Source organism: Nelumbo nucifera, chromosome 2, assembly GCF_055504915.1.
Source record: "Nelumbo nucifera cultivar China Antique chromosome 2, China Antique-T2T, whole genome shotgun sequence".
In the NCBI taxonomy this organism is placed as follows: Eukaryota; Viridiplantae; Streptophyta; class Magnoliopsida; order Proteales; family Nelumbonaceae; genus Nelumbo; species Nelumbo nucifera.
This window is the reverse complement of record NC_142650.1, coordinates 374757-497500: the sequence shown is the minus strand read 5'-3', so window position 1 is coordinate 497500 and position 122744 is coordinate 374757. Positions and strand designations below refer to the sequence as shown.

Below are 122744 nucleotides of genomic sequence, written 5' to 3'. Positions count from 1 at the left end.
CCAATTTCTGGCATGAAACAAGTATAATTGAAAACTGATTTGGGTTTACGCTAGAGAGTTCATTCATGGGTTTTTTTTTTTTTTCTCAGGACAATAGATAGAAAAGTTTAGAGAGAGGAAGAGAGATCTTCATATGGTGTTCATTGATCTAGAGAAAGCATATGATAGTCTCTAGAGAGATAGTGTGGTGGGTTTTGGAAAAGAATGGAGTTCCAAATAGCACTTGGACCTACTTAAGAATATGTATGCTTAGAACACTTGTCGGAGAGGATGATGGGTTTCAGCACTCGATCTTTATTTATTTGTAATAATTATAGATGATTTGACTAAACATATTTAGGAGGTCCCATGGTACTTATTATTTGCTAATGACATTGTATTAATTGATGAAACTAATGAAGGATTAAATGCAAAACCAAGTTTATGGAAAAATGTCATAGAAACAAGAGTTTTTTAAAACGAGTAGGACTGAAATAGATATATGCTATGTAATTTTAATAATAATAGGAGAGCAAATCAGAGTATGCTTGGGATTGGAGAACAAGAGATAAGCCAATGTGACCTCTTTTGTTTCCTTAGTTTGATAATTCATAACAAAGGAGAGATTGAGGAGGATATTGCCTATAGAATTGGAGCATGATGGGCAAAATGAAGGGGCACATCCAGAGTTTTATGTGATGGTGAATACCACTTAGGTTAAAAGGAAAATTCTATAAAACAGTTGTAAGGCCAGCAATACTTTAAAGAGTATTGGGCAGTCAACAAAACATGTCCAAATAATGTGTGGCAGAAATGCATATGCTGGGATGGATGAGTTTAAAAACTAGAAAGGATAGGGCCAAAAATGAAGCCATCCAAAGGAGAACCTAGGAGCAAGGTCCAAGGTATCAATACAATACGCCCCGTATCAGGAGTATCATATTGTATCGGCAGGGTTTTGATACACATGTATAAAGGTGTTTTCAGGAACCCATTTATTTTATTTATTAATAATATAAAAATATTTATAAAATGAAAATTTGAAAAAAAAACTAATAAAATAAAAGGTGCATGGTTTAAAGCACCCATATACCCCTGCCTATACATTTGGGTGCATCAATACTTTAAACCATGTCTAGGAGTAGCTCCAATGGGTGATAAAATGAGAGAAAGTAGACTAAGATTGTTAGATCACATGCATAGATTACCCTCTACAGCACCTATAAGAAGTGATCTTTTGCAAGTTGAAGGGGCTAGGGGCAGACCAAAAGGAATGGCAAAGCAGGATTCATGTGGCTGACCCCATATAGTTGGGGAGAAGGCTTAGATGATAATGTAACATCTGACACTGGAACCCCATTCAGAATTAGCATTTTTAGGTGACTAAATCCTGGATATTCAATCTATTTACATTCCTCAATTATAATAAAAGACAGTGATTGGCAATGCTTTTGAACCGTCATTGACCCAGATGGTTGGACCGTTCGGCCCGGGAACCGTCCAAGTAACAGGTTCTGTTTTACCCCAAACCCAGTCCCTGGCCAAAAACCATTGAATTGGTCAGCGACCTGGCCAAACCCGTTCAATGGGTTTTGGTCATTTTTTATTTTCATTATTTTTTATTTTTTTATTTTTCATTGGAACGGTTTGTCCATTTGAACTGGATGGTCAAACCATCGATCCGGAAACTGGTGACCAGAACAGTTCTGGTTCCGGGTCGGTTTTTTAAACCTTGGTGATTGGTCTGCTTAAGATAATGTGCCATACTGCCATATACAAAGAGACAGTGGAAGGGGATATTTTGGTAGTTAGAGTGTTAGACAATCATTTGATCAGCTTGTCTTCTTTCAATATTTGTGAACTCATTCATTTTGGTCTGATTGCTAGTTGACTAAGTTCAAGTTCAAGGAAATTATTTATTCTTCTGGCCTGAGAAAGTCTTTTTCCTGATTTAGTTTTAGTTCAGGATTTTCTTTTTAAACTTGGTCCAAGTTTAAAAATACATTCAGAGGCACTTGTGAAATCCACAGAACCCCTTGGGCAGTTCCAGAAGAAGGGTTCATAAAACTAAACTTTGATGGAAGCAGCCTTGGAAACCCAGGGCTTTCAGGAATAGGGGATGTTTATAGAAATACAGGACATATTATTGCTTTATTTCAGGCCCAGCTAGTATGGGGGATTCTATCAATGCTGAACTTAAAGTTTTTTTTTTTGATAATATGTATATCCTAAGCTTTTAATACCTGCACTCACTGAACCAATAACCATTCAATTTTGCTCATTACTGCTTCAATAGGTGCAGCCTCGTCTTCAAAAAATCTACTGTTTCTCTCCTTCCACACCTCCCAGCAAAGGGCCAAAGGGAGCAATTTCCAAAGGATTTTCGCTTTGGTAGAAATACCTGGCTTGGTCCAAGGATCAAGTAAAGAGGCCAGATCAGGGGGTGTCACCCAGCTTGTGTTGAAGAGTTTAAGGACATGAGCCCAGATTGTGTGAGTGAAAAGTGCAATGGATAAAAAGGTGGGGACCAGATTCTGTGCTTGAATTGCACAGTCTGCAAACATGCTCAATGGGCAATCCTCTGTTCTTTTTTTTTTGGTAGAAATCCTCTGTTCAGTAGGTAGTCCATGGTGAGAGCCTTGTCTCTAGCAGCTATCCATAGAAAGAATGCCACTTTAGGTGGTGCCTGGGCTTTCCAAATCTAAGCCCAATGAATACCCTCATTAGCAATTCTGGGGGCATCCTATAACATGAGCTTGGAAGGGAAGCAACCCAAATTATCAGCTAACCATACTCTTTTATCACTATCCACAGGGACCAAATGAAACTCATTCAACCTCAAGAACAGAGAACCAAGCTCCTCCACCTCCCACAAATTTTTATTTCTCTGAATTGCAGGATTGCACACCACCTGAGTGATGAACACCCCTTGCTAAATTCTAATCCTTGACCAGCAAAACAAAGTGAAGAAGAAGATCTGAGACACGGGCCCTTGGAACAAGACACAACAAGGGACTAGCTAATCCAAATTGGGCTTAGACTTGGAGGCTTTTGCAGTTCCTTATGACAGCTCTTTTCTTGTGCTTAGAAAACAAGCTAAGTATCTATTTATAACATATTCAGCCTCTAAAGTTGTCTTATGCATTTAATGCTAACATGAACATTGCAAGAGAACCATTTGGTTGGCTGAGTCAAGCCCCTCTGGATCGAGACAAGTGTCTCATTGATGAAGGATCTTATCACTTGATCATCCAGACTACACTAAGGCCAAATGGTCTACCATTGACCCGGTAAGAGCTAGAAATGGCTCTAGTGAGTTTCAACAGTGGTCTCTCTATGCCAAAAAAGATTTTATAAGAATAAGAATGATATGGTTGTGTGCAAGGGTGTAGCATAGAGATGACCTGTCTTCCATCACCATGTGGTTTATCACATGGCCACTGGATTTTCCAACATGTGAGGATCCACAAATGAGGGCCTATGGCCACTATTCCAACATCTCGCACATGGCCAGTTAGATCTGAGATGAATATTTGCCAACCAAACCCATTGATTCTATGTGCTTCACATAATCTGAAAACACAATGGGTTTTGTTAATGAGTCTGCAATTATATCTTTTATGGGCAAGGTTTAAAATGTCGATGTCGGTGGAAATATCGGTCATCCAAATATAAGAAACATGTCGGAAATATCGTATGGAAATATTGTAAAAATTATAGACATGGTGGAAACATTTTAAAATATGCAACATATAGAAAGATATTTTATGAAATGATAAAAGAAGCATAGGAACACCTTTTTAAATTATTATCTTGTTGCAAATCATTAAACAAAGCTAAGTAACTAAGGTTTTAGACAAAAGAATACGTTTTGAAGTTGCCCTGTAAACTTTAAGATTCAGAGCTTCATGATAAAATGAGTTAAAGCAAAATTTTAACTCATAGAAAATGTAAATGATTGTAATAGATCAACCAAATAATCTATTACACAAACAAAAAACTAATATTTAACTTCATGTTTGAAATGAATATTGAGCTAGCTCAATGTGGTAATCATGTAAGTTAGGTGGACAATAAAATTGTTACTTAACATATTTACAATATTGTACCAACTTATGTTATAATACTATCTCTTGGACTCCACATAGTATTGGTAGTGTTCACTGGGAAATATGTTGATTCCAGTAAAGTTTCATGTCACTACCCATGGAAGTGGAAATGGAAATATGTTGTGGAAACTATTTGTTGTACTCCACATTGTGTTGGTAGTGTTCATTGGGGAAATGTCGATTTTGGTAAAATTTCGTGTCGCCACCCATGGAAATGGAAATATGTCGTGGAAATATTAGGGAAATTAGGGACATTTTAAACCATGTTTATGGGCACGTGCAGTGTTTTAAAAGCGCAAGGCGCAAAAAAGGTGCAGGGGTCAATTTGCACCCGAGGCACAAGGCATAAGGCGAGGTGCACACCTTTTTGAAGCAAGGTGCAAAAATACAAAAAAAATGCTAAAAAATAAAAAAAAATGTTAGAAAATTCAAAAAAATGCCAAAAAATAAAAAAATAAAATATTAATAAAAATATAAACTTAAATTTTAAAATAATGTTTTAAAAAAGCCTATTATCTAAAATTAAAAAACATAAACATAAGATGTAAAGCATATTCAAATGAGAATTTAAAAATCAAATCAAACATATAAAGCATTTTCAAGCATGTAAAACCTAATCTCTTTCTTCACTCAATTGCATTACTTCAAATAGCTAATGTAATGTAAAACATATTACATTCCTGATTCTACGAGCCACCTTTGTGCCACACCCCTCGAGGCAAGCCCAAACAAGTCCACGTTAGGTCTTAAATTCTTAGTTTTCACACAAAATTTAATGATTTTATAGTTTGAATTGCTTTTTAAGAAGACATTTTATTAAGATGAATGAATGAACAACATTAGCAAATTGGGGGTTCTCGGATTTTCAAAAGGCGTTATGTTCAAAAAAAGCAAAAAAGCGTCGAATTTTCAAAAGGTGCACACCTGGGCTGAGGCGCACCAGGCGTGCACCTTTTGAAAGGGCTGCACCTAGGACCTAGGCGAGGCGCATACCCTGAAATGTGCCTCTGCGCACCTTTGTGGATGGTTGTGATTTCAACTAGCTGGGCTTTCTGCTGGGTCTGCAGTCACTCGTTGCAACCAAGTTGACTTGACGAGGACTTTGGCGAACTCACCACCATCACTTCCTTCCCTGGCCACCTTCTGAAACCATCTCTGCCACCATCTTCCACCTCCCATTCTAACAATCTTCCCAGTTCTGACACCCTGGAAGGACCATGCGTGACCCCTGCCTCCATATTTGAACTAAAACTCACCTCCTGGCTTCCCCTTGATTCCCTACTTGTCTTCCCTTTCTGAATCCCGATTCTCTTAATCTGGACTATCACCCCTGCTGGTCTTAGTAACATTGCCACTCCCTCCTTGCAGCTTTTGAAAGCTAATTTACTTGTTTCTGCCTCGGAAACATGAAAAAATTCCTTTAAGTTCTCAGGAACAGTTTCCACACTTGGCAAATACTTCGGTCAAATCGCCACCATGTAGAGAGATGAAAGTGGACAGATTGATAGTAGGAGACTCCAAGGTGGTAGTTGGCAGGATGACAAATTGAGACGCTATTATTTGGACCTACAGGGAAGCTGTTAAAAGATTCAATTGGCCAACTGCCAATATGACTATAAGGATTCAGTGGCAAAGGAGGCCAGCTAATGGGATAGCTGACTATTTAGCTAAGCAAGGGGGTGCATAAGCAAGGCTGCATCTCACACCTTTTCTAGGGATGACTCTTTGGATTATATTATGATAAGCAGTATTTGTTCTGACTTCTGAGATCAATTGGAATCTGCTTGAATCTGAGGCTGCATCTCACGCCTTTTCTAGGGTTGTCTCTTTGTATTATATTATGATATGATATTAATAAATTATTCCTCATCTATCAAAAAAAAAAAAATCCACAGAACCCTCCAAAAAGAATTACTACTCGAAGGAATGCTAGTCTTACTTGCATGAGTAGGAATGACACCCCTCTTCATGCCTCTTCATACCATATTCACATGCTTGTCCGGCTCTTGTAATGCAACACACCTGACCCCTGGTAGATGAGATGTGTAATGTCAAGACTGCTGGAACAGACCAACAGAAGGCAGTTAATCAGTTTTACAAGAGGAACAGAAGGCAGTTAATCAGTTTTACAAGAGGAGGCCACATCAGCACAACTAACCATCCACTTGTAACAACTGTAACAATCAAGATTGTAAAACTATTAGTAGAGCAGAAAAGGTATAAGGGAATGACTCTTTCAGCATTAAACACACACTCTATCTCTCTCCTTCCAAGAATTCAGGAGGTTGGCCCCTCGAAGAGCCCTAAGTTAGGTAGGTTCCTAACAATTTGGTATCAGAGCCAGCATGACCAATACAAGAAACACGTCAGTAGACACCCGAATGGATCAGATGGAGGTAGAGATCCATCGAATGTCTTCAAATCTCAAAGAAATGAAGGAAGGCTTCACTGCACTCCTCCTTCGACTGGGGCAGGGGGCAACGAACACTGATAGAGGAAGGCAAGAAGAGCGCAACAATGAAAACAACTGCAGAACAGGGGCGGCAACAAGAATAGCCAAAATCGACTTCCCCATCTTCTCAGGCGGCGACCCAACTCCTTGGATTCTCAGAGCCGAAAGGTATTTCGGTTACCATGAAACACCGGGGCAAGATAGGGTAGCTCTGGCTTCTACACATCTTGAAGGGGAATCTATCCTCTGTTTTCAATGGTACAGAAGGGGGCACCCTTGTCAAACCTGGGCAGACTTCACGGATGCCATGATTGTCCGTTTTGGATCATCTGGGTTCGAAGATCTTAATGAAAATTTGGCAAAGCTGCGGCAAGTGGGATCAGTAAAAGAATACCAGATGGAGTTCGAAAGGCTAGCCGTGAGAGTCCAAGGGTGGACGGAGAAGGCATTGGTGGGAAGTTTCGTCGGCGGCCTAAAAGAAGAACTGCGACTGGAAGTGAAAGCGATGCAGCCCACTTCGGTCATCAATGGAGCAACACTAGCAAGATTGTATGAGGACAAGTTCAGTCGCGCCAAGAAAGGTGCAGCGACCATGGGGTCCAGAAGCAAGAAGGGAGCAAGGAATATTGGGCCCAGGCCCACTAGTTCCTTTCAAACAGCTGACGTGGGTAGAGATGCAAGCCCACAAATACAAAGGTCTTTGTTACAACTGCGAAGAGGAATTTGAGTCGGGCCATCGCTGCAAGAAACAACAAGCGCTTCTCCTCCAAACAGATGCCAAAGAGGAAGACGATATCACGGGTTGCGGAGAATCTAACACAGGGTGGGAAATACAATCCAATGGCACGCCTGAAATATCCTTACAAGCCCTTATGGGACTTGCGTCCCCTCAAACAATGAGAGTTGCAGGGCTGATTCTAGGACGCCAAGTGTCGATCCTCATAGACAGTGGCAGCTCCTTTAACTTCACAACTCAAGTCTTAGTGGATAAAATGGGACTTACGGTTCAACCAACAACGACCTTTACGGTTCATGTGGCCAACGGTAACAACCTCTCTTGTAATAGCATTTGCATGGGCCTACCACTAATGACTAGACCTGTTCATGGGCCGGGTGGCCCGATGGCCCGGCCCGACCCCCAGACGGGCTTGAACACGCATATGGGCCCATGGGCTTAACCTCGGGCCAAAAAGCCTGGCCTGCAATAAATTCAGGCCGGGCTCGGGATTTGCCAAAACAGCCCGGCTCGACCTATAACTAAACCTAAAAACCCTAGTCAAAGACCCCCTCTTTTTTTAACCTCTTTGCCTCTTTCCTTTCTTTTTCCAGTCGAACCATTCTTCTCCAATCTCCACATCCTCCACAGTTCTCATCCTCACACTCTCAGGCAGCCACACAACCGGCAAGGTGGCGAACGTTCACCGGCGCAACAACTCCGGCGGTGAGTCCTCACTCCTCTCCTCTCTCTCTCTCTCTCTCTGACTCTCTCGTTCCTCTTCTCAATCTCACTTCTCTTTCAAATCTCAGACACCGGCGACGGCAAGGCGACGAATATAGGCACCGGATACGGCGGTGAGTTCTCTCCCTCCCTCCCTCTTTCTCTCTCTCTTTCTCAGACGCTAACTGATCACTTTTAAACTTAAAATCGCAGGTCACAGCTCAACCACAATCACCACGAACTCAGTTCTGACGAACACAATCGGGCTTTGGGCTTTTTATCAGGGTTGGGCTCGGGCCCAAGGTGTAGGCCTGTTGGTCGGGCTCAGGCTCGGGCCTAACAAATTTTCATTAATGAAGAGTAAAAGCCGGGCCCGAGCTCGACCCGGCCCATGAACAAGTCTATAATGATTCAGGGTCATCAGTTTGCGGTGGACCTATATCCTCTCCATCTTAGTGGAGCTGACGTGGTCCTAGTGTTAGATAGTGTATGCCCTTAGCTCTAATTAGAATGTACCTTATGACATTTAATGTAAATGAATAAAGTACATATTTGATTCATGTTATTGTGGTGTGTTTCTGTGTAGTACCCTTAAACTGGACACATATGAGACTCGTGTTAGTTTAGAATGTTCACAGCCGTTGGGTAAGTTTGGGGAGATTTATCTTGCCAAGGCTGATACTGATGTGCTGCCAAGTTGATTGGGGTGGCTTGTCTCAGCTGCCAGGGTGGGACCTGAGGTACATGCAGTGTGGGTTATCTTAAAACCCTGAATCGGACCTGAATTCCAGTATTGCCTTGGACCTTGGAGATTGATGGGCAAAACTGGAAAGTTACACCTGACCCCTAGACTCGATTAATGTACTGCACTAGGTGTCGGATTGGGTTGTCTTTGATATGCCAATCAGTGAGATCATTAGAGGGGGTCAAAACCTGGGTATGTTGGGACGGTCTGAGAATTCATCTGAGTGGGTGATCATAGTGACAGGATCAGCCCCTTTGTCGGACAAAGGTAATGATCGGGGATGCACTCTCTTTGATGGAAACCAAGACTGCCGACAACCAATTTCAATCGTTGAAATTTGTTTTGCAAAATATATTTATATACGGATATGTATATATGTATTATGGTTTCAAAATGTTTGCAAAAGGTTTTAATTCCCAGGATCCATGTGAGTAGAGAGTGCAACAGTGTTCTTTGCAGCCAATGGAGAGGTCCTCTTGTTGGGCAGTGTTTGATCATTATGGGCTGAGAGGTTAAGTGTAAGACCATTGAGGGTAATACCTGATGGGCTAATCTTGCATCTGCCCATAGTCCCTGGGTTTTTATAAGGAGGCTTGGCCCAGGGACCACTTAGTGTAAGTGTTGGGCCCATTAAGAGCCCATGGTGATGGACTCAGGGGTTCACAGCCCATAACATTGATTTCGGCCAGGCCTTATAACAGAGGCTAGGCTGAACCCATGTGGCTGATGTGTAGATTAATGTTTGGGTCCCACGCCATACAAGGAAGCCCAACTGGGCAACAGTTTGGAAGGTTAATGAGCACATAGACTTATTGGGCCTAATGCCCATTTCGAACTGGTCTAATTTGATTAGTTAAAGAAGGGGGCGGATCTGGGATTTGAATCAGTAGATAGAATAGGGAGTTGTCCTTATCCACTCAGAGAGTCTAGATCCAAATAGAGATTTGGATTTGGAAAGCTCCTAATGAGATTAAGAGGGCTGATCTAATCTGCAGATAAGATAAGGGTTTATCCTTATCTCTTAAAGAGAACTTCTTATCCAAATACAGATTTTGGATTAGGAAACTCCTAATGAGATTAAGAGCTCTCTTTAAGGCTATAAAAAGGAGGAGGGGGCGAACCATTCAAAACAACATCAGATCAGATTTCAGATCACAGAAAGAGAGAAGACAACTACAGTAAGACTGCGACATCTTCTGCTCTTGCGCCCTCCTCCTACTACCGCCATTGCCAGTTCGATCTCCACCGTAGGAGCGATCAAGAAAGGTTCTTGATATCAGCCTTTGGAGAAAGGCTGATTTGAAGTCGCGCTCACAGACTCCATCAAATTCTTGCTGAAGGATTCGGTTCTCGGGAAGAACATTGTTGATTCTGCTCCACCCTACATTGTCATCTTTAGTGGGAGCAGTCTTTGGAGATTTCTTTGGGCGTGAACACCTTCATTGGGAGTTACTGCTACTCTTTATCAGGTATATCCCTCTCCTACCTTTGGTTTCAGATCTGGTTCGGTTCTTGGTTCAAGATTGATCATTGAAAATGTAGATTTTCTAAAACAGGGAATGTGATTCCCAGATGGGAGAGAGAGAAATTCTTGAAAATGGCCATCCATATGATGGATCTCTCATCCCTTCACCTAGGCATTCAATGGTTAAGACAGCTAGGATCCGTGGTCTATGACTGGGTCCGTCTCACCATGGACTTCACATAAGGAAATTCTACAGTCCATCTACAAGGGCAAACATGCAAGGGCCAAAGGCCCATCAGTCTTGCAACACTAACAAAGCAAAGAGGAGATCCAGATCAGCCCATATTCATGCACATGGACTCAAATTTTCCTACTTAGATCTGCAATCAAATTTTCCTACATTAGACCTTGAGGCCAAGGTTGCTCTAAAGGGGGGATTGTCAAGACTGCTGGAACAGACCAACAGAAGGCAGTTAATCAGTTTTACAAGAGGAACAGAAGGCAGTTAATCAGTTTTACAAGAGGAGGCCACATCAGCACAACTAACCATCCACTTGTAACAACTGTAACAATCAAGATTGTAAAACTATAAGTAGTAGAGCAGAAAAGGAACAAGGGAATGACTCTTTCAGCATTAAACACACACACACTCTCTCTCTCTCTCTCTCCTTCCAAGAATTCAGGAGGTTGGCCCCTCGAAGAGCCCTCAGTTAGGCAGGTTCCTAACATGTAACCTGTTGATTGTATCAATTGTATGGTGTGTATAATTAAAGTTTTGTCTGCCAGAAGGCCAATGTACATACCACCTTACCCAAAGTGCAGGGCCTTAGTCTCATGCTTTTCTAGTGTCCCTTGAAAATGTGGGAATGCGGATGCCATTTTCATATCCATCCTGTTGTTCTATTATTTTTGTGCAGTTTGAGATTTAGGAAAATGGTGAGATGTTTTTTGTCCTTAACCCTTTACCCAATGATGCCCCTTGTAACTACTTACCACGGTTCACAAGATTACATGCCTACATGGTCCATGATGCATTAAATTTGGTTGAAACAGAATAAGTTTTGGACTTATACTAATATTGATTGTTTACAGGGCCAGGGTCTAGGAAGGGCCCTTGTGGAGCAGCTTATTAGGGCTTTGCTGCAGAGAGATATTGGCAATATAACTTTGTTTGCTGATAGTCAAGGTATGCTTTCCAACCCTTTTTGGCAAATTTTATGCAGCAATTGATCAAGTGTATATCAATCAGTACATGATTATTGATATGAAAAAGAAAAAAAATAGAAGAAAGATTTGTGTCCTTCTCGTTTGACAGTTTCTTGCCTAGAAGATGGTGACCTGAAGCACATTTTAGTGCATATGTTCCATGTTTACAATTGTGCTTTGGTAGACCAAGTTTGCACTCTATCATATTGCAACCCTAAATTTCCTCTGAATTGTAGATCTGTCATCAAGGGGTCTATCCTACAGTATAAAGCTGAAGTTTATGGTGTCTACTAACCACCATTGCATGTCTAGGTCCAATATCTTTGGAATGGAAAAGCTTGAGTCTGATCACATCTTGGCCCTTCTCCATTGCAGTTGTGGATTTCTATAGAAATTTAGGGTTCGAACCTGACCCTGAAGGCATTAAAGGCATGTTCTGGTACCCAAGATATTAACTGCCATATTCAACAAATTTTATTGGTGGATTCATGTAGCAGCTATACATGACACATGGAACATGATTGTGGGAGCTCTCCACCTGTATGCAATTCTGTGTTAATTGTGCATACTCTGCAACTTGATGTAATTTATTAACTAGATTGTAATTTTAGTATTTTACTACTCATGCTCGAATATGCGTGTGTTTTCTTTTCTGCTAAATAAAGATCAAATAAGATATGCAGTTTAGTTTAATCGTACATGTACAGCCTTCATTCTTCATACATGCAAATTGGAGCCATAGTGAGTTGACAGATCACTCATGTGAAAATTTGTCACTGTAACATAAAGCAAATTTTAATACAAATTGAATAAAATGACAAAAAGTTAAGTTTTTTGATGCCACACTGTTGAACAGCTTAGGGCATTCTATGCATATTCATTGCTGTTGCATGTATGATGGTAGTGTCATCAATAGGGCAGTATTGGAGTTAACCACTGAAAAGCATGCCATTATCTAGGGTGTAATTTGAACTGATTAGGATGAGGAATAAACCATCTTATCTGTGTGACCGATGGGACTTTTTTTTGGGTAAATTACTTGAGCCTACGCTGAGGTTTTGGTCAATTCTTATACCACCCGTTGGTCAATTCCTGCCCGATAAGTTATACCCCCTTGACCAAATGACTATGGGGGGCTTGTTATTTGTCAATGGTGTATGTGACTGAAACTGCAAACTATAGCGAGCAAGTAAATTAGTAGATAGACCTAAGGGAAGTGTGTCACTGAAACCCATGGTAGGTATAAGTAATTTAGCCTCTTTTTCTCTTAAGCAGTTCAGCATGTGGCTAGTTCGGTAGTTCCTTCATGACAACCCTGCAAAACTACGTCTGTCATGTAGGTCGCGGGATATCTTCTGTCTCAGGAAGGATGCTCTCTTGACATGCGAAATGTTAAGCCCAGAAGAGAAGCCAACCCAGATGGCGCAACTCGGGCCCAGCAGGCCCAAGTCTCAGCCCAGAACACTACACGCATCACGCGTATGGCACCACCCGTTAAATTCGTGTATACCCGACGTCCGCGTAATGGAAAGCAATCATAATCTGTTAAGAATCATGCAAGACGCTCATAGTTGGTTACAAGTTGTTAGCTGGCCATGCATTATATAGGCCTATCAACGAATGCATAAAACAAAATGAATGATTCTCTCTCTCTCTCTCTCTCTTCTATTGTATCTTTAACCTCACGTCCATTTCAGGAGGGTCACCAGAAGCAGAACGGAAGTGGGGACCTATCAACTGGTATTAGAGCCCAGCTGCGATGCCAACCACCAGGTCTTCGTCTGCAGAAGAAAGGACCGATCACATTGAAGTAGAAGTGCGGTAGACCACCAGTGAGTTGAGAGAAATCAAAGAGACCCTCTTCGCTTTGGTAGGTCAGTTCGAACGGATGTCCTCGGCATTGAGACCCACAGATGTTGAAGGATCTAGCAGCAGCGGTGTTAGGAGGGGTGGAGCGTTTCCAGTCAAGGCTGTCAAAATTGATTTTCCTCTTTACTCAGGTGATGATCCTGTTCCTTGGATCTATCGGGCCGAACGCTACTTTGAATCCCACGAGACCCCAGCACACCAGAGAGTCTCAATTGCCGCTATACACATGGATGGTGAGGCTATTATGTGGTACCAATGGTACCGTAAGACCCACGCACAGACCACCTGGTTGGACCTGATCGAAGCCTTACATGTGAGGTTCGGTCCTTCTGGTTATGAAAACTTCAATGAGTCACTCCCGGATGAGACAGACAGGAACAGTGAGGGAGTACCAGAACGAATTTGAACGGTTGGCCACCCGGGTTCATGGCTGGCCGGAGGCTGCTCTGGTGGGATGTTTTATAGGTGGCTTAAGGGAGGACATCAAATCGAAGTGAATACCATGCAGCCGACCACATTGATGGCAGTGGTGGGATTGGCTAAGCTCCAGGAGGAGAGGCTGGACCAACTTAAAAAGCTGGGGAGGCCTATTGGGCCTCAAGCGGGCCCAACCCAGAAGGGACCCTATCCCAAGACTGAGTCGAAACCTGGTCCTCTTCTTCCAACCCCGACCCCAACCACAACTACCCTCAAACCGGTTCCCTTACCTGTTCCACCTAACAAGAGAACTGGAGCACTGACCATCCCTTATCGGAAATTATCCTGGACAGAAATACAGGCCCGTAGGCAAAAAGACTTGTGCTATAATTGCGACAAAAATTCGTTCCTGGTCACAAATGCAAGGCCCAGCATGTGTATCTCCTACAAGTAGAAGGAGAGGATGATTTTGAAACACAAATCGGCGGCCTAGGGGTTCAGCAGAAGGAGGTGGTACCGGAGGTAGAATATTGTGTTATCTCCCTTCAGGCCCTAGCTGGTTACCAGGCCCCAAGAACCATGCGGGTCCAGGGGCAGATATCAGGGAAGAGAGTGGTTATCTTGATTGATAGTGGGAGATCTCTGAATTTCATTACTCCCAGATTAGCCAAACAACTCGGGTTAATGATAAAGCCCGTTTCTCCATTTGTAGTCGACGTGGCTAATGACCACCAAATCACTTGTGAAGGAAGGTGTAAATCGGTTGAATTGAAGATTCAGGGGTACAGCTTTAGAGTGGACCTACATCCGTTAGAATTCATGGGGCAGATGTTGTCTTGGGCATACAATGGTTACAGTTACTGGGCCCCGTGGTTTGTAATTGAGCTTACTTGACAATGCAATTCACCTATGAGGGGAGTTACTACACATTAAAGGGGGTTAAGACCCAACCCATAATCGCTGACAGCTTGGAGGTTATACTTAAGAGCTGCCAACATGACTCTATTCCCTTATTGATGAGCATGGGCTCAATGCCTACTGGGCCCATTGTCTCTCCACTCTCAGGAAACACTAGCCCTTCCCCAAGTCAAACCCAATAGCTCCAGCTACTACTACAAACCTACTTCGACATTTTCCGAGAACCCACTTCATTGCCACCCCCTTGAGCCCATGCCCACCAGATTCCCATCCAACCCGGAGCCCTACCTTCAAAAGTGAGACCCTATCGCTAGCCCCATTATCAGAGAGTAGAAGTGGAGCGTATGGTGACAAAACTGTTAGACAAAGGTTTTATCCCGCGCAACAGCAACCCATTTTCGTCTCCAGTAATTTTGGTAAGAAAGAAAGATGGTAGTTGAAGATTCTGTGCGGACTACAGAGCCTTGAACCACATCACAGTTAAGGACAGATATCCAATACCCCTGATTGAAGAACTATTTGATGAGTTAGGACAAGCTAAATACTTTTCCAAGATGGACCTACGGTCAGGCTACCATCAGATCTGGGTCCACTCGGAGGACATTCACAAAACTGCATTCAGAACTTCGGATGGGCATTTTGAATTTCTAGTGATTCATGAAAGGAATTTTCAAGTTGGGCCTCCTCATTCCAGAGACTCATTAAAGGAATTTTCAAACCTTATCTGTGCCTATTTATGCTTGCTTTCTTTGGTGATATACTTGTGTACAACCCAAGTTGGGCCCCCCATTTGGAACATTTGTAGTGTGTGTTGGGCCTACTACGTCAACACCAATTGTTCGCTAAACCCTCAAAATGTTCATTTGGGCAGACCCAGATCAGTTACTTAGGGCACATCATCTCTAGCAGATAGGTATATATAGACCCAAAGAAGATAGATTGCATGATCACCTAGGCCCGTCCCAGCTCCCCACGGGGCCTCAGGGGGTTCCTTGGGCTAACAGGTTATTGCCGCCGGTTCATAAAGGAGTATGGGTCCTTGCCGCTCCTCTCATGCGGTTGCTGAAGAAGCACTCCTTTGAGTGGGATCAAGAAGCTGAAGAAGCCTTTCAAGCACTCAAGGAAGCCGTAACCACCCCACCTACATTTGCCCTTCCTGATTTCAATCTGGAGTTTATAGTGGAGGCTGACGCCTCAGGTAAAGGTATAGATGCAGTTCTGATGCAGCACGGCCGACCCTTGGCCTACTTCAGCAAGGTTCTCTCTCCTCAGGCTCAAACTAAGTCTACTTACGAGAAGGAGCTTATGGCCATCACTCTGGCGGTTCAGAAATGGAGAGCATATCTCCTGGGCCGAAGGTTTACTGTTAGGACAAACTACCACAACATCAAACACCTACTGGAACAGCGAGTTTTGGGCCCTGACCAGCATAAGTGGGCCTACAAGTTAATGGAGTTTGACTTTACCTCTAATGCGGTGGCGGATGCACTCTCCAGAGCTGATAACTTTCATGTAATGGGCTTGTCACGACTAAGTTACCCTCTGTCTGACCAACTGAAACAAGAAATCCATGATGACCTCATTTAACCCAAATTCGGGTCCAAACCCTTGAGAATTCTGCACAGACTTCTGGGTACACAGTCAAGAATGGCATTCTCTTCTAAAAGGCCGTATGGTGGTGTCGGAAGAGTCCAAGTATCGCCAAGAGTTACTTCCGCTATTCCATAATTTCACCCAAGGAGGTCATTCCACTATTATTGGAAGGGTATGAAACGAATGGTACAAGTGTTTGTTGCCCGATGTACTACTTGCCAGCAACAGAAATATAGCACTCAAACTCCGTCCAGGTTATTGCAACCTCTATCCATCCCAAAGAGTGTGGGAAGAAGTCACCATGGACTTTGTAACTGGATTACCCACATCCCAAGTAAAATCGGTGGTGTTGGTGGTGGTGGACCGACTAAGTAGGCTCACTTTATAGGCCTCTCCCGACCTTACTCAGCAGCCACAGTGGCTCAGGCTTACATTCGGAAAGTGGCCAAACTCTACGGAACACCCCAGTCTATTTTAACAGATCGGGATCCTCTCTTCATGAGTACTTTTTGGAAGGACTATTTCATAGCTCAAGGAGTTCAGATGTTGCATTCCACCAATTACCATCCTCAGACGGATGGATAATCCAAAGTGGTCAACCGCTGCCTGGAAGCATACCTGAGATGTTTTGTGGGTGATAGACCCAAATAATGGGCCAAGTGGCTGCCATGGGTTGAGTATTGGTATAATACCACGTTCCAGATCTTAGCCGGAATGACTCCCTTCAAGGTGCTTTATGGGTGCGAACCTCCTTTTATCTTGCCTTATGAGCCGGGCACTTAGCCGGTAGCTGAGGTCGAGGCACAATTACAGGCAAGTAAGCTCCTCAAATTCCACTTACAACAGGCCCAACAACAAATGAAGTTAGCCTATGATAAGAAACCTCGGGAATTAGAATTCTCTGTTGGGGATTGGGTCTATCTGTGGCTCCAACCTTATAGACAGCATCTCTAGTTCGGAGGTCATCCCAGAAACTATCTCCAAGATACTTCGGCCCATTTCAAGTGGCAGAGCGAATTGGTCTTATCGCCTTCTCCACTTACCTGCAGAATGCAAGTTGCACCCCATATTCCATGTCAGTCTCTTGAAGCGTTGCTTGTCCATTGATGTTATCAGTCCCACCCTCCCTCAATTCACAGAAGCAAGAGAAGTAACGTTCGAACCTCTAGTGGTTAAGGATTTATGTTGGGTTCGAAAGGGCAGCAAGGTCCATAAGTAGGCTCCAATTGTATGGTGTGGTCTGCCTCAAGAAGATGCCACGTGGGAGGATTATGACCAACTTTGGAAGTAATTTCCCACCCTTGACCTTGAGGACAAGGTCATTCTCGAAGAAGGAGGGAATGTTAAGCCCAGAAGAGAAGCCAACCCAGTTGGCGCAAATTGGGCCCAGAAGGCCCAAATTTTAGCCCAGAAAACTACTAGCATCACGCGTATGGCACCACCCATTAAATTAGTGTATACCCGACGTCCACGTGATGGAAAGCAATCATAATCTGTTAAGAATGTTAAGAATCGTGCAGGACAGTCAGTGTTGGTTACAAGTTGTTAACTGGCCATGCACTATATAGCTATATAGGCCTATCAACGAATGCGTAAAATAGAATGAATGATTCTCTCTCTCTCTTTTATTGTCTTCTTCAACCTCACGTCCATTTTAGGAGGGCGAGCTCCCTCGAACCAGCTCACCGGAAGCAGAACGGAAGTGAGGACTTATCAGGAAATATACGAAAAAACAGAAAGCAATTTTATTATTGTATTAATATTGGTTTATTGCTACTTGTGATTGTGAAAACATATTTGGACATAACCTTCTGGCTTGTTTCATTCAACCAACAAAACAATGGGGAATTACGAATGAGAGAGCTCCACCAACAAATTTTCAATACAGCTTGGAGGATGTTCAAACCATCTCATGGTAGAATCTACATTGAAGGACAGCTGAGGAGCTAGAGTATGAGCTGTATGATTGATATGCATGCTGACCCATGCATAATTAGGCATCCATGTTGAATTTTTTGGATGCAAGATCACGCCGTGAGCTTCATAGTTGTCCAGTTTACAGGGGACCACGGTCCGAATGACAATCTGTTTATGTTAAAAATCTTTTCTTTTCCGTGGTTTGCTAAGACATTTATTTTTGGTTATAAAGAGTCAATCAACTGAAACTACAAACTACAAGGAATCTCTCTCGCCTCCCCCAGTCAGTCTACATTGTTTCACCAGCCCTAAGAGTCGGTGGGGGTGCAAATGATTCGATCCTATTTAGTCGAATTTGGATTACTCCTATTCGAATCTTCAAATCGGATAGGATAGGATAATAGGATATGATTAGAAATTGGATTGGATTTGGATCACCCTTATCTGACCCAATATATATATTATTTATTTATTTATAAATATATTTTTTGTATTATACTTTTATAAATATATATATGTATGAAAATAATATAAAATACTTGTATTTTTTGTTTTTATTTTAGGGTAAAATACAAAAAGCTCCCCTGAAGTTTCTGACAATCATAAAAACCTCCTCTATTGTTCCACTTTAGCAAAAACCTCCCTTTGATTTTTAAAGAATATGACAAAAACCTCCCTTCCGTCAATAACCAAGACGGAAAATGTTAAACTGGTAAATCAATTTTTCCCAAATGCCTATTTTACCTTTTTGCGAATGATTTGCATCTGTTTTTACTAAAATACCCCTGTCGACATGTTATCTTCTTCTTCTCCGCTGTCGACCTCTTCACCCTCTTTTCCTATCCCAATTTATCTAGGAGTAACGCAGGATGAAATCTCTCATCCAAACTCCATTCATTCAAAGAGGAACCTCTTTATCCTCTTTTCCTTTCCATTTTTTCATATTATTTCTTTATCGATTTCTTCCTCTTCTTTCAATCTTCCATCCTTGATTGCTGAGTCAATCCATTGAACTATAACAATTTGCCATTCGAGATTTGAGATGTGGGTTGCATACAACTTTGTAATGAACTGTGTGGTTTTCTCATCTATATCTGGTTCACCCAGCCAATGCCCTCTGTCTTCATCACTGCGATGTAGCCACCCCTTGTTTCTTGCTTCGACACCCACATCGTCCCTGTTGTGCGGCTTCTAACACTTGAATATGCTCAAGATGGAGAACAGAGATGACGATTTTCTTACTCTCTTTATCAAATGTGGTTTTGGTACCTATCATAATTAATTACACTTTTTTTTTTTTGAAGAGGAGACTTTTCCTTTAAGCAACCCATCTAGAACACTGAAAAAAACAGAGAAAAGGGGTTAAGGGTCACCAGTGCCATGCCTCGGGAAGAATCGCATTGTAAATACTCGACCACGCAAGTTAACTCATAAAAGCAAGGACACCAAGTAGACAAACTCTAACGTTACATGCCCCTTGGACCGTGTGTTGATGACAAAATGTTTTGGATATTCCTTAGCAATGTAAGCAGTCCTAACCATGGTATTCCCTTAGATTCATTGAAAGGCCAGTCCTTTGATGCCAAATATTTCCATATTGCTCTACAAGCTCAAAATGAAGTTTTGCCATGGGCATCCATTCTCTTGGACCACAAAGATCAGAAAGCACAGTATCTCTTGACCTAGTTTCTGACTTTTTCTCTAATTGTCTAGATGACCTTGTCTTTCCTCTCAATCCACCATATCCAAACATCTCATGCCATTCTCTCTGTAATTTCTTGCTAGCACTAGCAACAACAGTGTTATTGGTGTCTTCGTCATCATCGTCCAAATAATCACTCGATGCCCTACCCCCGCCCCTTCTTGGAAGAGTGATGCAGCGGTGGAGGCAACGCAACCCATGCAAAGGGCAGATGTAGTGGACGACAGAAAGGGTGGAGGAGAGTGAGGGATGTGGCAAGCAGAGAACCTCTAAGGATGTTGTAGACAATAAGGAGGAGGTAGAATTTTTTGTCGCCAATCTGGAGAAGGTCTTGGGAGTCAATCTTGACGGGAGAGTTACTAGGGAGGTGGAGGACACATTCGACGAAGCATCCGTTCTTTCCAACGACTTTGAGGGCGAAGCGGCATCGCTGGAAATCGTAGAAGATGAGGGAGATGTTCATGCCACCGCTAAAGCTAGCGAGGTAGACGTCGACAGTTGATTTCTTGCTGTTCCGGCCAAGGATTATGGAATAGATAGCTTGGCGAGGCTGGCCTCAACATCTCTCTCAAAAAATAGAGAAGGAAGAAGGTTGAAAGAAAGAGGGACACCGCCACACAGGAATGGTCTACATACTTTTCAAATTACCAACATGAGGAACTTGCATTGCACGTGCTTTTGCCTATTGGTGCTATTGCCTAGTCTACATACTCAAAATCTTTAATTTGTGGGAATGACGTTTTCATGTCATGCGAGAAATGCTTTAAAAGGGTAGGATGGTCATTTTGAAAAATTAATGCATCGTTGAACATTTTCTGTCTGGTTCACTAATGGAAGGGAGGTGTGTGTAAAGTTTTTCAAAAGTTTATGGGAGGTTTTTGTTAAAGTAAAACTTGAGGGGAGGTTCCTATAATTGTCAAAAACCACAGGGGAGGTTTTTGTATTTTACCTTTTATTTTATTTAAATTAGTATATTTTAATTTTCTTTTAATAATTTATTAATTTTTAAAGAAAACAAGTTGGATTAGACCAGATTTGAAGATCCGAATTATGGATAGAATTCGAATTCAAATTGAGTCCTATCAGATTCGATCAAATCTTCATATTGAATCAGATTCGACATGAACAATATCGGATTGAATTCGAATATACCCTGATTCAAAATCCGTTTGCAACTTTGCATCCATAAGAATTGGTACAGTCAACTGCTGATTTTCTACCTACAAGATTAAGAGATCTTGATTGTTCTGCATGTCCTTTGTTAAAAAGCTAATGTACCACCGGCGAAGAGATGGGAAAGGATGTCATAGCGGAGAGAATGTAATTGCAGGCACACACTATAGGAGAGAATGAAATATTCACAATAGTTTCCATTGCCTAACAAGAAATTTGCTAAACAATCCACGCTTAGAAAGATTAATTTCAATAATTAACTTTAGTAGGGGGCCTTTTAGGAAGTAATCCTTTGCACCATTTAGGGGTGCTGGAAAGAATAAAAAGGAAGTTTATATGTATATAATAAGGGAGAAAATGATATATACTCAAAAGATATATTTTTTAATTACCAACTGATGATGATAGCTTAGTTGGTAAGGTCTCTGGCTTGTTGGAGTAGGATCAAATCCCGTTGTTGGAGTAGTATCATGTGTAGCCCCATGATATATAAGTATCAAACACTCTTGGCTTTTCCTACTACTTATTCCGAAGTTCTATTTTTGAGCTTCTTTCTAAAGCAAACTTCTTATTTCTGAAGTCCAAAAATCAGAACTTTTAGTGTAAAATACAAAGAACCCTGTAGCTTGGGGTAGTGATACTAATTGCATATTCAAAAATTTAATTTTTGAATTTTCTTTATCAATAAAGAATCGAATGAGTTAAAAGAGTAGAGCATCTCTGTCATTATTGGTTCTAACCAAGGAAAAGGCAAAATAGTCTTATAAAAGTTCAAAACTGAAAAGTGCCATCGGCAGCAATAGTGTTGGAATAAAATTTTGGATGTAATGTATGATAATTTTCTAAGGTGTAACTACCCCCAAAGTATAGGGGAGTTCTCTGTATTATATCTAAACTTCTATGAATCTAAGCAAGTCCTGGATGATTGTTTGATTTTAGGCGTAATTTGGGTAGTTCTCTGTATTATACCCTAACTTTTATCGAATCTAATAATGTCTTTGATGTTTGTTTTATTCAATGCTAAAAGAATGGTTTTACTTGGTACCTATATTTGCAAAAGGACCTATCTTTGGAACTTTGAAACAGCGCCTTATTCATAAATTTCAGTATATCCGTAAGCCGTAACTCTAGTTGGTAACAGAAGTATACCACCAATTTCAAAGTTCACATTTGAAAACTTTCAGTTTAAAAGATGGGACCGTGGCGTTGTGATGTGATAAAAAAAGGAGTCTTTTCACTTGTCATCTGTACAGGATGCCTTTCACATGAGAAAAGTCTAATATGGCTACTGTGGTTGAGAGGGTCCTTTATACATCCTATCTTCCACATTTTATACCAAATTTTCTTCACAATCGACTTCTCTATTTTGTCAAGACTAAAATCCAAACCAATAAGAAGATAGTTCCATCTTCTTCATTTTTAAAGCCATGTATGCATGGATAATGGATTGACTTATCTCGTACCTCAATGCAAGAAAAAAAAAAAAAAACAAAGAATTAAGTCAAACGCGGCGCCTTGTCATGTGGACATGGCACAATTGCCTACCACCATCCTAGTTCTTTTTCTTTTTTTTTATGCTCACTTGCTATGTCAATAGTAAAAAATGAGCATCTAAAGTCTAAAACTCTTCCTCAGTTATATGTAATGGGAACTCACTAAGGCCCCCCTAAATTTTCACTTTTAAAACGGTTAAAAGATTCCAATGCAAAATGGAATGGTCTAATCTCTATTTAGTTCATACATGAATTGAAATAGAAATTAAAATTAGCTAAAATCGGATTTCATTCCCAAAGGAGGGGAAGGAATGGCCATTCTCTCAAATGAAGAACTATTCAGGAATGGGATGAAATTCTAATTCCATTCAATCAAACAGTTGAAAATGGTATGATTCCAGATCCCTATGAACCAAAGGGGCGTCAATTTATATTTCATTAAGGGTGTGATCCATTTAGAGTGATTCCAAGTTAGTTATTAACAGTTTGAAGAATCAAGTGGACCCTCCATGGAGACTGAAAAGGATCATTGAAGGCTGCAAGACTTTGATCGATAGGATGAACGGCGTCGTTAAATACGAGCACACTTATTGGGAAGGGAATTGGGTTGCTGATTGACTTGCAAATTGTGTTCATTCCAATATTTCTTCTCTTGCTTCTTTTCCTTTTTCTTTAAAATGTATTTCTTGTACTGACATTTGGGGATGTGCTACCGCCCGCTATGTTTAGCCTCTTCTTCTTTTTGTTATTGATTTCTTATTTCTTATAAAAAAAAAGGGTGTGATCCATTTATAATTGGATCAATCCGTTCATATTCAATCCCATTCAATTTAATTTAAATATATTCTCTTATTACTTAAAATTTATATTACATTCTCTTAAATGAGGTTGGTTTGATTGTTGTGTGATAGGTTTTTTTTTGTCTTTTTCCTGTTATATAATAGGTTACACTTTAATGTAAATAATTCATGAAATATAATAACATATAATCTTTTGGTCATTTTCATAAATTTCTTAAACTATTCTTATGATTTAGCTAATTTACTAATTCTACTTTTACTATTTACATATTGTCTTAAAGCATCCTTACTATTTCTTACAATTAACATCATCATTAAATGTTAACAAAAAGAAATAAAATGTTAAATTTGCCCTCCACATACCACTGCAACTTCCAAAAATTCAAAAAAAATCACTATTCATCTTTTTCGAGTTAACAATCCCAAGCGGCAACGATACTCTTCTTATCGAGGTCATGCCTGGAAGCGAGTTAACAATCCTGAACGGCAACCATACTCTTCTTATTGAGTTATTGTACACAACCCTCAGAGAGTGATGGATTTATCCTACATACCAAATGATCAAAGGCATCAGAGGTAGTGGAATCGAGCGGTTTCTGATTCCAACTAAGCACCAACAGTAGTGAGAACTCCTAGTCTTCTTGCAAAAGAAGAACAACAGAAGGAGTATATGATGTATGGACTGCCAGTGGTCAGAGGATGAGCGTTGAGTTCTCTAACGTAAAGAAAGCAGCGACAATAGACTATGATACTTTAGACAAAACATGTTCCACTCTAGCAGCCCGCGTTGCCCAGACTCAAGATATCTTGGTAAGATGCAGTGCCAACGAGGGAGGTGGGTTTCTTAGAGGGCCTCCACTCCACGGCTCCACCATCTTATCCTATGCTCTTAACTAGATCATGGGATTTTGTGCCCTCTTGCCTGTTGGGGATATTGATTATATACAAAACCCAAACATATTTTTTTGGGAGAATGACGATTCAGTCCAGCGTCAAAATTTCTAGGGCCAAAATATAGTTGAGGTAGGTGCCAGCTCAAAATTGATCCTAATTCGCGAGCAGGCATTAGTGTATAGAATGAGGGTTTTTGACATTTTAAATGTTTATACCTCTATAGTGGAATTCAAAAATCTGCATTGACCTGTCCATAATTTTCTGTATTTTTTTTGGAATTACTCCCTTCTGGAAATCTTTATTGAAAAGGTCGATTCAGAGGGGGTGTCAATTGTAGAAGGCAGCACCATGGAAGTAAACGAGGGGATCTTCCATTGTGAGTAGTGGGTGGGAGTCCAGATCTGCTCCTCACAACATGGCTCTTCACACTGTCCTCACACAATTTAGGAGTGCCACGCGTCTTTGACTTGGGCCTACAGAATACATGTGTGACCAGCAAGTTCATCCCATTGGCACCTCAAAACCCCCAAATTCAACTTCCCGCCTGAACATAACACGTCTCTCTTCCAGAGCCAAAACTTCCTCGTCAACTGCCTTCCTCTCCTTGGCGGCAATTAAGAAATGATGAATCAACATCCTTTTCACAACCACCATAGCTCATAGTCATAGAGAGAAAAGCAATAGCTTCACCTTTGTTCTCACTCTGTTTCCTTTTTTTTTCTGGTAGAAACTTTCACTTTGTTTTCTGGGTCTTCAAGAAATTCAGAAAAACGATCCCCCATTTTCCTGTTGAAACCAAGGAGGGAAGTAAAACATATCCACCCCGATAAATTGGTTTTATTCAAAACCAAAGACTTGCCCCTTTCTAATTTTATAAGAAACAATAAATTTCTCATAGTAGGCCTAATGAGATGAGCTTAGAGAAAAAGTCGTCTCCTCCTTTTCTCCGGTTCTGATACTGCCACGAGTGAGAACAAAAAACTAGGCCACGGAGAATCATAGATAGAACTCACAGAAGATTGAATGAGTGAGCGATAAAATCAATAGAGGGAAATGAAAGAGTAAATGGATTGGGTGTTCTCAGTGGATGATATTTCCGACCAATTTTGGCCGCCACCTACTAATTCATCAATGGCACAACGAGGGGAGGATTTTAAGATGAACCGGAGCTCGTCCGAGTGGGCTTTTCAGAGGTTTCGTCAGGAGGTTCAGTTGCCGCAACTTCTCCACCTTCTGCTACTGTAGCTTCTTTGGTTTCTCTATCTTTCTTCTCCCAAAACTTCAGAGAGACGAGGAGAGGAAGGCAGTCGATGGGGGATAGGGTTCTCTGGAAGAGAGACAAATTATGTACGGGCAAGAAGGGAGAATGCAACATAAAAGTTGAATTTGGGTGTTTTTAGAGCCAACGGGATGAATTTGTCCTTCGCACATGTGTTCTTTAGGCACGAGTCAAAGGACACGTGGCACTCTTCAATTGTGTGAGAACAGTTTGAGGAGCCATAATGCGAGGAGCAGATCTGGACACAGTGGGTGGTGCTTGAAAGGCACAAGCGTGCAAATACGTTGGTTTTGATGTGAGGGCCAAACAAATTGCATCTAAAACTAAGTGGGATCATTTCCCATGAATAATAACTAATAAGTATGAGAGATGTTTCCAATGCATGGTTAGATGTGTGTGTGAGGTGCTTGTGAAGCAACAGGTATCATCTAAAACTTTACAAAGTTAAAAGAGAGATTTGAAACAAAGTTTTAGGTCTTTTACATATGAAATGTGATCAAAGTTAAAAACAAAAGTGAATGGATTTTGCATTATTTGGTTCCAGTGATTCGGAAGACGATTCTTGAAGAGATGTCTATTTGAATTCTCAAATTAAGGAGTTGATGACTGTCATAAATAGGTGGCATCGTGAGCTTGAAAAAGAAAGAAAATAAGAAAAAAAGGAGAAAAAAAAAAGTTGGAGAAGGGGTGCCGGTCTTCCGCTGCTGAATCAAGATAAAGGAATAAAAAGTAACATTGGGTTTTAAAATGATGGGTAAAATATTCGCCTAATGTTTCTGATAATCATATAAACCTCTTCTACAGTTTCACTTTAATGAAAACCTCCTCTGAACTTTTAAAGAATTCAGCAAAAACCTCTCTTCTGTCACTAGCCCAAACAAAAAACCATTAAAATTACAAGAGTACCCCTAATTAATCATTAGGGCATCATTAAAATATTTCAAAATACTGGAATGAGGGAATGACAAGAGTACCCCTAATTGCCCTTGCTTCCCCTTCCTCTTGTCGCAGAACGAGGGAATGACAAGAAATCCTTCACCCAATCTCCCCTCACTATTTTTTGTCTTTGATTTCTTCTTTCTCCATCTTTCTTCTCCGTCCCCATTGTCCCTCCTCTCTTCCATCAAGCCAGAGCAACCAAAAGGCATTGTTCATCTTCTTTACAGTGGCAGCGGACAAAGTTTCGGCAACTATCAATCTTGACCTCCTAAAACTCTATCTTTCTCTCCTCTCTTCTCTTCCTTATCCTATTTTTTTGTTTTTCTCTCTCCCTCTCTTTCTCTTCTTCCCCATCTTTTGTTTCTTCTTCTTCTTGATGTTTTCCCTTCCTTTGCTTATTTTGACCACCGCTGCAACTCTCTGCAGCGATGCTTTGCTTTCTCCTCACAAGCATTCTTCTTACCACGAGCTATTCCAATCTTCATTAGCTCTACTCCTCAACTGAAGATAAAAAAAAAATGTAACAACTGCTAGAATGTTTTGTAATTCCTCTTAGAACGTCCAAAATCAATCCCAATCAATTGTTCTTGACAATTAACATTCTGCTCTTGGAATGTTTTGAAAGGTTCAACAGGGCTGTCATGGCATTCTCTTGTATTGATGGATTAGTCGTGGATAGAATCTTTAATAAATTGGGGATTGTGTTGCATCTGCCAAGCAAAATTCGTTGAATATGCTTGATTTTACAAGTAACTAGATCTCTTAAGCGAGCTTCTTCCTCTCTTCACCCGTCCCTTTTGCAAGCCATCGACTAAAAACCTGGCAAGCAATTTCATAGCTTCTACACCTGCCAAACTACTCACAAAAATTGCTCTTGTAATGTCACGACTCCTACCACCTGTTTCAGCCACTGGTATTCGATTGTCATAACAAAATGAACTGCGAATAAGCTTCTTTAAAGATAAATTAGGAACCGGTATTTTGAAATATTTTAATGGTTTTTCGTTTGATTTAGTGATGAAAGGGAGGTTTTTGTCGAAATCTTTTAAAATTCAGGGGAGATTTTTATGATTGTCAGAAACTTCAAGGGAGGTTTTTATATTTTACCCTAAAATAATTGCAAGTTATGGTGTTATGTGTATACAAATTATGACAAAATATTAATGAACACTAATGGCAAGAGTAAAGATAGTTAATTGTAAGAAACAATAGGGATGGTTTAAGACAATATAGTTAAATAATAAGGGTATATTCTGTCAGTTAGCTAATTAATAAGGGTAATTTAAGAAATTTGTCGTTTAATTTATGGGAAATTGTTTAAAACTCACCATGAGTTTTCAACATTTCTCTTAAACTCACCACAACTTTTCAAAATGTCTAAAACTCACCATGTTAGTAAGTTTTTAATTTCCAAAACTCACCTTCTGTTAGTGCACCATTAATGCTTCTTAACAGAGGTGTCCATGTTAGCAAAAATAACAATTTTCATGACCAAATAACAATTTCCATGCTTCTTTTCAGTTTTCAATGTTCTTGTTTTGTTTGTATTTTTAGCGTTTTGTTATAATTTCTGTTTTTTTTTACATTTTTCTATTTTCTACAATCTATAAATTTTCATGTATTTTTGTTATTTATTTACAATTTTTGTGCTTTTCTATAGTTTTTGGTGTTTTTTCTACATTTTTTATTTTCTAATTTTGTTTTTCAATTTTTATAGTTTTTATCATTTGAAAATAATTTTTTATTTTGTTTGTAATTTCAATGTTTTTATGTACTTTATAGTTAGAAATATTTTTTTTGTACTTTTCCCTTTTTCATGTCTAAATATTAAAATGGTAATATATTAACACCCATTAATGTATTTGTATATATTTTATATTTTTATATGAAGGTTATAGTGGTAATATATTAACACCCGTTAGTCTATTTAACGTCAAGTTAGTGGCATTGTGAGTTTTAGACATTTTGAAAAGTTGTAATGAGTTTAACAAAATGCTGAAAACTCATGGTAAGTTTTAGATAATTTTCCTTAATTTATTTATTACCATTTAATATCCGATGGAAAAGATCCAACTGGAATTTGAAAATTTTAACATAAAAAGAAATCATATTTGGAGCTATAGGATTCAGTTCAATGATTCCATCCATTTGTTAGAAGCGGAAAAGAAAAAAAAAAGATTTGATTCATTTGTAACCCTATCAGTCAAAGAATGTAGTAATCATGAAGACTATGATTACTCCCTAAATAAATACACTGTGATTAGATGAGTGCACGCTGATAACATGTAAAACATCAGTTTTTATAGGGTAATAGCATATAAAGGCAACTTTTGGGGTTTAATATTAATAAAAGTAATATATTTAAAATATATAAAAAATAGGCTAACTTTTGAAGGCAAAAGCCTATTTTTAAGGCAAAAATAGGTTAACTTTTTTTAAATATATTGCTTCTCTCTCTCTCTATAATTATATATATATATATATTAAAACTAGTACTGCCATGTCACCATAGCTCTCATTTGAGAGAAGCTATTTATCTATTTTCTCCATTTTTTGTATTTTTCTTATTTTCTTTTGTTCTAAAAATATAAAACTGTAATCATTGCTTATCTTGATTAGATTAAACAACCAATAAGATGCACTTTCCCACAACTTAAATAACCTCTTCACCTAAAATTTCTCCTAAACTACCTCCCACACTTTCTCTAAAATTATCTCTAATTCCTATTTATCTTCTAAATTATCTCTAATTCCTATTTATCTCCAAAATTATCTCTAAATTTAGTAGAGAGTTTCTCTCATGAATTATCTCTAATTCCTATTTATCCTCTCCCCTATTTTTTATCAATATCTATCTAAAGAAAAGTTTGGATTAAAAAATTTAAGAATTATTTAAATATTCTAACAAAACTATATAATAACTTTAAAATATTTATTGAAAACACAAAAAATAATTTTATATTTTTACAAAATATATCACGCAATTATGTACTAACAATTTAAATTATGTTTTTTTGGATTATCAATTTAAATGTTTTTCAAATAGTTAATAACATGTAATAGCTTTAAATAAATAAAATTCAAATAACAAAAAAATTTAAATATTTTTTAGATTATTTAAATATTTATCATAACTAGATTTTAAATAGTTAAATAACAAAATTAAGTAATAAATTTAAAAAAAAATCTTCAAAGTAGAAAAATAATTATAACATAATATTGAAATTAATAATAATTTAATATATTACAAAATTAATATGAAATTATGTAATAATAGTATAAATTATGATTTTATGGATAATTAAATTCAATAAATAATCAATATTTTAGATTTAAATATTTTACATATTATTTAATTATTTAAATGACTAAATATTTTAAATAATAAATTATTTAACATAACTAGATTTTGAATAGTTAAAATAAAGAATTATGTAATAACTTTAAAAACATTCTGAAAAATAGAAAAATAATTATAACATAATATTGAAACTAACAATAATTTAATATTTACTTAATATTTTAAATAACTAATTTCACTTATATCAAGTAATAATTCGATAAAATAACTTCCAAAACCATTAATATTTATTAATAATAATTTTAACTCTTAATCTGTATTTATTATATAATTATATATACCAAAATCAATATCTATTGTATTTAAGTAATTATTTTTTTTTGTGATAAATGTATTTTCAATGATCATGTATAAATTTATTTTGTTTTGATTTAACAAAAAACTTTCAATAATTATTGGAGATTAAATTACTATGATTGATTTTTTTAATTTAATTATTATACATGTTGTATTTATTGTATTTTTGTTATAACTTATTGATTAATTAATATTTATTAGAGATTAAACTATTATTCGAGATTATACTATCTATTGACTAAGTTAATATATTTTTAGTACTTAATGTATTTTTGCATTATCAATATATTTTCAATAATTGTGTGTTTTTTGTATAAATTTTTAATAATTATTGGAGATTAAACTATTGTTATTTATCGGAGATATGACTATTAATTTAAATAAAATTATGAGTGTTCATAAGTTGGCTTAGACATGTCGTAGGCTATTTGGCCAACAAAATTGACCTGGTCAGGTTAGAGAGTTGGTCAGTTGAAGCAAATTGACCTTTTGTGAAAATCGACCCACTCGTGTTGTATCGGTTTGGGTCGATTTTCATAGAGGATCAGTTGGTGCAAAAGATATAAACTTAAAAATTAAATTAAATTTTCAAAATTACAGTACAATTGTAGGTAAATGGTGGTCACTTAGACAATCATAACAGATGAGGTGTCAAACTAATACTATGCGAATGCCTGTAATGAGTCCATAACTCATCGCGCATTTACAATGAGTTTATAACTCATCACACATCTGTGATAAACTCATGGATGAAACAGGTTGTGATCAACTTTGGACCCGTACGGATTTGCGATGAGTTTAAATCCATCGCAGAACCGCGATGAGCTCCGGACCCGTGCGGACTTGCGATGAGTTTAAAGTTATCACATAATCACGATGAGTGTGAACTCATTGACCAACTCGGGTTGAGTTTGATCAGATTGTTTATTAAAAAGTTCATATATAAAACAATTATATACTCCTTATGTATTTATATTGTTTAACTTTCGCTTAAAAAAACACAGGTCCCCGTCACCATGCCTCTCCTTGCTCCATTCTCTCCACCCTACATTCTCTTTGACTTTCTCTCTTCTCCCCTTTCCACCACTACTATTAAACCATGTCACCCAACTACCTAAAAATATTCATATAAACTCTCTCCTAATGTTTTCATTTAAACAAATAGGAAAGTATCATGTTGCCCCACTCCCTAATGAATTCCTAAAATGCATCCCCCTAATCTATATCCACTCTCCCTCATTTAAAATATTCATATTAATTAATAAATAGTTAAATACAGTTAATATATAATCCCACCCATATTCAACGAGTATTAAATAGTGTTAAATACCAAAAATTAATAAATATTATTAATTAACTCATCAAAAACATTTTATAGAAATTAAAAACTCTTTAACTAATTTCTATAAAATTGAGAATTATATTTAACAATTATCAAAAAGTATAAAATTTTAGTTATTGTTATTATTATAATTAATAACCAAATACAAATGGGGGAACAAAATATTATAATATTAGAAAATGAAATTATTAATTAATTTATATTGAAAAATAAAATATAAATTTGTGTAATTTTGTTAGTAAACTTCCAAATAAAAAATATTAAAAAATTTTCAATAAATCCCCATAGTTACACAAATGTAATAAAATTTTCAAAAATGTTCATAAAACTACATTTTCGTAAAATAACATTTTTGAAATTAAAAGATATAAAGTATTTGAAAGTTTATTTAAAATGCATTAAATAATTATTGAAAATTATTAGAATATTCTGGAAAATTTAGGAAAATTTATTACATTTGATAGATTTTGGAAAACCATTGAAAATTTATGTAATTTTCATTGCAAATTATTAAAGATAAATGACTATGGGAAATGGAAAACTATAATTTAAACAAATAATCACACAAATTATTAAGATAAATTAGTATAATATTGGAAAAAGGAAATTATTGGTTAGTTTATATTAGAAATTATAAGATAAATTAGTATAATTCTGTAAGTAAACCATTAAAAAAGAAAATAAATTATTTAATGAAAATTTAAATAAATTTTATTACATTTTCAAATTTACACAACTACAATAAATTTTCCAAAATTTTCATAAATTACATTTTTCAATATTAAAAACAATAGTGTACTTTTAGAAATTCACCATGTGGTTGATACTCAATGTATCATTTTGATCATTTCTATCTTCAAATTGAATATTGGGTTGACGGGGACAGTGTTTTTAAAACTTGATCAAACTAGATGGTTAGACCAAAAAATTGGGAACCAGACATCGTTTCACCTCAAAACCACTTTTTGTCTAAAAACTGTTTATTTGGTTAGCGAACTGCTGACATGGGCGGTTGAACCGTCAACTCAGACAACAATTTTTGGCCTTTTTTTGTTTTTCTAATTTTTTGTTTTTGTCAAAGCGGGTCATCCATTCGACAGACAGATCGTTTGACCCTAGAACGGTTCTCTATCTGGTCCAATTTTAAAAAACCTTGGACAAGGAGTGGGTGCCTTGCCTTTGAGCTTGGCTAGGTGTACAGCATGGCCTCGCCCGTGGACCAGCCTGACCTACGGCATGGCATGGGCTCGTGCGGACTCAAGCCGTGGGTTGTGCTGAACTGACCCCCTAAATTATCCTAGAGGAGTGAGGCATGGCCCAGGACACCTCATGGGCCAGCACGACACGACTCGCACTTTGTGTGGGTCACATGCAGGTTGTGTCATGCCGACCCAGCACGACCCAATTTACACATCTATTTGAACTCGCTCAATACTGGGGGCGATGTAGGGAAATTCGAGGATTCTCCATCCTTGATGAGGAGTGGGATGCCTTGCCCCTGAACTCACTCGACATTGAGGAGTGGTCACCTTGCTTTGAATTCACATGTTACTGGGGACGGGGCAGACGGGGTATGGATGGGGTTGAGTGTCTTAACAATGGGGCAAGGGAAGGGATGGAGTGTCATGCCTGAACCCACCCCATTATCATTCCCATATAATTGTTAATTATTAGTGGAGTTAATAAAAATGTTAGCTTTTATAATTATTTTTATTTATTTTAAAATTAATCAAAATTTTATTTAAAAATAATAAAAAGAACAAAAATTATTAAATTTACTATAAATTATTAATAAAACTAAAGTTATTAAAAAATATTTATTCATATTCAATTAAGAACAATTATTTTTTCTAAATTAATATTAAATGAAAAATAAAATTATTAAATCTTCCAAATTAACCACAAAAGTTGCCCTTATATCCTATCAACCCTATAATAAGTACACTCTTTTCCCGCGGAGTTGTTGAGTTAGTTGGTGAGTTGACAACCTAATCTAATCCATTGATGGAGACGAAGCAACTATTTGCAACTAAAAAAACTTTTTCTTTTCTTCTTAAAAAAGGAAGCAATACCGTGTGACCTGTCACTTATTTGGTTGGGTTTTATTCGTTAGTCACTTCGAATGGAACAAACAATCTCGACAACGCTACAGCTGAAGCGGATTTTCCGTAGAAAAGTCCACTATCGTCCTTGCACGAATGGACTTCTAGATCATTTTCCCGGAGTTTACTGGAGCCTTCTCTTTCAATTTTGTAAGTTTCGAGCGGTGGATGAAAGTTCGATCAAGATGCTGAAATCTCGCACACTGACGGAGATCCATCCGCAGGAATTCAATTGGATCCTAGGGCTTTGAGTTGTCTCTAGTATGGGTTTCTCTATTTTCCAAGAGGCTTTTCGAGTATTTCATTGCGTTTAAAGTTCAAGCTAAAGATGATTGCAATCTTTTAACTGATTCATTTTCTGGGCTTGTAGTGCGTCTAATCTTTAGAAGACCAATTTTTTTTAACTTGCTAAAGGATTTCAATTTATCCGGATTTAGTTAAAACATTTTTTTTTTAAATGTTTGAGACTCATATGTTCTTTGGTGGTTCTGAGCTGTGGGAGTAAGAAAGTTGATATTATTCCCAGGTGATTAAATTCATTACTTCAAACTCAAACCAATTTGGATATTTTTTTTTCTTGGGATGTTTATAAAATTTGTATCCTTGGAAGTATTTATTCATATTTTGCTTTGGAGTATGTGAAATATTTGTTTCTTTGTCAAATTTGTAGGTTTTCAAGATGGTGGGAGTGAAAGTTTGTCTTTTGGGATTTGCTCTAGTTGTCTCGTTTGGTTGTTTTACATTTCCTGCCACAGCGCAGACTACTGATCCATCAGAAGGTGAATTGGCTTCAAAATTGATGTCCGCACACTTGGGATATTGCCTGCTGTTTGATTTTAGCAATACAAAATATATAATTGTTTTCTTATAATGTATTGATTAATATATAATGCTCTGAGCTTATCCATATTGTCTTTCATACAGTTGGTTTTGAAAGGAATGAGCTTTAAATTCAGTGTACATATAACTGTATTTTTTCCGTATGAGATAAGTAGAATTAACATTACTGCCTGCGCCTTCAGTCAACTTGTTTGAGTAATTATAAGTTCAGGCTCAGTATACCTAGATCTCATCTTCTGTGTTGCAATGGTTCAATCCTCTTGTAGTTGCTGTGCTAGGGTAAGAATAATAGAAAAAGAAGAAAGAAATAGAAGGGATAAGAGAGAAGAGAGAAGAGAGAAGAGAGGAGGAAAAAGAATGGTTGAATTGGAGAGAATGATTCATCACTCAGCCCAGCTGAACTGTTTATTATATAGGTTTTGCAGGCAATGTACAAAGACCATTTTTCTTACTTATCTAAGGGATATGCGATTTAAAGCATGACTAAAAGGCCTAATTTTAACTTAATAAATGAAGAACAAAATGACCAAAAGAACCCTGACTAATCATCTCTAACTCTTCCCCTCAAGCTGAAGAGTGTATGTCATATACAACTAGCTTGTTACACATATAATCCACTCTTCCTTGATTCAACTCCGTAGTAAACAGATCTTCCTATTGACTTCCCAAGCTCATGTGTGTAGTACTGATCACTCCACCAAGAACCTTTTTCTCTTATAAAGTGATAGTCAACCTATACGTGCTTTGTCCTCTCATGGAAGACTGGATTAGATGAAATATGAAAAACAGCTTGGTTGTCACAATGTAGTCTCATAGGGCTATTCACTAAATACCTAATCTCCTTTAGGAGGCTCTTCAACCAAACTAGTTCACAGGTAGTGTGGGCAATGGCTCTATACTTAGCTTCAACATTGCTCCTTGCCACAACTCTCTGTTTCTTACTCTTCCATGTTACTAAATTTTTTCCTAGAAAAATGCAATATCCTCTGGTGAATCTTCTATTACTGAGCCAGCTAATCTATGCCGGTATAGCCTTTTATTTTAAGCCTTCCACTAGGCTTATATAGCAATCCCCAGCCTGGTGTTCTCTTCAAGTACTGCACAATCCCGATAACTACATTTTAGTGGGGAACCTGGGGGTTCTGCATAAATTGGCTAACCACATTGACTACAAAAGAGATATATGGTTAGATGATAGTTAGATAGTTTAGCTTGCCCACTAATATTCTGTACTTTCTGGAATCATCAAATTGTTCACTTGCTTTAGTGCTTAGTGTAGAGATAATGGGCCTAATGGGCCTTAGTTTCTTTGTTTTTCTTTAAATTATGTTTATGACTTGTATTAGCAGGTAATAGGCCTTAGTTATTGCTGCCTTTAGTGATGGACGCCCTACTAAGGGCACTCATGTAATTGTCCTTGTTTTTTATAACAAAAGAATAAAAGAGATCATTGGGGGCTGAAGAGTGGTTTTGAATTACTCTCTCTTTGTTGAGAATGTGCATTTGGCTTAGGGGTATTGTTGTCTTTTCCTGTTAGTTGTATTTTGGGCGGCCTTATAGGGACATAATTGTAATTTTTGATTTAGTATATAATGAAATATTCTGGGTGTGAATAGTAACACCCCAATTCTCTCTTGTAAATTTTCTTCTTCTTCTTTTCCTTCTTCCTCCTCTTCTTTCTTCTTCTTTCTTCTTCTTCTTCCTCTTCCTCCACTTGACAACTTGGTATTAGAGTGGGAAGAAGTCTTGGACTAGGTTCCTCTACCAACTTCTGAATTCAAGAAGACCTGTTGACGTTAGAGTCAGAGTCTCAGACTGCTGCCAAATGATGTCAATAGTCTGTACAAGTACCGATGGAAACCCTTGAATCTGATCTACTTTGGTGCGTCTTGATTTTAGGGTTATTTTGGTGTGGTTCTTATCTTCATTTGATGTGTCTATGGTTTTTCCCGGATTTTACAATAAAAAATTATAGAAAAATACTAGTTCGATGTTTGGATTTTTTCTTCCTTGTCTGAGTTCGATGCATGATTTAAACTTGTTGGTTTTGGTTTATTTCGCATTGCTAAAGGCATGAGAAGTGGTTCCGCATTTTTATGATCTCTAATATTTCTTCGGGAGGTCTTTTTTCCCTTATATATTGCTACCAGTTCAGTTTTGGGCCTCCCATTGGATTCCAATCAAGTGTTTCCCATCTTTTATGGGCCTTGTGTGTGTCAGTTGGTTGTTGGAGTGCTGTAGAACTGTTAAAAGGCCTACCCAACTCAAAAGGATGTGCCTAAGGAGTTACAAACTATTTTTGGAGTGCTTCCGGGTAATGTTGATGTCTCCAGTGGTATGATAACCACTGTAAAACTTGATGGAGCCAATTTCCAAGAGTGGTCTCAATCAGCCAAGCTTACTATCGGAGGTAGGGGTAAGTTGGGATTTACTATTGGTAGAGAGGAGAAGCCAAAAGCTGATGACCCCAAACTTGTTAGATGGGAACAGGATAATTCCTTGGTTATGTCCTGGATGGTGTGTTCAATGCAACCACATATTGCCCACAATTATATGTTTCTCTCCACTGCCAAGGATATTTGGGATCGTGTTATAGCCACATACTCTCAAGCAAAAAATACAACTCGAGTCTACCAACTCCAAAGAGAAGCTTGTAATATGTGTCAAGGGGAGAGGACTGTAGCCATGTACTTCTCTTCTCTGCAGTCTCTATAGGAAGAAATTGACCATTTGGAGAACTTGGTATAGAAGAACCCTGAGGACGGTGAACAATATCGGAAGTATGTTGAGAAGAACCGAGTGTTTGACTTCTTGGATGGATTGAATGGTGAGTATGATTTTTCTTGACAACATATTTTGAGTGCAGATATTGTTTCCCTTGCTACTACATACTCCTTAGTGCAGGGAGAGGAGAGTAGAAGGGTTGCTATGATGCAGACCCTAGTGATGGATCATTCTGCCTACATGTCTTCAAGGTCCAAGCCGAGTACAAACAGACAGGGTACTAATGAAAAGCATGATGACATGGTATGTGATTACTATAAGAGGCGAGACATACGAGGGATAGGTGTTGGAAATTGAATCCACATTTGAAGCCCGACAAGTTTAAAACTACAAAGAAGGGTAGGAATGACAATGGGGCAGGGCGGGGACGGGGAGCCTCTCCCCATCCCCGTCCCTGCTAATGGGGACAATGTTATCCCCATCCCCGTCCCCACGAGGATCCCCATTCCCCGTGATTTTTTATAGTGTTAACCATTTTGTTTTTGTTTTTTATTTTATTTAAAAAATAAAAATAAAATAATTAAAATTTAGAAGCCTATTAGAAAAGATTCAAGCATATTCAACCATATTTTTAAAAATATTAATATATAGATGTGTACATATATACATATAGTCATATATAACGTATGCATACATATATACATATATATTAGTAGGGATCCCACGGGGCAGTGAGTGCTCTCCTCGTCCTCGTCCTCGTCCCGTCCCCACTAACGGGGATTAAAATTTCCCCATTCCCATCCCCGAGGGGGAAAACCATCCCCATTTCCACCCCATTCAGGGTGGATCCCCACGAGGATTGGAGAAATGGAGAAAATTGCCATCCCTAAAGAAGGATAATGCTCATCTTGCTATTGTTGGAGCTGATTGCCCTTCTAATGTACAGGCTCCCACACATGATTCCTCTAATGTGATGGAAAAGCTTAGGATTATGTTGACTCAGCTTGAGAAGTATGGGCCCTCTGCCTTTACTAGTTCTAGTAATCCTTCCAGTGCTTTTGCAATAACGGGTATTGCACTTACTTCTCAATCTTCTCCTACTAGCTCCTAGATTGTGGACTTTGGAGCTAATGCACATATGACTGGTATGCCTTCCCACTTCACCTCTTATAAGTTGGTTGAAGGGGAAGGATAAATCATTTTAGCTGATGGATCTCAAATCTCTATCTCTGGTTTGGGGGAGGTTAAGCTTACTCGTGATCTTTCCTTGAGCTCTGTCCTTTATGTTCCCCATTTGTACAAGAATCTTTTATTTGTTAGCACTCTTGCCAAATCCCATAACTGTTCAGTGACCTTTGCCCCCTCTCATTGTGTTTTTCCGGACCTGAGGACGGGGAGGATGTTTGGAACTAGACATAAAGTTAATGGAGTTTACCTTTTTGATCAAACCTCTGAGCAAGGATTACTGGGCCAGATGAGTCATGTCAATATGAAAATTTGAGTCCTTTGAAGTTGTGGCATTGTCGCCTCGGTCATGTGTCTTTTAAGTCCATTAATTTTTTGTTTCCAAACTTTGTCAGTTTGGGTCTAGTTTGAGTATGCAATGTGAAGTTGTCATTCTCTCAAAACAATGTAGAACTATATATCTTGCAAGTAATAGAAGGAGTGGTGTTGCTTTTAAATTGACACACACTGATGTTTGGGACCCATACTCTATTCCATGTATGGGCGGCTATAAATATTTTATATTGTTCATTGATGATTACTCTAGCCAAGTATCTAGATATACTTGGCTTTACTTGATGAAGAGTATAGATTAGGTCCCTTCCATTGTTCAAAACTTCTTCAAGATGGTGGAAACGCAACTTGAAAGGCATATCAAGGTAATAAGGTCTGGCAATGCTAAGGAGTGTTTTGAAAAGCATCTGCGATTATTGCTTGAAGGAAAGGGAGCAATTCATCAAAGTTCATGTTTTCATACTCCGCAACAGAATGGTGTATTTGAGAGAAAAAACAGACATGTTATTGAGGTGGCAAGAGGCCTACTCTTCTAGATGAATGCGCCAACTTGATTATGGGGAGATGCAGTTGAAGCAACAGTGTATCTCATTAATAGACTTCCTTCATGATCCCTTTCTCTTCAATCCCCTCATCAACTTTTGTTTCCTAAGAATCCTATTTTCAGTCTGCCTCTCAGAGTCTTTGGTTGTAGTTGCTTTGTTCATGATATGAGTCCTTCTTGCCTGAAACTTGACCCTAAATCTATCAAATGCATATTTTTGGGTTATTCTCTAGTCCAAAAGGGGTACAAGTGCTTTGATCCCCATATTGGCCGAAGGTATGTATCTAAGGATGTTATATTCCTTGAGTCTACTCCATATTTTCAGTCCACTTGTCCTTTTCTTTAGGGGGAGAGTGTTTGTGAAGATCATACTCTTTTTTGTTTTCCTATTCCTACCTCTATGGACATTCCTGGTTCGTCTTCCCCTTGTAGTAACAATGTTCTTGCTCCTCCTCCTCCTCTTCCCCCTGTTCCTCTCCAGTGTCCTGGCAACAGTGCTTTATAAGCGGAGGAGTTGGTGTTTATCGATGAGTATAAACTTGTGTGATTGGTGGCTTTCCAATATGTGTATGTACTTGCCGACGTGAAGGTTTGGGAACAACAAGAATGGGGTTATCAATAGGAACAAAAAGAGGAAACACTAGAGGTGAAGAGGAAATATTAGAACTAGTGAAGAAGGAAAAGGATTCAAAAAAGGTAACATCAGGGCAAACAAATGAGTTATGGGAAATAGGATTATAGCACTTGTACCCCTTCTGAACCCTAGAGTAGCTAAGAAAGATACACTTCGTAGAGCATGTATCTAGCTTGTTCGCACCTAGGCTAAGATTATGAACAAAACACATAAACAAAATTTCTTGGGGTGAGAGGAAAGCTGACAAGGTAGGGAACATGATAAAAAAGGGAGAAGAACCACCAAGAATGGACATGGCATCTGATTAATGAGAAACAAGCTGTAAGGACAACATCACTCCAAAACCTTTTGGAACATTCATATGTTGAAGAAGAGATTGAACCATCTCAAGATTTTTTTTGAGAAAATCCTGAACCATCTCAAATAAATGATGGTTCTTCTGTTCAGCCACCCCATTTTGTTTTGTGGTGTACGAATAGGAAGTTTGATGAATGAAACAAAAAAATTTTATTAGAACACCAATTTGAGTGCAAATTTCAGCATGGAATTTTTGAAAAATGGAAAATAATTCACTTAGATAAAGCCATGTCATCCTTGAATAATTATCAAAGAAAATTCCAAATACTTGTAACCATTGTACGACACAATTTTATTTGAACCCCAAATGTTCGAATGAGCTAAAGCAAAAAGACTCAAAATTTAATTGTCGACTCTAGGACTGAAGGGAACCCGATGATGTTTCTCATACATGATTCACACTCTAAATATGAAAGATGACTCAATGATGGAACAAGTGACTTGAGTGCTTGAAAGGATGGATGGTCAAGCCTGAAATTCCACTGGAGAGTTGAAAGAGAGGATTGGAATGCTACTTTCGAGCCACCACCATCAAAATAATACAATCCACTAGCTTTATGCCCTCCACCAATCTTCATCCTCATTTTGAGATCCCAAAAGACACAAGAAGAGGGGCAAAAAGTTATAGAGCAATTAAGAAACTAAGTCAATTTACTAACAAACAAGTTTGAGTGAAAATTCAGGAACATACAAAAATAGATGAAGAGACAAGGATGCAAGGTCAACATTAGCAACACCACAAATAGGATAGGTGGAGCCATAGGCTAGGGTAACTGTTTGTGATATGAAAGACTAAGAAAGAGAAAAAACACACCTAGAGTTTTAGTTATATGATTGGAGGCTCTAGAATCGATAACCAACGGGATGTTGAGGAAGGTTTGGATGCTAGACAAGTCATAGTTGAGTGTGCAAGGGTAGTAGTGTTATGTTGTGAGGTAGCCTAAAGGAACCTCTCATACTCATCATGTGGAACACTCATCATCTCTTTCCTAGAAACAACTATAGATATTGAGGGTGTCTAATCAACTTGTTGACTACCACCTGCTTCATCACTACTAGATACAACCATGGTTCAAAGTATCAACACACCTTTGTGTATTGGTAGAGGTGTATCGATACTTTTTTTATCAGCAATTCTGAAATGATTTCATTAATTAGAAAAATTATGGATACAACAAGAAGTTGTGAAAGAGACCAGCTTTAGTAAGCTGCCCCAAACAGAATTGCAAATGAGCCCAAAACATATGTGTTCTTTGAACCCCTTGCTTAGCTTAGCTATCAGCCAAATTGTTGGCAGATATCCTCACCCATCTCACATGGATTGACATGCTCCTTAAATACACCTGTAAGTAGGTGTATTGGGTACCCAAAGATACAATATAATACGCCTAATACAACATGTATTATATTGATACCTTGAACCTTGGTCACAACATGGTTGGCCCATGTAGGTATCAACAACAAGAGAGAAGAAGAAGTTGGCGGCAATAGGGTTTGGGGAGAATAGTTGTTCGAATCTTACTCCCTTCCCTAGTCCTTTCATTAAAAAGTAATTTACAAAGTTTTTGTATTTATAGAGAGGCCCTTAATTGGGCGATTAACTTAATTAAACATAAACATAAAGAAACATAAAAAGCCCATTAGTTAAAGGCCCATTAATAAAAGAAATAGAAACATAAATAAATAAGAACAACCTATGGGCCATTCGGTCCATTCTCTTTACATTCCCTCTCAAGCTGACTAGCCGAGCATAGATGTCAATCATGCCTAGCTTGCCAGTGTAATGTTGTAGTTTGGCCTTGGAGATTCCCTTGGTAAGAATGATAGCTAACTGTTCTTCATATGTAATGAATGGTAGACAAACTTCTCCAGAAGCCACACTTTCTCTGATAAAATGCCTGTCAAGTTTAATATGTTTAGTTCTATCATGTTGCATCGGATTGTGGGCACTGCTGATGGTGGCCTAATTATCACAATATAGCATCAATGGCTTATCATACTCAACACCTAGTCCCTCCATCAAGGATCGAAGCCAAAGTAACTCAAAAACTCCATGAGCTATAGCTCTGTACTTGGCCTCAGCTGAAGATCTGACAACAACAGATTGTTTCTTGCTTCTCCAAGAAATAATATTACTTGCCACCATGCTACAGTAACTAGAAGTTGACCTCCTATCATCAATGTTTCCCGCCCAGTCAGCATCTATGTAAGCCTCCAGTTTCAAATGACTATGCTTAGCAAAAAGAATGCCCTAGGAGTACTCTTTAAATAAATAACATAAAATTTGTTCTGCTGCTGCTATATGAGTGTCTCTGGGAGCATGCATGAACTGGCTAATGCAGCTGGCAGCATATGCAATGTCAGGCCGAGTCATACAAAGATATAGCAGTTTCCCTAGTAACCTTTGAAACATTCCCTTGTCCTTCAATAGTTATCCATCAGAGGCAGAAAGTTTGTGACTCATATTGATAGGAGTAGCCAGGTCTTGCACCCATTTTGCCCGTTTCAGTGAGCAAGTATAGCACATACTTTCGCTGAGAGATAAAAATTCCATCCTTAGACCGGGCCACTTCAATGCCAAGGAAATACTTCAACTCCCCCAGATCTTTGATCTCAAACTCTATATGAAGGAAAGATTTAAGATCATCAATCCCTGTCACATCAGTGCCAGTCACTACAATACCATCAACATACACTATGAGATATACTGCCAATGAACTTCTCCTCTTCACAAAAGAGGGTATGGTCAGATTGCGTCTATACGTAACCAAAGTTAACAAGGGCAGCCCTAAACCTTTCAAACCACGCTCTAGGCGACTGTTTGAATCCATAAAGAGACTTCTTCAACTTGCACACTTTTCCCTCAATGTCTGTGCCATACATTCTGGTGGGAGAGACATAAACTTCCTCATGTAATTGTCCATTCAAGAATGCATTTTTCACATCCAACTAATAAAGAGGCCAATTTGAATGAGCTGCCAAAGATAGTAGAATCCGCACAGATGTCATCTTTGCAACAATAGCAAAAGTCTCCAGATAGTCAATCCCATAAGTTTGTGTATAGCCTTTTGCATCCAACTGTGCTTTGTACCTCTCAATGGAGCCATTAGCATGATATTTAGTGGTATACACTCACTTATATTCCACTGGCTCCTTCCCTTAAGGCAAATCAACCACTTCTCATGTGTCATTCTTGTGCAGAGCATTTATTTTAGTTCTCATAGCATCCCTCTATTCTAGAAGAGTAAGGGCTTCTGATACAAACTTGGGTATAGGGTTAGGAGCAATAGAAGAAAGAAAGGCATAATATGAAGGAAAAAGAAGGCCATAGGAAAGATGTTTGGAAATGTAATGTGCAGTACACTTCCGTTTACTTTTCCTGATAGCAATATGGACATCAAGATCTGGGAAGGGAGGCTGCAAAGGGATGGTATCAGTACCTGTTGTTTCTTTAATAACTTGAAGTACAGGAGGCTCATGTGATGTAGAGGAAACAATCTGCTCACTCTTGGTTCTTTGTTGTTTGTACCACCTAGGATTAAAAAGGGGACGAGGGGGTAAAGGAGGAGGAATAGGAATATTGGATGGAACTGGAGATGATTGTTCCCTGCTTGACTCATCAAGAATAGAAGGAGACTCAATAGGGACAGGAATGGGGAGTGAAAGCAACTGTGACAAATGCCCCCCCCTGTGAACAATGCTTCCCCTGAGAAGAATCATAGAAAGGAGTGGACTCATCAAAGATAACATCCATTGAAACATAACGAGTTCCTGTGTTAGGATCAAAACAACAATAACCCTTCTGTGTGGAGGCATAACCCAGGAAGATGCACTTTTGGGCCTTTGGTTGAAATTTATGTCTCTGGGTACTAGAAATGTGTACATAACAAGTACAGCCAAAGACACAAAGGAGAATAGAAATAAATGTCCTTATCTAGAGGTTAAAAGGGGACTTAAAGCCCAACACTCTAGATGGCATGCGGTTGATTAGGTAGGTTGCAATGAGAACAACATCCCCCCAAAATCTTGTAGGGACATGTGAGGCAAACAAAATGCTTTTTGCAACTTCAACTATGTGATGATTCTTCCTCTCAGCTACTCCATTTTGTTTTGGAGTATGAACACAAGAACTTTGGTGAATGACCCCAAAATCAGTGAGATAAGAGGTTAGGTTTTTCTCAAAGTATTCTTTTGCATTGTCAGATTTGAATATTTTGATTCTTGTATCAAACTGGGTAAGAACAAATTCATGGAACTGCCTCACAAGCTTGGGAACTTCATCTCGAGATCTCATAAAAAATAACCAAGTATATCAAGAGAAATCGTCAATAAACAAGATAAAATATCTATAACCTCCCATAGAGGGTAAGTGGTATGGCCCCCACACATCAGAGTGCACAATATGTAAAGGAAATGATGATCTTTTATTACTCAAAGGATAACTGTTTCTACAATGTTTTGATATCACATAGGACTCACAGTGAAGGTTGGACAAGTTGATTCCCTTGAACAATTCTGGGAATAAATGGCTCAAAGCAGAAAAAGATAAATGACTCAAACGAAAATGACATAACATGACACAACTAAAAGACTCTAAAGAAATAGATCCAAAAGCAGCTTTCCTAGGTTGTCCTTGGCTTTATCCAAGAGTATCCAATAGGTCTATTCCATTCGCCTCATGGCCACTCCCAATCACTTTCTGAAACTTCAGGTCCTGAAAAACACAATAAGAAAGGAAAAAGGTTACACTGCAGTTCAAGGATTTGGTTAGGCTACTCACAAACAATAAATTAGTATTCAGTCTAGGGACATGAAGGATAGAAGAAAGAGAAAGGGAGTCTGTAGCCTTGATGGTTCCCTTGGCAAAAATAGGAGCAAGTGAGCCATCATTTAGGGTAATCTTATCACGGCCAGGAAGCAAATCATAAGAAATAAACAAAGCGGAAAGGCTGGTCATATGATTAGAAACACCAAAATCAATAATTCAAGGGATCCTACGATTACCTGAGACAATTGCATGATTGGCAGTAGCACGTATACCTGAATGTGCAGATGTAGAAGTAGTTGGATTGTTCGGAGGGTTGGAAGAGGAGGCTGCACTCTCAAGGTAACTGATCACCCTCCCATACTTCTCATACTCTGCCTTCATAATTGCTAACTGCTCACTAGCAGTCTTCTCATTTGTGAAGCACCTGTCATTATTTGAGACTGTGGTCATGTTGGCACTTCCTGACTTCCCATTATCAACCTTCTTTTGAAAACGAGGTAGAAGGAGTTTTGGATGCAGTTTCCAACATTTATCTTTTGTATGTTTTGGTTTCTTGCAGTACTCACATATGACTTCCTTCTTCCCTGAACCACCTGAACTACCTGTAGTCACCTTCGAACCTTGAACCTGGACCAACCTCCTGCTCTCTTTACTACTCGCCAATAGGCCTGAGACAAAAATACATTATCCTTAGCTAGGATATTCCGTCTGGTAATGTTAAGCTCGGGATTCAACCATGTCAAGAATTCAAATACCCTATTCTTCTCAACTAATTTCCTGTATGTCTCAGCATCATTCATGCTTTTCCTAACAATAGTTTCCATTAGGTCTATCTCTTGCCACAAGCATTTCAGCATTGAGAAGTATATTGCTAAAGGTCTCTCCCCCTGCCTTAGATTATTCACATAACTCCTTAACTTATATGCCTTGGCCACATTCAGTTTTTGTGAATAAGTTTCAGCAACACTATCCCATATTTCCTTGGCTGAATTCATCCATAAATAATGTTGACTAATTTGTGGTTGCATTGAGTTCACTAACCATCCAATAATAGTATAATTCTCTTGCAACCATTTCTTATAAGATGGGTCATCTTCCGGTGGTGCTTTCTTACTCCTGGAGATATACCCCCACTTGCCTCTGCTATAAACATGTATTTTTACCAACAGTGACCATGCTAGATAGTTAGTTCCATCAAGCTTGACTGTGGTCACAACCAATAGTGAGTTTATGGGTGCTCTTGGAACCTGTTCGGATTTTGCGCCACACTTATTTTCAACTCCCGAGATATTCGTCTTCCTCAAACAACTTCAAAAGAACTTCAAACAGCTTCAAATGATAAACAAGGAAGACAGGAAAAATCAGACACCAAGTACCAACCTCTATGAAGTCGTATCTGCCAATTGCGTCTCACCCAGAACTGGTGAGAAATAAGAAAACAACAGCCGCTCCCTGTAGGCTTCACAGAACACCACAAGACTTGTATCGATCTTCAAGGTAAAGAGAAAGAACCCCTTCAGTCACTGAGTGCCAAGGTAAAGCTCCCTGTGGGGCCTGCAATCAGAATTCTCTAGTTAATTAGGGTTTTGGGAAATAACTCCAGGGATTGTCAGAATGATGACCAAGATAGACAATTCACAAGTTATTTGCTACTCGAGCTGATCTGTATCGTTCAGTCTATACACATGCAAAAAGTCGAGGCAATAGAGCTTATGTTTGTAGATGCATTGCTAGAAGCAAATAATTGTCTAGGAATACCTCTCGTGTTGAGAAGTACTGCCTGCGTGAGAAATATGGGAGAGCCAAAGTAGGTGGGTTAGAGAGAGGATACCACTGAGATGGCTGCGGAGAAGGGTTTCAGAGTGGTTGGAAGATGGCATTCTGAGGTGACGATGGAAGCCAAGTCTTTCAAGTTGGAAGAGGATGGACCGAAGGAAGTTGTGCTTTGAAAATCAGAGAGAACAATGAGGCGACAATACTGGTACCGGAGGAGGTTGTTGTATGGATGAAAGGCTTTGTGGATGGAGCTATCATTTCGTACAAGGAGGAAGGATGGAAAAATACGATGACAGTTCAAGGAAAGACCTTTGTAATCGAAGTGAGAAGAAATACCAAGGGGTGGTTTATTACTGTGACTAAGCTATTTGGCATAAGTGGAAAACAAATGATATGTTTACCGGAAGGTAAAAGGTAGAAAGGATGGTTGGTCTTTGTGGAGGAGTTGCAGGCTTTCCTTGTGGCTGTGGACCGGAAGAAGGCGAAAGGTGAGAAGGCAGTTGACCAGAAATCAAAAGGTAATGGCCGAAAGGTTTAGGTGAAGGAGGGTGTGGTTGGAACAAGTGGGAGTATAGAGGTACAAGGACCTACAGTTCCTGGTATGGTGGTTGCCTGTTCCTCTGTACACTAGAAAATTATGGTGGGTGATGGCATAGATAATTGGAGGAAACGATTGGTGCTAGTGGCTGACAGGAGTGTGAAGGATTGGCAGAAGGTACTGGCTATTGTAGCTAAGGAGATAAATTTGAAGAATGAAGCTAGCCTATTTCCATTTATAGAGACAAAGGCAGTTCTTGATGTAGGCGACTAGGAGCTTTGCTTCAACACGGTGGTTGTGGATGGCAGCCTCATTCAGCTTCAGAATTGGAGCCCTTTCTGTAACGAAGTGGAGGTGAAAGATGGATACATACGGCTGAAGTTGTTAGGTCTTCCCTTCAATTTGTGGAGGGACTCTGTTCTTGAACAGATTGTTCGAAGCTTGGGTGGGGTGCTGATGGGAACCAACAAAAGAAGTTTGGGGGTAGTCGAGATTCAAGTTGCCGGAATCAAGCATGAAAACGTCCCAAGGTTCTTCGAAATCTGCTCAGAAGGAGCATGGTTCAAGGTGTGGGTGGCGTTTGAATTCGAACAGACGTGGTAGGGAAGAAGTCCAAAGGTTGAAGATGATGATGTGTTGGCAAGGTGGTGGACACATGGAGGAAGGAGAGTGGGAAAAGAAGAAAACTTGCGTGGGAAATCCAAATTAGTATTTAATTAGTCGGTGGGGGAAGACCAGGTGACAAGTCAGCCAATAAAAGAAATAAATTCATTTTTTTTTTTGAAAAAAGCAAAAGTGGGGCGGGTAATTTAACCTATGCTGACGTGGCAAAGAAGATAAGTGAACCAAACAATATACATCGAATGGCTTGGTCCAAGTCGGTGGGGGTTAAGGTCGATTCGCATACTAAACTGGGCTCTAGGCTTAGTGGCCCACGTGACCACTTAAAATGTCACGCAGGTCGGGGTAAGAGGGTGGTAGAAGGGCCGACTATGGACCGTCCCTTTGGTCTATCTTTGTCTACATTGGGGAGAACTGTTGGGGACAAAATACAACGGTGGAAAATGGTGTTCAGGGTGGTTCACAGTGGTTGCGCTGTTGAGATCGAGAAGGTCCAAGCTCTTTGAGATGTTCCACAAAGAGACCAAACCCCAGATTTGAAAGAGAAAGGTGCGAAGAAGATTTTAGGGTGGACGAAGGATGGGTTTGATGCAGGGAGAATAGTGAGGACTCGGACGATAGCTTAGTCAGTGGTACTAGTATTGGTAGTGTGAAGGACGATGGAGGTTTTGATGAAGGTGATATGGGCCTGAACATTGCGGGCTTATTTCAAGGGGACATAGAAGAGGTGAGGAGAAGCAATCCAGGCGGCCAAGAAGGCTCAATTGGCGCGGTAAGTCCTGGAATTATGGGAGCAAGTGAGGCTGCTGAACCTTATGGAATTAACCCATCTCCAAGGCTTCAGATTGTGCATGGCAGAAATAGAGTGGCAAATCAGGAGAACCTGAAGCAGAGCATGAGTACATCACCAAGGGGTAAACAATGGGGAGAGAGGACAGATTGCCAGATTAGCCAAAGGACAGAAATGCTTCCCAACCAACTTAGGGGGACGGATAATTACCAACTCTTTGAACCAGTATGGTAGGCCGAGAAATTATGCCCGGAGTCAAATCCACCCCTCCAGTTAAACCCAGGTAATCGAGTAAATTCAGTTTTTGTTATATCGATGAGTCTTCTATGTCCTTTGTTCCAGATTTTGATCCCATTCCAAGCTCTGTAGCCCCTGTATGTGAAGCCAACAATGGAGGTGGGTGCCTTAAGATTGTGGAGAGGTTGATGAAGGATCAGAAGGGGGAGCTGATAGGAAGGTACATGAATGAGAAGGTGTGGGAGATTATTGAAGGAGTATTTAATGAGGTGGAACAAAATGTGTTGAGGAGGGAGGGTAGGACTGAGATCAGAGGAGAGGGGTCAAGAGGGAGAAGATTAGGAAAGGAGAGGAGAAATGAAGGGGAAATAGCAGGGAGAGTTTTGGTGGAGGGAAACAGGAGAATGGATTCAATAGCAGAATTTGTGGGGAAACTAGGATGTAGATTGGATAACTTGAACGTCCTGAAAGGCGGTTTACAGAAGAGAAAGGAGGAGATCAAAGTGAAGAAAAGGAAACTGAGTGAAGTTGATAGGTTGAAAAGGGATGTGGAAGGTGATAAAAAGTTCGGGGTTAAAGGAGATAGAAGAAAAGGGGGGAAGTAGTGGGCAGGTGAAGAAGGGAATTAAGAGAGAGTTGATAATGAAGATTCTTAGCTGGAATGTGAGGGGTATATGAAGTGCAAGGAAAGGAGCAACGATTAAAGAGGTGTTAAAGCGATTTGATCCGGACATTGTATTAATACAAGAGTCCAAAAGAATGGAGTTTGATGGCAGATGGGCAAAGAGTATTTGGAGAGCTAGGGGGACCAATTGGGTGGCTGCCTCATCATGGGGAGCCTGGTGTCTTCGGAAGCGCGTCGTTAAACACCCTGGAACACTAGTTTAAACATTTATAATTTTTACCGTTTCTCAAAAAACTACTAATGTAGTAAATGGGTGAGAACGGGTCGTATCCACAGGGAAGCAAGTGAAAAATTAATATATACTTAGATCTGGACAAGGGAATACAATCGAGAATTGCAGAAAATAAGAAAATAGAATCTATTATTGCTGAAATTAAATGTTTCGAATTTAAACAAGACAATAAATAAAAATCAGAATTTAATAAAGTATGGGAATCAACAAAGGAGATAAAAGAAATAAATAAAAAAAACGATCTAGAATCCGGATCCGATGGCGGTAGTTGAAGATCGGCTAGACAGCTTGCAGAAACACCTCCTAACAAGAACCGGGCGTCTGTCCTTTCTATAACCCTCGAACCCCTCGAGACACCTTAGCCTTGAACCGAACGAATTCAGATCTGCAAAACAGAGAAATGAACAAGAATTAAATCTAAAAGATTGCAGAAATAAAAATAACAGAAAAGAAAATAAAGAAAAGAAAAGAAAAGAATGGTTGATCAGATCCAGTGGCGGTAGTTGCAGATTGGTTGAACAGCTTGCAGGAACCCCTCCTGACAAGATCTGGGCGTCCTCCCCTTCTACAACCCTTGAACTCCTCAAGAAACCTTAGCCTTGTTAACTGGGTGAATTGACCAACCCCTTCTACAGGGCCCCTAGGACCCTTTTTATAGAGAAGGGTGGACACAACTGGAAATAGGGAGAAAGATGGGGGGCGACAAGTAGGATTTCGCAAAGTTAGGGACACCCTAAGGTTAAAAATGGATGGTTAGGATGGTATTGAGGTGATCCTATGGCTGAAAATAAAAGGAGAGGGCATTCATAAAAATAAAATAAAAGGAGAGAGTGCTCAATATTATGTAGGGCTGAGATTTGGGTGCCCAAAAATGGAGGGTGTAGATTAGAACTTCTAGGGTTGAAGGGTTAAGATTAAAAGAATAGGTAGTGCCCTAGATTGAATGGTTGGGATATAAGATGGAGGGAGTGGTTGAGATTTGGAGGTGAGGGGCTGAATGGTGAGGATTAGTAGAATAGGTGGCGCCCTAGGGTTTAAAAGCTATAAAGGAGAGCCCTAAAATGAGTGGTTGAGATTAAAAGAGGTGGAGGGTGGTGATTAAACACTTAGGGGCGGCTAGGGTTTGCTAAGAGTGAAAAGATTAGGTTAAAAAAGCTCCCTAGGGTTTGCTAAGGAGAGGGGAGCATGGTACTACAATAGGATGGGTGCCAACTGGGTTTAGCAGATTGGAGGTGCCCTCCTGTTCTCAGTTCTTTACAAAAACACCCTCTCTTAGCTGGTCTTCACACCACCTTCCCAAAAACTGCACTTCGGCCTAGAAAACTTCCCAATTTTCTACATAATTTGCATGGAGACCCTCAAAGGTCACATAATTGATTTTAACTGGGAAAAGGGTACGCTTTGACTATTCTAAGGCCGAAAATACCCCAAATGCAGGGTTATCAGAGCCTCAGGGGGGATAGTTACAATGTGGAAGAAGGATATGGTTGAAGGTGTGGAGGAGCTAATTGGGAAATATTCAGTTTCACTAAAGTTTAAGGAGACTGGTTTTCACTTATTGGTGATTTGCCAGTTGGGCACTTTTCCTTTTTGGGTGTAGATGGAATCCTCCATCAATTTGCAAAGCCTTTTTTCCCCCTCCTTCAGATGCCGAATGAAAAGGGGAAGGATCATGTGGAGATGTTTGAGGGCTGCAGTATTTTGGTCCCTATGGGAGGAAAGGAATTCTAGAATCTTCTCTGAAGTAGAAAGAAGCAATGAAGAACTGAGAGAACTGCTCCATATAAGGGTAGTACAGTGGCTGAAATCTTTAGAGCTGTTTATAGACTTCACAATGGATGATTGTTGAGGAAGTGGGGTGAGATTGCTAACTGCACCCAGACCAAAGCAATCTTGTGTGTGTCTTGGACACCTCCACCGGCTGGCTTTTTAAAACTAAACTTTGATGGGAGTAGTCGGGGGAATCCTGGAGTAGAAAGAAGCAATGAAGAACTGAGAGAACTGCTCCATATAAGGGTAGTACAGTGGCTGAAATCTTTAGAGCTGTTTATAGACTTCACAATGGATGATTTGTTGAGGAAGTGGGGTGAGATTGCTAACTGCACCCAGACCAAAGCAATCTTGTGTGTGTCTTGGACACCTCCACCGGCTGGCTTTTTAAAACTAAACTTTGATGGGAGTAGTCGGGGAAACCCTGGACAATTGGGGATTGGAGGTGTGTTTAGGGATGAGAATGGGTTTATTTCAGCCATGTTCTCTGGCCCAATTTGGAGTGGGTGACTCTCTCAGGGCTGAGATCTTTGCAGTTTTGGAAGGAGTTCAAAGAGCTAAGGAGATGAATATAAGAAAACTCATCATTGAAGGGGACTCAAATGTGGTGGTAGGGTGGCTGAATAAAGAAAATAGTAGATTATGGATGTATAGTAATGAGAGGAGGAAATTTAGTTGGCTGGCTCAAGAGATGGAAATTAAGATCAGCTGGGTGAAAAGATCAGCTAACTCTTTTGTGGATGGGTTAGCTAAGCAAGGAGTCGAGAGGGAGTCAATGTTTTGGGCACAAGTGTAATTTTTTTCCTTTTTGTTCTTGGGAGTTTTAAGCCCCAATTGGAAGATAAGAAAGTTTATCTTCCTCACTGTAATTACTTTTGTGATTAAGTAATGAAATGTTATTGATCAAAAAATGAAAAATGATGACCAAGAAGAAAAACAGGCCAAAAGAAGGAGGGGAGGTTATGAAAAGGATTAGATATCAGCAGCAAGAGAGAAGTTGGCGGCAATAGGGTTTTGGGAGAATAGTTGTTCAAACCTTTCTCCCTTCCCTAATCCTTTCATTAAAAAGTAATATACAAAGTTTCTGTATTTACAGAGAGGCCCTTAATTGGGATATTAACTTAATTAAACATAAACATAAAAGGCCCATTAGTTAAAGACCCATTAACAAACGAAATAGAAAATTAAATAAATAAGAACAGCCTATGGGCCATTCGGCCCATTCTCTCTATATAGGTCATAGCAAAAATTAACAATATGCTCATCTATTCCTCAAAATGTGCACTTTCTAGGGCCATTACATCCTCTACCACAGCCTCCCCCTATATCTTGACCTCCATTACCACTACCACCATGGCCAAATAAAGGTCTCCCACGACCTCCTCGTACTTCATGACCTCCACCCCTATTACCACAATCTCCCCCTCTTGCCACGGCTAGGGAAGACCTATTAGAAGTAGTAGCAATCTCTATAGGTCCAATAAAGTCGAGCAAATACTTCCTCAAGAGAGGGAAGAGTACAACCACCCGATATCCGTGTCTTGACAGGTTCATATTCCTGCTTCAAACCCAAAAGGAATGTAGTTACATCAAGTTGCTCCTATTGTTGTTGTTGAAGTTTAACATAAAAAAATCAAGGGTTGGTAAGCATTGACTTCATTTCTGAGGTTTCTCATACTAGCATAGTACTCTTCAAGGCTTTGATTCCCTTATTGTAAATTGAAGTACTCTTGAAAAATCTGATACACTCTTGTAATGTTGTCCTGACTAGAATAAACCTTCTCAGCATGGTCTCATATTTCTTTAGCTATATCTAAAAACATAAAGTTCATACTTATTTTTGATTCCATACCATTCTACAACCATGCCATGATTTTGGCTGCTTCTTTCTCCCACTTACTATACCCTTGAGATTTGGCTGAAGGTTTGCCATTTTTACATGCTTCACTTTAGCTTTGGCTTTGAGAAAAACCTCCACTGATTTAGCCCATGGCACATAGTTTTCACCGTTTAGTTTAATGGATGTTTTTTGCACATTCAAATAATCAGGGGTGATCGTAACACTTGACTTTTGATCACTACTATTTCCTGTCATTGCCATAATGCTATCCACTCAAGGCTGTCAACACCACCACACTTATTCCATCACTATCCCACAAAACAAACACACATAAATGAAATCTGTTATTACTAGGGTAATACAGCTGCCTACTTACCACCTATGCAGGACAGTTCAATCCACACAGCAAGAGGAAACATGTAGGAGAGAACCCTAATCACATTCTGCAATATTCCACCATCTGCACTTTGAAAACCCTAATCACAACTTTAACTAACAACTGCACTGTCAAGTGTCAACCAGCATAGAAACCGTCATGATTACTGCTCAATGGAGGGATAACACCACTAAACAAGCACTAGGGCTGTCACTCATAATGACACCTGGGTTGTCCTGAAATTGATATACTCAGCCTTCCTGTCACTTGGTCAGGAGAGATGCATGTGTGTGCATGTGCCAAGTGTGCACATTTGCATAATTGCATGCTTGTGGTGTCAGTTAAATTACAGCACCAATTTTCATTATTATTGCTGCTTTTCTTGTTCTTATGCTTTTTATGATGTGTTGGACCTGATCATGCCAGTGAGATTTGGTAACTTGTACACTTGCAACCTGATAAGGCCTATGGTAATGATTTACTATTTTAAAGTCTGCTGCTCCCATTTGTGCTGGGGCAATATCATAGCACCTAAGAAATCCAACTTATTAAAGCATTAACATGTTCTCTTATTTACACCCATGATGAAATTCAAGTAATCATTTCTGCTGTTTTGCAGTTACCGCATTGCAAACAATTAAGACCAGGTTAATTGATCAAATGAAGCATCTTAATAATTGGAATAAGGGGGACCCATGCACATCGAATTGGACAGGAGTTTTGTGCTTCGATACAGTTGGGATTGATGGCTACTTGCATATACGAGAACTGTATGATTTGTTAATGTTTTTCAACCCTTTGGGATCTTATTACATTGTGTACCAGAAGGTTTAGGAAGTAGCCTTCTCACAGATGAAGTGTTGCAATGCAAAACTAGTACTTAATATGATTTTGTTATTACTACCTTTAGCATTGCTATTACAATACAATTTTCCTTTCCTGACTAATTGTTGTTATATTGGTAGATTATAAATGATACCATAACTTTCTTTTTGCCTTTTGTTATAGGCAGCTGCTAAACATGAATCTCTCAGGATATTTAGCCCCTGAGCTTGGTCAACTATCGCATATTCAAGTATTGTGAGTTGTAACATTTTATATAGAAGTGGAACTTTGAAAATAACCTATAGCATCAAAGACATCAATATATTACATATGTAGAAGATACCATTGTCCTTGCTTATTATCTTAAAAAATTTGCATACTATCCTTTCTATAATACTAATCCCTTTCTTGGTTTCTTTTGGAAGAGATTTTATGTGGAATGAAATAACTGGCAATATACCAAAAGAGATTGGAAATATTACATCTTTGGAACTCTTGTAAGTGGAATTCATATTATTTAGATTCAACATTTTGATCTCATAGTTGGTATAGTTATATGCTCAGGTGCTTGTATTATATCCAATGGTGTACATGTTGTTTGTGTTGCTGCTATTTGTAAAATTACTTCCTCTTAAATCCTTAAACAAAAAAAGTATGCAAAATTATTAGTTAATGAGTCTTGTTGAAAAATGACTTTTTATTTTCTATTTTCTAATTTAATTCTTCTATTATATGTTTTGTGGACAAAATAAAATAACATTTAGATCTGTTTTTGTTAGGATTAGGCTTTATCAATTCCCTGGGGTTTTGGATTAACTTTCAATAAGTATGCTTGCAGATGTATAGATGGCATTTTTTTAGCATCATGGGTCTACACAATGGGGAAATCCCATCCCCCATCCCCTTAACTCCCCAACCCTGGAGGCAGTGGGATTTGATCTCAGGTCTCATATAGATGGCATATTGTTAATTGAAACCAGAACCAAACTCAAGTAGTGTATGTTGGACATGTTTAATAGTTATTTAACAGTGAAGTATTGGGACCTACAAGTGGGAGTGCTAAGCAAGAAATCGGCTACATGGAAAATATTTTGATGGGTTCTTTATTCAATTCTATTGGACTGCATCTAGGCAAAGAGTGAAACTAAGGAGGTTATCTTGGTTTTTGGATTTGGGTCAGATTTAAACTTGCATTGCAAACCATCCCATGCTAGGGAAACCTTGAAAGTTGGTAGGTTCTTAACATACTTGGAAATGGGAATCTCAGAGTTTATTTAAGAAAACGGATGAAATGAATCTTGTCTGTGCTGAAAGTTAGAGGAGATCAGGAGCCAAGTAGAGATGGAGTTTGAAGCTGAGGAGAAAATTAAGGAGGTGCAGTGTGAGAGGGATGGTTCATCCCTTAGTGGTTATTATCATTGAAATCATTACTTACTCCAATTGTGAATATGATAATGATCCAGTGTTACTCATCAGACACACTCCTGGCTGTGAAAAGTCCAGTTATGGATGTTGAGACACATATAGTTGGTGAGTGTTTATATAGGTGATGTATGACACGGTTGGGGTCATACAAATTCCAAATCTGGTGATGGGCTTTGTGGGGTGAAGAAGGGGTTTTGGTTGATTAAGAATGAAGGATATGAGTCGAAAAACAAATAGACATCTTGCTGTCCACCAAAGAATGAGCAAGAACTTGAGACTTGAGAGAGAGAGACTCCTAGCAACAACCAGAATTAACTCAAGCAAATAGGCTAAGGGTAGCTTTAGGGTAGGAATTTTAAGGTAGGAATTGCAGCTTTAGGGTAGGAATTGCAGCTTTAGGGTAGGAATTTTAAGGGTAGCTTCATGCTGAAACTGTTGCTCCATAGCTTGTGACATGGAGGGCAGTGGAGGAAGAAGGGATTAAGAATTTGTTGTCCAAGAAGTAGGCTAAGATGCTCCATTAGATGTGGCATTTGAAGAGCTTTCAGCAATAATAATACCTTTATCTATAAGAAAGGCTTCTAATTTGAACTTTAGAGTGTTAAACTTGTGATCTTTTGCAGTGACTTTTTGGCCAAATATGTAACTCTAGATGCAATGCAGTCAATTCGGTCATGGAGTCAATTCTTCTATTCTTCATGGCTATGGATAAAATCACCAAGCTTGGTATTAATTTCCTTCATTGTAGTATTTCCCATGTTTTAGCTAAGTTTATGATACTTCTGGATTTGGTTATAATGCTTCTGGATCTGGTTTGGTACCTCTTCATTTGGTTCTAATGACAAACTGATGTAGGACAGGGTAGGAGTCTAACAAATTCCAGATCTGGTAGTGGGCTTTGTTAGGTGAATAATGGCTTTAGTTGATTAAGGATGGAAAATTAAGTAGACATCTATTTATCGAAAAAAAAAAATCAAGTACAGAGCTTGCTATCCACCAAAGAATGAGCAAGAACTTAGATGGATAGATAGAGAGGGAGGGAGAGAAACTAAAGGTGAGACAGATCTCGTGCAAGCAGAAATAGAAATAGGTGAGAGAGGATAAAAAATATCTTTGGAAACAACTAGAACTCCAATAACACCTTACTTGTCCTTCTAAAACTAGTTAATGTAAAGATACCAGAAATTAGTAAAGATAGAAAATCGTGAGTTTACTATAAATTATTAATTACAAAAACGTTTGGTAGTTACCATAAATAGTAATTTTTAAATAATAACAAATTTCCAGAAAAATTAAAATCATATCCTTAAGACACCTCCAACTAGAAAATAAACTAAATAGTTCAAACAATAGCAATATCCTATCACCCAAAAATTTTGAAATTGGTGTAGGAATTGGAAAACTAATTTGTTTCTCCATGAATCCTTTCCTTGCTTCTTTATCTGCATCAATAGGGCTAAGTGTTGGACTGAAGAAGGAAATAGACAGATTGGAGGTGAAGTTTGACTTGAAGCTCCAAATGGGCCTTTGTGGTCCACCTATGAAGATTTATGGTAGTCCGGTCTTCCTTGTCTGTCTTTCTGTTTTTTGTTAGTGGAACTGGCTAAGGTGGATGCTGGAGTTAGAAGGATGGTTTTTAAGTTCAGGATGTTTCTTGGCATGACCAGTGTGGCCCTATGCTTGGGAGAAGGAAGTGGACAACCTCTCTCTCTCTCTCTCTCTCTCTCTCTGTCTGTCTGTTCCAGACATGGATGAAGTTAGGTTTGAGTAATAGCATCTGGATTGGGTTTTGGATAAGATCGGGAAATGGATGATCGTCCTTGAAAAAGTTACCATCAATAGAAATAGTAGTGGAGTGATAGATCCAAGTAGTGAATTCTATTCTGTAAACTGAAAGTAGAAGAATGATCTGGTGATGAATTGGAGAATGCAATGATGAATGAAAAGGAGGCTGGGGAAACTGCCATAGGTTCATAACCTTCTTAACTGGGATATTAGAACCATAGCTTGTAATACATGTAATGCTAAATGCTGTACTAGAAAAGTTTATGGACAATTTAGTATGTCTGTAAATATTTGTATAATATGCTAGATATGTTCATATATAAAAATAAGTATGTTTTTAAATTACAAATTTAATTACCTGTATCCATGGGCTTTTTTTGAAAGGTTTATTATTTCCAAGAAGATTAGGGTTTTCTTTATAGAAGGTGACTATCTTTTTGGCCTTGAACAAAGGAATAAGGTGTGAAGGCTTGGAAGTATAAGTCACACAGAGACATGAGGTGGACAAGGTATCTCATTAATGGTTGAGTGGAAGGAGTGAAATATTTAGTTCTAAATTGAACAGCAAAGGATGTTTGAGAAAAGGGAAAGGTGCCATCTGCGTAAGGGAAGTAGAGGGAGGGGAGACAGTAGCTTAGTTGCAATGGGGTTAATGTCTTGGAGTTTTGTGGTTTTCACCTTGGGGATGGTGTAGGCATAGGGAGGAAAGTCAATGCTTCATAGTTTGGGGATTCATTTTCCTTCTTTTTGGAGGTCGTTTTGGGGTTTGTTTTGGCTACAAGAGATTGTGGCTATTTTGGTAGTTTTTTTAGGTAAGCTTCGTTTCCTTGGGATTTGTCAACTGTTTCTATCAGTGCATATTCTATATCTTTGATATTATACAAACCGAGCAATGAGGTGTCTATTCTATATCCTTAATATTATAAACATACCATTCTTTGAGAAAACTGCAGTAGTAACTGGTTAAGAAATTTTCCAGTAACTTATGCTTTCTCAGTATCATTTATTCATGATTATTTATTCACTTGTAGCCCAGTTTATGTACTAACTTATATGGATTTTTGATTGTTTGAGATGGACTCTCTGTGTATATATACAGGCTTTTGAATGGAAACAAGATATCAGGTTCTTTACCAGCTGAGATTGGCTATCTTCCTAACTTAGACAGACTCCAAGTTGACCAGAACCAATTATCAGGACCAATACCAAATTCGTTCTCAAACTTAAACAGAATAAAGCATCTGTTAGTGGCTTCTCAAACTCAATGTGGATTTTTAGTTGGCTCAGAATTTTAACTATCTTTAATAAATTTTCTGATACAAATATATTTATATATATATTTTTGCAGCCACCTGAACAATAATTCACTTAGTGGGCAAATTCCCCCTGAGCTTTCCAAATTATCTAGTCTGCTTCACTTGTGAGTTAATTTAGCAATTCCTTATGTTCTTATTCATATCATAACATTCTCTTATGGTTTTAATAATGAATACTCTTATATTTTTGAAAGTGTGTGTTGTTGTGATCTTGATTTTGTTGCTGATGATATGGATGTTCTAGGCTTTTGGACAACAATAACTTATCTGGATATCTTCCACCAGAGTTATCAAACATTCTGGACTTGCGTATACTGTATGTTCTGCAAATCCTCTGAATGTTTATTTCAATTACAGGTAGTTGTCTCATTTATTTTTTGCTTGTCATAATGGTATTATCATTTCATTTGGTTATCATAGCCAGCTTTAACCGGCCAAATGTTTAGTAGACTCTTGCATTTCATTTTCTAAAGCTGATGTACACAGGAGTAGCATTTTCGGTTATCTTAATTTCTATCTTTAAACAGATGGTGCATAGGAATTACAACTTTTTTGGTTGACTATGTTCCATTATCTAACTTTTTTTTTCAAAAGTTTGTCTTTATTTAATGATGTGAACAAGATCGGAAAAGGCTTGAAACAGTACAGACGGGATACAAAAAAGGCACCACACACTTGGAAAAAGTTTCAATAAGCATGCAAATAGCTGTTCATAGCTTCTAATGGGAAAGACTTGCAAACATCACCAAAAAGTTTTTTTTTTTTTTGGAGGGTGGGGTATAAGAATGAGGTTGAGAAATTTCCTTAGCACCTCCAAGAGATTCATCAAACGAGATGAATTAATTCCTTTTGATCATAAACTGCCCTACGAATTGACCTTGAGTAATGAAGAATAAGAAGAATTTCTAATTAGGTAGTATGAAAATTAAAATTTCAAGACAAAGTGAAATGTGAATAAACTGTTAGATCCCCACAAAATTCTATACACCATCTAATGAATATCTCATAACATAATTCATTGTAATTGTCAACTCAGATCAAAACAGAGGAGAAAGAGTTGAGAGTGAAAAAGGGTGTGTTCTGTCTTAAACATCATGCCCAGAAATGTTTAACTTATATATGGAGATAATACAATGTTATGGAAAGGACAGTTATGTCCTTGTCTTACAAGAAATAATAAAACAAAAGATAGTTTACATAAGTTACAACATAAAAGGGTGGTCCCAAGGGCCAAAAAAGGAAAGAAGATGTAAGAGACATTGATCAGTCTCTACACCCCCCTCAAACTGATGCCGAGATACGAGCATCAGTTTGTCAACTAGAATCTGGTGGCGAGCACGGGTATAGCCTTTGTGAATATGTCAACAAGCTGTAGGGCAGAAGACACGTGCGGTAGAGATATGTGTCCAGCAGAAAACTGGTCTCTAATGAAGTGGCAGTCAACCTCTATGTGTTTGGTGCGCTCATGGAAGACCGGGTTGGATGCAATCTTGATAGCACTCACATTGTCAGCATAAATAGGAACTGGGGATGACAAGGAGATGCCAAGATCATTAAGGAGGGCTGTTAGCCATATAATCTTACTGCAGACGGATGACATAGCTTATACTCAGCCTTGGTAGATGATTTGGAAACGGTCTGTTGCTTCTTACACTTCCAGGATATAAGAGAATCACCAAGAAAGACACACCAACCACTAGTGAAGCGTTTAGTGTCTGGGCATCTTGCCCAATCAGCATCTGCATATGTGGATAAGCTAAGCAAAGGAGATGTAGGGAAGAAAATGCCATGTGAAAGTGTTCCACGGATGTATCTGATAATGTGAAGAATTGCTGTCATGTGCGGTTGTCGAGGAGAAGAAACAAACTGGCTGACCACTTGAACCGCATAAGAGATATCTGGACGTGTCATGGTGAGGTAGATCAGACTACCGACAAGCTGTCGATAAAGAGTGGCATCTGCTAGGAGGTCCTCATCATCTTTTGAAAATTTCATATTCATCTCAAGAGGTGTGTCAACCTGTTCGTCATCACTCAGGTTCGCAGATTTCACAAGGTCCATCGCATACTTGTGTTGATTAACAAAATACCCATGGGGAGAGTGAGTAACTTCTAGACCCAAAAAATAAGTGAGATGACCGAGGTCCTTCATCTTGAAAGACTGATTGAGTAGCTGTTTCAGAGAGGAAATACTTTGACTGTCATCACCGGTAATAAGAATGCCATTCACATAAAGAAGTAGTAATGTAATTCCTTGGGGACTCCTCGAAATGAACAATGAATAATTTGAAGAGCTTTGTGTGAATCCTGCATCTGTGATCACTGAACGGAATTTCTCAAACCAAGCCCTAGGGGCTTGTTTAAGGCCATACAAGGACTTTTTGAGTCGACATACCAGGGAAGAACTATCATATTATCCTGGTGGAGGCTTCATATAAACAGTTTCCTTGAGGTCCCCGTGCAAGAAAGCATTTTTGACTTCCATCTGATGAATTTCCCAGTGTTTAATTACAGATATAGCCAACAACAGACGGATGGTGGTCATCTTAGCTACAGGGGCAAATGTCTCATCATAATCTATCCCATACTCCTGTTGTACCCTTGTGCCACCAAATGTGCCTTGTATCTATCAAGACTCCCATTAGATTTAAGTTTCACTGAATATACCCACTTGCTTCCAATAAGAGAGGCATCTGGAGGGGCTGGAACCATATCCCAAGTATCATTATCCATAAGAGCTTGGAGCTCAGTATTCATTGCTTCTTTCCAATGTGGGACAGCCATGGCCTTCTGGTATGATGTGGGAATATTTTTGGTAGATAGAATAGCAGAGAAAGAGCTATGGTTTGAAGGAGAACCATAGCGGTCAGGAGGATGGGAAATTCGAGAAGAGAGACGTAAATGAGGATTAGAGGATGGTTGAGGATCATGGATTGGTGCAGGTGTACTTAAAGGATCAAGAGAAGGATGAGAACTCGTGGCTAGGAATGATGGATCAGCTTCTGGTGATGAAGGGGGTAGAACAATAGGAGCTAGAGCAGCTAGCCTCTTTCTGAAATAGGCAAGGAGCAACTCTGGAATAGAAAGTAAATCTGAAGAACCTGCAGAGTCAAAAGAATGTAGTATCGAAATGGAAGTAGTAGGCAACTTAACAATGTGAGCAAAAAAGGACATGTTCTCAAGGAAGATGACATTGCGGGATATGCAAAATCGACGAGACTTCAGATCATAGCAAAGGAAGCCCTTATGATCAGGGCTATATCCCACAAAAGCACACATTGCTGATTGGGGAGTCAGCTTTGTGCGTTCATGTGGGGGATGGTGAACAAATCATACACAACCAAAGACATGAAGAATAGAAAAATCAGGTGAACGGTGAAACAAACTTTAAAAAGGAGATGTATTATGCATGACAGATGATGGAAGAATGTTAATAAGGTACACAACAGTGCTAGCCGCCTCCACCCAAAATGAAGTTGGAGCATGGGAATCATGAAGAAGAGTTCGAACTATGCTCAGGATATGTTTGTTCTTGCGCTCTGCCACTCCGTTTTGTTGTGGAGTGCTAGGACAAGATCTTTGGGATTGTATTCCATTTTCTCTCAAGAAAGTTTGAAAATCTCCATCAAGGTATTCACCCCCGAGTCTGAATGGAAAACCCCAATGTTTGCATCAAATTGGTTTTTGATTCTTTCTAGGAAGGATTTGAAGGTAGAAAAAACTTTAGATTTGCTTCTCAAGAAATATATCCATGTAAAGCAAGTACAGTCATCAATAAATGTAACAAAATATTTAAATCCCAATTTGGAAACAATTGGAGATGACCAAACATCACTATGTATTATTTTAAAAGGAACAGACGCATGTTCAACAACTGAAGGAAAGGATAAAACATGGCTCTTACTCAAGAAACAAGAAATGCAAGCCTTATCAACATTATTAAAAGAAGTAGCTTTAGAAGACAAATAACCATCATGAAACAAAGACTCAAGTTTATTTGCATAGGGATGCCCAAGACGCCTATGCCACAAGTGTCATACATTATATCTGCAAGTAACCTTAGTACTAGGAGTGGTAGTAAGTAAACAGGATGTGGATGAGTGCCCTGGTGTCTTTTCAAATTCCAAGGCAAATAGCCGACCCAGTCTACGCTCCTTCCCTTTCACCGTCCCAGTGCGCTGGTCCTGTATCAAACAACCATCATGGGAAAAAGGAAACAATGTTACCATCCTCAACTAGCTGACCGATTAAGATCAAATTAGTTGTAAGTTTAGGAACAAAGAAAGTTTTAGGCAGATGAAAACAAGAATTAATAGATGTAGTTAAGGACAAATCATTGCAACCAACAATATCTATTTTCTCTCCATTCGCAATAATAATATGTTTATTCAAGGATTTGGGTTTAATGAATTGACCAGTGTGAGCCCCTATCATATGGTTAGAGGCCCCGGAATCAATGATCCATAAGTGGCTAGGAGAGGAACAATAATAGGATGACACACCCGAAAGACTGATGGCTGAAAATGCAGAGGAAATAGCTGAGGATACTAGCTGCTGCATTCTTTCTTCTGTAAGAGCCAGAATTTTCATCCATTCCAGCTGAAGCTGTACTCCCTGTGTCTGTACCTTCAGTGGTTGTCTCGAAAGCCTTGTGTTGATTCATTTTAGAGCTTGAACCATTCCCCTTTGTTGGTTTGGTAGGACATTCATGAATAATATGTTCATGCTGTTTGCAGTAGGTGCAGAAATTTTTCTTCCGGCAGTGTGAAACAACATGTCCGTATTCCTTGCATTCATAGCACTGTACACGAGACAAGTCCTTCTTGGGCTTGGATTTATTCATCAGAAAGGCTGTCTCTGTTCCTAAATCAGATTTCAACCTCAGGGTCGACTGAGTAATGAGTCTAGTTTCCTCCCTGAGAAGCTCCCCCAAAACTGTGTCAAGTGTGGGAGGAGTGCCCCTACTGAGAGTGTTGGACCTTACAATTTCATATTCAGGTCTCAGATGCATCAGAAAATGCATGATTTTCCTCCTATCAAAGTGTTCTTTCTGATTTTTGATGCAACATGCAGAGGTGTTTTCACACATGTGAACTAATTCATACTCCGTCCACAAGTTCACGAAATCAGCATAATACTCCTGTATTTTCTTCTCACCCTGGCTGTAAGAAAATATCTCTATCTCTATCTGATACTGACGTGAGATGTTGGACTGTTGATACACCTTTTCCATGTAGGTGAACATCTCACTAGCAGTTCGATAACTTCTCACTGGAATAGCAATCTCGGTTTCAACAGATCCGAGAAGCCAAGACACTACTTTGGCATTGTTGATCTTCCACTGTTTCAGTCCCTTGGAATCAGAGTGATCTGGTTGTTTTGTGGAACCATCCACAAACCCCCATAATCCATTTCTTTCAACATAGAACTGGAAATGGAATTTCTGGAAGGCATAGTTTATTCCATTGAACTTTACTGGTAGAATATCTCTTTTCTCCATGGCCATTTCAGCAAAGTAAGCAAAGAAAAACTGAGAAAATAGAGCAGCCAAAGGTTCAAGAAAGTCCAAAGCTTGGTGGAATAAGTGTGCCCAACCACACGCCACAGAGATGAATCAAAATCCAATAAAGAAACCAGTTACACAGAGATCTCAAACTGATAACAGTCCAAAAAAGGTAAGTTTTCTGGACTGTTGAACAAGAAGAGGGGCAGAACACTCTCCAAAAGGAATCCGAACAAAAAAAAATTATAGATCTATGTAGATCTGACCTGGACGACTTCAGATATGAAGTTTCACAGTGATTGGATAGCCGATTGAGAGAAAATGAAGAAACCCTATTTCTGGCGGCAACTTCCATAGAAATAGCAGTAGAGATGTCTGCAGATCAGTACAGCAACATACGAGATCCAAAACTGAAGAAGATGGGTTGATCTCACAGATCTAAAAGGATTTCAATCAAGGACAGGTTGAAAAACCTGCTCTGGTACCATGTCAACTCAGATCAAAACAGAGGAGAAAGAGTTGAGAGTGTTAGAGTGAAAAGGGTGTGTTCTGTCTTGAACATCATGCCCAGAAATGTTTCTTATATATGAGATAATACAATGTTATGGAAATGACAGTTATGTCCTTGTCTTGCAAGAAATAATAAAACAAAAGATAGTGTACATAAGTTACAACATAAAAGGGTGGTCCCAATGGCCAAAAAAGGAAAGAAGACTGAACAAGGTGGGAAGAAGATTGAGCCACTTTGGTGTCAGGAATGCATGGTGGGAAGAAGACTGAACAAGGAAATTGGGCATTCTATTGGACAAGTATAGAAGGTCATCAGCATTGTTTCAAAAGGCATTGAGGTATGAACACAGTGGGAGTTGGGACAACTACAAACATATAAGGGGAGAAGAAGATTATAAAAATAGATGTTAGCGTTGCTGTAGTAGCTGTCACCTCTCCTTTTCCTCTTATCTTTTTCTTCTTCCTACAGATCCTCTTGTTTGAGCCCTAAAGATCTCGGAATTTTCTTGATTTTCTTTTATTGTAGCTTTAGGCCTAAATTGAAAGCCTTGTTTTTGAGTTGCAAAAGGTAATATATATCATGTGTGAGGTGGAAGTACCATGGTTCTTGTATGCTTTATCCATAATTTTGGTAAATGTTGTATAATTAAAAAAAGGACTAAACTCTTAGAAGGTCAAGGTGATTGAGGGCCAACCCCCCCAACATGTTCTCCAATAAGTTGACTTGTAATAATAGAAAATAACCTAATTTAGGAGCTAAAATCGGAAGAGAACTTGTGGAGGTGGTTATAGGGTTAAGTTTCAATACTATGGTTCTTGTATGCTTTACCCATAATTTTAGTAAATGTTGTATAATTAAAAAACAGGACTAAACTCTTAGATGGTCAAGGTGCTTGAGGGCCAACCCCCTTACCACTTGCCCCCTGCCCCCCCCCCCCCCCCCCCCCCCCCCAAAAAAAAAAAAAAAAAAGAAAGAAATCTAGAAAGTTCAATCTGGTTCTTGACTTGTTCTTCAATAAGCTGACATGTAATTATAGAAAATAACCTAATTTAGGAGCTAAAATCGGAAGAGAACTTGTGGAGGTGGTTATAGGGTCAAGTTTCAATAGACGGTCCAGCCTATGCCCCTTCTTGTTCACCTTCCCAATGTGTCGGTCTTGGATCAAACAATCATTATGAGAAAAAGTGAGAACATTTCCTTCTTCAACACGTTGGCCAACAGAAATTAAACTGGTAGTAAGATTTGAATAAGGTTTTTGAAAGAAGAAAGGACATAGTTGGTGAAAGTTTCAAAGACAAGTCACTACTACCAACGATGCTTAGCTTTTCACCATTAGCAATAATTGTGTTTATCATGGGTTTTAGTAAGGTGACTTGGGTGATTGGGATAAGCACTGGTTATATGGTTGGTGGCACCAAAATCAATAATCCAAACATGTGAGGGTGAAGAAAAATAGGTAGTGGACTTACCAGACAAGCCAATGGTAGAAAAAGTAGGAGAGATAGCAAAGGATATTAGTTGTTGAATAGTTGAAATCTGCTGAATTAAAAAATATGAAAGAAAAGTAGTTTCTTGAAGAGAGAAGGAGAAGAAGAGAAGTTGAAAAGAAAAGAGAGCAAATCATCTGGCCACCTCCTTCACTTATTATTTATACTAAAAATAATAGAGCAATACAAAGACTACTATGCCCTTATAGGGCGGCAAAACATAAAACAGCATATATAACACTCAAAAACATAATAAAATTTGGATTCACATAACTACTGTGGTCCCCACCTCCTATCTAACAACTAACATAAAACATCTACTCAGAAAAACATCATAAAACTGATTAATCTTCAACACGAATCACTCTTGGTAGTAGTAATAGTAGACGATCAAGACTACAATCAGCCTTGAACCATAATAGATTTCAGATTAGGAAAAGTAGAAGAAAAGGAAGAGAAAGGAAGAAAAGAGAGGAGAAGAACTGGAGAAAACAAAGGTTGAAAGAAGGGACAGATTCATAATGATCTACCGCCGCCACTCTCTTAGTATTTATAGGTTATGTTCAGTACATAGGGAAAATGACAGATCTGCCCTTAGTACTTACATGACAAATAAAGCAAATAAAAAACTGACCACCAACTGACACTACCATGACTGAAACAAATAATTACACATACTGTCCTACGAACACAGTGGGGACCACAGTTGTGGGGCCCACATCAGTGTTCTCTACACTCCTCCTCAAGTTGGGAATAGATATTTATCATTCCCAACTTGGATAGGTCTGCCTCTTAACTTCTTCCTTGGTACTGCCTTGGTGAGGATATCTGCGAGCTGCATGTTGGATGTGATATACGGGAGACACACTTCTTGTGATGAGACCCTCTCTCGCACAAAATGTCGATAAACTTCAATGTGTTTAGTTCTGTCATGCTGCACCGGATTGTGGGCTATATTTAATAGCCGCCTGATTATCACAATACAACATCAAGGGCTTCTCAAAATCAATACCCAACTCTTCAAGTAGTGATCTCAACCATAGGATTTCAGCCACTCCGTTAGCCATTGACCTGTACTCTGCTTCAACACTAGAGCGGGAAACAACACTTTGCTTCTTACTCCTCCAAGAGACAAGGTTGCCTCCCACAAGGGCACAATATCCAGAGGTAGACCTCCTGTCATCAGCACTCCCAACCCAATCGGCATCAGTATAGACCTCCACCTTCATGTGATTATTGTTCTTGAACAGTATACCTCTACTCGGGCATCTCTTCAAGTATGTTAATATTATCTCTGTCGCAAGAAGATGAGTAGTTCTAGGGGAACGCATGTACTGGCTGACAACACTAACTGCATAACTGATATCTGGCCGAGTGAGGCAGAGATATAGGAGCTTTCCAACCAACCGTTGGAACATAACTTTGTCTTCAAGAGGCTCCCCGCCCTCTGCACTAATCTTATGATTTTGTTCAATGGGTGTATCAGCGGGCTTAACACCTAACTTTCCAGTTTCCCCCAACAGATCTAGAACATATTTTCTCTGAGAGATAGAGATCGCTTGTTTAGATCTAGCAACCTCAATACCCAAAAAGTACTGTAGTGTACCGAGATCTTTCACCTCAAACTCTTGATGGAGTTGTTTGAGGGACTCAATCTCACTACTATTATTTCCTGTCACTACAATATCATCAACATACACAACAAGCAGGGTCAGAGAGGAGTCCACCCTCTTAATGAACAGTGTATGATCTGACTGGGCTTGTACATAACCGAATTTTCCAAGGGCTAGTCTAAATCTATCAAACCAGGCTCTAGGTGACTGCTTCAAACCATACAATGCCTTGTTTATGTTAGACAGTTGTATGCCCTTAGCTCCAATCAGAATGATGTACATTATGAATTTATTGTAAATGAATAAAGTACATATTTGATTAATGTTCCTGTGGTGTGTTTCTGTGTAATACCCTTAAACTGGACACTTATGAGACTCGTGTTAGTTTAGAATGGTCACAGCCGTTGGATAAGTCTGGGGAGATTTATCCTGCCAAGACTGACACTTGTGTACTACCAAATGTTGGGGTGGCCTGTCTCAGCCGCCAGGGTGAGACCCAAGGCACATGCAATGTAGGATTAATTGAATCTTTGAACCGGACCAGATTTCCAGTATTGCCCTGGACCTTGGAGATTGATGGGCAAAACTGGAAAGTTACACCTGACCCCAAGACTCGATTATGATATTGCACTAGGTGTTGGATTGGGCTGTCTTTGATATGCCAATCAATGAGATCCTTAGCGGGGGTCAAAACCTGGGTATGTTGGGACAGTCTGAGAATTCATCTGAGTGGGTGATCATAGTGACAGGATCAGCCCCTTTGTCGGACAAAGGTAATGATCGGGGATGCACTCTCTCTGATGTTTGTTTTGCAAAATATATTTTATATGAGATATAAAAGTATATATATTATGGTTCCAAACGTTTGCAAAATGTTATAATTCCCGGGATTCATGTGAGTAGAGAGTGCAACACTGTTCCTTGCAGCCGAGGGAGATGTCCTATCTTGTCGGGCAGTGTTTGATCATTATGGGCTAAGAGGTTAAGTGTAAGACCATTGAGGGTAAGTGTTGGGCCCATAGTCCCTGGGTGGTACAAGGTGGCTTGGTCCAGGGGCCACTTAGGGTAAGTGTTGGGCCCATAGAGCCCATGTGATGGGTTTCAGGGGGTGCACTATCCATAATAGTGTATTCGGCCAGGCCTTGTAACAAAGGCTGGGCTGAACCCATGTGGCTGATGTGTAGATCAATGTTTGGGTCCCATGCCATACAAGGAAGCCCAACTGGGCAGCAATTTGGTAGGCTAAGTGAGCACATAACCTTATTGGGCCTAAAGCCTATTTCGAACTGGGCTGATTTGATCAGTTAAATAAGGGGCGAATTCTGAGATTGGATTAGCATATAGGATTGGGTCTTAACCCTATCTAGTCAGAGAGTCCAGATCTAAATATGATTCAGATCTGGAAACATCCTAATGAGATTAGGAGAAGGCTGATCTAATCTGCAGATAAGATAAGGGTTTACCCTTATCACTTAAAGGGAATTCTGATCCAAATATGATTTGGATCAGCAACTCCTAATGGGATTAGGAGCTGATCCCTTTAAGATTATAAAAGGAGGGGGCAACAACCTTTAGAAGATATACATTCACATCCTCTTCAGAGCTGAAATCACAGAAGGAAGAATTCAGCAACCCTACGAAATTCCTTCTTGCCGCCGCCTCACCTGCCAGTTCGATCTCTAGTTCAGTGGGAGAAATCAAGATTGGATCTTGATATCGGTTCCTTGTGAAGGGACTGATAGGAAGCTGTGCTCACGTGCCGTCCTTCTAATTCTTGCGAAGGATTAGGTTTTTGGGAAGAACACTGCTAATTCTGCTCCATCCTGCACTGCGCCATCTTCAGTGGGAGCAGTCTTTGGATCCTTCCTTGGGCGTGAACACCTTCGTTGGGAGATATTATTTCTCCGTATCAGGTATATCCCTCTCTTACTGCTTTTGTTTAGATTTGGTTCGGTTTATGGTTCAAGATTTATCCTTGAAAAATATGATTTTTCTAAAATAGGGAATACGATTCTCAGTAGGATGGAGAGAAATTTTTGAAATTCGCCCATTCTATTCCGCAAGATTTGGGCATCCATACGATGAATATCTCATCCCTTCAGTGGTATCAGAGCCAGGTTCAAGTCTTGAACCGAATTGGATCAAATCTGAACCTACGCAAATGGGCAGAAGGCGTTCTACCCGATTTGCGCAGATATAAGGTTTTTCTGAAGATACTTAACACATTTAGGAGGATCAGAAGGGCCAATGTGTATTAACTTATATTCAGCACACAAATCCAGAAATCTAGTATAATATTCTTGTATTTTCCTGTCCTTGACGATATGCAAAGATTTCAGTTTCAATTTGGTACTTCCTAGACATGTTAGACTGGCAATAAACCTTCTTCAAATAAGCACACATGTCAAAGGAAGTTCTCATTCTTCTCATGAGTACAACAATATGAGTTTCAATGGAACTTAGAATCCAGGGCACCAATTTTCTATTGTCAAGTTTCCATTGTTGAAAATCTTTTGTTTTAGTTTAATCTGGCTTAGTAACTGTACCGTTCAGTTAACCTTCCAGGCCCTTTCCCTCAACAAAGAAATCAAAATGGAACTTCCACATATTGTAGTTAGTTCAATTGAACTTCACAGGTATGACATCAACCTTATCATCCATCTAGGTTAACATTTTCCAGTCCAGAGCGATAATAGGAATGAGTCTAGGTCTGAAAATGTGATTCTTGAAGATAATAATCCAAACAACTAGGTTTTAGGACTAACAGTCCAAAATATGGAAGGTTTGCTGGCCTGATGAACTATAGAAGGGACAAAACCCTTAACGAAGTAAATCTTCAAACCAATCAGTGGCGCATCTAAAGAAGGTCAGGGCGACACAAACTTTAGGGTACAAGGATGAACAATACAACCAATTGGTAGAAATCACAAAAAAACTCACCTGGTAGGCGTCTTTTCCAGAGAAAACAGGTTGTCTTGGGCTGATAAAAACATCCCTCAAAATAGTCTTAAAAGTGTATTCATATGGAGGTCTAAATCCCTTTGAATCACCCTTTTGAGTCTCAGGTCTTGAATCAACTCGAATGCTCTGATACCATGACTACAAGAGGGTTCGAACAAGAAGGGAGACAAACAGTTTTAAGGTGTCAAATGGAAATGGTCGACCCCCACCCCAAAGAGTTTCTATTAGATTAAAATGATATGTACAATTACAGAAATGCCCATAAAGGGGTAAAAGAGAAAAAGAACAAATACAAAGACTATAGATTACAATAATAGTGTACAAATGCGACTATGATAAAAATATACATCAGTCTTAGAATCTCGACAATTGTTGGGTGTGTCAAAGTGACGGTTGACACCCAGGAAAGAATATTTATATTAAAATAGTAAAAGGACCATTCTGTCGTCAATATACAAGTTATATACAAAAGAATAAGAAACAACCTAATGTACAAGAAAGGATGAAAAAGACAAAAATAACCCTTTAGCTCTCTCTACAAGCATCTTGTGCTTTTCCTTACCGTACCTCAAATCTTATCAAGCTATTTCAAGTTGCATCTTGTGTTACTAGATGTGTTTCAGTCCTAACAAAATCTGTAAAATAACCTCAGATTAGAGCAAGCAAAGAAAAGGAAGAAGAAGACAACTGAAACAAGAAGAAGAGGAAGGAGAAGAGAGTGTTCGATGACTTCTCTCCCTCCCCTCTTATCTTTTATTTAATCTCGTTAAAAACGAACAGATTACAAGTATGCCCTTAAGTGGGTGGCCAGCTCATTAGCATGGCTAAAAAACATAAGAAAAGATCAACAGGCCCATAAAGAGAAGGCTTATTAACAAACAAAATAACTAAGAAACACTAATATCAAAACAATAATACACTAGGGCCCATTTGGCCCAGTCTCTCTACATTACTAAAGGTCATAGCTAGTTTTATTTATAAAAAAAAGGTTATAACTCCACTTTAAAATAAAAAAAAGGTTATTACTAGTTTTCTCCCCTACCAAAACACCATAAAACTTTGATTTTTCTCCATCCTAAACCCACCAATCTCTTCCATAAATATATTATAACCATCATAAATTATTTCTTAATCATTCACTAGCCTATTTTCCTTTATAATCTACAAATTTCATTGTTTCTCCTCTCTTTTGCCCAACCGTGTTCTAATTTGTTCGACTTTCTTTGATCTCCAAAAAAATTTAAAGGATCTCAATATATAGCCCATCCCTAAGTTTAATTAAATAAACATATTTAGTTATCCTTATTTAACAATGGAATAAGAAAACTTATCTTCTATGATGCCTAGATACAGATACCAACTCAAACATGGATATAGGAAACAGGGATATGACTCTCCATTTCCTAAAACCCCAGGCATGGATGCAGGTATTGGTATCCCACATAAAATGTTTGTATCATGCTTTTATATCTATCTTTTGAAGCCATGTTATTTATCAAAACTTATATCTTGCCAAGTCTAATTAAGTTTTTGACACGTAGAGATGTTTTATAGTATGATTTGTCAAAATATATCATCTTACATATTTTAGAAGTGCTAATGCTATATGGTTGTTGAAGGCATTTTTTTAATCCAAATAATATTTATATAAATTACAACTCAAATAAGTGGGTTGGCTAGTCTGCTAGCCAAATCATTAAAACTATAAAAAGTCTCCTGTATGGGAGTTCCCTCTATTTAAGTGGGAGGGACAGGTGTCCTTCACCTAGGAGGAGGAGGTAGTTACATAACTACCCCACTCCCTATTTAAGCTCCTTAAGGGGAAGCTAGAGACAGAGAGACTCTTCGGAGAAAATTTTCACAAGAGATTCTTAAGAAAAGCAAAGATAAGGAGAGAAGAAAAGAGAAGTTCTCAAGGGAAGGCAGGGAAGGAAAAGTCTCACTAATATAGGTAGAAAAATGAAAGTCCTCTCTGTGAATACTTCCTATTTATGTCTTCTTCTATGTATCCTTCTTTCTCTCTCTTTTATTTTTGCTTTTGAGAAAGGAAATAGAGGGATATAAACCATCTACAACCAGGTGCCTCTACTTGGTTGATTATGGTCCCTTTTTCAAGACAAAGTTAGGGATTAAACCATTTAAGGGAGCAATTGGAGATGATTTAGCACAAAATAATGAAAACACATTAATTGGGAAACTTTCAAGTTTTGAGATAAAATAAAGAAAAACATGCCTAGATCAGTATTATTTTTAGGCATAGGAATCACTCACCAAACTTAGGTATTATTTTTCATAGGAAATATGATGCAAAGAAAAATCCACTTTTGTGGAAAAAAAAATCAGTTATCCCAACCTAAAACATAATGTTTGGTTAAAATGACATCTGCCTTATGAAACACTAGAAAATATATCAGGGAGAATTAAAGATATGTTTATTTCCTGTGTATTTGGATATGGAAATATTTTGAAATTTTTAATCTTAAAATAATCTGTCTTTCTGTAGTTGTTTACTGATGATGGCTTTTGTGGAGTATATTATGGCTGTAATGCAATGCTCAAGAGATAATATTCTCTTGGTCTGATAGGCATTTATGTTTTGCTGCAATTCTTTTATAAGAGATACTGTCTTTGCATTAGTCTATGGTGTGCATTTAACGCTCTGGTGGATTAGAGCTTTAAATTTTCATTCATACATTGTGCTTAACATACTTTTTTTCTATATGTTTACTGCAGCCAACTGGATAACAATCACTTTAATGAGTCTGAGATCCCAGCTTCTTACAAAAATATGTCAAAGCTAGTCAAATTGTAAGTGTAATTTCTCGAAACTATAATCTTTTTCACTAAACTTTAATGACTGACAGGGACTAGTGGGCATGCATATTTTTTCTTTACTATTTTCATAAAATGATGAACATAGGTGAACCTTTGGCATGCAAGTGGTAATAATTAATTTTCATGATTTAATAAACAAGATGAAGAAGAGAAAGGTGTTAGGACCTGATGTAATACCAATAGAAGTGTGGAAAGAGATGGGAGAGGTAGGCTTATTATTTGCTAACTAAGCTATTTAGTAAGATGATGAAAGAAAATAAGATGCCCGATGAATGGAGTTGTATTTACTTTTCTTTCATTTAATTCTTTATCTTGTTTTTGATATAAAAAAATCGGAGATCTGATTGGAAAGAGTGGATACCTAAATTCTTTTTGGTGCATCTTAGCAGAAGTCTTCGGAATTGCAGCTTGCAAGGGGCCATTCCAGATCTCAGCAGTATACCGCACCTTCATTATTTGTAAGTTCATGAGTATTAATAAAATTTTTTAAGGTGAAATTCACCCTTCAGGACAAAAGGTGAAATTTTGGGAGGCACTTGGTGGGAAAATTCTCCACTCTGCCATTTGTTCCCAAGAATTTATGATCTGTCAAATATCAAGAACAACCCTATTGTTGAATTATATTCCGTTGATGAGTCTGGTTTGGCTTGGGATTTGGGTTTACGGAGACCCTTGAGAGACAGTGAAACTAGTGAACTGATTCCTTTATTGAATGTACTCCAAGACCTTATCTTTGTCCCCTCGGGCTCTGATGAGAGGGTATTGTCCCTTTTGGTTAGTGGCATGTTCGCCTTTGCATCCTTTTTTAAATCACTGGTTACCCCAATTGAAAGCCCAGTTTTTCCAGCAAAAGAGTTGTGGTCTAGCCCAATTCCGCCCAAAGTAAAGATTTTTTGTTGGAAGGCTGCTAATCAGATCATAAACACTTGTGAGAGACTCCAAAAAAGTGGAAGAGTTGCTCTCTTTCTCCTTACGTGTGCGTTTTTTTTTTTTTTTCTGCAAGAATGGGGAAAATGTCAAGCATCTTCTTGTGCATTGTCCCTTTGCCTCTCAGGTATGGCAGTATTTTTTATTTTTATTTTTTTTGTCTTTGGTGGGGGAAGTGTTGGTAGCACCTATTATTATTGAGGATCTGTTTAAAGCAAATATAATTTGGTGTGTCACGAAGGCAAAATATTCTGCAGCAATGTGTGAGGGGGGCAATGCTATGGAGTCTTTGGAATGAGAGGAATGCTAGAATTTTTAATTAAAAATATAAACAAGTGGAAGAAGTGATTGAACTCACAATGATAAGGATTGCACATTAGGCATTTATTTATAAAGAATTTAAGGGTGTTAAGCATAAATGATATGATGAGAGGGTGAAACATGGTAGCAGGTTTTCATTCCAGGGAACCCAAAAGAGTGGTGGAATGGTTCCCTCCAGGGGAAGGGAGGTGCAAGCTAAATTTTGGTGGGTGTTATTTAGGGAATCCTGGAGAATCTGGAGTGGGGTTTGGATTCTTTAAGAGCTAAGCTACTGGCCTTACTACAGGGACTAAAATTGAATTTGCAACAGGGCTTGACGAATGTAGAAGTTGAAGGGGACTGTCAAACAATCATTTGGTGGATGAATCCTCAAGACTGTTCTCCATGGAAGTTTAGATATTTGGTGAGATTGGGTCACTCTTTAGTCTTTAGGTGCCTCTTTGAAGACCTCATTCAATTGGTTCCTAGGAGTGCCAATATGATAGCTGATGAGTTGGCAAGAAATGGGGTAGACAGATATTTTGGACTGGGGATGCCTAGGGCTGGGTTATAATTTGTAAGATCTTTCTTTTTTATGCTTTCTCTGTTTTTTTGTGGTTTTTTGGGCTGTTGTGGCCAAAGCTGTTGTAATCTGCTCATTGGTTTGTGTCCCTCTATTATACTTCCCATTACTATTCTCTCTTTAATGAAAGTAAGCTATTGTTGATTATCAAAAAAAATTGTTATGGTGCTAATGTTAATTTTCAGTGACTCTGTTTATAATTTAATTGAGATCTGTCCTGTGATAATGATTTTTCTGAATAACTATTTGGAGAGCTTCATGTTACAGAGATCTTAGTTGGAATGAGCTTACTGGATCCATACCATCAAATAAACTTTCTGATCGTATCACCACTATGTACGTAAAATAAGTGTTGACCTTTCAGTTTATTAGTAATCTTTCTTTTTTTTTTCTTTTTTTTTATTATGACTGGATGATTTTAGTGAAAGATCATGATCAATATCTTCTGAGAATCTCATTCTTGTTTCACATTGTTGGCACACTTGATAAAGAATTTCATTATATCACCAAATGTCTTATGCAGAGATCTGTCACATAATCATCTTAATGGATCTATCCCTGCAAATTTCTCAGTTCTTCCTCATCTCCAAAGATTGTGAGTACCTGACTATGTTTTAGTTCCAATTCTCCATTTTCCTGCTATTGATCATGCAATTCTGCTTCTCATGCACTGATTTTTCACCACAGGTCACTTGAGAACAATTTGTTAAGCGGGTCTGTTCCTTCAACCATTTGGGAGAATATGACATTCACTTCATCTGCCAGTCTTACATTGTAAGACACTCAAAGCGAAAGAAGATTATTTCCATATGATTTTCTAATGCATCAGTATCTCCAAGCTTCTACCATGGTTTCGTATTAACTATTAAGAGGATCTAAAAAAGTTTTATATTCCTGTTTCCCCACTCACCCAAGATAAATAACTCAGTTTTCTGGATTTCATGCATATTTTTATCAAGCTCTATGATATGTTTATCTTTCTTTTTTTTTTTGTTTTTTTTTTCCTCCATGCACTTTGAATCTACAGGGATCTCAGGAATAATTCACTTTCAAACATTTTAGGGGATCTTCATCCTCCTACCAATGTCAGCATAAGGTATGTTTATACAAGTCTATTAAATAACTTCAATCTACCTCAGTTTCCAGTTTTGTTGAATGTTGATCCGTTCATACTTGTTTGAGTTTTTTTTTTTTTTTTTTTTTTTATTAATAATAAAAAATGAATCTAGCATGGTGCAAAGTTATAGTAAAATGCTTAACTGTTGATAATCTAAATAGAAGAGGTATGGGGGTGGAAAATAGCACATGTTCAATGTGAAGAGAGGAAACAGAAACAGTGGATCAACTCTTCATTCACTGCAGGTTTGTACACACCATATGGAACAAGCTGTAAGTTCTTTATGGGGTCGTCTCCATTTCCCATCTAACCTGGAAGCATTTTTATGGAGCTGGCAGTTGAGGGGTTTGAGTAAAAGAGGAAAGGTTGTTTGGGGAGTGACACCTTTGGCTGTGATTTAGACTGGACCATCTTGTCTGAAAGGAACTCAAGACTTTTTGAAAACAAATTCAATTGGGGATACAGTTATCAAATATGTATAGGGAAAAAATCACACTTGGACAACAAGTAGTAGTCGAATAGGACTACAATCAGTTCTAGGTACAGTGTGAAATAAACAAGAAAAAATTGAGAAAGAAAGAAGAAGACGAAGAGAAGAGGAGAAGAAGAACTCGAAGAGAAGAATTCAGAAAAGAGAGAGTTGACTATCTTGTCGCCTCATTCTACAATTTATATTAATACTCAAATAAAAGGTGAAAGGGCTGAATTACCCTTACTGCTTACATGGCAAAAGAAATAAAAAGAACTAATAAAACTACCAACTGAATCTACTGCTAACGGAAACTAACTATAATCACAAACTAATGAACACAGTGAGGGCTACATCACTGTTCTCTACACTCTCCCTCAAGTTGGGAATAGATGTTTGTCATTCCCAACTTGCATTGATCTGCTTCTAACTTTGTCTTTGAAACTGCCTTGGTGAGAAGATCTGCAAGTTACATGTTGGAGGTGATATATGGAAGACACACTTCTTGAGAAGCAACTCTTTCTCTAATAAAGTGTCGGTCCACTTCAATATGCTTAATTTTGTCATGTTGTACCAGATTATGGGCTATATTAATAGCAGCCTGATTATCACAGTACAACATTAGGGGTTTCTCATAAGCAATACCCAACTACTCAAATAGTGATTTCAACCATAGTATTTCAGCCACACCATTTGCCATGGACCTATATTCAGCTTCAACACTAGAGCAAGCAACAACATTTTGTTTCTTACTCCTCCAAGAAACAAGATTACCCCCTACAAAAGCACAACATCCAGAGGTAGACCTCCTACCATCAACACACCCAGCCCAATCAGTATCTGTGTAAACTTCTGTTTTCATGTGGCCATTATCCTTGAATAGTACACCTCTGCCTGGACACCTTCAAATATGCCAATATCTTCTCAACTGTAAGTAGATGAGTAGTTTTAGGAGAGTGCATATACTGACTGATAACATTGATTGAGAAACAAAGGACCTCGTAACTTCACTATCTTCCCCATGTGAGCTCTCTCTCCAAGCAGATAGATTCCATTCGTCTCATGGCTAATCCCAATCACCTTCCTTGTCTCCAAATCCTGAAAAACACCTCAATCAGGGAAAAAGGTTACTAAACAATTTTGGGTTTTAGCAATGCTACTAACTGAGAGCAAATTATTACTAAGTTTAGGAACATGTAAAACTGAAGACAAAAAAATGGCATTAGACAACTTTTTGTCTCCCTTGCTAGAAATGGTTTAGAGAGACATTAGCAATAGACACTTTATCTCTGCCAGAGGATAAGTGATAGGTAGTAAACAGTGAGGACAAACCAATCATATGATTAGATGCACCTGAATCTATCACCCAACAGGGTTCAATGTTACGTGGGGCTGAAACATGATATGTTGAGGCCCGTGTACCTGAATGAGCAAAAGCTGAAGTGGGAGGAGCAGATGGTGTGACTGACGGCTGATATTATAGTGCTGAATTACTAACTTCACTTTCCAACTGAGTCAGAGCAGCCTGGACGGAAGCTAAGGTGTCTAGGGATGTGGCTCTTGTGCCCGATGAGGTTGCACAATCAGTAGTAACAGCCACATTGGCATTTCCCTTTTTGTTTTTGAGTCTTGTTGGAACTAGATGTGGATGTAACTTCCAACAGGTGTCTTTAGTATGTTTAGATTTCTTGCAATGTTCACATACTAGGTCCCTCTTATCTTCCTTCTTCATATCTCTCTCCTTATCACCCCCAAACTTGATTTAACTGCTGTAAGGCTGATTCAAAAGGCTGATGCTGTAACATAACCTATTTCCTACTCTCTTCACTGTGCACTAAGGAGTAGGCTTGTGACAAGGTCACACTTTCTCTTGTGAGAAGTTTTCTCACAATATCATATTCAGAATTCAGACCAGCTAGGAATTCAAACAACATATTAGTTTCAACTTGCTTTCTATAAGTCTGTGCATCATTCTGACTTTCCCACTCAATTGTTTCTAGGTGGTCAATTTCATGCCATAAGGATTTCAAGGTTGAGAAGTAAATCGAGACTGTTTTCTCTCATTGCTTAAGATTATTAACTTCACATTTCAGCTCATAAGCCCTAGAAACATTAAGGGGTTGGGAGTAGGTCTCTTTCATGATGTCCCAAACTTCCTTAGTTGTTTTTGCCCACAAGTAGTTTTGGCTGATATATGGCTGCATGGAGTTGTACAGCCATGTCATATCCAAATAGTTCTCCTAAACCCATTTGGCATAGGTTGGGTCCTCCGTAGTTGGTTCCTTCACAACCCCCAACAAATAATTTAGTTTCCCTCTACCCCCATTGGCCGTCATGGCTGATTGGGCCCACTCCAAGTAATTTGATCCATCAAACTTGACAGTGGTAATCTGAAAATTGTTCTCAGTCTTGCTACCAGAACCACCAGCCCCCAAAATACCTTCCCCTTGATTTTTAAACTCCATTGTTGCCAGCCCTTCTCAAGTTATAGGTCAAAAAGCCCCTTTTTAGAACTGAAATAGGTGAAATTACACCCAGAGATTGCTTGACAGCTGACCTAGAAGGTTCGACAACCACCCAGAAAAGATGAATCAGATTTGATAGTTTTCCAGAAAGTAGAAAACTCACTCTTGAATGCTGAAACTGGTCAAATTATTGCCCTAGGCAACAACCACAAACTTTAGGGTTTCAATCCTAGAACTGATTGTAGGTCAAGAAAGAAACCCTAAAATCTCAGGAGAGAACTAAAGATCTTCCAGCCACACCTCCCAGATTGATAAAAAGAATGTCTTTTAAGGTTCGATCTTAAGAAAAGATGTCTACTCAGAAAAGTCTAGCCGCCACCTTCCAACCAAGGTCTGAACCCTACAACTTAGATTTCTTCCCTTCTTCTGATTCTTCCTGATTGCTGAACACTCTTCAAGGCCCTACAAACCCTTGGGCATCAATTGCACACTGCCAGCAGCCTCCAAGAACCAGCCGATAAACATATCTCTGCTGAAACTTCCAACCCTAGGAAGTTCTCATGTAGTTGGCCTGATTAGACTAGCATAAGAAATCCTAGGTTGGCTCTGATACCAAGTAGTCGATAGGACTACAATCAGTCCTACGTACAATGTGAAATAAACAAGAAAAGATTGAGAAAGAAATAAGAAGACGAAGAGAAGAAGAGAAGGAAAACTCGAAGAAAAGAATTCAAAAAAGAGAGAGTTGACTATCTTGTTGCCTCACTCTACAATTTATATTAATACTCAAATAAAAGGTGAAAGGGCTGAATTGCCCTTACTGCTTACATGGCAAAAGAAATACACAAAACTAATAAAACTACCAACTGAATAAACTGCCAGTTGAAACTAACTATAATCACAAACTAATGAACACAGTGGGGATAACATCACTGTTCTCTACACAAGTGATAATAGATTATAAAATATTCCTAATAGTTTTTTTAGGGCAGGACATTTTTTTTATCTATCAGAATATATAGATGGAATAGTCCATGCACATGAGCTCATAGTCCATACTTATAGGTGAGGTATCCCCTGGAGGCTGCATAATGGGCTCTCCGTAATGGCTCCACATGTTGGGTTTCCATAAAGGCCAGGACCATTGAGTTGGTGCCCATGTGGCTGAGTGTTACTCGGGCATTAAATGAGCCAAAGGATGTGGCGAAGGTCATAATGCCTGTTATTACGATCTCTCATAAAGGCAGGAGGGGAAATTATCAAGGTTACCCTCTGAGGCCTGTGCAATGACAAGATTGCCCCCTGAATGTGCCACGTGTCAAGCAGTGATTGGACGGTCAATATTGCCACATCAATAACAAACCTGATCACTAGCTGAACCCTTCTTAACTGTTATACTTCTGAATTGATCACTTCACACGGGCCAGGCCACTGTTAAGTCACTACTTGCTTCATTACAATTTAAATCACTTCACTGTTCAACCTTTTGTCTTCATAAAATCATCACAGATCTGATTTCCCTCACAAAAAAAACCATCACAGTCCCTCCTGGATTAGTCCCACTCAAGGGTTCTTACTTCACACATAACTTACAACACTTATTGTGACAGCTGAAACCATCACAGATTACTTGACAGATCAAAGTATGTAGATTTATCAATAGAATTGGACTGTAGGAACACAAAAATAATTCTTTTAAGCAGATCGCAAGAATGAAAGGGTAGAAAGGGTCTCAATCTCCTTACTCTTATACCATGTAATGGTGCTGAATGGATTAGGATCAGGAAGACTGAAGCTGTTTAGGCGAGGATTAGTGAACTTAAACCCTCTTAAGGGAGTCATCCCAGATTTATCTTAATATCAAAATAATTGTAGTTAAAAAAGTGCCTCTGTTTATGTTAATTTCTCAACTGGAGCATTCTCTTTTTCTAAGTGAATTTCCTAAACTACCCTGCTGCTGAAGAACATAATGTAAACACTCCTTTCAACAATGGTGAACCAATTTCTATGCAATAGAGCATCATAATATAAGATTGAATTATCTCAATTGTGCTAATGTCTTCTTCTTATTCTTATGTTTATGTTTGTTTCTGCTAAGTTGCTAACAAAGGCCTAGAGATTTGGATACTAAGGTCAAAATTTTTCAAACCTGTTTCTCAAACATTATTGAATGGAGCTGCTAATCAACCTTATAGAAAAGTTCGTCTTTATCAAATATCCTCTTCTTTATGTTCTTCCCATCTATGACAACCTGGTAATCTATGAACACATTAGAGAAGTCTTCCTCCCTAGATCCAAATAATAATACACCTCTTGGCCAATTTAAAATTATGCCTAGGGACTAGGATTGTTGTAATGTGTTGCTACACTGATGTGTCTAGGTGAGGGTTATGGTTGTGGTTTTGCTCTACCCTACCCCCCAATGTTCTGTTCCTCTTTCATTTTTTCTTTTCCTTCTCTTTTCTTTCCCTTGTGTAATTCTCATCTTTAATGGATTTCTCTTTGGAGTTCTCTTGCTGATAAGAAAACAAAAGAAATTTCTATTCCATTTTTGATGGAAGAAACATTTTGTGAAAGCATTAATATAAGTTCATTTATGCAAATGCCAGCACACTTTGTCAAACAGTTAGTATTTTTTAGGGATTTAATAATAAAATTCGTTACATTCATTCCTGCTCTTTGTCAGCTATTTATATGATTATAACGAAAATAATCTACACATTCACTATCATATTCTATATATATTTGATTGCTTCATAATGTTTCTTCGTTGATAGATAACTACCTAAGATAAGTTGTTCTCTTGAACTTCTAATGCTTCCTCCATTTTTCATTACAACTAATGTAATTGGCATCACTGCCTTGATGGTATAGGCTTCAAGGGAATCCTGTCTGCAACAATGTGAACAAACGAAACATGGTGCAGTTCTGTCAATCTGAAGCTAGAGGGGAGGAGACACTTGGTAGCTTGAGCAACATGACAAATATTTGTCCAATCCATGCATGTCCCTTTGATGATTTTTATGAATATGTTCCAGCATCTCCTGTTCCATGCTTTTGTGCAGCACCAATTAGAATTGGATATCGCCTTAAAAGCCCCAGTTTCTCATTTTTTCCTACATATTTAGACCTTTTCAAAGATTATCTTGCTGATTCTCTCTATTTGGACCATTATCAAATATCAATTGATTCTTTTATTTGGGAGCAAGGTCCTAGGTTAAACATGTATTTAAAACTTTTCCCTACGGTTTATAATAACTCACACATATTCAATATTAGTGAGATTCAAAGGATTAGAGGCTTGTTCACAACCTGGGCATTTCGTGGTAGTGATTTTTTTGGACCATATGAACTGCTCAACTTCACTCTCATTGGACCTTATTTAAATGGTATGTTTTCAAGGCTATCTTTTTCTAGTTTAAATTTTGTAGATTGAATCATAAAGCTTCACACATTTTTTGAAAGTTGACCTCCTATGTGTTTTCTCAAGAATCAAAGACCATCAATGTTCCAGGTCTTTCTCTATTAGAAATCTGGAAGCATAATTTTTGCTATCTCTATTAGAAAACTGGAAGCACAATTTTTGTTTTCTCCATTTAAGTTTCTTTAATGTAACCAGTATGATAGTTCATGATTCATCTTACTTTTACAGTGAATTTTGGACCTCAAGGGTCTATGATAAGCAAGAGAACCTTGGCTCTGCTTCTGTTTGGGGCCATTACTTGTGCAATCATGATACCTGCTGCCATTGCAATGCTTATTGCAAAAAGAAAATTTAGACACCATCCCAGTCTGTCAAGCAAGCATCTCTGTAAGCTTCCTTACTAAAATAGATTTATAGTCACAGTAAAATATCTAATACCATGGACTTTTTCAAAAGGAAGTAGCATGGAAGTCTTTATTTTGCTTTTTTGCAGCATCAAAAATCTCGATCAAAATTGATGGTGTCAAGGTCTTCAAATTTAAAGAAATGGTACTAGCCACAGACAATTTCAACATCTCAACTCAAGTTGGCCAAGGAGGGTACGGAAAGGTTTACAAAGGCATTCTAGAGGATAACACAGTTGTGGCCATTAAGCGTGCAGAAGAAGGTTCCTTACAGGGTCAAAAGGAGTTCTTGACAGAGATAGAATTGTTGTCAAGATTACATCACCGGAACCTTGTTTCATTGATTGGATATTGTGTTGAACAAGGGGAACAGGTGAATTTTCTAGCACTCATGAGCTATTAGATGCTAAGTTCTTGCTGCCATTGACTTGTGAATATTTTGAGATGGTTAAATTCAATACCTGTGATGTGCATCTGCATAATCACTAGTGATAATATGGGCAATTGGGCATAAATGCATATTGTTGACATTAATTACATTCATTTGTTTTGATAATGCTTGATTCATAGAATAGGATATTTATGACATAACACCATTGGTTAAATATTTGGAAGCATGCATGATGTAGGATGTAAAAAGCCAAGTTTCCTACAAACATTTGTTGGGGGTTGAAATTGTGGGACTGATGTAAAAATAATGGAAATTTTGAAGAGAACAAGGAATGATAAAGTTTGAATCTAGAGTCTGGAGCTGGGAAGAAGTGAGATGAGCTCTCAAATGGAAATTACCTGGAGGTTACAACTATATAATGGGCTTTCATGAAATTCTGGGTGTTTCTATGAGGAGCAATTTCCATGAGGATAAATTTCTCTCTGAGGTTTTAAGGATTTCACTAAAAATTGGATTTAAGGAAGGAGAAAACTTATTTTGGAACTGAAGAATATAGATAATGGAGATTCACACAGGTGCATTAAATCTGAAGTTCTTGGTGCTCAACATGTAATAAAAAAATATGAGTGATGAAGAAGAGAACTAGAAAAGAAGTGGGAAGGTAAGGGGGGGGGGACTAATGAGGGGAGCACACACAACAAATGGTTTCAAAGGACTTCTCAAAACAAAATTTTCATCAATTCTCTGCTTTCAAATGATTCAACATAATGAATTTCCAGAAATACCCCAAAAGCTGAAATAACAGACTTCAAACCGAACTTTAATGACTCAAAGCTTTTATGAACAATTATTGACAGACTTATACAGCTAGTAGACTTATGGATGGATCCCATGGTAAATATATAAAATAACTATATTAACCTAGGGTTTAAAAGCCAAAAACAAATCTCAGGGAAGAAACAGAATTTTCAGACCAGACTTAGGACTATTCAGATGCCTAAATCAAAGGGTAAGATGTTATTTGTTATGTGTAACAATAGAATTTATTAAATCTAATTATAAAAGGATGCACAAAAATAGGGGGGTTGAGAGTCTCCAAGATAAATGGTCATGTATAGAAAAGCAGTGGAATCAAAATCGAACATAATAGACCAGCTTACTTCTTCGACCCTGCAACTGATATGTAAAGTTTGCAGTGAATTAAAAAGATGGCTGGATGATTCTGCACATTGCCTCTTTCCTTGTTTGGATGTAGGTGGAACCCTCCTAATATTACAAAGCCTGTTTACTTCTACCTTTGTTTTCTGGCCAACAAAGAGGGGAAGAATATTATGGAAGTGTACAAGGGCAGCAGTTTTCTGGACTATCTGGGAAGAGAGGAATCATAGAATTTTTCTCGATAAAGAAAGAAGTAGGGGTGTTATTATAGAAACCATCACCATCAGAGTAGTCTATTGGGTGAGGACATTGGAGATCTTTAAGGATATTTCTGCAGATGATTTGATAAGGAACTGAAGGGAGGTAGCTGCTTCTTATATTGAGGTGGTTGTTAGGCCTTCCTGGTCCCCTCCATCTAGTGGTGTCATTAAGCTCAACTTTAACGGAAGCAGTGAAGGTAATCCTGGCCTCTCTGGCATTGGAGGAGTCTTCAGGGATGAGGAAGGAAAAGTTATTGTGATCTATTCAGGTCCAATCGGAATAGGTGATTCATTGAGGGCTGAAATTGTTGCTGTTTTGGAAGGCATCCAAAAGGCTAAAGAGCTGAATTTCAGAAAGCTTTTAGTTGAGGGTGACTCAGAGCTTGTGATAAAGTAGCTTTGAGGGGAAGAGGAGACTGGACGGTGGTGTTACATTTATGAAAAGATGAAAATCGTGAGAATTCTACAGGGGGTGGAAGTGAACTTCAAATGGGTAAGAAGAGATGCCAATGCTTTCACTGACACACGTTCCAAAAAGGGGTGGGAAGGAACAGTTTGTTTTGGGCTATGTTGTAATTGAAATTTCTGCTGGGGAGGGTTACGAGAGTTTATATCTCCCATTTTTTTCCATTGTACATTTTCCTAATTAATGAAATTGATTCTGTTATTGATAAAAAAAAAAAAATCTGCACATTGCCCATACATACTGCAGTAACTGTCATTAATCCAACTCATACCCCTTCTGATCAGCTTATCAGTGGTCAGGCATTTTCCATGGATAGTTGTCCAGACTAGGAAGGCTAGCTTAAAATGGATATAAGGGCACCAAATTTTTGCCCAAGGGAAGAAAGTATGTTGCTGCTGAGACAATCTATCATAAAATTAGTGGACAGAAAATTGTCCAGATTTCTCCCAGGCCCATTCTCTTTTATTATTTGCTGAATATTTGGAGATACAGCATGGAGAATGCCTAACAACTCTGCAATTGGGATGATTTCCAGTCATTCAGATTTCTTCTAAATTCAGGCCCCCAGATTACTCCATTTTCACCCTACTCATGACACTCCTCAACCATGGCTTCCTTATTTTGAGCTAATAGGGAGGGAAATAGCTCAGATAGTGTCAAGATGAACACCATTTATCAATCCAGAAAAGCACTTTGTCTCCTCTTCCAACCTTAAAATTGACTCCTTTTAGAAAATCAGAGTAGACTTTATGGATGTCACTCTAAACTGCAATCCATGGGTGAGAAGACTGGGCCCCGATCCAACCCATATTGCTGGACCCTTTTTTTCCTGTGATAACCTTGTATTCTTTTGCTTATAGTGCTTTTTTTAATAAAATTTCAGATGGCCACCCTTCCACCTAGAGTAAATTTTGGGGTTAAAAAAATGCACTAGGGCTCAGGTTACTGTTCACGTCCTCCCTTTTTGTGCCCTACAAACAAAGGACTCTCTCTACTCACTACAAAAGGGAAAAAATCACTCAAAGGACTGATCGCCCTTTAGAAAAAGAGGATTTCATGCCTCGGGTCATGATTGGTGGTGTGTGTTTGGTGGTCTACTAAGCTCCCTCTGTTCGACAATTTAAAGAGGGGAAGTGCTTGGTGTGGGTAAGAATATAGTTGATATTCGGCTTCCTTTTTGTGGCTGAAAGTTGGAAAAACATGTATCCAGAAGCTTCTTGTTTGGTTGTTGATTGTTTTTTCATAGTCTCAGACCTTTTTGTTGATATATGGCTTCATTAGCTAGTGGTTCTAAGCCCTATGCAGTAGTACAATCAGACTTTACCAAAATACCAATACACAATTGACTAGGGTTAAACTTAATAGTACTAACACTGATTATATACAATAGGCTAAGTCAGTTGAGGAATCTTTGGTTGGATGGGGTACACTGAAATATATTAAGGAAGAATGCCCGAAAAATGGGTCTGAAGAGTATAACGAATGGGTGCAAAAAATGCACAAATTATGACTTCGTTGTGGAATAGCATAATCTAACGAGAATTTATCAATATCATGTGCCAATCTTATGTTTCTGGACATTGCAAAGGAAATTTGGGAGCATGTTAGACAATTGTATCCAAGATAGGATAATCTAACAAGAATTTATCAATTATACCAAGAATTTTTTACTCTTCGACAAGGAGATAAGAGTGTGGAAGAATATTATGCTGCTTTAAAAATCTTGATGAATGAATTGAATGTTTACCAACCTCTACCTCTAACTATAGATTTGAAGATCCAGCAAAAGTAGAGGGAACAATTGGATGTTGCTAGATTCCTTTCTAGGTTGAGATCAGAATTTGAGCCAGTACAAGCCCAGATTTTGGGAAGTAGTGACCTTCATTCTATTTTCTGAGGTTTTCTCTTGCATTAGGAGAGAAAACCAGAGAGTGTTACCAAAGTTGGTGGTAGTGGTGGTTGAGATGTTTATGAAAGAGGTGTGATTAGAGGTACTAGCCCTGGTTTTAGTGGTGGCCATGTTGTTGGTAGGGAAGGAAGAGGTGGTGGAAGAATCAATGGTGGACATAGTCACGCCAGAGAGTGTTCTCATTGTGGCCGTGTGGGCCACACAGTTAACTTTTGCTACGACTTGCATGGCCCTCCCTCCTCTTGGGCTAATTGTGCCTTGCTAGGGGATGACATTTGCAACAATGTTTTTACAATAATCCAACTTCTACAGGAGACGATAAGGATAACTGGATAAGGAATTGGTTTCCATCACTTGTGAAGAGTATGAGAGGCTTCATCTATCCTTCTCATACAAGATTACTACTCTTGCTCATTCAAGTATAACTTGTATTGCTTCTAGTTCTAAAACTTCACCTTGGGTAATTGATTCTAGAGCTTCAGATCATATAGTTGGAACTTCAGATTTGTGTGTCTTTGTCCCTTCCTTCCACTTCTCAATCTGTAACCTTAGCTAATGGGACATCTTCCTCCATTTCAGGCATTGGTAATGTATCTCTTGGTTTTGATCTTCATTTAAATTTTGTATTTTACATACCTAAGTTTCCATTTAGTCTTTTGTTTGTAAGCAAGTTGACTGAATTACTAAACTACTCTATAACCTTTTATCCCTCTTGTTGTGTTTCCTAAGATCTCATGAAGAGGAAGATGATTGATGGAGGTCATGAAGTTGGAGGACTATACCACTTGGATGACAATGGTCCACGAAGAGCTCTTCACTCATCTCTCACTCCTCATTAGTGGCATTTGGGTCACCCATCCCTTCGTATTTTGAAGCAATTAGTCTCTAGTCTAGAGTCAGTTATTCAGTTGGATTGCGAGTCATGTCAACTTAATAAACATCACAAAGTTCATTTTGTTCCTAGAGAAGATAAAAGAATCATGAGTCCTTTTTCCACTTGTTCATTAAAATGTTTGGGGACCTAGTCGTGTATAATCTTACAATGGTTTCAAATATTTTGTAACTTTAATTGATGATTATTCAAGAATGGCATGGATCTATTTAATGAAATATTGTTCTGAGTTATTTTCTATTTTTATCTCTTTTCATGTTGAAGTGAGAAATCAATTTAATGTATGCATTAAAGTTTTTCATTTTGATAATGCTAAAGTTTACTTTCATGGCAGTTTCCAATCATACTTTGACACTCATGGAATTATACATCAATCTTCCTGTACATATACCCCTTAGCAAAATGGTGTCGTTGAACGAAAGAATTGTCATCTAATAGAAACGACTTATGCTCTACTAATCCAGATGTTTGTTCCTAAGACCTATTGGAGTGATGTTCTCACCTCTTGCTTCTTGATAAATCGCATGCACTCTTTTATTCTTGATGGCTAGTGATGGGGGCAGAAGTATCCTCTTGTAAGAGTCAGACATGTGGTAACACCAGGAATATCCATGGCTTCACTTACGAGCTACCGCCACAGCTCCACCTACGAGCTGCCACCTTGGCCAAACAGTACCTCCTCGGACCAACAGATCCACCTCAGGCACCCGAGCTGACCTCAGTTTAACAAGACCTCACCTCGCATGAGTGAATAAACCATGGTCGAACCACCACTAAAGGTACAGGATAGCTCGGCAGGCGAGCCAAGCTGCACGCACAAGAAAGCACACTTGGCGATACGAGTTGTACTAAGAAGAAACACACCTGAGTGTCACCACGTGTACATGGAGTGGCCATCTAGCAGCACCGTTTGGCACTACCATCATTACGCTTGTCTGTAACATCTAGTAGTGCCATCATCACGCATGCCCATCCTGTCAACCAGTGGGCCCTAGGCTTCCTTCATGCATGAACCACATGCCGGATTAATCACCTAAACGTGTCCTACATCTCAACCAGGTGTTCGTGTCCCCACTACTAGGTGTCCTAGCCCACCACCAAGTGCCCAACACCTCTCCAACACGTTTCGTTTGGCATGAGCAAACCTCATCCATGTAAAGGTTAGTTGATCATTCGTTATACACTTTTTGGCCTCATTAATTACCAACTTTATTCACCTCGGACAACTCAGCCTATACTAACTTGCTTGTCGGAGTTCTAAGTCCGGGATATCACCCCAGGCCCTCTGACCTCGCTCTCTCTTGCAAGTACCCCTACTGACCTTCGATCTACCTCCGGGACCCCATAGACACTTTTGATCTTCATCAACTAGACACTCTTCACTTTCTTGTTCCCTTTTGCTTTTCCATTCTCACTTCCCGCTCGTGTTTTTGGGTGTGTTTGTATTGTTCATAAGTTGGGCCTTGGCTGTGACAAACTTGACTCTTGAGCTATCAGGTATGTGTTCCTTGGTTACTATCGCAATAAAAAATGGTATAAACGCTCTGATCTTGTCCTTTGTAAAGATTTTGTAGTTCCAGATGTTACATTCTTTGAGAGCATTTCTAGACAGGTGTCCTTGCCTTCTATTCCTCTTCCCTTTAATTCAGGAGATGAGTTTATTCCCCTTCCCACCATCGAGGAGCCTTTATGACCTTCGATTCACAAAGTGTATTGTAGATGAGATCAAGAGCCAACATTATTATTTGCACCGACTCCAACTTTGGCTTCTGGCTTACCACTAACATATTCACCATTGTTAGATCCTCCTCAGTCAAACCTTCATCTTCTTATTATTCTTCATAAAGGTAAGCATACCTATACTAAGCATCCTATTTCCTGTTATGTTTCCTTGGCTTGCCTATCTCCTGCACATCAACAATGTATATCTCTTTTGTCCTCTGTTTTCATTCCTTGTTCTATCGAGGAAGCCCTTGTCCCACCCAACTAGAAGAAGGCAATGGATGGGGAATTTCATACTCTTGAATCCAATCATAAATGGGACCTTATCACCTTGCCTCGTGGGAAACAAGCAGTTGGTTGCCGATGGGTATATACATCAACAAGATGGTAATATTGAGTGTTTTAAAGCCCATGTTGTGGCCAAGGGTTACACAAACATATGGTGTTGACTACTCAGAGACATTCTCTTCCGTTGCCAAAATGGGCATAGTCCGGGTGCTTATCTTCTTAGTTGCTCATTTTGACTGGCCCCTTTTTTAACTTGATGTCAAGTAGGGCTGTACACGGGTTGAGTTGGGTCGGTTTACTGGGGTTTTCCCAACCGACCCGACCTGGTGGGGTTACCTGAGGTGGAAACCGAAACCGACCCACTGATAGGCAAAACCGACCTGGTCGGTTTGAGTCGGGTTGGGTCAGTTTCGGTTTTGCTCCTGTAGTCAAACCTTATTTTTGAAACTTGTCTCACCTTTGGTCCAGTGTCAACCTTACTAACCCCTGTTCCACTCAAAAAGCTTTTGTATTTCCCTGGTAAGCGAGCAACCTTAATCTGTTCAGACCTTTGTTGACCACCACCTGTCATTGACCAGAGAATTTTTCATGTCTAGGTTCCCAACTGTCCTTTCTCAGAGCCTAGAGTGGCCATCTGGGCATAAGTTTTGAATTGAGACGTTGGATTCAGACCCAGTGATCCTGATCTGCTATTAGAGGAAGGAAGCTGTAAGACTTCCTTTCCCACACCGAGCTCCAAAGTTTCCTTATTTCTGAAACTTCTAATCGCCTTCTGTGATTCCTTTCTTTGGCTGAAAAAGAAGCTACTTTTGTCCATGTCAATGAAGTTAGGAACTACCGAACTAGTAGAAGACTAGTTAAGTAGGAAGACTAGTTCGGTTCGGTTTCGGTTTTTACACAAGAAAACCGAAACTGACCCTATATTTTGGTTTATAAATTTGCCCAACCCGAAACCGACCGGTGCTGATGAAAACCTGGCCGACTCGGGTTGGTCGGTTTGGTCGGGTTGGGCCTTCTTATGAACAGCCCTAATGTCAAGAATTCCTTCCTTAATGGTGATTTGCAAGAGGTGTACATGGAGTGACTTCCTAGGTATGTTGCTCGGGAAGATGTAGGAAATGTGTGTAAATTGTGGAAGGTTATCTATGGGTTGAAGCAATATCCACAGGCTTGGTTTGGCCAATCAGTAGTGTGATGCAGGAATTTGGCCTAAAGCAGCACAGTGTTGATCACTTTTTGTTCAGTGGAAACACCTCATCTAGGAAGATTGTTCTGGCTGTGTATGTTGATGATATTGTTCTTATAGGCACTGATGCTAAGGAATTATTGAACTGAAGTGTTTTTGCAACAACATTTTCAAATCATGGATCTAGGATCCTTAAAGTACTTCTTGGGAATTGAAGTTGCCTGGTCAAATTGGGGAATCTCTTTGTCATAGAGGCAAATATGTTCTAAATTGCTAGATGAAACTGGGCTTCTAGGTGCCAAACTTGTCAAGACACCTATGGATCCCAACGTGAAGATGATTAATAATCAGGGAGAGTTGTTGAGTGATCTTGGAAGGTATAGAAGATTAGTTGGGATGCTGATTTACCCCACTACCACCCGTCCTGATATCTTCTTCAGTATAGGAGTGCTAAGCCAAGTTATGCAGAATCCCACAACTATTCACTAGGAAGGTGTTATTATTGTGTTGAGGTACCTAAAGGGTGCTCCAAGTCGTGGTTTATTGTATAAGAAAGGGGGAGAACTATCCCTGGAAAGGTTTACAAATGTAGATCGGGCAAGGTCATCAATGGATAGGAAATCCACTAGTGGCTATTGTACCTTCTTATGTGGGAATCTAGTCATTTGGAAAAGTAAGAAACAAAGTGTAGTTGCTAGATGTAGTGCTGAAGTCGAGTACAGGGCACTTGTGAATTGATTTGGTTAAAGCATCTTCGCCAAGAGAACCCAGAATCACTTAAGGAGGTACCTATTATCTAGGGATGGGAATCACTCAACACAAATAGCATAAGCTGTAAAAACTCAAATAAACTTCGGTGCCGTTCGACAAGTCCTTTTAGAAAGATCTTCCAGCAGCCCAGATGGCCAAAAGCCATAGTGAGCTTTTGGGTCTTAAGATAAAGATTGTTTGGTAAGTGGTTTGGTATACTAGGCTTTTAAAAACGCCATAGTGAGCTATATATCATGCGGAAAGACCAAAAAGCTTCATTTGGAGCTTCCTGAAAATCGGCGTTTTCAGTCTTTTCGGGTCTTTCTGTGCATGCATCTTCTCATATTTCTGGCTTTTGGTTACCAAATGGAAAAAGACCAATTTTTGGTCTTTTGAGCTTACCGAAGCCCAGAAAACTGTGGAAAGATTTGCCAAATGGCGCCTTCATTGATCCTTGTGTAAAATGTCCACATATTTATAGATTGTAGACCCATAAGAATCTTAGTAGGACTCTGATGGCAATCAAGATGGGTCAAGTAGGCAGAATTTACAAGGGGCAGCTTATGCAATTCAAGTTCTGGACCTGAATTTGGAGGTTTAGGAAATCTGGGCCAGCTTCATGGGACTTTGACTACTTGGTGAAATGGGCCTCCAAGTAGTTTGGTCCATTAGTATATCCTTTTCTGGAGTCAAAATTGTCTTTAATATCTTATTTATGTCTAGTTTTGTAGCGAGAATGCATGTAGTAGTCCTATCTATGTCTTGTAGGTTGTGGAGTGATAGTAAGTTGTGACTGCACTAAATGATTAATATCTTGTTAATTGTGTTAGTTAAAGAGTCCTTTGGGAATCATAGAATGTTGGGTATGTGGGAGTTTCTCTCTCAATTTCTACACTGGAAACTGTTTGGTTTTCACATTGAAAACCTGCTGCAACTCTGCTTCACTTTATGGACCATTTCTGGTTAGTTGGAGAATCTGAGGTCATACCAATTTCAGGCTTGGAAATTGAAGCAATTACAGGTGCAGATTCTTTCCACACAACGTGGCATCAGACTCAAAACCAGAAAATTACTAAATTGCTATTATCCTATTTCAATTGAAAGAACACTTGATAACTCTTAAACTATTTATTCAATGGCTCTAAAACTTTAAACATAAACCAACTAGAGTTAGACAAATCAGACCCTATCATTGGATCCTAAAGAATGTAAAATGATAAAAATATCCCTGGTGTCCAATTCAACCCAAATGCCAAGTACTAGGGGTGATTATGGGTCGGTTTGGTTCGGTTCGGTTCGGTTCCATGGCAGAACCTGGAACCTATCCCGTAGAGGTCGGTTCTGGTCTTGGTGGTTCTGGGGTTGTTTCCAAGGTCTACCTGTGGAACCTCCTGTTCTTTGTAAACATTACCTTTTACATTACTTAATGTAGACAATCAAATATTAAAATGAAAACAAATGATCAAATAACTTATGTAACTCAATGGCCAAGTGAGACCATGGCCTTTGTAACCATGAGTTATTGGGTTCAAATCTTCACATCCCCAAAAGTATTTTGGGGCTTATTTCAAGGCATGTTCGGTTCCAAGGCTGGTTCCACCAAGGCCAACCAAGGTCGGTTCATTGGGTCGGTTCGGGTAGGGTAAACCCATAGACCCTGGAACCTACTTAGGTGGGGGTTGGTTCCAAGAATTTGGAACCAGACCCTACCCTGTAACAGATTGGGTAGGGTCAGTTCAAGGCCGGTTCGAGGTCAGTTCCATTCGGTTGCAGGAAGAACCCACCCATTTGCTCACCCCTACCAAGTACCATCGTCGTGCCATATCAAGCCTCTTGTAAGGCCTTCTTTCTTCTAGAATAAGTCTGAGGCTGATTGAAAGTTTGGGCAAGAGCCGCAAGACTTTGTCAAGTATTGATCTTCAGTTTCCCCAATATATATATATATATATATATATATATATTGTTAAACTTCCCCAATATAATAGGAGCATATAAGTTTTCTTGCAAAAACTTCAATTTTCCCAAGCATGCCTTACATTTTATATGAACTTGGACGAATGCTGTTTTTTATTTACCTAGTGTAGCATGACTGAAGGCTCTGATGCTTTTAAAGGTTTTGCTGGTTCCTAGTTTGGACTGGAACATCTGATCATATATTTGGTGCATGTGCAGATGTTGATTTATGAGTTCATGCCTAATGGGACACTACGAGATTGGCTTTGTGGTAACTTCTTTTTCATCAATTTCATGTTTTTCCTGCATTATATTGCACTAGCTACTGCCTTGCAGAATACTTACTTTCTAATTCCTAATGTTTTAGTTTAGTAAAATTTTATATGATGTAAGTTGAAGCCATGGAAATTGCAAAATTATTGATGAATCATGGATACAAGGCAAATTATTAATCTGGTATTTCTATCTGATGCTAGACAAACCACATGAGTCAATGACTGGGAGTGGATCCTATCTTAACTATTGATACAGAAAGAAGTAATACCTTTATATCATCTGGTACTTTGTCTATGTTATGTAGTATGAATATATGCTGCAATTATATGGAGTATTTGGGGGAAGATGAATGCCAGAATCTTCTCTGAAAAAGTGCAGCCCTGTGAGGTTATTATTAATCTGGTCATTATTCAAGTAGCTGGCTTGAGAAAAATTCAGATGTTCTTTAGTTGATGATATTGTTAGAGGATGATTTACTTTCCTGAGCTCTTCATTCTACATAGAAATACTTATGTAAAGCTGGTCTCCCTTTCCAAAAGAGCAACCAAACTGAATTTTGATGGTTTCTTGCTCCAGAATCCTGGTACAACTGTAGAGTTAATGGGGCTTTTAGGTATCTTGGGTTGAGATCATCATTTATATGTTTGATCCAGTTGGGAGATTCTCCATGGCTGATATTCTGACCCTTGTCAAGGGTGTTAGGTTGATGTTTCTGTTGACAGAAGGTGGAGGGAGAACGAGACATCATTTTTAGCTTAGATAGCTCTTTGATGGTCTCTGTTTTTTTCATCGTCCTGTTAGAGAAGCTAGATGTTTGAAATTTAGGGTGAACATCTTATTCATATGAACGATGTGGATAGATAAGACTCTAGCAGACATCTTCGCTACAGGATGGGTAAGAAGGTATGAGTTATACTTGGGGTCTTTTCTTCATGGGAGCTAATTTGCTTTCTTGTTCTTTTTTCTTTTTTGATAATTAATTTGCTTTCTTGTTCTTGTCAGGTTTGGTTATTTTGTTCTTACGCTGCCCATTGAGGTTTTCCTGTCTTGCTTCTTCTTTGGCATGATTTTGTACCTCCTCTTTTCTTTTCATATAATAAATTTTTCTTTTTTACCAATTAAAAAAGTACTTGGTTTTTTACCAATTAATAAAATTTTCTCTACTGAAACATTTATTATAACTTGTGTAACTCTTATTTGTCAATATGCATTTTACTTGTGGATAGCTTTTTAGCTTTTGGTAGTAGTGTAATGCTTGTGTGCATTAGTTTTTGAACTTAATTTCACTAACCACAGAATGTGATTGGCAGTTAAAGCAAAAGAACGCCTAAGTTTTGGTATGAGGTTGCATATTGCATTAGGTTCAGCCAGAGGAATCCTTTATCTCCATACCGAAGCTAACCCTCCTATATACCATCGAGATATCAAAGCCAGCAACATACTTCTGGACTCTAAGCTTAATGCAAAAGTGGCTGATTTTGGACTATCACGACTTGCACCAGTTCCAGATGAAGAAGGGATGATGCCTGGTCACATTTCCACCATAGTGAAGGGCACCCCGGTAATGTTGTCTCTTCTAAAACATAAACATTGTTTGGTAATCTATGAACATAGTCATTAGGAGATTCATTCTCAATAATCTTTGCTATGAGAATTCCCTTTAAATATCTTTTGACTTTGCAATATTTTGTTGTCTATCAATTGTTCATCAATATATATGTGGTCAAATAAAGTCCACGAGATATTCTTTTTGAAGTTAAGAATAGGGAATTTGTAGAATACATTTCTTTTTTGGTATTTGGGTCCACTTAGGTTTAAGTTGTTTAATGGTCCTAGAAATTTTAGATGTGCCACTTCAGTTTTAGTAGGCTTTAGAGAGTTTTATATACAAGGATTCAATACTTAAACTACCCCTGTGGGTTTCTGAAAAATGCTTAAACCATTCCTTTGTTTCTTAATTGATTTATAAGTACCCCTGTGGTTTCTGAAAAATACTTATCAGAATGTTAGGCCATTAAAATGGACTGAAAGACCCTCTTGCCCTTTTATTCTTCAAATTTTCAAAACAGTGGTTTTTGACCCTTTTACCCTTTTGCCCTTTTCAAAACCATTCTGCTCCAGTGAGCGAGCGCCAAAGCTCCGAGAACACCCTATTTGCTAATGTTGTTCATTCATTCATTGCAATAAAATATCTTCTTAAAAGGCAATGAAAGTTATAAAAGCATTTTTTTTTATGTGAGAAATAAGAATTTCAGACCCTAACATAGACTTGTTCGGGCTTGCCTCGAGGGGCGTGGTACAAAGGCGACTTATAGAATCAAGAATAAAATATGTTTTACATCACATTAGCTACTTGAAGCAATGCAATTAAGGAAAAAACGAGATTGTGGGTTTTACATGCTTGAAAATGCTTTATATGTTTGCTTTTATTTTTAAATTTTCATTTGAATACGCTTTACATGTTATGTTTATGTATTTTAATTTTAGATAATATGTTTTTTAAAACATTTATTTTAAAATTTAAGTTTATATTTTTTTTTACATTATGTTTAATATTTTTTGATTTTTTTTTGAATTTTCTGACTTTTTTTTAGTTTTTTAGCTTTTTTTTTTGTAATTTTGCGCCCTTGCTTAAAATGGCGCACACCTTGCCTTGCGCCTTGCACCTCAGGCACAAATTGGCCCTTGTTCTTTTTTTGTGCCTTGCGCTTTTAAAACATTGCTTCTGAACGATGGTATCTTAATTGCGGGTGCTTATGTTATGAGGATTTTGTTGCAGTTCATGTCATTATGGAGTTGTGTACTGTTGTGTTGGGTTGCTTCCCAGATTAGGTGTTTCTTTGAGGGAAAAAACTGTCTCTAGAGAGAGAGATGAGAAGAATGAATTCTTGTTTCAATTGAGTGGAGTCAGGGCTTATATTAGCTTGGCCAGATTTAGATCTTCTACAAGTCATTTCTAACTATGAGTCCTTTGTAGGGTTATAGACAACTTGGTATCAGAGCAGGTCTTAAACAGTCTAGGGTTTCTCATGTACGGTCGTCCAACCGACTACATGAGACCTTTTCAGGGCTGGAAGTTTCAGCTTGAATCGCATGGTTCTTGGAGGTTGTTGGAGATTGCCAGAGGTGCCCAAAGTACTAGTAGTCGAATAGGACTGCAATCAATCCTAGGTACAATGTGAAATAAACAAAGAAAAAAGATTGAGGAGAGAAGAAGACGAAGAGAAGAAGAGGAGAACACAAAGAGAAGAATTCAGAAAGAGAGTGTTAACCATGATTGTCACCCCGCTCTACAATTTATATTAATAATCAAGTAAAGGGTGAAAGGGCTGAATTACCCTTACTACTTACATGGCAAAAGAAATAAAAGGAACTAATATAACTACCAACTGAATTAACTGCTAACTGAAACTAACTACCATCATAAACTAATGAACACAGTGGGGACCACATAAATAACATAGTGGGGACCACATTAATGTTCTCTACAGTACTGAAATCTTGGAAGGGGTAGTTTCTGGTGACCAGGAAGAATCAGAGTAAAACAGCTTGTAACCGCATATGAACTATCTATATGAACAAAAGTAGTGTGATTGGCTCCTACACTTTGTTGCCCGTTTGAAGAACTAGAACCGGCTGAATCCTTCTTATTCATAAGCTATCCATACTTCTCTAATTCAGTTCTAACTGTTGCTACTGCAATGGACTCTCAATCAGCTTGGGTAAGAGGTCCTGAAGAGTCTATTGCCACATTTGCATTTCCCTTATTGTTCTTGACCCGAGCTGGTATGAGGTGTGGGTGAAGCTTCTAACAAGTGTGTATGGTATGCTTAGTCTTCTTGCAAAAGTCACACACCAAGTCCTTTTTATCCTCCCTCCTAGTCTCACTACTCCCCCTGTCTTCATTTGGCTTAGGTTTGATTGTACTAATCATACCTAACTGATCAATCCCAGGCTGTCTCAAAATGGCATTCCTCTAGCTCTCCTCTCCAAAAACAAAGGCATAAGCTTGAGGAAGAGTCGCACTTTCTCTAGAAAGGATGTGTTGCCTACCAATGTCGAATTTAGGATTCAGGCTAGCCAAGAACTCAAAAACCCTATTCTTCTCTACCAACTTCTAATAGGATGTTGCATCCTTTGTACTCTCCCAAATCATAGTTTCTAAGTGATCTATCTCCTGCCAAAGTGTTTTCAACATGGAGAAATACATGTCAAGAGGTTTATCTCCCTGTTTTGTACTAATCACTTAATTCCTTAACTGATAGGCTCTAGCTACATTTTTTCTGGGAATAGGTTTCAACCACTCCATCCCAAATCTCCTTTGCAGTATTAGCCCACGAAAAGTTTTTACCAATGTTAGGTAACATAGAATTACACAGCCAGGCCATCACCATGTAATTCTCCTATACCCACTTGGAGGAATCTGTAACCAAGTTTCTTCTCCTCCCTAGTGATGTACCCTAGTTTCCCAAGACCACCAATGGCCATCTTGGCTGATTGTGCCCATTCTAAATAATTTGTACCATCCAATTTCACCATGGTAATAATTCCAGTCCAAAAGATATCATTAGTACCTCCAACACCCGAACCCATGTTACCGGTGGACTTTTGCTTAGTACTCCAACTCTCCATTTCAACTTCAAACAATTCAAAAACAGGAAATAAATAGGTAAAAGGCCTCCAAGACCAAATTGATCTCACACACAAGGGTAGCTGACCTTTTCGAAAGAAGAAAACCCTATTTGGAGAGAAATCTCTCTTCTTTCATCATCTTCCACCGAAGAGAAGAGTGAATCGATCACTCTAGATGGCCTAAAAACTCCCAGAAACTTAACCGCCCTTATAAAAAACCTAGAGAAGTCTAACAAGGTCCAAGCGCCCAAGATCAGGTCAAACTTGAAGAGTCCAACTTAACTGGGACTCTTCCCCACACTCCACCAGTTCTTCCTGATTTTGATGCCAAAACGTAGATCACCTTCTTGATGGCTGTAAAACACCAAAGACCAAAAATCCAAGAACTGGGTAGTCTGAAGTAGACCGATCTGCTCTTTATCTCATGCAATTGGCTGATCTAGGACTGCGTGGAAGAACTCCAAGAAACCCTAGCCTTGCTCTGATACCAAGTAGAAAATTGCTGAATCAGAAAATCTGTAAAAGAAAAGGTATTTCTTGAAGAAGAAAAGAAAGAGAAGAGATTTGAGAGAGAAAAGAGAGGTATGTTCTAGACGCCCTCTTCACTAGTATTTATATTTTAAAGAAGGGTACAAAGACCAATGCACCCTTATAGGGCGGTTAACACCTAAAACTGCATAAAACACTTAAAAGAACAACTGAAAAAGGACCCATCAAGGGTGTTGTGGTCTCCACTTCCTATCTAAACAATAAATAAACAAAAACTACTGATAAATCTGCACAAATCTGTCTAAAACCTCAACAATAGGCATCAACATGCAAGGAATTATCTGCTTAATCTTCAACTTTATGCCTTTTTCTTATTGGCATCAACTTGCTTGAATCCTCCATAACTGTTGGCTTAAGTTCTAGTGGTCCTCTTCTCCCTCAAGGTCTTCATTATGTAATAGAAAAGCTTGTTGGGCCTAGTCTTTTAAAAGTGTGTGAATAAACCCTAGTTGTTTCTAGGTCAAAGTAGAGAAGAAGAAAGAAGAAAGAAAAGAGAAAGAAGAAGGAGAGGAGAAAAGTATTCGGCCAGACTAGAAGAGAGGATGTACAAAAGTCCTGTCCTAGTCGACCCACTTGACTTTTATTCATGAAAACTTGAGTTACAAGAAAGACAATTTTGTCCCTCATAGAAGATGGGACACATAACTTAAACTCAGATACAATAGACATTTCACTTTCAATAAGATACACCAGAATGACCAAAATACCCTTGACTCGAGCATTCTAACACTCCCCCTCAAGCTGGAGAGTATATATCATATAGTCCCAGCCTGTTACAAATGTAATCTATTCTTGCCCGAGACAATCCTTTTGTGAAGATATCTGCCCACTGATTTCTTGAGCTCACATGAGATGTAGTTATTACCCCACTTATCACTTTCTCTCTCACAAAGTGACAATCCACCTCAATATGTTTAGTTCTTTCATGGAAGACCGGATTGGATGAGATGTGAACAACAGCTTGGTTATCACAGTATAGTTTCATGGGTTTGTTAATTGAGAAACCCATCTCCTGTAGTAGGTTCTTCAGCCATACTAGTTCACATGTGGTATGGGCCATAGCCCTGTACTCTGCCTCCGCACTACTTCTTGCCACCACTGTTTGCTTCTTGCTCTTCCAAGTTACAAGATTGCCACCCAAGAAGGTACAATACCCTGTGGTTGACCTCCTGTCTGATATAGAGCCAGCCCAATCGGCATCTGTGTACCCTACTATCTCAAGAGGTCCTCCTTTTTGGTATAACAGACCACGACCTGGAGCACCCTTTAGGTACCTAACAATTCTCAGAACAGATTCCCAGTGAGGAACCCGGGGATGTTGCATAAACTGACTCACCACACTCACAGCAAATGATATATCTGGTCGGGTAATGGTCAGGTAGTTCAACTTTCCCACGAACCTTCTGTATCTTCCAGGATCATCAAACTCATCACCTACATCCACACTTAACTTGGCATTGAGTTCCATAGGAGTCTCTGCTGGTTTAGCACCTAACAACCCTGTTTCTTCAAGTAGATCAAGAACATATTTCCTCTGGCATAGGTTGATTCCCTGTTTTGACCTCACAACTTCTATTCCTAAGAAATACTTTAGCTTCCCCAGATCTTTCGTATTGAAGTGGTCCTGTAAGAATTTTTTCAGCCTGTCAATTCCATTGCTATCACTTCCAGTTATGACTATCATCCACATACACGACTAGCAAGGTTTTTCCATCTTTCGAGTTATAGCTAAACACAGAATGATCAACTTGACACTGTTTCATCCCAAAGGCCTTCACCACTTCACTGAACCTGCCGAACCATGCACGTGGAGATTGTTTCAGTCCATAGATTGCTTTTTTGAGCCTGCACACCTTACCAGCCTCTCCCTGAGCAACAAACCCTGGTGGTTGCTCCATATACACCTCCTCAACAAGATCACCATGTAGGAAGGCATTTTTTATGTCAAGTTGTAGGAGAGGCCAATCATACATAGTAGCCAATGAGATCAACTCCCGAACTGAACCAATTTTAGCCACAGGAGAGAATGTCTCCATATAGTCCACACCATATAACTGAGAATAGCCCTTGGCCACTAACCGTGCCTTCAATCGTTCCACACTGCCATCGGGAAGATGCTTCACTGTATAGACTCATTTACACCCAACAGTGTGCTTAGCAGGAGGAAGGATAGTGAGTTCCCACGTATGATTATGTTGTAGAGCAGAGAGTTCTTCTTCCATGGCTTGCCACCACCCTGGAGAGGCAAGGGCTTCCTGTACAGTCTTGGGAATGGGAACTGAAGAGAGTAATGATATAAACTTGCAATGGGAAGCAGAAAGGTGAGCAGTGGAAACATAGTCTGAAATGGGATGAGAAGTATAAGTACGTTTACCTTTCCGCAAAGCAATAGGGAGATGAAGATCTGAGGGAGAAGGAGCAATAGCAGGATCGACAGGTGCTGAAGTGGAGTAGGAGCCGAGGCACTTCTGCGAGTATACACTTGAGTAATTGGCGGCTTCTCTGTAGTAACCGACATATGATGTGCATCTGCAGTAGGAGTGGGAGTTACGGGAAGGGGGTCCACAACCAGAACAGGAAGAGGAACCATAGAGGGAGAAGAAGAGACCCCGGCATTGGAGAAAAAAGGAACTGATTCAAAGAAGGTGACATCCGGGCACACAAACGATTTATGAAACTTAGGGTTATAACACTTGTACCCTTTCTGAGTCCTTGAGTAGCCAAGAAAACTACACTTCGTAGCCCGAGCATCTAGCTTGTCTACTCCAGGCCCCAAGTGCTGAACAAAACAAACACAACCAAAGACTCTTGGGGTGAGAGGAAAGGGAGACAAAGTGGGGAACAATACAGAGAAAGGAGATTGACTTCCAAGGATTGACATGGGCATCCGATTTATCAAAAAACAGGATATAAGAACAACATCACTCTAAAAGTGCTTTGGGACATGCATATTGATCATCAAGGACCGAGCAGTTTCAAGAAGATGTCTATTTTTCCGTTCAGCTACACCGTTTTGTTGTGGGGTGTAGGCACAAGAAGTTTGATGAATTATTCCATGATGTTCTAGGTATTGCTGAAATGATGAGGAGATGTATTCTTTGGCATTATCGGAGTGAAGTATTTTCATATCAACACCAAACTGAGTGCGTATTTCAGCATGAAATTTCTGAAAAATAGAGAACAATTCACTATAGTCTTTCATAAGATAGATCCATGTCATCCTTGAAAAGTCATCAACAAAGATTACAAAATACTTAAACCCATTGTATGACACCACTTTAACTGGATCCATACATCAAAATGAACTAAAGCAAAAGGACTTGAGACACGACTATCAATTCTTGGACTAAATGAGACTCGATGATGTTTTCCCAACTGACATGACTCACAATCTAATGATGAAAGATGACTCAAGGAAGCAACTAGCAGCTTCAAAGCCTTGAGAGAGGGATGACCAAGTCTGCAGTGCCATTGGAGAGGAGTAAGAGACGACTGAAAAGCCACTGGAAGGCCACCACCATCAAGGTAATACAAACCACCGACTTCATGCCCTCCACCAATCTTCGTCCCCGTCTTGAGATCCTGAAACACACAAGAAGAAGCATAGAAGGTTACAAAACAATTAAGGGACTTGGTTAATCTACTAACAGACATAAGGTTAAAAGGGAACTTAGGAACATATAAAACAGATGCTAAAGACAATGAGGAGAGATCAACATCACCAACACCACAAATAGGAGATGTAGAACCATTAGCAAGTGTAACTGTCTGAGATGTGGAGGTGCGAGAAAGGGAAGAAAATACATCAGGAGTCCCAGACATATGGTCCGAGGCGCCAAAATCAATGATCCAGGGTGAGGCTTTGGAAGCTAAACAAGTCATACCTGAATGGGCAAGTGTAGCTGTGTTCTGCTAAGATGTTTGAAGGAACTGCTCATATATTGCCCGTGGTACACTCACCATTTCCTGCCCGGAAGCACAAGTGGGTGTGGAGGGGGTTGGTGCAGTTTGTTGGCTTTTAGTAATTGTGCTACTACTTTTAGATGTAACATGGTTAGCCCAAGTGTTAGGTGGACCACGCAAATCATAGCAGAAATTAACTGTGTGCCCCTCTAAGCCACAATGTGTACATTTTCTCTGAGCATTACCCCTTCCTTTTCCACGGCCTCCCCCTGAATCATGGCCTCCAGTCCGGCCACTGGCCCGGTTAAACATGTGTCCACCATGGTTGCTTGGAGGGCCACTGCTGCCACCACCACTTCTACTTCCACGACTACTCCCTTTAGTCACTACCAAACCAGATCTATCAAAGAAGGAAGAATGTTCCACTGGCTCAATGGATGTCCTCTTAAGACGAGCAAAAACTTCTTCAAGTGAGGGGAGAGCTAGTCCCCTCAATATCTGTTCTCTGACAGGCTCATACTCAGCCTTCAAGCCCACAAGAAACCTAGTCACATCAAGTTGTTCACATTGCTGCTGTTGGATCTGGACATCTGATGTGTGAGGGTGATACACGTTTAGCTCATTGCGGATGTTTCTCAAACTTGCATAATACTCTTCTAAGCTTTGACTTTCTTGCTTCAAATTGAAGTACTCTTGGTATAACTGATATACCCTAGTTGTGTTGTCTTGTCCAGAGTACAACTTTTTAGCATGATCCCAGATCTCTTTGGCTGTATCTAGGAATATGAAGTTCACACTAATCTTTGGTTCCATGCTGTTTCAAAGCCATGTCATTATTTGTGCATCATCTTGTTCTCAATCACTGAACCCAGGAGAATTAGAGGAAGGTTTCTCTTCCCTCACATGTTTTACTTTCCTCTTGGCCTTCAAGAACACCTCCACAGATTTTGCCCATGGTATATAGTTCTCACCATTCAACTTGATGGATGTCATTTGAACACTTAGATAATCTGAAGAGAGCATGATGTCTGTTTTGTTGTCATTCCCAACTACAGTTGAAGCCATCTCAATTATGTCTCCTTTGAATATACACCACAATCTCACACTTGTCACAAGACTTATCTCACTTACAATACCACCAACCCACTTTCTTCAACTGCACATTACACACTACACTCTAAAGCTGAAATCATTCAGTCAACACATCAAACACTTGGACTGCACACTGCAGGACCATTTACCACCAACACACCACTACTGAAATTACTCAGTCATTTCATCGAACACTTGTTCTGCAAACTGCAGAACTGATTACACACAAGGTCTAGGGGTTCACTTTTAAGCATAAAAAAAAACATAGATATGCCAGCCACCACAACACAATCAACACCACACCACTGCTGTGAGCAAGAAAACACAAAAAAAAAAACATGACTGATATATGTATCAGTTTCACCCAGCACCACCACAACTAACTTTCGATGCACACAAAAAAAAAATCAGCATTCACAGTCCATTTCTGAACACACGACAGCAGTGTCCATTCCTGTATACGACTAGCCCTCTTCGTACACTGAATAGAGGGTCTAGTGTACCACTTCAACGACCACCACAGCACCGGCCAGAGGCATTCTCACCTCCAGGCCCTCAAAACGACAACTCCTTTTCAGCCCTTTATCGAGTCTTCAATCAGATCAGCTGTAGGATGAAGAAACCTACTGTGAAGCTGGCGGCGAACCCAGGAAAAAGACAGCAGCAAGAAAAAAAACGAACACCAGACCTTAATGCTCTGATACCATGTGAATAAACCCTAGTTGTTTCTAGGTCAAAGTAGAGAAGAAGAAAGAAGAAAGAAAAGAGAAAGAAGGAGAGGAGAAAAGTATTCGGCCAGACTGGAAGAGAGGATGTACAAAAGTCCTGTCCTAGTCGACCCACTTGACTTTTATTCATGAAAACTTGAGTTACAAGAAAGACAATTTTGTCCCTCATAGAAAATGGGACACATAACTTAAACTCAGATACAATAGACATTTCACTTTCAATAAGATACACCAGAATGACCAAAATACCCCTGACTCGAGCATTCTAACAAAGTGCAAGGAGCAATTTGTGCCCGAACCGGATGCCTTTTTGAAGCAAAGGCACACAAATATATAAAGAAAAAAAGCTAAGCATAACATGTAAAGTGTATTCAAATGAAAATTTAAAAATAGAAGAAAAACAATCCTTGAGAATAGAGGACTATTTAGGATAGATGCAGGAATCAAAAGAAAACAGCAGAAAATACTTCTTCTAAGAGGAGATGAAGAAGAAGATGGCGGCAATAATGGTTCAGAGAGAGAGTGATTTGAACCTTAATCTCTCCTCTTACACCCTAACACTGTTTTATTAAGTTAAACTTGAATAATTTACAAAGAGGCCCTTAGTTGGGCAAGAAATTAAAAGAACATAACATAGGAAGAATGGGCCTAGAATAAGGCCTTCTACAGAAAAGAATATAAACATATGAAAGGATAGACAACCTATGGGCTATTCGGCCCATCTTCGCTACACTCCCCCTCAAGCTGAGCATAGATGTCAATCATGCCAAGCTTGCCAGTATCATGCTGAAGTTTTGCCTTGGGAATGCCCTTAGTGAGAAAATCTGCTAGTTATCCTTCAAAGGTGATGAAAGGAAGACATACTTCACCCGAAGCCACTCTTTCTCGAATGAAGTGTTTATTAACTTCAATATGCTTAGTTCTGTCATGTTGCACTGGGTTGTGAGCAATGTTGATGGCGGCCTGATTATCACAGTATAACATCATTGGCTTGTCATGCTCAATCCCCAGTTCCTCCATCAATGATTTTAACCACAATAGTTCAGAAACTCCATGTGCCATGGCTCTGTATTCTGCTTCTGCTAAAGGTCGAGCAACAACAAATTGTTTCTTGCTTCTCCAAGAAACAATATTACCAGCCACCAAGCTGCAATATCCAGAAGTAGATCTTTTGTCATCAATGTTTCCAGCCCAGTCAACATCAGTATAGGCTTCAAGTTTCATATGGCCGTGCTTGGCAAACAGAATTCCTTTTCCTGGGGAGCCCTTTAAATAACACAGGATTCGCTCTGCTATTGCCATATGAGTGTTTCGGGGAGCATGCATGAATTGGTTGATGCAACTGATAGCATATGCAATGTCTGGCCGAGTCATGCATAGATACAGAAGTTTTCCAAGAAGTCTCTGGAAGACTCCTTTGTCTTCTAACAATGTTCCATCTAAAGCAGAGAGTTTATTACTCATATCAATAGGAGTAGCAACTGGTCTAGCACCCATCTTCCCTGTTTTAGAGAGCAAATCAAGAACATACTTCCTTTGGGAGATAAGAATCCCATCATTGGATCTAGCAACTTCTATGCCAAGGAAGTATCTCAATTCCCCTAGATCTTTAATCTCAAACTCTGTATGGAGGAAAGATTTGAGATCATAAATTCCTGAAACATCATTACCAGTCACAACAATATCATCAACATACACAATTAGGTATACTGCCAGGAGTCTACTCCTCTTCACAAAGAGAGTATGATCAGACTGTGTTTGTACATAGCCAAAGTTAACAAGGGCAGATCTAAACCTCTCAAACCATGCTCTAGGGGACTGTTTTAGTCCATAAAGTGATTTCTTCAGCTTGCATACCTTTCCTTTCATATCTGCTTCATACATCCCTGGAGGAAGAGACATATAAACCTCCTCCTGTAATTCTCCATTCAGAAATGCATTTTTTACATCCAATTGATAAAGTGGCCAGTCAGAGTGAGCAGCCAAAGATAGAAGAATTATCACAGATGTCATCTTGGCAACAGGTGCAAAGGTCTCCAGATAATCAATCCCATATATCTGTGTTTAGCCTTTTGCAACCAGCCTAGCCTTGTACCTCTCTATGGTGCCATCAACATGATATTTGATGGTAAAGACCCACTTACAACCAAATGGATCCTTCCCTTCAGGCAAATCAACCACTTCCCAAGTGTCATTCTTGTGCAGGGCATCAATTTTGGATCTCATAGCATCCCTCCATTCTGGAATATTAAGAGCTTCTGACACAGACCTGGGAATAGGGTTAGAGGCAACAAAAGAGAGGTAGGAAAAGTATGAAGGAGAAAGCAGACTATAAGAAAGGTGTTTGGAAATGCAATGTGCAGTACACTTCCGTTTTCCTTTCCTAACAGCAATGGGAATATCAAGGTCAGGGAAGGATGGCTCCAAAGGGGCTGAAACAGTACCTGTTGTCTCATCTTTAACTGGAAATGCATGAGGCTCATGTGTTGTAGGGGAAACAACCTGCTCATTTCTGGTTCTCTGCCTTTGATACATCTTGGGATTAAAGAGAGGACGAGGAGGTAAAGGGGGAGGAACACTGGGACAGGGAGAGTGGAATGATTGATCCTCCCTTGATTCATTTGAAGAAGAAAGAGACTCAATAAGAGACTCAACCGGGACAGGAAGAGGAAGAGCAAAGACCTGTGACAAATCCTCCCCTTTGGGCATTGTCCATCCATGGAGGAACCATAAAAGGAAGAAAGCTCATCAAAGGTGACATCCATTGTGACATATCGAGTACCAGTCTTTGGATCAAAGCAACAGTAACCCTTCTGTGTGGGGGAATAACCAAGGAAGATACACTTGTGGGCTTTTGGTTCAAATTTATGTCTTTGGACACTGGGAATATGTACATAACAAGTGCAGCCAAAGACACGAAGAGGAATAGAAAAAAGCTCATTGTCCAGATGAAGAAGACTGAAATGAGACTTAAACCCCAAGACCCTGGATGGCATATAGTTTATAAGGTAGGTAGCAGTGAGAACATCACCCCGAAATTTTGTAGGAACATGTGAGGCAAACAAGATACTTCTTGCAACTTCAACAATATGCCTATTTTTCCTTTCAACAACTCCATTCTGTTCAGGGGTCCTAACACAGGAACTTTGATGAATAACCCCCATGTCAGAGAGATAGCAGGATAAGTTCTTTTCAATATATTCTTTTGCATTATCAGATCTGAAAATTTTAATCTTGGTATCAAACTGGGTTGGGACAAATTCATGGAATTGTCGCACAAGTCTGGGAACTTCATCACGGGATTTCATCAGGAATATCCAAGTAAACCGAGAAAAATCATCAATGAACAAGATAAAATATTTGTAGCCACCCATAGAGGGTAAGTGGTAAGGCCCCCACACATCAGAGTGCACAATATTAAAAGGAGAAGAAGACCTTTTATTACTTAAAGGATAATTGTTTCTACAATGCTTTGACAACTCACAAGATTCACAATGAAGACTAGACAAACTAATTCCCCTAAACAGTTCAGGGAATAAATGACTCAATGCAGAAAAGGAAAGATGACCCAAACGAAAATGACATAACATAATTCGACTGATAGACTTTGAAGATATAGACCCAAAAGCAACATTTCCAGGTTGTTCAGGGCACTGTCCCGGAGTATCAAGCATGTATATTCCATTCGCTTCATGGCCACTCCCAATCACCTTTTGAGACTCCAGATCCTGAAAAACACAGTAGGAAGGAAAGAAGGGTACACAACAGTTTAATGACTTAGTTAGACTACTTACAGATAACAAATTTGTATTTAGTCTAGGTATTTGAAGGGCAGAAGATAGGAACAAGGAATCTGTAGCCTTGATGGTTCCCTTGCCAGAGATAGAGGCAAGATTGGCTAGGGTGATTTTGTCACGTCCAGGGAGCAAATCATATGAAACAAACAAGGTAGAAATGTTAGTCATATGATCAGAAACACCTGAATCAATAATCCAAGGGATCTTAAGATTACCTGAAATGGGTGCATGATTGGCAGAAGCCCTTATACCTGAATGAGCAAATGCAGAAGAGGCTGAATTTCCTGAAGGGTTGGAAGAAGAAGTCACACCCTCTAGGTGACTGATCATCTTCGCAAACTTCTCATATTCTGCTTTCATGGCTACTAACTGTGCACAAGCAGTCATCTCTTCAGTATGGTACTTGTCACAATCTGGACCAGCAGCCGCATTAGCACTCCTTGTCCTTTTACTATCATGTTTTTTTTGAAATCGAAGAGGAACAAGATCATGATGTAATTTCCAGCACTTGTTTTTAGTGTGTTTTGGCTTTTTACAGTACTCACATACAACCTCTTTCTTCCCTGAGCCACTAGAAGTCCTTGCAACTCCTTTGGGTTTCACTCCCATATTAGCAAAGTGATCACTTAGACCAGCCCTTTTAACTTGGACAATCCTTCTGCTCTCTTCACTACTTACCAATGCAATATGCTTGTGACAGTGAGACATTCTCCTTGGATAAAATATTTTGTTTTGTAATATCATACTCTGGGTTAAGTTCGGTCAAGAACTCAAACACCATGTTTCTTTCAACCTGTTTCCTGTAGGTCTCTACATCGTTAGTGGTGTCCCAGGTTACAGCTTCTATCAAGTCTATTTCTTGACACAAAGACTTCAGTGTTGAGAAGTATACAACTAAAGGTTTCTCCCCCTATCTTAAATTCTTCACATCACTTCTCAACTTGTAAGCTCTAGCCACATTTAATTTTTGGGAATAGGTTTCTGCAACACTATCCCAGATTTCCTTTGCTGAATTCATCCACAAATAGTGTTGGCTAATCTGTGGTTGCATTGAGTTCACAAGCCACTCAATAACATTATAATTCTCTTGCATCCACTTCTCATAAAGATGGATCATCTTTTGAGGGAGCCTTCTTGCTCCCGGTGATAAAACCCCGCTTTCCTCTACTACAGATATGAATCCTTACCGATTGTGACCATGCCAGATAATTAGTTCCTTCCAGCTTGACTGTGGTTACAGTCAGTAAAGATTCAACAGAAGCTCCCAGAATCTGTCCGAATTCAGCAATATTCTTGTTTTCAATCTCTGAGGAGTTCAACTCTTTAAACACTTCAAAAAAGATTTCAGCCAATTTCAAAACAAAAACACCGAATGAGGATGAATAAGGACAGTGTTAAGCTTGCCTCAAAGCAGCAGTATCACAAATCTGAGAACAGAAGTAGCACCTTGTTGACTACACGGGACACCAACCAACTTGGTTCGGCCTTCAAGAAATAAAATCAGAAAACCTCCAAACACTGAGCACCCAGTCCAGGCTCCTTTTCTAAACAGAAATTCAGGTATTGACCAAACAGTACCCCAAAAGGAGCAGAGAACAGTCCGTACTGGTGAAGAGGCCTTTTTACAAACACACAGTTGGCAGTAGAGAAGACCACACTGTCAAAAATAAAAACAGCCCAAAGAACAGTCCGTACAGGGGCCCAAAAACAGTGCAAGGGAAACAATAACCAGCAATACTGATTCCTGAGGTATTTCAGCTACTTGACAGTCCAGAAAAAAAATATGAAACCAACCCAAAATTTTCTGGGCTAAACCAGACGAAAAGAACAGCCGAATAGTTGTACTGTTTCCAAAGAAACTTCGGACACTTCAACAGTTCAGAACAGTAAAAACAACCCAGAAACTACTGAGCACAACTTACAATCTCTGATTAAAGCTCTAAATCAGAAGCCGACCTGTTTTCTCTGATTCTTCCTGGTCACCGGACCACTCCAAGAGATTTGAATTTTGGGCACCTTCTTCAATCTCCAATGACCTCCAAGAATCAGGCGACTCAAGCTGAAGCTTCCAGCCCTAGAACAACTCTCATGTAGTCGGCTGGACAACACCTACATGAGAGCCCAAGCCAAGTTTAGGCCTGCTCTAATACCAAGAAGAAAAACAGTCCTTGAGAATAGAGGACTGTTTAGGATAGATGCAGGAATCAAAAGAAAACATCAGAAAATACTTCTTCTAAGGAAGAAGATGGCGGCAATAATGGTTTAGAGAGAGAGAGATTCGAACCTTAATCTCTCCTCTTACACCATAACACTGTTTTATTAAGTTAAACTTGAATAATTTACAAAGAGGCCCTTAGTTGGGCAAGAAATTAAAAGAACATAACATAGGAAGAATGGGCCCAGAATAAGGCCCACTACACAAAAGAATATAAACATATGAAAGGATAGACAACCTATGGGCCATTCGGTCCATCTTCTCTACAAAAATGAAATCAAACATATAAAGCATTTTCAAGCATGTAAAACCTACAATCTCTCTTTTTCCTCAATTGCATTACTTAAAGTAGATAAAGTGATGTAAAACATATTGCATTCCTGATTCTACGAGTCACCTTTGTACCATGCCCCCCACTGGAGCAAAGTAGAACCCCTCCCCACCCATTTGCTAATGTTGTTCATTCATTCATTCTAATAAAATATCTTCTTAAAAGGCAATTAAAATTATAAAATCATTATTTTTTATATGAGAATTAAGAATTTAAAACCCTAACATGGACTTGTTTGGGCTTGCCTCAAGGGGCGTGGTCGGAGCCCCCGGTCCGACAGCTAGGTTCAAAAAAAAGCAAAAAGGCGCATTTGAAAGCATTACATCTAAGACCTAGGCAAGGTGCATACCCTAAAATGTGCCTCAGGTATATGCCTAGGCGTGCTTGAGGTGGTGCACCTTTTAAATCACTGGTTGGGCCTTGCACTAATGACCTGCCCTGAATTTATCATCATAATTGTAACACAGGTTGCACTCCCATCATGCTTGCATTTTGGCCCATGTGAGATGCCTTAGAGGTACTAGTAGGCCTGGTCTGATTGCGGTCTTCACCTAGGTTGGTTCTATTTGTGGTAAGTTCTCAAGGATGGGGCCTTAAGGCTGAGTAGCTTTCTTGAGTCAATACCTTTTTTCTTCATATTGATGGGCTAGGCCAACCACCACCATGACAAATGCTAGTTGCATGGCCTTGACCTTTTGTCCGATGTCTTCCCTTAGTCCCCCAATCCTAACAAGGTTTTTTCTACCCAACCATGCACCTGGTTTGTAGTTGTATCTTTAACAGTTCTCACTCGCTTTAACTTTGAAAGGGCCCTGATGGACCAAATTGGATGTAGAGTGCTTCCCTAAAATTTGGCAAGGTCACTTGTGGACGTGACCGGCAGAACCACTAAAACTAGAGAACTGCCTCTATGTTAGGATGGATGGAGGTGATAAGGCACACGTTAATGCCTGGGTATTTCAATGCATTCAAAGTAACATTTAGCCTTTCCAAGGGATGGGGTCCTAAACTATGTATATTGGAAAACCTAATTTGGCAAGCCTTCACATGGCTAATCTGAAGGTACACAAGTTCCCTTGGATTGAACCTTCATTATTACTATATCAACTCGAGTTAGGTGGAAGTTTCTCACATTGAGTCACAACTGCCAAGAGAGTCTCCTTGCTCTCCTTGAGGTTGTTGGCCACCTTGTGCATGCTCAACTTCAATATGATTCATTCTTTCCTCCATGGTCGTGATTCAACTTTTTGGCATCTCTAAATGTGAGCTCTGATACCAACTTGTTGGGTTACTGCCCAACTCAGGTGTTTTTCAAGGGAAACATTTTCTTGGTTGGAACCCGGTTCAGCATGTAGATCGCAATCTCTGATGCGTGTCCGCAAAAGGATATGGGTAACTCTAAGTGGACGAGGAGTGATCCGACCATATCTAATAAGGTCCAATTTCTTCTCTCTGATACACCATTTAATTGTGGTGTAGCAAGAGGAGCAGTTGTGATATTCACCTCCTCGATCTGATTGAAGGGTTTTGATTTGTCTCCCTAGCTTAAGTTGTCATGTGATATCTTAACTAATCATATTAGTAGCAGTGTTTTAAAACGCGGAGGCGTGACGCAAGGCATTCCACTACCTAGAGGCATGAGGCGTAATCCTCCTGAACACAAGGAGGTGGGTTATGAGGAGGATGAAAAGGAAGGGGGGATCTCATTTTTTCTATATTTTAATAAAAATCTTTTATATTAAGAAGACTCGCCGAAGTGGAGCAAGACCCCCCCTAACTCAAAAATACAAATTGGGTTGCATCGAAAGGGGGCGGGGGGGTGCCCAGCCGAAGGGACAGGGTGCAAACCATTTTCTTTCCCCTTATCTTTTCTTCCCTTCCCTTACTTTTCTTTCCTTTCCTTTTCTCTTTTTTTCTTCTCTTTCCTTTCCTTTCCTTTCCCTTTCTTTTCTTTTCCTTTCCTTTTTTTCTTCTTTCCTTTTTTTTTTGTATTTTCATATCAGATGTGCATGAGGCGCAAGAAGCGTACGCCTCATGAGAAAAGCGCAAAAGGCGTACGCCTGTTGCACCTGAGGTGTACGCCTCAGAGGTGTCAGCGCCTTTGGCATACGCCTTAGGGTGTTTTGGGAGCGCCTCACACGCCTTTTAAAACACTAATATTTAGTAATGGGCCTTTTAAAACACCGATTTGGGCTTGAATATTGTATGGCGTGGGACCCACAAAGGTCTCACACAAGTCCATAAGGGTTCGGCCCCACCTCTGGAAGAGGTTAGGCCAAATTCACTGCTCAGGAGTAGTGAACCTCCCAATCAGCTTGGGCTCAATTTGGGGCCTTTGAGCCCAACATTTACACATAAATGATCATTGGATTCAACCACCCTACGAAGACCCAAGGATAATGGACTTATGTAAGATAAAGCTCATCAGGTAGTCTGCCCTGTAATGGTCTCTTATTACCTAACTTCTCGGTCCATAATCATCAAAACACTGCCTATAGGGAATGACCTCTTCCCTAACTATAAAATGCAGTGTTGCACTATCTTCTTAGATGGATCCCGAGATTAAAACCTTTTGCAAACTTTTTTTATAAAATAGAAATGCATTTCGCAAATCAGATTTCAAATACAATTGAAATCTACTGCCGACGGTTTAGGTTTCCATCAAAGAGAGTGTAAACCTTGATATTCACTTTGTCTGACAAAGGGGCCGATCCCATCACTATGATTGCCCACTCAGGTAATTTCCTAAACTGTCCCAACATACTTAGGTATTTGACCCATGATGGATCTCACCAGTTGGCATATCAAAGACAATTTAATCCAAAACCTAGTGCAATATCATAATCAAGTCTAGGGTTAAGTGTAACTTTTCAGTTTTGCCCATCTATTGATGTGACGCGTATTGGGAGCAGCAGCAGCAATGATCCGGTGTTCTCATCCTATCCAATTCGGCAGCAACAGTCTTATCCATTCAGCAGATTAGATTAGACTATTTTGTTATCTTATCTTATTAAGTTAGTTGATTAGATTAGATTATTTTATTAGATTAGGATTAAGAGAGACTTATCTTATCTTATCAGTCTTATCTTATCAAGATAGAGTTGGAGGTCGCCCTATTCAGCAAGGAGTCTCCCTAAGCGCATGACTCTTGTAATCTCCTATTTAAGGAGCCACTATTATTGAATAAAGGCATCCTGAATTTCAGTCAAAGAGAAGAGTAAAGGAGAGTTAGGGTGATCTCTTGGACAAATCACCCCTTAGGTCGCCACGATAGGGTCAGCACGCAATGGGAGGGGCAAGGGGAAATTAGAGGTTCTCCCCGTGGACCGACCCGTGACGAGATCCTACGCCCGGGCCCATAACATCTATCTCCAAGGTTCAGTGCATATCCGGAAATTGGTCTAGGTTCAGTGTTTCTTCCGAACACCCACTAGCTATGCTTGGGGTCTAACCGTAGTAGCTGAGACAAGTTGCTCCAATAATTCAGCAGCACACCAATGTCAACCTTGTTGGATAAACTTCCAGAGTCTATTCAATGGTTGAGAACATTCTAAACTAACACAAAGTCTCACAAGTGTCTAATTTAAGGAGTAATTCACAAAAACACATCAATTTGAACATAAAACAAAATTACACTTTATCCATTTACCGATAAATGTTTATGTACATCAATCTGATTGGAGCTAAGAGCATACATTGTCTAACACAATTTAGATCTTATAAATTTCATAACTAACCGCGAGTTCTTTGTGCCTGAATAACTGTTTTCAGATTCTCTTATGCATCTTGATAGCAAATTCTATCAATTAGACCCATGTGGCCTTCTAGAATATAGTTGGACAATGAAACTATGGAAGTCCAAACATGCATGTATAGAGCTTCAGGTCCTTGTTGGGCCTTTTGTTCACCCAGGCCCTACTCTCCTTGTATGGGCTGAGTGCTATCTACTCGAGTTGTAACATGTTACAACTATTTGAACAGATGGTTAACACCAAAGGGCAAAATTGGGTTTTCAAAATAATAAACAGGGAAATTGATGTTGTATGCAAACAGAATGTGCGGACCACTAACGGGGAGGGATAGTATGTGTCTTGTTACATCACTTAATAAGGGTATTTAAGTCATTTCAGAAACCAGAAAGGTGGTTTGAGTATTTCTCAGAAACCACAAGAGTAGTTTAAGTATTTAACCCTGTATACAATGTTATGAGTGGTGTTACGAGGGTGTCATTGAGGGTGTTTTTATATTTACAATGTTATGAGTGGTGTTAGTATTTTTCTAATGGACTTTTATGATCTTATAAGACACGATCATTCTCTTTCATCTTCAATAATAAAGCCACTGCTACTAGTTTTTAGATTTCTTTTTCTGGTTTTTTCTTGTTAAGTGGTCATGAGGGTATTTTTTATAAGAGGCGTTCATTTTCTTGTTGAGGGTGTTTTTATATTTACTTTTTATTGTTTTCTATTTATTTATTTGGAGAGATTATCTTCCCGAAAAATGCAGTGAATTGCAATCTATTTATAGGATGTTAATTCATTGTTTCTTTATATCATGAATCCTAAGACAGGATAAAAATATTTCTTTCATTCTGTTTCAGGTTATATTTTGTTAAATTTGTATAAAGACTTCATTAAGTAAATGTGAACTTCCAATAACTCAACTTTGGGGGGTTGACTTGAAGGAGTCCAATTTAGTAGGGGAGAGAAGCATCTATAGGGAGTCATTTGGTTTGTGCCTGATGACTGGTGACAGATTTAAATGAATAGGATGCCCGATATAAAAAATGTACGAGTGGAAGTAAACCGGTTCTTTTTTTGTTTGTTGACTCCAACATGTCATCTAACATGCAGGGCTACCTTGATCCAGAGTACTTATTAACGCATAAGTTGACAGATAAAAGTGATGTCTACAGCCTTGGAGTTGTATTTCTTGAGCTCTTGACAGGGATGCGACCAATATCACATGGTAAAAATATTGTTCGTGAGGTACTTCCCTATATACTTAAGACTCAGCTTTCTTATTAGACATTCTTTTAATGATCATTCGTAATTTATAGTTTCTGGAGTCACCTTGCGTTTATATGAATATAAACCATTTGGTTTTCGACTTGAAATTCTCCAGCTTTACTACACAGATACCTTTCTTCCTGATGATTGATCACTAGTTAACTGGTCTATAATTGAAATAACAAGGATCATAATTGGATATAACAAATTCCATTAAGAAAATTTTCAGAAAGAAAAACAAAAAAGACAAGAAAATATGGCATTTCAGGGCTTAAAAATAACAATTTGTAACAGATTAGGCTTGGTTTTAAAAGATGCTGAGGCAAGGCTGTGAGCAAGGTTCAAAATATCGATACACCTTGATATGCCGAAAGGGGTTAACGATACTTTGAACCTTGCACTGTTTTTTAGTTTTTTTTTTTAATTTTGAGTTTGGGCCTATTTTAATTATTAAAAGCAGAAGTTTCTTAGAATCTACATTATTAAAAGTGTGAGTGATAGTGTGGAACTTTTGTTTGACTAAAATACCCCAATTTTTTTATTTCATCTCTCTCTAATTGTAAGGATAGAAGTGTAATTTAAACAACCACTTTTCTCTTCATTGAAATCCCTCGCATTAATTCCTTTACTTAGGGTATTAATTTTCAATAACATTCATTAAATATTGTTCTTGACTAGAATACCCTTGTTTTTGAATTTAGCCCCTTTCTAATTGTTGAGGGCACAAAATGTAATTTTAACTACTATATTTCTTCTCATTTAATTCCCTTGTTAAGTTTCATATTTTGGGTATTAACTCCCATTTTTTCTTTGAATCCTATATGAATTAGTTATATTAAAGAAAAAAATGTAGCACATGATGATAGAAATAAAAGACAAATTTAAAACCAACTCAAAACTGGATTTGTTTTCTTGTTTGGTGGCGAGTTAACAATAGAATCTTTTGGGTCAAATGTATTGACCCTAGGTGTCATAATTAAAAGATAATAAAAATTTAAAAAGATAAAATCATGCAAAAGTATAAAAAATACAAAAAGATATTGTAGAAAACATTTAAGCAAATCTCTATTATTGTATATTCATCATATTAAACAAAAATAAGTGTAACAAGTATGAATAATTTTTATAGACATAAATATAAAAATATTATAGAAAGTTCAGTAAACATATTATTTCCTATCATCATCATCATCAAAGATTCTCACGTGCAAAGCATGTGCACACTTATTAGTCTTCAAAGATATTGTGATACAGTAATCAGATTGGTAAAAAATGAAAATATAATAATACTGTTCAATTTTATACATTTTTTAGGAAATTTCCCCGTATTTTTTTAATTTTTAATAATATGTTTGTGGTAAAAAATTTTGTAGATACATAGGTTATGAGCATAAACCAAGGTAATTGGTAAGTTTTTTATTCATTGATTTGGTTAAAGACTAATTATTCTTACACTTATAAATTTTGTCATAATACAACACGATATAAGAATTTTTTTTTTTAATTTGACACGGATAAAAATAAAATTGGTCTATTACATTAAGCATCCAGTTCAGTTCCGTGTCAAGATGGCATTGAAGGGTCTAAGTACTGAATTCCCCTAGAGAAAATTATACATAGGCTGTGGGTTACTTGGTTTCTAGTACTTTAAGTAGGTGTATCAGTATGAAAAAGATAAGATATTATAATATTGGGCGTATCATATTGAGATTTTGAATTTTGGCCTTGAGGCATATGCACCAAGGCAAAGTGGAGCCAAAACCACCTTCTCTCAACACCTTATTTTCACACCTCATTTGGGCGTGTTATAGTTTAATAAAACTTTAATTCTGTGGGTCAAAAAACAAACAAGACAATTTAAAAAATCTCTCAAATCTTTTTTTAATCCAAAAATCACTTTTCTTTTCTATACTTAATACATGTACTTGGAATGACATATTAGGGTTTAATCCAAAAATCACTTTTCTTTTCTATACTTAATATATATACTTGGAATGCATATTAGGGGCCAGGTTCTGTAAAAGAAGACTTAGTAGTCGTTAGGGAGTGCTTATCCTACTTGGTGAAAAAGCCTTTCTTTCAAATGGAAGTAATATAGGTATTTTGAAATTTACGTAGTGGGCCAAGACAGGCCAGAAACGCAATGAGCCTTCTTCAAAAAGTGCTTGATAAAAAAGACAAATCTTGAGTTTTGAAAGCCTTGTTTCCTGAAAAAGCACTTATTTTCCAAATGCATATAATTTATTGGTATGGTCCTAATCTAAATGAGCGTTTTTTCCAGTAAGTTTTTAAAAAATCAGCACTCCCAGATACACATCATGGAGAGCATGCCTACCACGGTTTGAACCTGTGCCTCTTCATTCCTCAATGTAAGGACTGAGGAATGTCTTACAACCATTCTCAGGTTCACCCATTACACGTGACAATGGGTTTTTAAATCATAAAATAAATAAAACAAAATTTCAACTCTTTATCCACTCTTACAAGAGGGGGTGTAACTTGGGCGGGTCCAACCTGAGCCTGACCCAATCCAACCTGAATTTTTGTATGGGGTTGAGGTTGAGTTTTTTAGGCTGCGGGCTGGGCCTGGGCCAGAAAATTTGGGCCCAACCCTAACTTGGGCTGAGGCCTCAGGTAGCCCAAGCCTACCTGAAAAAATACATACATATGTGCCTTATATTTATATAAAAATATCTGTTTTCTAATTATGTATATGTGTATGTATTATGCATAGGTATATTTTTAAATAAAATTTCTACATATTTTCAATTAATTATACTCTTAAATTGGGTCATAAACTCCGATAAAAGATGACTACGTAAAAATATATACATGAATTCTTTTGACCTCAACCAACCCACCCAAACCCAACTAACTCAATCCAGCCCAACCCAAGTTGTGTTGGGTTAAGTTTGGTTTGGGTCTGAGTTGATAAACTTGGGCTTAACCTCAGGTTGGGCCAGGCTTGAGCCCAAAGTTTGCACCTTTAGGGTTGGGTTTAAGTTGACCTTCAACTCGACCCAACCCGCCCAAGTTGCACCCCTACTTACAACTTACAAGCCATCTGAAAAGTATGCATTTAAAAAATTTAAAAATTATTTTATATGGAAAAGTAGATTATAATATACATGGATTAAGTAAAAATATTATAAGTATAAAATAAAATTTCAAAAGCATGGGATTCATATTGAAACAAATGTGTGTGTGTGTGTATGAGAGAGAGAGAGAGAGAGAAATAAGTAAATATATAAATTGATTATGAAAAATAAATTAAATCATAAAATGTAAATAAGTTACAAACAAAGAAATAAAATATATAAATATGTGAATAAATTAATTACAAAGATTACTTAATTTAGGTAGAGAAAGTTATAAACAAATATAAAACAAAATACAATAAAATCTAAAAAATATAGGATTCATGTTAAAAAGAATATATATGTAATAAAAAGAAAATATATAAATTAGCTATAATGGAAATAAATTTTACTCCAACATACATAAAAATATAATAAATATATATTACTTAAATATATATGAATTTTATATTGTATTTATGTATACATAAAATTAAAAATTTACACACACATACATACATACAAACACATACATGTATAGTTGTATACTAATGTATACATCCATATATAGAGACATAAAAATTATATATATTTTGAGGCTTATGCCTGGCCTCCACCTTTAGCCTTAAGGCTGTCAACAGGTCAGGTATGGGTTGGTTCTAGGTAGAACCAGTCCCGAACCCATTATTAATCGGGACAAAAAAATGCCCCAATTAATAGTCAAGTCCCATACCGAAAACTGTCACGATCCTGATTAATAGTTGGGTCTTACCCGATAGACCCGATTATTCTGAAAACTATTTTTTATTTATTTAAATAATAGCTTAAAACGTAAGTTTTGATTACATATTCTTAATAAAAATGATAGAAAAATACTAAATTGTTTATATGTTAATAAATTAAACATTTTTAGCTAATATTTTCTATCAAATTTACCATTTCAGACATGAAATTTAATAAAAATTATAATAAAATTAAGAAAACATTATATATTTAACAAAATAATCAGTTTGGAACAAGCAAGAACCAGAACTGACCTGATTATTAATCAGGACAGAATCATGGAACCAAAACCAACATAGTCTATTTGATCTGGTTAGGGCAGTCGGGCATAACCGACCCATTAATCCTAGTTAAAATTTTCTGATTTGTGTGTTAGACAACTTCCCATTGAAATATGGTACAATAATGGTCAATTTGGTTTAATCAACAGATGGTCCATGCATACACCATACTACATTAACATTATTCTGTCCTGTCATTTACCATTTAGGAAGACAATATAAACCAAGCAGTTTAGTTGTCTTTTTTTTTAATCTTTGCATGATGGACAGATTTTCTGTTGCTTAGACATGTTCTATCATTGCAAACCGTGGGGTGGCTCAGTTGGTTAGTCAGCAGAGAGGGATTCGAATCCTGTTGCCACCAACTTTGTGGAGTGGAGGGGGTTATGATTGTGGTGTTTATTAGCTATTCAATGCACAAACTGCAAATGGCTATAAACATAGTATGAGAACGGTTGTGTGAGGACTGAATCCTATTTAGATTAATACATACACAATTTTTGCATCTTTCATCATCATAGAAAAGTTACATCATTCTATATTCATTGTTTGCAGGTTAATGTGGCATATCAGTCCGGTATGACGCACTCAATCTTAGACAAATGCATGGGTTCTTATCCCTCTAAATGCATAGAAAAGTTTGTGGTTTTAGCTCTCAAATGTTGTATGGATAAGCCAGAAGCTCGGCCTTCTATGTCAGAGGTAGTCAGGAAGCTAGAAAGCATACTTCAGATGTTGTCAGAGTCTGATACGATGCTGTCAGAATGTACATATCCAAATTCTGGTATTTCAGCACCACCATCTTCACTGACATGTGTCACAAGAGACCCGAATTTGTCTTCTAATGTTTCTGGCAGTGACCTTGTCAGCGGCGTCATACCCACCATCAGACCTCGCTGACATAAATGTTCTCATGTGATTGCTCCTTTTATTGGTATATATACCGTTGCTTAATTGGGAAAGTCAATCAAGTCCCCATTCTGATTAAAAATTTCAATGTCAGTAAAGAGATAATGTATTCATATCAGAATTCGTATTCAATGAGAATTTTCTGAAACCATGAATGAAGATATGCCAAGTCGTTCCTTTTTTATGGAGTCCATGTCCATCGTTCTCTTTTAACTATAAAATTTATTGAGGTCTTATGTCCACGGTCCACCCCCTCGTAGACAACTCTCCATATAAAATAAACAAGGAAACTCAAAATCACACCAGATCAAGGTTTTGTGGACAATAATTCTCAACCAACTCTAGTCAATAGTCTTACTCTTATCCCAAATATGTGGGGTTAGCTGCAAATTTCTTAAAAGAATAAATAACTAAATAAGTACAACATACACCAAATGAATAGAAACCATTACAAAATCTCCCAACACCTCAAACTGTTTTCTTGGTACATTGAGTGGT

General features: G+C 38.7%; 2 protein-coding genes and 1 pseudogene across 16 annotated transcripts in view; 2 read left to right on the top strand and 1 right to left on the bottom strand.

Annotated features, from left to right (window-relative positions):
* Positions 1-13261, top strand: part of NSI (nuclear shuttle interacting) — an 18795-nt gene extending 5534 nt beyond the window's left edge. Inside the window, exons 7-8 of one of the 5 annotated variants that reach the window (XM_010246274.3) lie at positions 11281-11374; positions 13092-13261. In XM_010246274.3, coding sequence (XP_010244576.1) covers positions 11281-11374; positions 13092-13141 — 144 coding nt within the window. In that variant the 3' untranslated portion in view covers positions 13142-13261. Of the gene's footprint in view, positions 1-2275; positions 2487-11280; positions 11375-11630; positions 12088-13091 lie in introns of those variants that run through there. The other 4 variants (XM_010246273.3, XM_010246272.3, XM_010246271.3 and 1 more) reach the window with 4 other exon arrangements.
* A 6144-nt stretch (positions 13262-19405) lies between these two features.
* Positions 19406-24824, bottom strand: LOC148801856 (FHA domain-containing protein FHA2 pseudogene; annotated as a pseudogene).
* An 8576-nt stretch (positions 24825-33400) lies between these two features.
* On the top strand, positions 33401-122409 carry LOC104588376 (putative LRR receptor-like serine/threonine-protein kinase At1g06840). 11 transcript variants are annotated; one of them, XM_088897638.1, is made up of 23 exons: positions 33646-33751; positions 33984-34016; positions 34161-34269; positions 54360-54510; positions 54749-54820; positions 54991-55062; positions 58875-59018; positions 59124-59195; positions 59336-59407; positions 73899-73973; positions 74387-74458; positions 75004-75054; positions 76078-76146; positions 76334-76405; positions 76498-76584; positions 76838-76906; positions 82736-83250; positions 83514-83672; positions 83779-84062; positions 94884-94935; positions 96251-96501; positions 117041-117175; positions 121893-122409. In XM_088897638.1, the coding sequence occupies exons 3-23, from the start codon at positions 34170-34172 to the stop codon at positions 122235-122237; spliced, it is 2919 nt and encodes a 972-aa protein (XP_088753764.1). In that variant the 5' UTR covers positions 33646-33751; positions 33984-34016; positions 34161-34169; the 3' UTR covers positions 122238-122409. The 11 variants fall into 11 exon arrangements, with proteins under 11 accessions (XP_088753766.1, XP_088753769.1, XP_088753762.1 ...); XM_088897639.1 differs by having other exon boundaries at positions 33651-33751; positions 33997-34016; XM_088897640.1 differs by lacking the exon at positions 33984-34016 and having other exon boundaries at positions 33401-33751; positions 74390-74458.
* The last annotated feature ends 335 nt before the right edge of the window (positions 122410-122744 follow it).

What these genes read in the sequence shown, in the direction of transcription:
- LOC104588376 (XM_088897636.1), top strand. Translation starts at nt 34,170, where the DNA reads ATGGTGGGAGTGAAAGTTTGTCTTTTGGGATTTGCTCTAGTTGTCTCG. An exon ending in ATTACATCTTTGGAACTCTT is followed by an intron (nt 55,063 to 58,874) that starts GTAAGTGGAATT and finishes GTATATATACAG; the next exon opens with GCTTTTGAATGGAAACAAGA. An exon ending in ACTACGAGATTGGCTTTGTG is followed by an intron (nt 94,936 to 96,250) that starts GTAACTTCTTTT and finishes TGTGATTGGCAG; the next exon opens with TTAAAGCAAAAGAACGCCTA.